General features: G+C 40.4%; 2 protein-coding genes across 6 annotated transcripts in view; both read left to right on the top strand.

Annotated features, from left to right (window-relative positions):
- The window catches only part of CACNA1S (calcium voltage-gated channel subunit alpha1 S), a 95,948-nt gene extending 41,780 nt beyond the window's left edge, over positions 1-54,168 (top strand). Inside the window, exons 19-45 of one of the 2 annotated variants that reach the window (XM_081946673.1) lie at positions 1,840-1,899; positions 3,230-3,336; positions 4,903-4,990; positions 5,479-5,586; positions 7,784-7,836; positions 9,888-10,034; positions 11,303-11,504; positions 13,861-14,019; positions 14,809-14,919; positions 15,193-15,276; positions 18,260-18,316; positions 20,800-20,850; positions 25,536-25,676; positions 25,848-25,913; positions 28,583-28,674; positions 29,614-29,773; positions 32,766-32,893; positions 34,948-35,044; positions 35,451-35,553; positions 36,433-36,534; positions 36,727-36,851; positions 38,082-38,210; positions 40,394-40,602; positions 41,630-41,697; positions 42,166-42,269; positions 43,069-43,188; positions 53,562-54,168. In XM_081946673.1, coding sequence (XP_081802799.1) covers positions 1,840-1,899; positions 3,230-3,336; positions 4,903-4,990; positions 5,479-5,586; positions 7,784-7,836; positions 9,888-10,034; positions 11,303-11,504; positions 13,861-14,019; positions 14,809-14,919; positions 15,193-15,276; positions 18,260-18,316; positions 20,800-20,850; positions 25,536-25,676; positions 25,848-25,913; positions 28,583-28,674; positions 29,614-29,773; positions 32,766-32,893; positions 34,948-35,044; positions 35,451-35,553; positions 36,433-36,534; positions 36,727-36,851; positions 38,082-38,210; positions 40,394-40,602; positions 41,630-41,697; positions 42,166-42,269; positions 43,069-43,188; positions 53,562-53,723 — 3,033 coding nt within the window. In that variant the 3' untranslated portion in view covers positions 53,724-54,168. The remainder of the gene's footprint in view (positions 1-1,839; positions 1,900-3,229; positions 3,337-4,902; positions 4,991-5,478; positions 5,587-7,783; positions 7,837-9,887; positions 10,035-11,302; positions 11,505-13,860; positions 14,020-14,808; positions 14,920-15,192; positions 15,277-18,259; positions 18,317-20,799; positions 20,851-25,535; positions 25,677-25,847; positions 25,914-28,582; positions 28,675-29,613; positions 29,774-32,765; positions 32,894-34,947; positions 35,045-35,450; positions 35,554-36,432; positions 36,535-36,726; positions 36,852-38,081; positions 38,211-40,393; positions 40,603-41,629; positions 41,698-42,165; positions 42,270-43,068; positions 43,189-53,561) is intronic. The other variant, XM_081946674.1, reaches the window with a different exon arrangement.
- Positions 54,169-66,359: 12,191 nt separating this feature from the next.
- KIF21B (kinesin family member 21B) lies at positions 66,360-140,538 on the top strand. Of its 4 annotated transcripts, none has more exons than XM_081947057.1 (35): positions 66,360-66,889; positions 92,885-93,107; positions 95,285-95,467; positions 96,441-96,590; positions 99,816-99,950; positions 100,292-100,459; positions 102,310-102,425; positions 103,710-103,905; positions 109,882-110,071; positions 111,329-111,392; positions 112,484-112,705; positions 114,336-114,420; positions 115,156-115,270; positions 116,441-116,632; positions 117,887-118,086; positions 118,543-118,650; positions 119,814-119,882; positions 120,531-120,763; positions 121,168-121,315; positions 121,442-121,636; positions 122,106-122,207; positions 122,849-123,014; positions 124,274-124,334; positions 124,622-124,679; positions 125,215-125,420; positions 126,733-126,807; positions 126,954-127,067; positions 128,298-128,336; positions 134,523-134,659; positions 135,059-135,239; positions 135,835-135,999; positions 136,548-136,665; positions 137,348-137,518; positions 137,644-137,840; positions 138,520-138,682. In XM_081947057.1, the coding sequence occupies exons 1-35, from the start codon at positions 66,846-66,848 to the stop codon at positions 138,617-138,619; spliced, it is 4,926 nt and encodes a 1,641-aa protein (XP_081803183.1). In that variant the 5' UTR covers positions 66,360-66,845; the 3' UTR covers positions 138,620-138,682. The 4 variants fall into 4 exon arrangements, with proteins under 4 accessions (XP_081803183.1, XP_081803184.1, XP_081803181.1 ...); XM_081947055.1 differs by lacking the exon at positions 138,520-138,682 and adding an exon at positions 140,180-140,538 and having other exon boundaries at positions 66,364-66,889; XM_081947058.1 differs by lacking the exon at positions 128,298-128,336.
- Positions 140,539-144,179: the final 3,641 nt, after the last annotated feature.

Below are 144,179 nucleotides of genomic sequence, written 5' to 3'. Positions count from 1 at the left end.
CTGGGTAACAAAGCAGAGCAAATTGCATATACCTTAAGGCATCCTTGGATAATATTGGAATAAGGGTGAAAATACTACTTTAACAATTGTACAGCTAAAGATATGTATGGTCTAAGGATGAGGCAAAGGCAAGAATATGGGAACATAGCACTAAAAAGTTGTACATTTATGGTGGGATTCCGTGCAAGCAGTGAATGGCACTATGTAGATTGGTAGCAATGAAAGCCACTTGTCAAAGCGAATAAGAAGGCAAAATAGATCAAAATAAGAGACAGGTTTGCATGTATGAACTGTCACTAGATATCAGTGACGTGCGGTGAGGTTTATGACTGGTGAGGCACTGACACAGTGCTGAGTTTCAAATATTTTTAGACTTGTGGACTTCAACTCCCAGAATTCCACAGCCAGGCATGTTCAGTTCCAATTTAAAGCGACAGCATTTGTTTTTCTCCTTTGCTCCTTCTTTCTTTTTCTTTTTCTTCTCCTTCCCCTCCTTCCTCCCTCTCTCCCTTCCTCCCCCTCTCTCAAACACACACACACACACACACACAAGTTGGATTGGACTATCTCTCCTACCCCTTCCCTCTCTCACTCACTCTCAAATAAACCCCCCACACACACAAAAGTTGGATTGGATATCTTTTCCAGTGGCTTGAAAGCAGCTCGTCTGCCATCCCCACCCCCCATTCCCCTGCTGCCTTTCCCAAACACCTCCACCACTGCAAATGCAGCCTGCTGTCTGGGTGGGAAATGCCTGGAACACAATAAAGCCCACCCACCACCTCCTGCTGGCAGGCTGGGGTGAGAGGAGAGGCAGAGAAGCCGGAGGGGAGCCGAGCCGAGCCTTCCAAAAGAAAGAGGCTGGGGGGAAGTGTGTGTACTACAGCATGGCTCTTTGCCTGGCTTCCTGCCTCCTCCTGTGGTCTCCTCAGTGCTTGCTTGTGCTCTCCCTCCCCAAGTGTAGTTTGATTGCAGGTGGAGCCACGTTGCCTTTTCAAACTTGTAATCAGTGAAGCTGGGCTAGATTTTTATATAGTTTTATCCAGCTGTGTGTGTGAGAGAGAGAAATGAATGGGGGCCTGGGGAGAAAGTCACTACACTTGGGGAGGGAGAGCGGAGTCATCCACGGTGAGGCAGCAACTAGCTCAGCTTTTTCCTTTTACTTTTTTTTTCATGATGAGAGTGGTGAGGCTGTGCCTCACTTGCCTCACCTGACTGCACGTCACTGCTAGATATATAGGTAATGATAGCAATTTCTGCTATCAAACATAGACACTTTTAATTCTGTGTATCATATTCTCACTAACATAAAGCATGTTTAAAATCATTTTGTTTCCAAGATAAACTGAGTTATAAAATATATGAATTATCTAATTGCTTAAAAAGAAAAAAAATTAGGGAGGTACTTAACAAACCAATAAGCACCTATCATTGCAAAAAAGAAAACAACACATGTAAAATAAAAAATATTCACCTTCATAATAAACTTTCATTTAAGATGTCTGAACATTTAAAAAAAATGTTAAGGCAGCAAAGCTTGACATGACTGATGGAAAAGTGTCCAGTAATAGTCATTATATAGTTAATATGATAGCCCTCTCTGGTCCTTGTTTCTACATTGCAGGCTTTATAGAAACTTCATCATAATTAAGCTTTGTTTTATACCTCATTCAAGATCTAACAAATTTGTTTTACGTAAGTATAAATGAGGATATTTATATCTGTTGCCAATTCATTTCACATATTTTTTCTAGAGTTTAGTGTGAGTTTTGGGAGAATTGTAACTGCATTTATTGACAAACAATAACTTTTTGTTTCTTTGTGGGGGGTCCTCTCCAGATTCTATCATATTTTGATATTGGCTTCACCTCTGTATTTACGGTGGAAATTATTCTAAAGGTGAGTTGACTTGTTCTCTTTCAAAATAATATTGGAAGGATTGGATATTTCTTGATTCCGTTTCTATGGCTGCCCATCTCAAATAAGTCCCCCTGGGCAGTGAACAGTGAACCATAATACAAACACAATACCAAAAAATAAATATCTGTAGCAGCCAAGAAAAATCATGACTGTAGATATTAATAAAAACATGTAACAGAGTCCTTAACACTCTGGGGTGAATAACCACATCTATAAGGCCTTACAAAAGACCAGTAAGGTTGAAATTGTTTCAAAGCTGGGTTGGGGTTAGCAGGTAGAGTGAACATGCCTTGGCTGAAAGAACCCAGAGCATGGCATCCTGCTGGATTGGATTGGATTGGATGGGTAGAAACAACTAGGAGAAGATAGTACCTTACATACCTTAGGTAGCCTAATCCCAAGCCATGAAGGAGTTTAAGATGACAGCCAGCACCCTGAATAGCACCCAAAAATATGTTGGAAATCAATGAAGTTCACAATGTAATGTGTTACATGTGTTGAATACCTGATACAATTTTTTTACCTATGCAACTGCATTCCCCATGAATGGAAGCTTCTGAATGTTCTTCCATGTAGAGCACATTGCAATAATTCCAATGGGAGGTCATGAACATGAATGAGTGTGAGCAGAGTCTTTTGGTCCAGGAATGTGCATAACTATCACACAATCTAAAGGTGTGCAAAGGCCGTCCTAGCCGTAGCTACCACCTGCTTTTCTAGCAGGAGCTGTCAGTCCAAAAGGACCCGATTGTGCAATGGATCCATCTGAGGAAATGCCACCCCATCTAGGACCAAATGTGGAAAACCCTTGCACCAGAACACCCAAGTATCCAAAGCCTTGCTTGGGTTGTGCATTGGGATACCCATTGTGCCCCATCCAGGCCCTTACAGCCTTCAGGCCCTGGGACAGGACATCAACAGCATCACTGATGGGATGATGACATAAAGCTGGGCATCATCAGCATGTTGATGCTACCTCACTTCAGACCATTGGAACTCCCTGCTCAGTAGCCTCATGTGGATATTAAATGGCCTCGTGTAGCTATTAAATGGAAGAGAAGACCAAGCACTGTGGCACCCCACAAATGGATGGATGGACTTTTCACTGCCATCAACACTTTGTTATTAATTACAAATACAGTTACCTTCGAGTCTTAATTACTCTCTTGAGTTTATTTCATCCCCTGATTTCTGCTTCATTTTGTGTAACAGTAGATAGTCTTCCAAAAGATCATCTTAATTTCAGATAGAAAAAAGAAACACAATGCTAGATTTATCAAAGCTAATTGAATCTTCTTGTTTCCTACAGATGACTACTTATGGTGCATTTCTTCACAAAGGATCCTTCTGTCGTAATTCTTTCAACATTCTAGATTTGCTTGTAGTTGTTGTCTCACTCATCTCCATGAGACTTGAGTAAGTGGATCATAGACAGGCAAGGCTTTCAATAGGTCACTCGGGGATTTCTTGTAGACCATGCACCATTTATAGTAATCCAATAACTCAAGAAAGTAACATGGGATTGGTTATATGAATATTTGTTTGGTTACCAGAGGGTTTGACAAGATGGTATCTTCCTGATATTTTGGAGCAACTTCTACCACTAGTGGATAGCATGGCAAATGGCAAGAGATTGTGAGAAATTTAGTCAAGCACACCTGAAGGGCACCAAGCCACTTACTGCTGCACTATAAGGATTACTTTGAATATAAGATGTAGGAATATTAAAATATATTTCTGAAAATTCAAAATGTATTTATTATTTTATGCAAACATGTTAACCACAGCTCATTAACTGAGATGTTAATGACTTGGAAACTGATGTTCTTTAATAGCAATATACACAGCCAATGTCAGTCAAAATATTGACAGTCAGAAAGTTATCTTTATCCTTAACGAAATCAAAATGAAAAGTAGGGGTATATTTAGCCCTGGCAGTTTAATCCAATTGACTGCTGGTTGTGCAAAGACTTGAAAACTTCACAGATGTACTTTTTGTCTTTTGTTTCCTGCTTACATAAATTTCCTTCGAAGGTTTCTCTTAGTTACAGTGGCTGATTGTAGTAGCTGGTGGATAGAAGAGGTATTACAGTTTGAACAATGTTTTTGGATTCTTTTGTTCCTAGAGTCGGGAATGACTAGCACATATGTGCGAGGGTAACCTTCACCTTTATCTTTAGTTAGTATAGGCTGAGACCTCTGGAGATGGCATTTGAATGTTACAGGTTATCGTTCCTATGTTGTCCCTGTCTTGCTACTTAAAGCTGATAGCTATTCTGTTTTCATCTGAAATCAGGTATAAAATTACTCTGTTGTGTAAACACAGAACAGGTGCACTCCAATCTCAAGGCTGAGAAATGAATGGCCAGAAGTTGATACAAAAGTGTGGGAGAAAAAGTATTAAGAACAACTTGGTCTCCAAATTCTACATGAGACAAATGAAGGCAAATATACGGGGTCCCAGGATAATGTTGTAGGATCCAATCTGGGTTGGTCACTGAAATCAGAAGGTCAGTCCCAGTAACCTACCCGGATTGGATCCTTCTATATGGAAATTTATTTCTGTGTTCTAAAGTAGGTAGATCTTGTGCATGTACTTCTTTCTTTTCTACAATAAAGCTACTTAATATTTGCCACATCATTCCCTGAAGGTTTTCACTATTATCTAATTCCTGAATGCAGAGCTGAGTTTTGAGGTGGGATGAGTGGGAAATGTTATGGATGTAAAGCTATGCCTGGCCTGAGGCATGTTTTTTACGGAGTTCTCCTCTGATGATTATTCACAAGGCATGCCGGGAATTAGGCAGCCACATAGAATTGTCTGACCTCTGTTCCAATTCTGGGAGTGACCAAACCCTTCCTAAAAATAACGTCAAGGTCATATCTTCCTAAGCACACAGTATCTTTGACAGCAGGACTATGAATGTAACTACAAAGGTTTCAAAAGCATGGTAAAGCATCTTCCCCATTTCCTTCAAACAGGTCCAGTACCATCTCAGTGGTGAAAATCTTGAGGGTGCTCAGAGTACTGAGACCATTGAGAGCTATTAACAGAGCAAAGGGACTGAAGGTAAACATCACCTTGACATAAACAGGAAGAAAGTGTTGTATGTCCATATTTCTAAGTCTTGAATGCCATTTATAAGCTAGTAGAATGCGTGGCATACATTTACACCAGTGGTGGGATTCAAATTTTTTTACTACTGGTTCTGTGGGTGTGGCTTGGTGGGCGTGGCATGGGAATCTCCATTCCCTCCCGATCAGTTGAGACTCGATAGGCAGAGAATAGATGGGGGCGGGGCCAGTCAGAGGTGGTATTTACCGGTTCTCGGAACTACTCATTATTTCCACTACCGGAAGTGGTCAGAACCTGCGGAATACCACCCCTGATTTACACCTTACCTAAACTGACAAACTCCAGATATCTGGAACTGTGAATATCAGATTTATAAGTCTCTTAATGGCTGCTGGGACATTGGATGATTGGACAGATAAACTAAAACAATCTCTCTCTTTTTCTCTCTCACTTCCCTCCCCCCCTTTTCCCCCTCTCTCTAGCATGTGGTCCAGTGTGTTTTTGTGGCTATTAAGACCATTGGCAACATTGTTCTTGTCACCTTCTTGCTACAGTTCATGTTTGCTTGCATTGCAGTACAGCTTTTCAAGGTGAAAGTGTTTGTAAAAAATCATTCCCATTTTGTCCTATTCCATAGGCATGTAATGCGGATTTGTTGGCAATAACTGGGTAGCTGGGTGGTTTTTTTTTGGGGGGGGGTGTTAACTTTCTTGGACATCACTGATTCAGATTGCTGACTCAATAATCCTGTTTCCCTGAGTTTATTCCACTTGTTGACCAACCAACTGGCTGACCAACTGCACTCAATGTGTAGTCCTTATTGGAACTGCATCTACATGGAGGGAGGTATGCAGTGGAGTACCCCAAGGCTCTGTTTTAGGCCCAGTACTCTTCAACATCTTCATCAATGATTTGGATGAGGGAATAAATGGAGAACTCATCAAATCTGCAGATGACTCCAAGCTGGCAGGAATAGCCAACACTCCAGAAGATAGGCTTAAGATACAGAAGGATCTTGACAAACTTGAACATTGGGCACTATCTAATAAAATGAAATTCAATGGAGAAAAGAGTAAGGTTCTACATTTAGGCAAGAAAAACAAAATGCACAGGTACAGTATAGGTGGTACCTTCCTCAATAGTAATGTGAGAGGGATCTTGGAGTCCTAGTGGACAATCATTTAAATATGAGCCAGCAGTGTGCATCAGCTGCCACGATGTAGAAAAGATGTGGAGACTCTAGAAAGAGTGCAGAGAAGAGCAACAAAGATGATTAGGGACTGGAGGCTAAAACATATGAAGAACGATTGCAGGAACTGGGTATGTCTAGTTTAATAGAAAGAAGGACTAGGGGAGACATGATAGCAGTGTTTCAATATCTCAGGGGTTGCCACAAACAAGAGGGAGTCAAACTATTCTCCAAGGCACCTGACGGTAGAACAAGAAGCAATGGGTGGAAACTAATCAAGGAGAGAAGCAACTTAGAACTGAGGAGAAATTTCCTGACAGTTAGAACAATTAATCAGTGGAACAGCTTGCCCCCAGAAGTTGTGAATGCTCCAACACTGGAAGTCTTTAAGAAGATGTTGGATAGCCATTTGTCTGAAACGGTATAGGGTTTCCTGCCTAGGCAGGGGGTTGGACTAGAAGACCTCCAAGGTCCCTTCCAACTTTGCTATTGTATTGTATTGTCTCAGTGTGATGCCTTCCAGAAGTACTGGGATTACAATTTTCCTAGCCATACTCAGCTTGGAACAGAATACGAGGGATAACTTTGATCTGAAGCATACATAACTAGACAGGACTATGCAGCTGAAGACATGAAAGAGCAGCTGATGTTTATTAATCAAATTTATACAGCTGCCCAACTCACAAAACCTGGTTCTGCGCAGTGTACGATAATAAATAACAATACATTTTTAAAAACGGGCAACTAAAAATATAAAAATCAAAATTAAAAATATATACAAATCCCAAGGAGGAAAAGAATGAATACATTCAGCCTCAATACTGGAGCTATCTGAACAGGTCTACAGTTGCTGGGACCCCCTCCCCCCCCAGACCAGACTAATGGCAAAAATAGGCCTTGAGGGACTTCTGGAACATCAAACATGGAGCTGATCTATTGCTGGTATGAAATAGAATGTTCTAGAAGGCAGGGACAATGGCAGAGATAACCTGCCACCTGGGACTCACCAAATGTAGGTCTCTGGCAGATGGTATCCATAGTATGCTCTTTCTGCTGGGCTGGACTGATATAATTGGGGAGAGGCGGTCCGTCAGATAACCTGGTCCTGTGTCATGAAGACTTTATAGGTTAAAACCAGCACCCTGAATTGGACGTGAAACAAACTGGCAGCCAATGCAGTTCAAAGAGTCAAGGTATAATATATGCTGTTCTAGGAGCATACATAACAATCCACATGCTAATAGTTAGCATGCAAATGCTAATACTTAGAGATCTACTAAAGTAATATTTAGCACATTAGGTATTCCCCCTCCCCACCACCCATCCAGTTGTAGATAAGACTGGGAGGATATTAGTCTCTTTCAATGCTATTACTATTTGGTATGGCAGCAAGGTCAAAAAAACCATAAACTCTTTTAGGAAAAAAGGAATTGTTTCCACCTTTTCTTCAAGAACAGAAAGCCATGTTTGATCCATTGGTAGTGGGAGATGCTCATTTTTAAGACAAGTCAAATCTAGTATAATCTGGGAAACACTATACCTCTATAATGTAAGACCAACACAATTAATAATTATTTTGGTTTCTGTTTTAAATATAGGGGAAGTTCTACAGCTGTACAGATTCAACTAAGATGACCGAATCAGAATGCAGGTCTGCCTCCCTTTGGTTGTGTATTATTCTTTTCTTCACTTTAGAAACATATCGATACAGCACGAGTCTTTCCTGAAGGTCAGATTCAAGGAGATTGTCAGTGCAAAGGATCTGGACCAGCCATTAAGTTGCAGCACAGAAGATTCATTCAAGTCTATACACAAGTATCTAGCCAACTAAAGTTTAACACTAAACTGGTGCCAAATAAGGGTCAACAGTATTCAGGAAGGGTTGGATTTGGGCCATTTGTGAGAACAAATGAGATTTGGGTTTTAAAGTTTGATAAACATTCCTCCTATTCCTTAAGCTCTTAGAATACATCTAAAGAGAAGCCCAATAAAAATACACAGATGGTTAGAAAAGATGATAGGGAAACATGTATTTTTTAAACCTGAACTCTTTTTATTAGGCATATTACCAGAAAAACTCGATAAGCACAGTATATATTTAATATTGCGTATCTTAACAGCAGTGAGGATTATATTCATACAATATTGGAAAAATGAAGAAACACTGTGAGACGAAGAGATAATTAGGAAGATACTAGATTGTGCAGAAATGGATAGATTTACAGTGAAAATTAAACTGGAAGAAGACAAAGAATATTGTCAAACAGGCAATTTATTTTACCAGTGGTTGGAAAAAAGGGTTGGAAAGTAAGAATGTAATCTGTATTGTTAAGCAAATTAAATATCCAGACAACACGATGTGTATTAAGCATGAACAAATCTAAACAATAGAAAATTTATAAAATTTATAAAAATATAAAAATAAAGAGCAACCCAAATTATTATTATTATATACTTTATTCATTAAACATGAAACTCAGCCAACTGAACACTCAAAATTATTATTATTATTATTATTATTATTATTATTATTATTATTATTATTATTATTATTATTATTATTATTATTATTATTATTATTATTATTATTATTATTATTATTATTATTATTATTATTATTATTATTATTATACAATTGTATCACAGCGGCCAGTTGTTTTGCCGGAATTGGCATTGATTACTAGTCGGGCCCCACCCAGGGGCCTAGGACATCGTAACGTATTTTCGTAATATACGTGCGGATCCAAGCAGTGCGGCTTTTTGCATTTGATTGATGGTGATTTTGTCAAGTTTTAACTGTTTTAAATGTAATTCCAGTGCTTTTGGAATAGCACCCAGTGTGCCGATTACCACTGGAATTACCACTGCTGGTTTGTGCCATAATCGTTGAATTTCAATTTTTAAATCCTGGTATTTCACGATTTTTTCATGTTCCTTCTCGTCGAGCCTGCTATCACCTGGTATTGTGATGTCTATGATTGTAACCTTATTTTTCTCAACCAGTGTGATGTCTGGTGTGTTATGCGCCAGTATTTTGTCCGTTTGTATACGAAAATCCCATAGGATCTTGACCATCTGATTTTCGGTTACTTTTTCAGGCTTATGTTCCCACCAGTTTGTTGTTGTTTTAATATTATAATTTTTGCACAAATTCCAGTGGATCATTTGTGCTACTGAATTGTGCCGCAATTTATAATCAGTCTGCGAGATTTTTTTACAGCAGCTGAGTATGTGGTCAATTATTATTATTGTTATTGTTGTTGTTGTTATTATACAACTAAACAAATACCATCTGAATTTTCTCTAAACTAATAACAAATATTTTCTTAATCTTTCATAATGGATGTTCAGTAGCTAGTTTTTACTGTCCAGTGCATTTGTTTTTGAAAGCTTTATTAAATTGTAGATGGCAGAAGCCATCTTCATGCTGTTTCTTGCATTGTGATATTAAAAAAATATAAAATATTAATTGAACCATGAATCAATTATCCATATGTGATCGACTGAAAGAAAAATAGTCCTTACTATATTGAAGGCCAAAAATAAGCAGCTGGTTCAACAGAATTGAAATTAAGGTTGCAATATTACACCTATGTAATTGGAAATGTATATCCCTTGAACAAAATTGCTTATAGTATTTCTAAGTAGGCATCACTTAATGATGCAGGCTGTTTGTAGCTAATATATGGATTCTCATCCCAGGGGATACTTCATTGAGTATGTTGATGCTGATCCAACACAGATTGTGGAAAATGAAAGGTTGTGGTTCCACAATGAATTCCATTTTGACAATGTCTTGTCAGCTATGATGTCTCTCTTCACTGTATCCACCTTTGAAGGATGGCCTAAGTGAGTACAGAATTCACTTTCGAGAAAGAGTGTGGATATGTGTACATATTGGGCGGAGGGAAGTGGATTTCCTAGGAATATTTAGACTAGTCATCTCCATCATGGTACTCTCAAAATATACTAGACTTCAGCTCTGTGAATTCTCAGTGCCCATGATATAGTCCCATCAGCTCTGAAAAACTAATTTAGTGGAATCCTATGGAACTCCACTGTTTCCTTTTGTCCTAGCTATTATTGTATAAGCAAAATGGCACAGAAATGGCACAGAAAGGGGAAGCTTTGGGCACTGTTGTGGTCTGCTGGCGGCCTGTGGACCTAGCAGCAGAGTAGGACAGTGAGGAGGTTGGGGAGGAACATGGACCAGTCCTGGAGCCTGGGGAAAGCTCAGACGAGGGCTCTGCATCAGAGGCAGAGAGGGTTCCAAGGCCAGCTGGTAGTTATGTGCTGCCTCCAGAGCCTCCGGAGTCTGACATCAGCAAGGCAGAAGAACAGTGGGAGCCTGTTCCCAGTGTGCGCATGCGCAGAGCTACCAGAAGGCAAGAACAATTAAGAAAATAGGGTTGTCTTGGGAGAAAGGCTTGGGGATGATTGGCCCCTCCCATAAGACATAAAAAAGGAGCTAACGGGATGTGAGCCTTTGCAGGAAGCAATTAGTTCATCTGGTCAGTTCAAGATTTGAGAAGTTCTATTTGACTCTGTGCTAAGTTTGGCCTTGCAAAACTAATTGGCAATTAGGTCTCTGGCAGCATTTCAAGGGAGATAAGGTGGGTGCGTATCAACATTCTCCTGAATGACTGTGGCAACTCGAGCAGACATCTGTTGGAATCTTCACAGACTGTTTGTGAAGCCTCGTGGGCTGTGAATGACCATAATTCACAAGCTGTATAAATAAAAGAGGGTTTTGGGACTAAGGTTGTGATTAATGCTTTCTCAGGAAGCTTGGGTCAGAACAGGCACATCACTAACTATCTTATCAGCAGTGTGTACAAATTGCTGTTTGGGGCATTTATTTAAGCATAGAAATTATATTATTTGTTATTATCATAACCAATAAAATAATTGGAATAAAGGTTGTCATATTGTGGTTTGATCATTGAAAAGTACATGCTATTTTTCTCCACAGTACTGTTTTGGAAAATTATGTATTACAGGTATACATATATTCACCATTAAATTAATTGTTTAGAAACCCATTAAGATTGAATTTTTTTTTGAAAGCTCGATTATTTATGTCGATTAATTTGAAATCTCTATCCTTTCTTTTCCAGATTATTGTATAAAGCAATTGATACACACACTGAAGACATGGGCCCTATATACAACTATCGTATGAGCATTGCTATCTTCTTCATAATCTATCTCATTCTCATTGCCTTTTTTATGATGAACATCTTTGTAGGTTTCATCATTGTAACTTTCCAGGAGCAGGGTGAAACTGAGTACAAAGACTGTGAGCTGAACAAAAACCAGGTATGGCAAGTTTATCTATTGGGCAGAACTGATGTGACAAGTCCTAGATTTTAGGTTGCGCATATCAAAGAGAGGGGCTAGAGTTGTGTGACCATCCCAAAAGTGCAAGGCTAATCCTGAGATTGAGGCAAGAAATATAAATATCCATTTCTAATCACAATAATGTTAAAATGGCAGAACATTTATCGTGACTATAATGCACAAGCCCCCTCTTTTGTATGTGTGCTGTAACATCATATACAGGTACTTAGGGGACAATGTTTGCCTTGTGGTGTCACGTGAATTTTGGACATTGCAAACTTTGAAATTACACAAAGAAAATTTCTGCTGTATTTGATGTGAATAGGAGGATTAAAGAAGGATCTGAGCACAGCAGCTCTGTGCAGTCTGTAACTTTTCTTATTCAAGCAGAAGGAAAATTTGGTTGGATATGATGAAATAAACTCTAAAATGTGTAGCCAGTTCATCTTCTTGCCCTGAATATTTGCTTTTGTTCTTCTATTAGACTACTAACTGGGCTGCATAAGATATTTTCATGGTTTCTGGTTCATTCATTTATTTATTCAGTTTACTGAACGTATGTGAAAAGAAGGCAATCCTAATTTTAAAATAACTACTGTCCACGTGAGGGCAATGCACCACATACATGTTAAGCCTGTGTATTGCTTAGTTTCCTTATTTTGTCAATGTCCTTATAATGCCAACTCTAGCTGAAACAAGTCCTAAAAATCCCCCCCCCTCTCGTACGTGTGACACATTTGAAGATGTCCATGCTCCAAAGGGGTAGGGGGAAGAAAAATACATTAATATTAATTGAATGGATATTTGTTGATTACATTAAAATAAGGCATTTCATGTATAGGTGAGGATAGAAGAGAGAATTTGTGGCTCAGGATTGAACTGTGGGTTTCTTGGGTGCTTTCTGAGCTTGTTTATTTTCTTATAGATGTTTCATTACCAAACTAGATAACATTATTAGTTCATTAGGAACTAATGTCCATGTCAGAGGAAAATATTTCACCCTGAACTAGATGAGGTCTTAGATTGCGGCTTTTCCAAACAGCATTATCTTTAAGGTGCGAAAAAAGAAATAAAATCCCGGAAAACATATTCTAATTAAAAACAAGCTTTAATACAAAAATAAGAAATAGAAAGAAATAAACAAATCTATCTAATTGTTACATTTTGGCAGAAACAGTTTGTCTACCAGCTTCCTGGCAGACGGACAAAGATCAAAAGGGAAGAGAAGTCTCTGGAATGTTTAACGAGCAGGCTCAGTACATCATTGCTGATAAGACCTTATGACCTGCGCAGTAATTCATCAGTAATTATTCAGTTCAGGCTAGCAAACAATTTAATGCAGTGACAGTCCATTTGCATACTAAACACAAGATGTTCATTCCAATGCAAGCAAATTCATACAATTGTAGAAATGCCCACACATGTTCTCTTTCCGGAAAAGAAGATGAAAAGAAGGATAAACATGGGGCATGTTGTCCATGTTTTGGAAGCTCAAGGAAGTTAGTGTGAGGGTCTCAATATGAGAGGCTACCACTGTGATGTAGTGATCAAGAACTTGCACTAGGAACAGAAAGATGCAAGTTCAAATACCCCCTCAGCCATGGAAACTCATTGGGTGACTTTGGGCTAGTCATTCTTTCTCTCAGTCCAACTCAACTCACAAGTCTGATATCATGGGGATAAAATGCAGGTAGTCCTCGACTTACAACAGTTCATTTAATGAAGTTGCAATGACACTGAAAAAAGGGACGTATGATCATTCTTCACACTTACAACCTTTGTAGTCTCTCCATAGTCATATGATCAAAATTTAGAAGATTGGTAATTGACTCATATTTATGACAGTTGCAGTGTCCCAGAGTCATGTGATCACTTTTAGGGACATTTGATGAGCAAAGTCAATGGGAAAGCCAGATTCACTTAACAACTGGGTTACTAACTTACAACTGCAGTGATTCACTTTACAGTCGAGGTAAGAAAGGTCATACATTGGGGCAAAACTCACTTAACAAATGTCTCACTTAACAACATAAATTTTGGGCTGAATTGTGGCCAGAAGTCGAGGACTACCTGTAATGCTCTTGTATAAAAGATGGGATATAACTCTTAACAAATACATATGTACACCTAGTAAATAAATAGATAAATAAATAACATTCCAACAGCTATTTGTTGGAAAGCAATCTGTTTAAGCATTGTATTTATGAAGAGAACAAGCCACAATAAAAACACTTGGCATTGCTGATCAATCTCAGAAAATTGAGGCAAATGTAGTAAGTAAATGCACCCTGTTCCTTTCTCTCCTCTTCACATCTTGCCTTGCCTCTCATTCCAGCGCCAGTGTGTCCAGTATGCCCTCAAAGCACGGCCTCTGCGATGCTACATTCCCAAGAACCCTTACCAATACCAGATCTGGTATTTGGTGACCTCCTCCTACTTTGAGTACCTCATGTTTTTCCTGATCACACTGAACACCATCTGCTTGGGCATGCAGGTATGGATGCAAAGAACCCCTCTTCAGCTGGGGAGTGGTGGTGGCAATAGCGGGAACTATGAAATTTTGGAACAAACCTGCCTGCTGAAGGAAAGCTGAAACACAGGATTCATCTACATGCCCACTCATTTTACCTTGAATATGCCTTTCTGGCCATGCTTTAAAGACATGTCCACATGATGCAACATTTATCTCATCCCAGCCAATAGCTGAGAGAACCTAACTTATTTATCTGCTTTGAAGTGATGTATTTTCCATCTTTCCTTTACATAGACCTTGTTAATTGCAAGGCACTTTAGCTGAAACTGTGGCACTGTTGATGGGGTCAAACACTGTTATTTGCCCAATGTCCTCTTGGTCACTTTCCATATTTTTTCATTCCTAATACTGCAGTCTATGAGGTTTAATTTTCCGAAGAGAAAGTCTGTGGACAAAATTTCACTGTTCGCATTTGTTAAACGTGTCCATCAAAAGCATCATTATGTATCACACATCATTATATCACACACACAAACTCTTCACCTATTTGTTGCCTTCTACAAAGTGACCAGAGCAATAGTTTTTCATTGCCATTCTGGCAATAGGAATAGCAGACAATAAATAAGATAAAGGGCAAGGAGAAGTTAGAAGGACAAGAGGAGAATCCATCTAGTACCAGTCTAACAATTTTCAGACAGAGTAAGCAAGAAAACGAAGAGAAAGCAAGCAAAATGATTCTTTAATGAAAAGCTTTATTCTTCAGAAAAGCCCATGTTTTCTAAATAGTCTGCTTTTCAACTATCTCTACAGCATTATAAGCAATCAGAGATGATGAACCAGCTCTCAGATGTCCTCAATGTGGTTTTCACCCTCCTCTTTACTGTTGAGATGATTCTTAAACTGATAGCTTTCAAGGCAAAGGTGAGTGAGAATCAATGGATCACAACTTCTATCAGAAAGCCAGCCTGACCTTGATTTGGAAAATACAGGCCATCTTCAGTGAGGATGGTCCTAAAAGACCACTTGTGCGGGCTATATATTTGTTACTTGTTTTAATAAGGTCACAAGTTTCAACAATAAGCCAAAAAGCTCAACACTGATTCTTGAACTGAAAAGCTTTCAGAAAAGGTTCCTACCTTTTCCAGCTTAATCTATTTACTGTATTTGGAGTTTACATTCTTCTTTCTTTTCCAGGGATACTTTGGGGACCCCTGGAATGTCTTTGATTTTCTCATAGTTGTCGGCAGCATCATTGATGTCATCCTGAGTCAGATTGATGTAAGTGCTATGAGGATAATTGTATTGGAAAGAAACAAGGAGTCGGAACGAAGTGTTAGACTGAAGGGAAGGGGAACAATGACTGTCACTACTAGGCAGCCACAGCTTCCCAGCTTCCCACAGATGTCATGAGTGCTGCATGTTCAAGTACAGCTTCTAAATCACAGCAATCGTCAATCATTTTCAGTTTCTTCTGGTGGGAGATAGTAATCGTTGCCATTTGCTACGTAGTTGATGGGTTGCAGATCCCTTAGTTAGAGTTTGAGTAGGTCATGTTCTGCAAACCTCAGATAACTTTCAAGAATCATCTTAAGGCAACTTGTTCTTGATTTTTTTTAACTGATCAAGGACTGATATATCATAGCCAGGGGACACCACTTCTCCTATAGCATCTGTGTGGTCTCTAAACCTTGAGCTTCAATAAATCATACATACATGGCAATTGCAATATGAAATTCCTCTTGAGATGGTTTGCCTGATGGTACTGGCAGAGAATTTCTACCCTGTGGCCATGGCAACCATATGTCATCTGCTTATTATATGTGCTTCTACTGCATCTGTCTTTATGGCAAGATATACACGCATAATTTGGGCTTTTTGCATACATGTGCATGGACGCTATGATATATACACAAGCATATTTAAAAATATTCTATAAGTGGAATTGCATATGCATTTTCCATATAAAGGAGAGAAAGTGCATAACTTTGGATGAAAAATGTCTTCATGTGCCTTTGGCTCCATTGCTATTGTTTACAGCTATGGTTAGCTATCACTTTAGAAACAAGATTAGAAGTATGAAAATCTACAATATTACTCATCAGTAGTATTTGCGTTTTATTCAGAATTACTCAAATCATTATAAACTTACACTGTAACTTGTTTTCTTTCATATACACCAGTCCCTATAAAATTTATTATATTTCTTTATAGTCCAAATTTGCATTATCACCAGTTCCAAAGTTTTATAAATCACCAACACAAAGATCAACCTGTCTTAGAATTTTTCTTCTCAAATCTAAACATGAAGATCTAAGGGAAAGATTATATACATCAAAAGTCATCACTGAAATTTTCTCTTTTTCCTCTTATCATGGGTACATTTCTTAATCTGGGGACTCCTGAGTTTTTATCTACCAAATGTACAGACTTTAACTCTTTCAATATGCTTCCACTACACATGACATGACTCATTAAAACATTTGGAAAATAGACATAGAAAGTTAACATTAAAAAAGAATCAAAATCAGTGAAATTTAGAGGGGGAATCTGGCAGTTGCCTGGTGAGTATTCTCTTGCTTTGGGAATCTGTAGTTTTTTTCACCAGGGATGGAAATTCTTCTTGTCCTTATTTCATCCTTCTTATGTTACACAGGAATACTTTTCACTGAACTGTCATGAGTTGTAAATTGTACATTGTAAAAGGACCATCGTTCTCATAAAACATCAACTTGATATACTTCCATGCTGTTTGCTTTGCATATTCTTGGTTGATAAAAAAGCAAAAATATTTTTAAAACTTCTGTTTAGCTTCCCAAAACATTGTATCTTTGGTTTTCAAACCAAATTAATATGCTTTTCTTTTATCCTTCTTCATACAGTAGTCCATTGGTCTCATTTAGTTGTATGTTGATGTTGAATACATTCTGTGTTTCATAAAATTTTTAGATCGTCTAATAGAATTCATATCTGATAGTATTATGTTCAGAAACAAATGATGAATACATTAAGGTTCATCTCTATGCACTTAGGAATCATATATTCATTGTTCAAATAATGTTTATTCCCAGTAAAAGAGAAAGAACATGTTAGAATATTGCTCCATCAAATGTGATCATATGGAGCAGGCTTAAAGCACAAATATTAGACTAATATCAGAATTTTCAGATGCTACACCAAGCATAGTTATAAACCACAGCTTAAATACTTTTCAAAATTTGGCTAAAATTTACAGGTGCCATTCAGCCAAATTAGTTTATTTATTGCAGACAAAGACAAATCTTTATACACAGAGAATCTATCTAATCAATACATTATAATCAAGGTCTATATACATTTATATTCCAAGTTTTATATCCTAGGATTTTTCCTTCCACAATTCTATGTTAATGGATCCTGGTAGTTCTGTTGGTGGTCTTGGAAGGCACCTGATCTATGGTGACATAACTTTTTTTTAGTCTGAGAACTGTAGGGGTTTGACCTTGTAAAGTGCCAGCCATATAAGGAGATGCATAATGGCTTCTAGCAGGAAGCCAGTCTGACAAGGAAATATTAAAATATATGCATGTGGATACTGATCAGTGCTGGAATGAACATACAGTCATGAAAAGAAACTTGTCATAGAGCATCTTGCTAATTTTTGTACAAAGACAGTTCTGTCCTTTTTCTATTCAATTGTTGTATTATTTTTATGGCTTAGAACTATTATTTTCAGAACTCAGTAAGAAGGGAGACATTCTGAGAATCAAATCTTTCTGAAAACCTGACCATGATAAGCCATAATAGGACAGAACATAGAGCCCAATTTCTTCTGGAAGTACCCAACACATGACTATATTTGAAATTTAATTCACTTGTGGTCTCTTGGCAGTTTGGCATAGCTAATATTGTGTCATAGACAGTTATAGGCATCTAATCTTGGAAGAAATATATCTTATATAAATATTCAAAAAAGTTGCTTGATTTATTTCTCTTAGTTTTATCCAATTATCTTAGATTTCTACATTCTGTTAAAAACATGACTAGCTTAATACACTTCATGCCATTGTTTTTTATTCATTATTGTCCAATCCTTTCCTCCTTCCTCCTTTCTACCTCTACATCTCATTGTAATTCTAATATGATTCTTTCATGATTTCTCTGTGAAATACCAGTCCACCCACCCCTTCATTTCCCATCCCTTATTCTCTCCAAATCATTGTTTCCAATTTCTCTATATATTTTTTTATACTGCACTTGGCTGACTTTGTTATTTTCTTGACAGACAATTCTTGTTTCCAGTGGTGGATTGTACTGCCTAAGCGGTGGCTGTGATGGCATTGTAAATATCAGCTGCATGACATTGTTGTGGACGCCATTTTGTTCCACATTTCCCTTTCCTCCTTTTCTAGATTATTTCTTCTTGCTGTGTGCTGCTGTGTAAAAGTGTGAGTTGCATGCAACTAATGCTCAAAGCAGGTCTGTAGGAAAACAAACTGTGATCCTTTAGAAATAATGCCGATAATGCCGATAAAAGGGAACTTGTTTGTGGAGCAGCAGTTATTGAGGAATCGTTTAAGCACATTGCGGTTTCCTTGGGTGAGGCTCTTTTTCCTAGTTTACTTTCTGTGCTGTAAGTATTTACTTATTTATTTATTTAGAAAATGTATATAGCCATCTACTTGTTCACAGCTACTCTAGGCAGCATACAAACGATGAAAACATAGTATAGAACAAAAATAAAAACAAAAAACAATATCACCATCACCCGCCCACCCTCGACCACCACCCGGGGACAATACACAGTCAAATAAGCCATTTGATGGGCTCCAACCTACTCCGGGTTCCCAAGGCCCACTAGCAAAAGTCTTCAGGAAGAGTGTCGAAATTGAGGGCAGTCTAATTTCGAAAGAGATGCTATTCCAAAGGGATATCCTACTTCTTGGTGACTGACATCTTTCCATATGAATGGATTGGTGCAATGGTGCAATCCCTTTAATTCTCTCCCTGTAAAAGGCTGTGAGAATAATCTTGAGAGACAGGAGTAAGAGCCACAGCCTAGGCAAAGGTCTGCTAAAAGAAATCTTGATTCCAAAGCAGGAATGTGGGTGGAGAAAACACCTCAGTTATTGACTCACCCTAGTTTTCCCTTGTTCTCAGCAAGGGGAGAACTGCAAAATCCGGGGACTGAGGAAAAGCTTTCAGACTTGCAAGATTCTGTCACTGTAACCTTATAATAAAGGTAGTCTTGGTATTCATGGTTTCCCGACCTGGATCACCTTGAAGGGGTGACACTCCTATGAAATATACTGAATCAAATTTATCCCTGACTACTTTTTTTTTCCAGCTTCTGTGTGGTTTCTTCAATTAAGGGTATATACCTTAAAGTTTGTTTCAGAGCAAAACAACAAAGGGATAAATCTGAGAACTGGCTGTTCATCACATCCTTCCCTGATCATAGTTTCTTCTTGTGACACTTTTGGTTTTGAATCTGATGTTCAAACTTTGGAGGATAATGCAAAAAAAAAAAAATCATTTAATAGGAAAGTCCTTTCTGGAGGCAATTTAGTCCATGGCAATGCCAGTTCAGCATTAGGCTTGGATAGCCCTTTAGAACAATAGATAATACTAGCTGCACCTACATACAGCCTGCTACATTCTTCCTATCATAATGTGACTTTGATTATCTTATTTAATCAAGCTAACATGATGACAGTCCATAATTCATTCAATCAATCCATAGGGGCTTTCCTTTTTTTTTTGTTCACTTTCCACTATTGTGCAAAAAGTGAAGGTGCAGAGGTACAGTGGTGCACGTGAAGATTATAACATGCAAAAAAACCTGGTCAGCATTGGCAGTTCTGTTGCCATGGAGCGGCGATGGTATTGCAGCCATATCCAGTGCTATCACCATCACCTATGGTCTTCGGTCCCTAGGTTACAAATAAACGAGGCACAAAAGTAATACAAATAAAAGTTCAGTGTTGATATAGAAAGAAAAGATAAATGGAAAGATAAAAAGATAAAAGATAAAAATGGAAAGAATAAGAAAATATATTTCATTATCTAGCTCATATAAACCTATTTCCTTTGGGTATGGGCTGCTACCAAAGCAATGATATTAAATAAGGTAATATATGTGCTTATTGGTCAGGATCAATGTAATTTTACTGGGGAAAAAATCCCAGTACTTAAAACTTGCTGAAATGGACATTTAAACAGAGCTGCTAAAATTCATAAAAACAGCTTCTGTATTTTTAATGTAAAAAAGGTCAGGAAAAACCCCACTTAAACTGTTATGACTTCCCCACCAAAAAGAACTTTCCAACTACTGAATTATCTCTGTATATATAGGTAGTTCAGTAGTTGTAAAGTTGTTTTTGGTAGGGAAACCATAACAGTTCAATATATGGATCCTAATGTTCCTTGGGAAAAATTATTACATTTACAACTATGTATGCACTGGTTAAGTTTATGATAGTATCAGGTTTTCCAATAATCAAATCATTTGATGTTTCCTGTCATGTGTATGTTTCCTTTCTGACAAATTGAATCTATTCCTTCTAAACTTCAATGACTTTCTTTGTTTCAGTACAAGCCAGCAGTCCATCAGTATTAATCCATGGTGGAATTGCTAGGTTTAGCACTAAATATAATAATAGTGGCATGAATCTCCATCCTGTATTCCAGCCCCCATGTGTCAGCATGAAATCAACCATCTAGTTTTATCCAGTCCCTTAGTTTAGCATGTTGTTGGTCCTGAACCTTTACCTCTACTTGTATTGCAACCATTACTGTGTTCATTACCACAAAATATATTCACAGACCAAGCCACTGGCAGTCCAAGGAGCCTACAACAATGGAGACACATCACAGGTAAATGCTGTTTTATTGGTTATTTTAAATATTTATATACTGTCCGTATGTGTCCAATGTGCTTTACAAAAATGAGATACAGATGAAGAGCAAGTAAAAGAATAATCTGGAAGAGTTAATGTGATTTTATGAAAAGCTGCATGGGGTGAATAAAAATAATGATGGAAGAATAAAATGGTGATAGCTTGGCACTGAATAGATAATAATAATAGTTTCATAATAGTATTAAATAAATTAATATATTAGAATACTGGAGCTCTGATAAGTGTCTTATATTAGAAAAGCAAACAAAGCCATTATGAAAGAATTCCAGTGATTCCTGTGTATCAAATACACATCCCATTTATCATTATTATTATTATTATTATTATTATTATTATTATTATTATTATTATTATTATTATTATTATTCATACTTATAGACCGCCCCCTCTCCCGGAGAGGACTCGGGGCGGTGTACAGTCACTAAAATACATTATAAAATACATACATAAACAATTAAATTAATACTGGTGAAGGAGGTTATGAGACTGTAATCGAATAATAAATATGATACGTTAAAAAACCTATAAAACCCTTAAAACCCAATTAAAATAATAAATCCCGGGAGATAAAACTAAGAAAGTGCCAGGCCAGCTGATCGAAATAGGTGGGTCTTTAACTTTTGCCGGAAGGAGCGGAGGTCGGTGGTAGTTCGAATGTCTGGGGGGAGGTCATTCCAGAGGGTTGGGCCCATCACAGAGAAGGATCTACTCCTAGGTGTCGCCCGCTGGCATTGCCTAGCAGACGGCACCAGGAGGAGCCCTTCCCTGTGTGAGCGGATAGGTCGCAGGGACGTGTGTGGTAGGATGCGATCCTGCAGATAACTAGGTCCTCTGCCATCATGAAACTAAGATTCAAATTGCTCTGCCTCTTGTGACATTGTGATTCAATGGTCTGGAAGCCACTTTCTTTGGACAGAAAGGATGATGTCCAACTGGCTTTTGGTACTGAAATGATCCAAGAGCTCTTAATCTGTGATCATATAAGATCCTGCTCTCATATCTTTTCTGGAAAGAGACTTTTTTTTAGTGCAGTTGTTCCAAACAAATGGTATACCATAGCTGAGACACAAAATCGTATAGGTAGAACACACACGAGTCATTCAGACTTTGACAACATTCCTTAAATGATAAATACAATAATAGGATTTCTGTAAACATTACAATGTCCCTTAGGCAAAAAATGACATTTTATATCCTTGTTGGTGGGATCTAGATTCTCTCAAGTAAAAACTTATGGGACTTAAAATACAAAAAACAGAATTACTGTCTTAGTTCTGCTTGTTGTAACTCTGAGGCTAAGGATATTTGGAGAATAGCATAAATAAGTATACATTGATAAATTAGTATATAGGAGGTATTCCTTCAGATACTTGGGTCCTATTCTATTTTGTAGTTTGTTGAATGCATGCAAAAATTGAAGCATAACAGGAATGATCAAGCTAGATGAAACAAGGTGAGATATTCTCAGTGAAAGTATCAGTAGGCAATGGATCTTTGATAGCTCCAGTGAGTCTGGTTGATTGAGGTTTTCCTATATTGAAATATATAATAAACAAATGTTGGCCCAGTCACAGTGTTTTATGCATTTTACTGAATACATACACCCAGTACATAGTGCTAAGTTATTTATTTATTTATTTATTTATTTATTTATTTATTAATCCAATTTATATGCCGCACCCTCTCCCCCAAGGGACTCGGGGCGGCGTACAATTCATTACACAACAGATAAATAACAATAACAAGGAGGAGATATAAAAGCATTGTACAATACATAATAAATAAATAATCAATTAGTTAAGAACAGCATAATGCAATTAAAAACAATTAAAATACCCAAAGTCAAACTTAATTTAAAATTTTATACAGAGGGATTAGAAAATAGCTGTAATTCAGGCCAGGCCGGCTAGTTGGAACAGGTGGGTCTTGAGTTTCGTGCGGAAGGAGCGGAGATCAGTTGCTGTCCTAATGTCAGGGGGGAGATCATTCCAGAGGGCTGGGCCCATCACAGAGAAGGCCCTACCCCTCGGCGCCGCCCTCTGGCATTGCCTGGTGGACAGCACCCGGAGAAGTCCCTCTCTGTGAGAGCGAATTGGTCGTAGGGATGTATGGGGCAGGATACGATCCCGCAAGTAGCTAGGTCCTGTGCCATGGAGCGCTTTAAAGATAGTGATCAACACCTTGAAACGCCCCCGAAAGACTACAGGGAGCCAGTGCAGCTCGCGCAGGAGAGGTATCACATGGGAGTACCTCGTACTCCCCATCACTGCCCGCGCGGCCGCGTTCTGGACCAACTGCAGTCCTCGGGTGCATTTCAAGGGAAGCCCCATGTAAAGAGCATTATAGTAATCCAGACGGGACGTCACCAGCGCATGAGTGACTGTGCGAAGGGCATCCCGGTCCAATAGGGGGCGCAATTGGCGCACCAGGCGAACCTGGTGGAACGCCCCCCTTGCCACGGCTGCCACATGGTCATCCATAGACAGCCGGGCATCTAGGAGGACGCCCAAATTGCGCGCCCGCTCCACGGGGGCCAGTTGGTCGCCCCCAATGGCCAGCGATGGAGTCAGCTGGTTGAACCGAGAGGCCGGCAGCCACAGCCACTCCGTCTTGGAGGGGTTGAGTTTAAGTCTGTTGTCTCCCATCCAGACCCGTATGGCTTCCAAACACCGGGACATCACATCAACGGCCTCGTTGGGGTTGTTCGGGGTAGAAATGTACAGCTGAGTATCGTCAGCGTACAGATGGTATCCCACCCCAAAACCACGGATGATCTCACCCAGCGGTTTCATATATGTGTTGAATAGGAGAGGCGAGAGGACCGACCCCTGCGGCACCCCACAAGTGAGTGGCCTCAGGGTCGACCGCTCTTCCCCTGCCAACACACATTGCGTCCGGTCGGAGAGGTAGGAGCAGAACCACCGTAAAACAGTGCCCCTTACTCCCAGCCCCTCCAGCTGGCGCAATAGGATACCATGGTCGATGGTATCGAAAGCCGCTGAGAGGTCTAACAGAACCAGGATAGAGGAGCAACCCCTATCCTTGGCTCTCCAGAGATCATCGACCAACGCGACCAAGGCCGTCTCCGTGCTGTGCCCGGGTCGGAAACCGGACTGGCGCAGGTCTAGATAGTCAGTTTCCTCCAGGTGGCGTGGGAACTGCGTAGCCACCACACTCTCTACAACCTTCACTAAAAAGGGAAGGTTGGAGACCGGACGATAATTAGCTAGCTCAGTTGGGTCCAGCGAAGGCTTCTTGAGTAAGGGCCTCACAACCGCCTCTTTCAAGGCGGCCGGTAGGAACCCCTCACTCAGCGAAGCGTTCACCATTCCCAAGAGCCAGCCTCGTGTGACCTCCCAGGATGCCAGTACAAGCCAGGAGGGACATGGGTCCAATAAACATGTGGTGGCTCGCAGTCGCCCACGCAACCTGTCCAAATCGTCAGAGGCAACAGAGTCAAACTCCTCCCATAATGGTCTCTCAAGACTGGCCTCGGACGTCTCCCCTGGATCACTGAGGGAGACCCATTCCCTCCAGATCTGAGCGATTTTATCCTGCAGATATTCCCCAAATTCCTCTGTAAAGGGGCTTCCCGCGGCCTCTGTGATAGAAGAGAGCGGGTCACCCGAAACAGGGCGGCAGGGCGGTTATCTGCGGATGCAATGAGAGTGGCACAATATCGACGTTTGGCCACCCTCAATGCCACAAGGCATTATAAACCTTGGTTTACAAACCACAGTGGCTGGGTTCACCCAACACACACACACACACACACACACACACACACACGCCACTGTAAATCCTTTTTTGAAGGAGGTGTCTGAATTTTTCTAGAGCCTCTAATTTAATTTTGTAGTCTTGGACTTCTGCAAGGACAGGGAGTTGGAAATTCTGCCAAAAACAAATAATCTAAAAGATGAATACACGTCTGTGTCCTTCAAAGAGTCAAAAGTCTTTTAAATGAGCTGCCCCCGGAGCTTCGCATAACCCCCGACCTCCGGTCCTTCCGGCGTGCCTAAAATTGGCTTTTTCAGCAAGCCTGCCTGGCCTGAATAGAATAAAATAAATTATTAATTATAAATTGTCAATTTTAATTTAATCCTAAATTTGATGTTAATTGTCAATTGAAGGTTATTGGATTTCCTATTTAATCTTTTTTAACTTTTGTCATATGTGTTTTTATGTTGTACGCCACCCTGAGTCCTTTGAGAGAAGGGTGGCTTATAAGTCCAATAAAACCAAACCAAACCAAACCAAACCGAAGATGAACTTACTATATTCCCATGAATTCCCCCTATGATTTTTTTTTCTTTGTTAATTCAAGGGCTGAAAGTCATTCTGCATCCTCATCTACAGCATATAAAGCTTTAAAGCAGGATTGGGAAACATTTCTTGTGCCTGGAGTCAAGATATACATAGGGCCAAAATAGGTGGTAGGTAGATCTAGAAGAGTAAAACTGAGAAAGTTAACATCTCTCCTCTCTTAGAAATATCATGTCAACCTCTTTTTTGCAATTAAACAGTAGATTGTAGTTCTCTTATTTTAGGGAACCCTAGTGAATACAAGAGAGTCCTCCAGTGAATAAAGTTTACTTCCTTCTGTCTGCTTCTTTCACTGCAAGAGATGTGTTCTTTCCACAGGTTCCTGCCATAGATCCTGATGACAGCGGTCGTATCTCCATCACTTTTTTCCGGCTTTTCAGGATCCTAAGGCTGGTAAAATTACTGAGCCGAGCAGAAGGCATTAGAAATTTACTCTGGACATTTCTCAAATCCTTCCAGGTAAGTACGTCTTACTAGATGTGCTAGCTTATATCTAAGCGAAGGAAGAATCCTGAAAAATGGGAATGGGCTGGGTGAAGTGGAAATATATATAGCACTTCAATACCTTCCAACCCATAGCTCATCTGCAGTTGTGGATGACCTTCAGATTCTTCTCTACTTTATCCCCAGGCACTACCTCATGTGGCCTTGCTGATCGTAATGTTGTTCTTCATCTATGCTGTGATTGGGATGCAGGTAAGCAATGCAAGAAAATGCTTGCATTAACTCATTGGACAATCCCTCCCTAAATCCCAGTTATAAATCATCTAAATCAGGGTGTCAAACTCATGTCATCATGTCGGCTTCACGTGACGTATTGGAACTCCCCCCCACCTTTGGTAAACCAGTCGTGGGTGTGTCCAGCACGTGACGCATCTGGCCCACAGGCCAGGAGTTTGACCACCCTGATCTAAATGGAAAGGGACATACCTTAATGTAATTATCTTACTTGAATGCCTTTCTTACTCTCAAACTCTATTCCCCCAAATACATAAGTTGAAAAGTATTGTGAAGACTGCATGTCATTCCTGCCCAAACATCCAACTTCTTCATCTTCAGCAATGAAGCCCCCCTACTGATTCCTTGATCGCCTCTTTCATCATGTGACTTTTGATAGTCCTTCACTTATAACCATTTGTTTAATGGCAGTTAGAAGTTACAACGGTGCTGGGAAAAAATGACTTACAACCAGTCACTGTGCTTATGACCATCATAGCATCCGCATGGTCACAGAATCAAAATTTACCGTCTTCCCAGGGAGCTTCCAATAAGCAAATGAATGGAGGAAGCTGGAATTGTTTTATTTTATTTATTTATTTTATTTCTATTTAATGATCACATAATTTAATGATTGAGGTGATTAATGTGGGCCATGGCAATAAAAGGTCATATAATTGGGCATGACTCAATTAATAGTTGCATCACTTAGCACTAGTGAGGTTACTATCGCTCAGGATATTCTTCAATAGGATTTGTTATAGCCCAGCAGGATCCGTTTGAGCTGCTGATGGACTCAGATAGCGAGGGATCATTTCAGTCAGCCCTGGATGATGTGGAAGACCCTGTGCAGGTTGCAGATTCAGAGCAGGGACCAGAGGGACTGGTTGGCCACCAGGAGGCACCTGAGGAATGGAGCAGTGGGGAGGATCAAAGGCAATCAGTCCCTGAGGCTAGAGTAAGAAGGGCTGAGAAACAAAAGCAGCAGCTTCGTAGGCAGGCTCACAGATGATAATTAGCACACGTGGTTTTAGATTGGCCCCTCCCAAGAGAGTTTATAGGTGAGGTGTTGGGAGGGGACATTTTCAGGAAACAACCATTCGAAATTAGCAGTGAAGAAAGTCGATGTCTTAGAGCCGTGTTTGAATATCTGGTTTGTTTTGTTGTATTTTGAATTATCTGGGCCTTTGGCCAAAAGGTTTGTTATCTTGCAATTAAACAGTGGCAAACAGCCAAGCCTGTGTTTTGGCTTGTTCACAGGCATGGAGAGGGGGGTCAGAACAGGACTTAGGATATTTTCAAATGGGGACTCCTAGCATAATACTTGGGTATTTATTTCTGTCCTTCCAATCCCCCCCCCCCCCCAATGGTATTGTGGTGAAAGTAAAAAGGTAAAAGAAACAGAACAATATAGGAGAGTTACAAAGGGAAGAGAATCCCTTTGTTTCAGAAAATGTGAGAAGGTAATTATATGATAGAAACATCTTCTGGAAGCACTTGCTGTTTCTTACTATCGCTCAGGATATTCTTCAATAGGATTTGTTATAGCCCAGCAGGATCCGTTTGAGCTGCTGATGGACTCAGATAGCGAGGGATCATTTCAGTCAGCCCTGGATGATGTGGAAGACCCTGTGCAGGTTGCAGATTCAGAGCAGGGACCAGAGGGACTGGTTGGCCACCAGGAGGCACCTGAGGCATGGAGCAGTGGGGAGGATCAAAGGCAATCAGTCCCTGAGGCTAGAGTAAGAAGGGCTGAGAAACAAAAGCAGCAGCTTCGTAGGCAGGCTCACAGATGATAATTAGCACACGTGGTTTTAGATTGGCCCCTCCCAAGAGAGTTTATAGGTGAGGTGTTGGGAGGGGACATTTTCAGGAAACAACCATTCGAAATTAGCAGTGAAGAAAGTCGATGTCTTAGAGCCGTGTTTGAATATCTGGTTTGTTTTGTTGTATTTTGAATTATCTGGGCCTTTGGCCAAAAGGTTTGTTATCTTGCAATTAAACAGTGGCAAACAGCCAAGCCTGTGTTTTGGCTTGTTCACAGGCATGGAGAGGGGGGTCAGAACAGGACTTAGGATATTTTCAAATGGGGACTCCTAGCATAATACTTGGGTATTTATTTCTGTCCTTCCAATCCCCCCCCCCCAATGGTATTGTGGTGAAAGTAAAAAGGTAAAAGAAACAGAACAATATAGGAGAGTTACAAAGGGAAGAGAATCCCTTTGTTTCAGAAAATGTGAGAAGGTAATTATATGATAGAAACATCTTCTGGAAGCACTTGCTGTTTCTTAATGGAGGATTGCAAACAACAAATTTACTTCCCTGGAAAAATTCAAAGAAAAGGGATACTTCTAGGCATGGCTTTTACCATAAAAGGAACCTCTCAAGAGGCACATGTGTTATTATATTCTACCTACAGCACTCCCTTGTTTTTACTGCTTTTGCTTTCTCTTTTCCCCTTACTACAAAAAGTATTGTTCAAGTTGGAAAAGGTGGACCAGGTGTTTAAGTCAGGAAGATGGCAAAAGAAGCTCACCATCTAAATTAAATAGCTTAAGTAGAATCCAGTATGAGCAAAGCAAGAAGGAATGGTTACAAGCTTCAAGGTTTTGCAGATAAGCCTCTGACAACAGCATGTTCATTTATAGATGTTTGGGAAAATTGCACTGGTAGATGGATCTCAAATAAACCGGAACAACCACTTTCAGACTTTTCCACAAGCAGTGTTGATGCTATTCAGGTCTGTATTATTTAAGCTTATTTGGTTTATAACTGGGGGCCCACATTATCTTGCATAGCCTTTCCTCCCTTCTTATTGGTGGCATCTCCTCTCTTGACAGAAGATCCTTTCAGATCCAAAAAATACACATATCATCTTCAAAAACATAGTCCTGTGTACATTTTCTCTAGCTATCAAGGTTGATGTTGAAGTTAGCACAAACGTGTGGTTTAAATATGATGTTTGAATAAAACAATTCCTGCTTAAGGGATTAATTTTCAACAGTACTATTTCCTACACTTTTCAATGCCACTAACCCAGATAAATGAACACTTTGGTTTCCCAGTGTTCTGTGATAGTGAACCTGCCAATTGGTGGGGAAAAAATAATGTGATGATTTAAACAACAACTCTTCCCAATATATTGGGAGGAATGGGCAGTAAACTCAACAGTGGTTAAAGCAGGAAGCTAGAACCAGGAGACTGGGAGTACTAGTTCTGCCTTAGGTTTGAAAGGCAGCTGTGTGACTTTGTGCCAATCACTATCTCTTAGCCCAACTCCACAGAGTTGTGATTGTGGAGAAAATAGAAGGAGGAAGGCATATTGTACTTTGAGTTATCTATAAAAGTAATAAAGGAAGGAGATAGACAGATGTAGATATAGGTATAGGTATAGATAGATGGTAGATACAATTATCCCAAATATCTTGAGTTATTATTTTTTCAATTTCTTCTAAAACATTTGACCAATGAATAAGTAAATGAGAACTGCTATTGGAAAGGGTAGTATGTATGAATGTGATTATTATTCCTGCAGCTCAATCTAGAAAATATTCTGATTGATACTACCAGTATGTACTTTTTAAAAATGTTAATGACATCTATGAATTATTTTTATAATCCTTCTGGATTAGGTTCAGGTATTATATTTTGCCTTGCCTTAATTTCCCTTTTTCTCTAGGTGTGCCACAGGTGAGGCCTGGCAGGAGATCATGTTAGGTGCCAGCTATGGCAAGTTATGTGACCCTGAGTCTGATTATGCTCGTGGAGAAGAATACACCTGTGGCTCAGGCTTTGCTTATTTCTACTTTGTAAGCTTTTACATGCTGTGTGCATTCCTGGTATGTTTTTTTTCCTTCCTTCTTTCTCATATCAGGCTCTTATATTGTGTGCATCCAACATATATTTGCAATATATAAATAAATGGGATGTCATCAGAACAGGAACTAAATGTAACAGGTGGAGTTCGTTCAGTTATTGAGTTATTCACAATTGAGGAAGAAAAATATTTGGGCATGCAAAAAAGGTTGAAAGGAAGACAGTGCATCTATAATCTTTATAATAATATGGTACAGAAAGATTAATAATTTAAGTGTGATATGCAATGAAATGGTACAGCATTTAATGCCCCTGATCAATCCAACCAATGTTCAGTTCCATAGTCATCCCATTCTCCCTTTTGCTCTCCAGGTTTCCATGCCACATCCTCTCCCAAACAGACATTCCACACCCTCTTGTTCCTGAGCATTCTCATTCTTAATGAGCTGCTTAGGTTTGTTGTTTCTTTTTCTACAGTTTTCCCACGACTATTGCAAAGCTCAGGGTTTCTTCCAGAACACAAACACCTCCCTTTAACCATGTTAGTTGCTTAGCCACCAGAACTTAATTCCTAAGTTCACATTCAGTGTATAGGTTTCTACCCCCTTCCCTGCGCCATGATGCATTTGAGGAGATCAGGCTGACTAGATTCCAGTGCATTGGGACTAATGAGATTTGAACTGGAGACCTTTTGGCCTACAATTCACATTTCTGGGGCTTACACTGTAACATGTTGATGAAATATACATTAGGGTCCTCTGTGCTCTCTGAACTTTCTTGCTTTCTTGTAGACGTTTCATTATCCAAACTAGATAACATCATCAGTGCTGGGTGCAGTTTGTTTTTTCTTTTCCCAGCATGTCCATGGGAAGTTTTCTAGACTAGCACCGACCTGTTAGCTAGTTTGGGTAATGAAAAGACAGCAAGAAAACAAGCAAGTTCAGAGAGCACCAAGGACCCCTCGTGTCAATCCTGAGCTACAAATATTCTCCTTTATTAGAAATGTACATTACTTTAACTTCAAGGGTCTTTTTGTGTCTGTCATGTGGGGGTAGGTGAATTGGCTACACCAGGGGTGTCCAAACTTGGGAACTTTAAGACTTGTGGACTTCAACTCCCAGAATTCTGAGTTGAAGAATTCTGGGAGTTGAAATCCACAAGTCTTAAAGTTCCCAAGTTTGGACACCCCTGGGCTGCACCTTCCAATGCCAGAATGCAGCGATTGTAAGGTTTGTGCCAAATCAAGCATTAAACCAAGACCAGAAACCGACTATGTGGCACTTCCCCCTCCCCCCCCTGAACAGGGGAAGTTTTATGGAAGTTATGTATGTGATATAGGCATTGTTCATCATTTCAGGACAGATATTTTTTTTCTTTGTTTCATTCTCTTTCAACATCTGCAAAAACTATTTGACCAGAGGTAGAATAATATATTTGTAGATCATGGCAGCTATTACTACCATAGTGCCTTTCTCAACTATTTCTGAGACATGAAAAACAGGCTATTTCCCCCCCCAGACTACCCCAGCCACTGCACATAGCTCATTTTATTAAAAATGATGGCAGGCTGTTAAGATGCTTCCATAAATTAATGTTAGGAACTGCTGACCACCTGTCTCTAGAGCTCTTCATGGTCCATGATCCTCAACCTCACTGAAATGTAAACTTGACTAAACTGACCATGGAACCAAGGAATATTAGGTCACAAATATCAAGATTAATTGACTTCCTTTGGTTGTGAAGGACAATTGGAGGCCAACTCCGGAGTAAAAAAAGGAGGGAAGTTTACTTGCCTTCATTCCTTGTATAAAGCTTGAGACTAGCAAAGTCTTGCTTCTGTCTATTTTATTAGTTCAAATAATCTTCACAATAGCAATAGCAGTTAGACTTATATACCGCTTCACAGTGCTTTACAGTCCTCTCTAAGCGGTTTACAGAGTCAGCATATTGCCCCCAGTAATCTGGATCTTCATTTTACTGACCTCAGAAGGATGGAAGGCTGAGTCAACCTTGAGTCCGTCAGGATCAAACTCCAGGCAGTGAGCAGAGTTAGCCTGCAGTACTGCATTCTAACCACTGTGCCACCACGATTCTTAATGTTGCCCCCATATCGGATTTCACATTTGTTTGAATTTTGTCAAATGTCCAGACAGATAATTCCTGAAGCAATATTATACTGCAATAAAAGGGCACTTTTGAATATTCCTTTTCTTCCTCCATTTAAATGGTACTTTTTCAGAACTTTCCCTCATACCAAAGTACATTGTTATGGCTTGGTGCAGTATGTGAATCTATCAAAGATGTCATGATAGTATCCTCTCCTGTGGTATATTATGAGTGCATCTGAGCTGGTGGTACATGTTTCACTTTTAGAAAAGGCCAAGTGGATGATGCCAAGGGGATGAAGTGATGCAGTTTGGTCTGTTGATTCTGGTTGGGGGCAATGGGGGCAGCACTTCCCTGATACTATACATTTGTGGTTTAGAAAGATGCTTTTCTCCTTTTGCAACAATTAGAGGAAAGCTACTATTAGAAAGAGAAAGAAACTCACAATCTATGTTCTTAAAGCTCATTTCAACTGATAAATCCAACAACAGGATGCACGTCTGTCTTGGGAAAAGTGGGCTTTTAAAATTCTGTCTTGGTGTGACTTACATTCTTTGATAGAGTAATTAGAGGCATTTAAGAAATGAAAAGTTGAGAATTGTTGTATTAAATTTTGATTTGTGTTCATAAGAACACCCTTTTATAATGATCTTTTTTTTGCTTATGTCCTAATTACTACCTTAGTTGGTGTCTATCTTGTGAAACCATCCACATACATGAAAGCTAGAATTTATGGAAACATTGTTTTATTGCCTGAGAAAATCAGCCAGTTAATGTAGTTTTTATAGCACAGTCAAGAGTTTAATGCTATGAATCCCTCTGATGCCAAAGAAAATCTCTGGATGGTGCTTAGGCTCCATTGTCTCCTGTCATCTTTCACCTAAAATGTGCCAATTCATTTCTCCTTAGATTATCAATCTCTTTGTTGCTGTCATCATGGATAATTTTGACTACCTCACACGGGATTGGTCCATCTTAGGTCCCCATCACCTAGATGAATTCAAAAAAATCTGGGCAGAATATGATCCTGAAGCCACGTGAGAAACTCTCTATTGGTAGATTGCCGTGAATAGCGCCACTGAAAATTATAAAGCAAGCTCAGTGATTTGGGTTTTTAAAAAATGTTCTCTAAAACGAGCATGTTCACTTAAGCATCTACAAAATGAGAAAGGTGATACTTTTGCTTTGCTTTCAGTCTATATTTCAACCTAAATGAAGAACATTAATCACTAATCCCTTTCTTAAAATACATGTTCATTTGTTTGCCAGTGTGTTTATAACAGGAATATTAGAGGGAGATAATAAAATATGGTAACATAATCTAATTATGATGTAGCCTTATTCTCTAATATAGATATTAGTGGGCTAAATTTCCTATTTTTGTTTTGAGCATTGTCTGAAGCCTATATCTCTAAAGCAGGGGTGTCAAACTCATGGCCCCCGGACCGGATCCTTCATGTGCTGGCCATCCCCCCCCCCCCAGTTTAGCAAAGGGGGGAAAAGTCACGATACGAGTTGCGAGTTTGACACCCATGCTCTAAAGTTTCCTGTTAAATCGTGGAGTCCTTGGGGCTCTCTGAGCTTGGTTGTTCAGTTGCAGACATTTTAGTACCCAGCTAGGTAACATCAGCAGTGCTAGTGAGTGTGGGGTTTGATTCCTGTTTATTTACAGCAGGTTGCCTTGCCACTGATGTAGGCTTTTCTTCTTGATTGTTTCTTGATTAGGTTATTGTTTTCTGCTTGATTGTTTCTCTGCAGTTAATCCCTGCTTCTCTGGATATAGGCTGCCAGGAAGAATGTGCTCTGGCCTTTTTGTTTCTTTCTTGATGTTTTTAATAAAAAAAAGCTTAGAGCACACTAAGGATTCCACAGTTCAATCATGAGCTACATATATTCTCTTCTGTTGGTTTCCTGTTAAAAATGAATGGAGCATCCATTTGTCTACCAACAACTTTGCTAATCAATGTTTTAAAGATATTGAACAATAAATTTAAAATGACTAGCTGTTCTGGAGACAGAGAAAGTCCTGATTATTACTTTGCTGCATTAGATGTAAAAATGGATTTTCCAAGAATACGTATCATCAAGGACCATTCATGGAATTATAGGTGTTCAATATCCTTTGATAAATAATTTTTCTTAAGAGTTATCTTTCACAAGTTATATTTTATATCACCAAAAAAGCATGTGTTTATCATACGGCAACATGCTTAAAGTGCTGAAAAAGATTTTACTGCTTGAGGTACACAAGAGATTGTCCTCCCCCAAATCTGTATCTTAAATAGGTTAACTATTTCAATATGAGATAGTGTCTTCTATACTATCTAAGACAACAAGCTAGTGTAAATGCCTGACTGTATAAATCTGTCCATTTTAAGGGAGCAAACAAGAGGCTGTAACTACTACTCACGCCCAACATTCATGCCTTAATGGGATTGTCTGACTTTTCCTTATGTTAGGCAGCCTTGCAAGGAAACTGGGTTTAGTCAAAGTTAAGATTTCAGACTCCTAATATTTCCTAATATTTGCTAAATGTTAAAGCATACTTTATTATGCTAAAGTATGCCTTGTTTAGCCATGATTTACTGATCAAATCACTATTAGCTTGATTTGTACCATATGCAAGCCATAAACTCCGGTCTGCAAACTGTAACAACTGGGTCTGCATCAAATGCTGATCCAAACAAACCATGTTATGGCTTTGTGGGTTGTTTGAAGCAAATAATGACCTTTCCCAATCTGCTTATATTGTTTTATTTGCATATGGCAATCAGATTTGTAAAGAATGTCAATCTACAAGGCTTGAAAGGAATTGAGAGATTCCTGGAGTTTGTATAGCTAATTTCCCAGTTTTGATTTGCTCCACAGGGAAAATTACCAGCTTCTTCCAGGAATGCTTTATGACACGTGCTGCAAGTCATGGACTATGCTAGCTATCAAACACATAAAATCAAAATGTGTGCTGATTCACTTTGATTAAAAAAAATGCCAAAGGGACATTAAATTGTGGCCTCTGCCTTCTGAATTAGGGATCAAAGTTCTATTTTTGCATCAGATGTATAAAATACAACTATGTTTGGTTTTGCCTCAGGGGCCGAATTAAGCATCTAGATGTGGTAACTCTATTGAGACGAATCCAGCCCCCCCTGGGATTTGGGAAATTTTGTCCGCACCGTGTGGCTTGCAAGGTAATTGGCTAACAGACAATGTTTTATTATAGATGCTATGTAGACCCCATTTCATTTCTCTTCTGTTACCCCAAATGGCACTGTAGTCCCCATAGGAAAGACTGGTGCTCCATCCTGTTTCTTATTGTCCAATAAGTAATGAATATTAAAATGAATATGAGCTCCAGCACCAGTCCCAAAGCTTGGAAGACAGAAGCTTTGGTCCTGATGACTGACCCAGATTATTAAAATTTTGTTTGTATATGTAAAAGCTGCAATCACATATCATACAAAACTAGAGGTTTTTTTAAACCATGGTTTGTTGAGTGAATTAAAAATATGTCAGATTGTGAAATAATACTACAGTATGTGTAAATCCAACCATAATGTTTTGTCTTTCTGGCATATATTTGTGTGTGTTTTGCAGCGGCTAGTGGGCATGAATATGCCGCTGAACAGTGATGGCACAGTTACTTTCAATGCCACACTCTTTGCTCTGGTGAGAACTGCTCTCAAGATCAAGACAGAAGGTAAGAGTGGAGCCTGCCAATGTTATGTCATGAATAATTTCACTGCATTTTCTCGTTATTATTTCATGAATGGAAAAGAACATTAATCACCTTATATACCAATAGAAAAATAGATGACACTAAAATCCATTACTGCACAATTACATAAGGCCAACAGTAGATGCTATAAATCAATAATAATTAATACCTTTCTAGTGCATTTAATCACAAGACCACAATTGCAATAAATTACAATAAGTAGTTTCAGTAGGGATGTGTGCCAACACACGGCTGCTAGAGCTCTAGGGCTATAAAGAGCCTGAGTTTTCAAAAAACAAACATTAGCAAGTTCATCCATGACTAGGATTATAGAAGATTTGAACCACCTTAATATTTAAGTTGATGTTTAGTTGCAGCCTTATTTAAGTCAAATAAGGCACCCGTTGCCATTGAAAGGCGTCTAAATTTAAATAAATGAAGAAATTTGATATAAAATGCTAAATCATGAACCACATGCCAGTGGCAGAGGAGATATAGGGGCACTTTGTTTCCAATGCTTCCAAGGTTTGGATATTCATTATTGGTAAACAAAACCAGAGTTAGCCATGATAAAGGACTTTGAGACTTTATCTGCATTTTGAGTCATGTAATTCTGTATGAAAGAGGACTTTTGGAGCGTTTCTAGCACATATACAGAACTTTTTGTTCAAGGTTTTTCAAGCTCTATTTATCATAGTGTAGGGTCTCCTGCTTGGGCGTGGGATTGGACTAGCTGATTTACAAGTCCCTTCCAACTCTGTTATTCTGTTATTCTGATTTGATTTAGTTAAGCTACAGTTGAACTCTGAATATTAAGTTATGTACTGGTATAAATCATTTTGTATGATGGGTGCTTTGTAGGCAACTTTGAGAAAGCCAATGAAGAACTGAGGATGATTATTAAAAAAATCTGGAAGAGAACCAGCATGAAGCTTTTAGATCAAGTCATTCCACCAATTGGAGGTGAGTCCTCAGACTATCAAAAGACTTTTGATCTTCATTTACATTTCTAGTGCTTGTGAAGAAGCTTTTGACTGATCTACTTATAAATTCTCATAAAATTTCATGTTTAGAAAGTAGCTTGGTACATGAATTAATATGTACTGTGCATCTCTTGCATAATTACAATGCCTAAATTTGTATATATTCTTCTAGATGATGAAGTTACTGTGGGAAAGTTTTATGCCACTTTCCTCATCCAGGAGCACTTCAGAAAATTTATTAAGCACCAGGAAGAATATTATGGATATCGACCTAAGAAAAATGCTGTTGAAATCCAGGTAAATGGGAAACTGATTTGAGAAATACTGCATATTTTCACAACTTCTTAAGAAGCAGAAATATTTCAACCTACAGTGGAGTGAGGGCCAGTGAAAATTTCTCTGTTCTGGCACTGGGCTTAAATTTGTATCCTAGGATATGTGCATGAATTATGTGCATTCTTAGCATATATGTTTTGAGGATCTTTTAAGAGCTACTGTATGTATTAATATCTTTGAGAAATGTATTATGATTTCTTATCAAACAATCTATCTTATTTCCTCTAACTGCTTATAATCAAGTCTTTCTTCAACACTATAGGTTTGCTCTGGTCTGAAATTGACCCTCCTTTATGCAACATGTACTATACAGTATATGTGAGTCTATACAAACCTGAGCAAAGTGTTACATATCATAATATTCTTCATTCCCTATCCACGTGGAGAAGGAATAAGCTATAAAACAATTTCACTTTATTCCAAAGTTTTGATTTATGGTTTTATATATATATAGCCAATCTGTCTTTAAAGAAGTTCTAGAATTTGTGTTTGGCATGCTTAGCAATTGATTTAGAGCAGTATTAAGCAATCTAGAAGCTCAGATATCTACTCATATTATCCCTTAACTGATATAAATAATGCAATGGGACTGTGTAGAGCTATTGGGAATCCAGAAAACCAGGGGGAAAAAACAGACAGCAGCAAAAAAATAGTATTTCAAACTGATCATGCTACATTGTAAAGAGCCTTAAAAACAATAATCAACACAACTGGGTTTAGAGCCACGAGCTGGTGTTATTCTGCAGTTGTGTGATTGTCCTGTGAGAAGTTGAATTACTGCTTTCTAACCCAATTGCTTTCTAACTTGTTGAGTCATGCTCAGAACCAGCAACAACACATTAGTTGCAGTAGTGTATTAACCATTAAGCAGACTAAGCCCATGCTTAGGGCACCAGGCCCAAGGGGGCACCACAAAGCTGAGAAAGAAAAAAAAACCCAATGAAGATTTGTACAGTATGTACAAAGGAGGGAGGCACCAAGATTTGTCAGTGCTTAGGGCACCAGTGAGCCTTAATCTGCCACTGACTGATTGCATTATATTTGTCCAACTGAGAGGGGATCAGGAGAATAAGGTTGGGAGGAGAAAGTTAATAATTCTTGGAGGATATATAGTATCTGCTCCATCCCTTTCCCATTTTGGTATGAATGGGCCCTTCCAATGCTAAAGGATTCCACCTCACTTCTCATAAGGCTGGCTTAAGGACCATTGAAGAGGAAGCTGCTCCTGAGATCAAAAGAGCAATCTCTGGGGATCTGACTGCAGAGGAGGAACTTGAAAGAGCCATGGTAGAGGCAGCGATGGAGGAAGGCATCTACAGGGTGAGTATAAGTACAGAAGGGATTACGTGTATGGCAGATTTAAGAACAGATCTATTCTTTAATTAAAGAGGTCTCTTCTATCTACAAATTGCAGCAAACTGTATTTTTGCTGCTGTGACCTTTGCTTTCTTACAGATCATTCCCTCTTTCACTTTTGTCTTCATCCCCACATTAAAATAATTCATTGTCCAGAACATATACAGTTTCCTTGGTTATAAGCATCGGAATTATAAAGGACAGAAGGGCCTTTGCTCTATTTCTAAACTAGCTGATAACCTGGGGTTGTCCGGGTATTTATTTATAGGGCGAAAATGTCCGGACCAAACGCAATTTCTAATGTAGGATTTTCCCCCTTACCAGAGGGAGCCCCCTTGTGGAGTACCGTTAAGCTGTTACCATGGCAACTCCACTGTGCTGTACAGTAGAAGCCATTTTACGGCAGTATAGTGGAAGCCATTTTAAGGCGCAACAGGCTATATCTTAACAGAACACACACCCTGAGGGGTGCTAGGGGTGTCTTACCCACCACAATATTTGTTTCCAGAGAGTAAGTCATCTGTGTACCCAGTTTAGTGTACACACACACCAGTGGTGGGTTTCAAAAATTTTTTAGAACCTCTTCTGTAGGTGTGGCCTGCTTTGTGGGAGTGGCTTGCCGGCTATGTGACTGGGTGGGAGTGGCTTGCCAGCCATGTGACTGGGTGGGCAAGGCCAACTTGTAAAATGTAGTGAAACTCACTTAACAATGCTCTTGCTTAGGAACCAAAATGTTGGCTCAGAAACTCTGGCATTTGAAGCACGCAAGTCTTAAAGCTGTCAAGTTACAAGACCCTTGCACCCCTAACCCTTTAGAAAAAAAACCCTAGGGGTGTTCAAATGTGACAGCTTTAAGACTTGTGGACGTCAACTCCCAGAATTCCTCCTCTCGCTCTTCATCTTGATGATGGGTGGATGGGCGGGAGGAGGGAGCTGGAACCAATTCTAAATGGCACTGTGGATTTGTGGAACCTCTTCTACAGAAGAGGTTAGAACTGGCAGGAACCCACCCCCGACACACACACACACACACACACACACACACACTTCATTCTGAAGAATAGAGAAGAGAGGGCTTCATGCTGTAAATCCTTCTGAGGTAAATGAATATCTTTTTACAAAATGATCAGATGCATGCATACTTATCAGTACACAACAGAGGTTTAGTAAACTTACCTAACCTGAACACCTCTTATGTATGGATGCATACATGCACATCCTTCTTTGAAGTTAATAGAAAAAAAGCACATTTTTTTCTGCATCAACTTCATTTTTGGCTACACTAAAATATGATTAAGAAAGAAAATCCTGACATAAATTTAAATCAGTATTAAATATTAATATTAATATACCATGGAACTTGTTTTTTGTTGACCCCAACATCAGATGCATACAATGTGATAGGAAAAAAATTATACACAATTTGTGAATCTCAACGAATTTTGTATTATGCTAAAAAAAATTCCAAATAGCATATTTAAAGGTGACCATAAGTCTTCAAAAGTTCAGCAAGATGGAAGGTGCACCTGGAATCACTTGGCTTTATTCTACAATTTTGCTCAAAATTGTTCTCTGTTGCTACTCACAAAAATTATTCACCACAAATAATAATTTGAAATTGATAAATTGAACTTTCAAGCAGTGAAATGGTATGAAGGAATGCACACACACACACACACACACACACACACGCACATACACACACAGAGAGAGACGTATATATATTCTGGTCTTGTTGTATTCGGGTTTTTTCCCGTGTAAGATTGAGATTGTTTTGGCAAAGTTTTGGTGAGGTCTCACTCGCCATCCTCAGCCTGAGACTTGGCTGAAACGTTGCCAAGACAATCTCAATCTTACACGGGAAAAGACCCAAATGCAACAAGACCAGCATACCTACACCCGTGAAAATCTACGGGAAAAAAATTATATATATACACACACACACACACATACATACATACATACATACATACACACGTAAATATTAAACACCTTTAATATAACATGTAGCTTGAGCCTTAGCTTACTAGAAGTGTAACTTCTTGAGCTTCTTCAGTTTCAGCTTCTTCAGTTCTCTGCTGCTGAAACACAAAATGACTTTAGGAAAAACAAGGTGACTATCTTCTCCCTTTCTCCCTTAAATTCAGAGAACAGGGGGCTTGTTTGGCCATGTTGAGAACTTCATCGAGCCCAGCAGCCCCCTTCCACCACACATGGCAAGCCAAAGACCTCTGCAGTTCACCGAGATGGGTAGTGAAGAATTAGATTCCCCAGTATTCATTGAGGACTTTCCACCTGCAAAAGGCACCAATGTGAACAACAGCAACAGTAATGCTAACAACAATGCAACAATACGGTAAGAACTAAAGTTGGGATAAAAAATGGTAACAGTATTTAGGATCAGGAGCCAAAATTGGATAGTAATGCTCATTTCAGAATAACACTCTGGTATAAATAATTAGGTCGGACCCGGAATGTTTTAAAGGTGTCCTTTTCCAAGCCATACAGGATGAAACAGAACAACAGCCTAACACATTGTGTAAAAGAAAAATAATGTTTTATGAAAAGGATTCTACATTTACTACAAAAGATATAAATCAGGTTGCCTTAACCAATATTTCCAGGAATCATTTCCAGACATTATAGGTCAATTAGCCTAATGCTCTCTCTGTCTGTCTTTGGAGTCTGTATATGTTTCATTAGCTGGTTACAAAGACTAAAGTTCTTCACCAAAGATTTATGGCCAAACTCAATTAGGGCAGTTCCTATTAGGGACTAGTAATTAATTAAAGAACACAAAGTAGGAAAAATAATTCTGGGAACAAAAGGATATAAACAGTGGAACAGAAGGATCTCTTCTGACACTATTGCTTCATTTATTTTTTGAAATTGGGATTAGCAATGAAGTGGTCAAAATTACTGATGATTTTAAATTGTTATTATATTATTAAAGCCAAAAGAAACAACAAAAGCATTCCAAAAATATTTTTTCAGACTGTGGAAATTATTGTAGAATTATAACAACTATTTTAGTTCAGTATACATAGATGTAAACTGATGTCATATGATTGTGCAGTTCTTACCATGGTTTCACCTGAATTCAACCATTCATAGTCAGTCTCTGGTAATCAGATTTTAAAGCACCATCATATTTTGTAAACTGGTAAATCACAAAAGGGCAACTTTGCATCAATTATCACAGATATACAAGAAAACAAATGATAAAATGGAAACGACCATCAGTATCTGATCAGGGTCCCAGAAGAGTTTTCCAGTATGCCAGGATAGTTTGTTACATTTCACTTAAAGCATTATCAAATGATCACTAATTAGTTGACTTGGATAGCGTACTAGGATTTAATCATCAGTGTTTTGTTTCACAGGATGACATATGAGAATGAATTGAATGACCAGAAGATGTTACCACCATCTCCTCATTCATCTCACCTCAGTGAGTTCTGCCAACCCTCCTTCTGTGTGATACACTCTTTCTTGTCCAAATGATGAAAGACTGCCCAAACCAGGAGATTTCTACTATAGGATTAGTCTCAATTCTCTTGTCTTTGTGGCTGGGAGATAATTGTTGCTCTAACAAAATGATCTGCATAATGCATATATTTACATACCCTGTTTCCCTGAAAATAAGACCTCCCCGGATAATAAACCCAACCAGGCTTTTCAGCACATGCACTAAAATAAGCCCTCCCCCCAAAATAAGCCCTCCCCCAAAATATTGCAACACAGCAGCAGCCATGAGGTGACCACGCTCGCCGCCTCCTATACCTCAAAAATAATATTTCTAGTATTTCTAGAACAAGAGTTATTAGCCTAATAAAAACATTATGACATTTACTTGTAATTCAGCTATGTATCCCTACTATCATTACATATTTTTTGTTTGTTTTCCACTTTCCCCCAGTCAAACAATGTTCTATTCAAAATGAAAAGCAGCAAGACAAAAGGAGCAAATTATCAGCAAACAATGTCAGGTGCTCTTCAGAGCGACAATTTTCTACTCAACAGGTAAATGTAAACTCAGATTGTTTATAAGTTTTTTCACACTTGATTAACTTATCCACATTTGACTAGAAAAGAGACTTTCAATTCTATCAGCAATGACCATAATGGATATGTGAGTAGTTACTTTGCTAGAATATTTTTACTTTGCTCAAGTGTAGCTTTTTCACAATTAGGAGAAAGTAATAGAATTTATATAGTATTGTATTACCCACCATTACTTTCTCTATAATGAAGGTTCTATAAAGCTGCTTTTAGCAAAGTGTTCCTTATAATACCTGTTAAAGATTACTATTTGCAGTTTTAGTCCACTTTATTGCTTACTATTAAGTGAAGAGTAAAATAATATTACCACTTAAACAGGCATTCCGAATTGCCCATAATTTTCAGTTTTTCATCTGACTTAGAGACATGTTCTTCCTGAGTAGCAAAAAAGCAATGTTTCACCATATAAAAATGAAACTATGAAAGATAATGGAAGAAAATATTGGAGGAGTAACTAAAAATAAGAATTTAGACTCTTATAACAAGATATTTTTCTATTGCATTGAACAGGTTGCAGTAAAAGAAGCATAAGCTCAGAGCATTTATGTATATATCTGGGAAGTATAAACAAAGTATTTTTTCCATATATATTTTCCATATATTGTTTATAACCCAGCAACTTGAACCACAATGCCACATTTAAAGGGTTGGGGGAAATAGTTACACCTTGCATTTTTCGGGGGTTTTCTTAAACTATGGCAGTGAAGTCAAAGGATTTCCATGCAGATAGTTTTAATTGTTTAATCTACAATTTCTCAAGAACATTGTCACTCAAGATGCAGATCATGGTGAAGTTTTATCATCTACAAGCAACAGTGAAGAAAGCACTTCAAGGAACCCAGAAGCCCCAACCCCAGCCACTCTTCAATTCCTTCAAGAGGTACATAAGTGTGCAAATAGTTGGGGTCTGTATAAGATCAAGGATATACAGTGAATAGGAATATAATGATTGGCTTCATGCATTACACTAAGCCATACTTTGCTCATCTGTTGCTTATTAAATAAACCATAACTAGTTAAGTTCACCCAGATTTTAAACCCTGACAAACTGCAATGCCTGACTCTGAATAACAGACTGAGATATAAACTATTGTGTATGAATCACAGTAGCGGGATCTACTTTAGAAATGACAAATGAGGATTGGCTTAAAATGTCAATAATTAAAATGTCAATAATTTTGAAGCAGCTCTACCTTGATTAATTTTTTTTTAAGTAGCTACTGGTATGTTATGCCATATAAAACCTCAAATACATGTTATTCAAGAGCAGACAGAGTTGGATTAAAAAGCCCCAACCTCATGCTTATATTCAGAGGTATTGAGGAGGGAAATTGCATAGGATTTATTAAATAATCTGCTAAAATTATGGAATTTTAATATGCAACAGTTCCTTCATTAAGCATAAATTGTTGGCAGGGGAAGCTGGTGTTGTTGTTTTTTTCTTTTTCCAAGATCATAACTTGAGAGAACATAACTTGAGAGACAGAGAGATTCTTCCCCATTTGCTTCACCACTCTTTAGACCAATATTTCTCAATTTGCATGGACTTCAACTCCCATAATTCCCCAGGCATTGCACACATCTTAAAGTTGCTGAGGTTGAGAAACACTAGTCTAGACAAAGACTTATGAGCAGGCATGAACAGGCATGTCAGTATCAAAGTGAACATATTCCAATTGGGTTTTTTTATGACTCTTATACTAAACTGTAGGATTGTGAGGTTTTCAGAGCTGGTTTGGATTGGAATCTGTGTTTGAGAATGTGAGCGTGAATACAGCACTTCTCTAGAATTCATTAAAAGCATGACGTTTCCCCAGATTGTGTGGCTACTTTAAGAGAAACTCTGCTGCACCTATGTGATGTGGTGCTGCAGCAGTGGTGAAATACTTTTTTTTTATTACTGGTTCTGTGGGTCTGGCTTGGTGGGCATGGTGTGGCTTCGTGGGTGTGGCTTGGTGGGCATGGCAGGGAAGGATACTGCAAAATCTCCATTCCCACCCCACTCTGGGGCCAGCCAGAAGTGGCATTTGCCAGTTCTCCGAACTACTCAAAATTTCCGCTACCGGTTCTCCAGAACCTGTCAGAACCTGCTGGATCTCACCCCTGTGCTGCAATCATGTATTCTGAACCACACGTCTTGAACTGAATCTGAAATATTGCACAGCCTCCTTAATAGGTATTATAGGAATCACCTGGAGGACACCAGATCAACCTAGCTAAGATATTGATTGAAAATTCCTGGAAGCTTTCCAAATACCTAAGGAAACTCTATGTTTTATGAATTCGGTTTCCCTTCCAAAGGCTGACTAAAAGTCAAGATTGGACTCCACTATGAATCCCAGGGAACCACCCGGAAACTATCCTTAAAGGATAAGATTCCTGATATATTTTAGTAAATGACACCTGTGTTTTATTTTGAACTGAAACTGACTCTTTCTGACTTAGTGCTGCTGAAATCTTTAAGAAATGAACAGAACCAGGTTGGGAGTTGATCTATCCTTCTGCCTGGCCTGCGGAGTGGTCTTATCCATATAATGTCTGCTAGGGTCTATGCTGCCTTAGTTATAAATCTCATGAGTACTGTGGTGGCATTTAATTGATTTCTGAAATATATGACAAAAAAATCTTCTTTTATGGAATGGAAGTATAGATGCCTCAGATTGTTAAAAAAGGCTGGATTTTGAAATATTTCTGTCTCATAAAGGCTTTTCTGTTTTTAAAATTGATATAACAGGACAGTTGCAGTTCTGCCATTGCTCTTATTTTTTTTTTCTAATCCATAAACAAAAGAGAATTCTTCCTGATCACAGGAGAACATTCAGGCTTCCATGGTTATTGTGAAGTACTACTGGGGGAGGTGGGATTCTGGGAGTTGAAGGGGCATGCTGCCTGGGGAATTTGGGGGAGGGGTTGAAGTCCACACATTTTTAAGTTGCCAGGTTTGAAAAACACTGGTTTAATGTACAAATTGCCCTTTTTGTAAGCCAACATTGGTTGTCTCTTTTTCTTTCACTTCCCAAACACTCAATTTTGCTAGTAAAGAAATGTAAATTGGATTTACACATAATATTAATACATAATAGTAAGCTTTTGGGGGAGGGGGCTTAACATGTATTAACACAGGCATTGTAGTGAACTCAAGAAATCAAATTAAAATCAGTCTGATACATTTGCTATACAACATGATATGCAGTAACAGAGGAATAAGAAATATTATTTGGTTGTAGATAAATAATATGTATATAATTAAATACAATGTTATCATATGAGGATGCTTGCAGGAAGATTTTTTTCTTTTTTATTAAGTATAAATATTAAATAAGAAACCATATTGGAAAAATGGAGAGGGAACTGGAAAATACACCCAAGGAGAATAATTAACTGAAGCTCTAATGAGAGAGTTAAACATTTGGGGTGCTTGGAGGCGGGGCTGAAGTCGCGACGGCACGACGTGTGATCTCAATGCTCTGAGATCGCAGTCGACACTTTTGCCACTGGGGGCGGGGGTCCAAACAAATCTAAACTGTCCCAAAGAGACAGTGAACAGGAAGAATACATCTTGCTGATCTCGGGGATATTGCAAAATCCCCGAAAGAAGCAAGAGAAATTTCTTCAAGCCGGTGACAAAAAATCTAGCCAAGGCTGATGAAGTCAGGGCGGCCCCAAAATGGAAGGAATGGAAAGTGAAAGTGTTTCCAGCTGGTGATGAATCTTTATTGTTCTAAAAAAGAGACTGCCTATAAAAACTTAAAAATTGATTTAAATTGAAGAATAGAAGAATCAAGCGGCGAAATTAAACCTGTAACGGTTCTGGACAGTGGTTATCCCATTTCTTTATATGCTATCTTCATGGATGGAATCTTTACAAGCTTTTTAAAATGGACGGATCAAGTCTTCTTTTTCTACTTTTTTTTTCTCTGTGACTCTCTGTGATTTATAGACTAAAGCTTTCCTCTTTCATCGCTGTGAGTATGTTTTTTAAATTCATTTAAAGACTGGACCTCTTTTTCTAATTTGAAATACAAAATAGATATAAAAAAAGAAATATTTTAAAAGCGCTATGTGCTGGGAGGTTTTGTTGATTGGAGCTTTGTGTATTCAAGGGGAACGTTTCCCTTTCTTCATGGTTTGTTTTGACGGCTCGTTACAGAGCGATAGGGGTAAGCCAAATATCGCTTTGAAGCATGTTTTCAACCAGAGAAGAGGGGAAAAAACGGCTTTTGTGAATCCATGTTTTAACTTTAAAAAATCTTCCAAGTGAGAGCACTTTTGTTTAAGATGGCAGAATGTCAAGAAAATATAGAGATTGTTAAGATACTAGAGTTAATATGAATTATACTTGATGACGGTAGAAGAGATGCCCAAAAACCTTTTGTAACTAACTGATACACTTTCTACGGTATATAAAGAAGATTTTTATGTTTGTTTTGAAAATTAAAAATAAATAAAAAGTTTTTCAAAAAAACATTTGGGGTGCTTAATGATATATAACTATGTAAAATTAGTATTAGTTAAGTGGGAAACTTGAATCCGGCTCACACTTTGTCCAAAAAATATGCTTTTGGGGTGGGTGGGGGTGTCAAACAATGGAATTTTGAAATACGTATACCATTAAAAAGAGGATATATGTAAAATTATAAATATGAAAGATGTTTATTGGAATGTAATTTATCAATACCAGCAAATATTAAATGAAGTGTGCTCAGATGTTGGAATACACCATGTAAATTAATTGGAGAGAGTGGAAAGGAAAGGTAGAGGCAAGGAGGAAAAGAGGAGACAGGAGAGAGGGAAATAGAAGGGAGAAGAGAAGTAGGAGAGAAAGAAGAAGTGGCGAGAGGAGGAGAAAGGAAAGGGAAGTAGAGAAGAGAGGGATGGCAGAGGGAAGAAAGAAAGTAGGGAGGAGGAGAGAGGGAGAGGAGATAGGGTACAATATGGTGTATTGAAAACAGAAGAGCTAATGATAGCTGTTCTGGGTCGAGGGAATGATATAATAAAGGACAATACAAAATAATTTCTGTTCAGATGTAATGGTATACTTGTGGTTATATGCATGAAATTAAAATAAAATAAAAAACTTTTTCAAGAAATCAAATTAAAAGACTAATATTACAGTATTAATAACATACAGTATCAACCTTGTCAACTCTGACTTCCTCTCTCCGCTATATATACAAAACGGACAGTGATTAATTGTATATGTATTTATATGTTAGGTTGTAAATATATTCATATGTATGTATATAGGATATCCATATGTGCAGGGCCGGATTTTCCTATAGGCTAACTAGGCTTCAGCCTAGGGCCTCAAGATCAAGAGGGGCCTTTTATTTTTATTTATTATCCTTGCCACATTTTTTATAAAGGTTAGTACCAATTACAACATGTTTCATTTAATATATTGATATATATCACAGTAATGATGTATTTTATTATCTCTCATGTAATTTACAAACTTAAAAATGGGAGGTGAAAGGGCCCCATAAGTGGAATAGCGTAGGGCCTCTTTTCATCTAAATCCGGCCCTGCATATGTGTGCTATGTATGTGTACACTTTTGAGAGTAGGCAACAGAATTTCATTTTTAATATGTGCCAGAGTGCCCAGAGAAAAAAAATGACAATAAAGGTTATCTTATTTTATTGTAAGCCAGGCACTAGTAAATGCTGTAGTTGCCAATCCCTGCTTGGGCGAAGATTTGATTTGTAGATAGTCCTCATTTAACAACCACTTTTTCAGTGATGGTTACATCATGTTGCAACTTACAACAGCGTTGAATGTATTTACAACCATTCTTTGTAATTGTAGCTGTCATAGTATCCCTGCAGTCATGATCGTGATTCAGACTCTTGTTAATTGGCTTGCAATTTTGACAGCCACAGCTTTCCAGTCAAGTGATGGTCACTTGACTGGATCTTGGCGATCTTCAGGGCTAGCTTCAAAAAAGCAAAATCAATGGGCAGGAAGTCATGATCGGGCCTAATGATTGCATGGGATTCGCTTAACAATGGCAACCAGAACTGCCGCCACCACTGTTGTAAGTAGGCATGTTGTTAGATATTAGCATATATCGCAGCAGGTCTCTTCTCTGGTCCGCTGCTATGGCGGGAAACAGGTATCGTTCTGATTGGTCGAGAGGCGTACCCGATCCCTATAAAAGGGGAAACCTCCGGCCACAGAACAAGCTGGATCACTACTACTACTAATAAAGAGCTGTTAAGTCACTACGTGTCCGGAGTCTGTTCTCTCGTTGCCCGAATCTAACATTTGGCGACGAAGGTGGGATCGAGAGACAGATAGGACGAAGAGAGCTACCTCAGAATCTCAGGATTCGATCCAGCCCAGGAATTCGGCAGAAATTCCGGCAGCCATCTCAGGACACCGCAGCGCGGCAAATTCAAACGAAGAGAAGATGGCGATGCACACTCCACCTGCTCCATTCGACCCAACGAACGACGAATGGGAGGCTTTCATGATTCGCTTCGAGTGTTTCCTCGAAGCGAACGAATACACGGGGATAACCGATGCCCGAAAGAAAAACATCTTCCTCGGCTACTGTGGGCGAGAAGTTTTCAACACGGCCAGAGACCTCACCGCGCCTACTCCGATACAAGCGGTATCATGGACGGCGTTGCAACAGACTCTACAAACTCATTACGCGCCAAAACCTTCCCGCCACGTTTGTTGCCAAGGATTCAACACGAGGAACCAGAAGGCGGGAGAATCTATCAACCAATATGTTGCAGCCCTACGTAAAGCAGCCACACATTGTGGATTCAGGGACCTGGACGAGCAAATCCTGGATCGACTCATATGCGGGTTGAGAGACATTTCCCTACAGAAACGGTTGTTGGCCAAACCCAACGTAAGCCTGCAGATTGCACTTGATGAGGCAAGAGCTTCAGAATCAGCGGAGAGATCATCGGAAACCATGCAACGCGGGTTCAACACAAGCCAGCCAGCACCAAGACACACCAGAGTCCACTACGAGGACACAATTCCAGACTTCGAGGATCCCGAGTTCGAGGAAAGTCACCTGATGCGAAGCAGTCACATGAGGCCTGGGGGGAGATCCGGATTCCGTTTGCCACCCTGCGCAAGCTGCGGAGGAAACCACCCCCGGTCTACCTGTCGGTTCAGGAACGTTGTTTGTTCGCACTGCAACAAACTTGGGCACATCGCACGAGTGTGCCGGAGCGAAGTCCCTGCCTCCTCACGGCAGCCTCCAATGTACGGCCAACAGAAGCCCAACCCAGGGGCTTGGCGAGAGCAAAAAGGGCGCCCAGAGAGAAATCCACAAGTGTTTACCCAGAGAGACAATCCCCAAAGAGCTGGAAGGGCGTATTCCCAGAGAGATTACACACAAAGAGCTGAAAGAGCGTTCTACCAAGACGCTCAACGAGAGTATTGTCAGGATACCGATGCTGAGATAGAGTTGACCCAGAGAGAGGAATTGCGAACCTACCTCACCACAATAAGTCAGGTCCGCACCAAGCGGCCTAAAAAGCTGAAAGTCACAGTCCTCTTGGAGGGCTCTCCTTGCGAGCTGGAAGTTGACACAGGATCGTCCCTGACGATCATTTCATGGGCCTCCATAAAAAAGGCTATCCCTAGCCTCAAAAAGAGCCAACTACGTGCACCAGACATCCTGCTACGAGACTACCAGGGGAACCAAGTCCCCATCGCGGGCCAAGGCACATTCCAAATCCGTTTCAAGGACATCGTAGCCCAGCTGCCCGTGACCATCGACAGCGCGCCGTTACAGAACCTTCTAGGTCCAGATTGGTTCGAAGCCTTGGGGCTAAAAGTCACCGGGATCAACGCCGTGGAGAACAGCAGCGCTGAACAGATTTTTAAGGAGTTCGAGGATGTGTTCAGCCCCGGTCTTGATAAGTATGTGGGTAAACCAATCTCATTCAACTTAGACCCCAAAGTGGCGCCAATCCGACTTAAACCAAGACGAGTGCCTTTTGCACTCCGCCCAAAAATAGATAAGGAGATAGATAAGTTAGTAGAGCAAGGAATCCTTGAGCCGGTGGATCACGCGCGCTGGGAAACTCCCATCGTGACCCCCGTCAAACCAGACGGGTCAGTCCGCATCTGCGCAGACTATAAATGCACAATTAATGTCGCGCTACAACAAAGCGCATATCCTGTGCCAGTAGTACAACACTTATTGCATTCCTTGGGGCCAGGAAAAATATTTGCTAAATTAGACATGGCACAAGCTTATCAGCAGCTGCCCGTGGATAGCGCCACAGCGGAGGCCCAAACTATAGTGACGCATAGGGGAGCATTCAAATGCAACCGGCTACAATTCGGTGTGAGTATTGCTCCAGGTCTGTTCCAGAGCGTCATGGAACGGCTTTTGCAAGGGATACCGGGAGTCGTCCCCTATTTCGACGACATCTTGGTGTCCGCTGCAAACGAGGAGCAACTAATGAAAAGAGTCAGAACTGTTTTGGCCAGAATCAGAGAAAAGGGCCTCCGCCTCAAAAAGGAGAAATGCCAAATTAACGTGCCTAGCGTAGAATTCCTGGGTTATAGAATCGATGGTCAGGGAATACACCCCACTTCAAAGAAAATTAGGGCGATCCAGGACGCCCCCACACCACGAAATCAGACCGAGTTGCAGGCCTTCCTCGGACTACTTAACTTCTACAGCGTTTTTCTGAGACAGAAGGCGACCGTTGCTGAGCCATTACATCGACTACTCCAGAGGAACACAACATGGAGATGGGGACGATCCGAAGCAGCAGCTTTTGCTGCAGTAAAGCGCCTGCTCACCACTGACTCGCTGCTAGTACAATACAGCCAGACGCTACCGCTGGTATTGACCTGCGACGCATCCCCATTTGGAGTCGGCGCAGTCCTTAGCCACAGGATGCCAAACGGGATCGAAGCACCCATTGCCTTCTACTCCAGGACGCTTTCATCGGCCGAGAGGAACTACAGCCAGATGGACAGGGAAGCGTTAGCTGCTGTAGCTGGAGTAAAACGTTTCCACGAATACCTCTACGGCCGCGATTTTGAACTGATTACAGATCACAAACCGCTGTTGGGACTTTTGGCGGGAAACCGCCCCACACCAGTCTCCCTTTCTCCACGCATGACCAGGTGGACTGTTTTCCTGGCCGCGTATTCATACAAGCTAATTTATCAACCGGGCTCCACTCTAGGACACGCAGACGCACTCAGCCGTTGCCCACTTCCGGATCTCTTGCCAGACCCCACTCCCGAGGTACCGGTGTTGTTAATTGACTGTTTGGACTCAGGACCGGTTTCTTCCTGCGACGTTGCCAGATTCTCTGCTAGGGACAACATAATAAAGCAAGTTCAAACCTGGGTTTGGAGGGGATGGCCGAAGGGAAACGTGGGCCCGGAATTCAAGTTATTTTGGGGGAAATGGGATGAGCTTTCAGTGTTACAAGGTTGTTTATTGTGGGGGGATCGAGTTGTTATTCCGTATGCGTTACGTAGAAATGTATTAGAGGCGTTACATGTGGGGCATCCGGGGATCGTTAGAATGAAGGCATTAGCAAGAAGTTACGTTTGGTGGCCCAACATGGACAAAGAAATAGAGGAATGGGTGGCCACTTGCGATCCATGCCAGGAATCGAGACCAGCACCCCCGGAAGCGCCCGCCACAGAATGGGAGAAGCCTAAAGCACCCTGGTCGCGAATACACATCGATTTCGCAGGGCCAGTCCAAGGTCAGACTTTCCTTATAGTTGTGGATGCATACTCCAAATGGCTAGAAGTAGTCCTAATGACTTCAACCACGGCAGAGGCAGTCATTAAGGTTCTACGGCGACTTTTCGCCACTCATGGCCTGCCCGACCTCCTGGTCTCCGATAATGGGCCCCAGTCCACGGCCATGCAATTTGAAATGTACTTAGCAGGTCAGGGAATTCGGCACGCCCTCGTCGCGCCATTCCATCCGGCATCAAACGGACAGGCGGAGAGAATGGTGCGATTTGCAAAAGAGGCCCTCGCTAGGATGGGTCCAGGTGATTGGCAAACACGCAATGACCATTACCTCCTAATTCAACATATTACCCCCAGCGCAACGATGGGTAGGAGCCCCGCTGAACTACTAATGGGCCGCCGTCTACGGTCTCACCTGGACCGTCTTCACCCAAATTACTCTGCCACAGCGCCCCCAGACTCTACAAGCAAAATTCGGAGTTTTAGCATAGGGGATTCAGTATACGCCCACAACTATGCAGGGGGAACATTGTGGATACCGGCAAGGGTCATTGGCATCACGGGGCCACGATCGTATCTGCTAGAGCTTGAAGATGGACGGAATTGGAAAAGGCACATCGATCAACTACGCGGTCGCCTGGCACACTCAGATCTGCGGGCTGACGACGAAAACTATCTGCCTGCACAAAGTCAGCCGCTCGAGAGCCCCATCACAGAGAACCACGACACCAACGAGCCCAGGGTAGAACAAGAGGCCGAAAGAGAACCCGAACAACGCCAAAGCAACGAAAGTCTGCAGACCCCTGAGCATGAAGCAGAAAAAGCAACCAATCCTGAACCCACTCCAGATCAACCAGAACTGCGACGTTCCACCCGTGTAAGGCAAACACCCACGTATCTTAAGGACTATGTAACTAACCGGAATGCGCCGTCTAAGAGGGGAGGGGTATTAGATATTAGCATATATCGCAGCAGGTCTCCTCTCTGGTCCGCCGCTACGGCGGGAAACAGGTATCGTTCTGATTGGTCGAGAGGCGTACCCGATCCCTATAAAAGGGGAAACCTCCGGCCACAGAACAAGCTGGATCACTACTACTACTAATAAAGAGCTGTTAAGTCACTACGTGTCCGGAGTCTGTTCTCTCGTTGCCCGAATCTAACACATGTCATGTGATATGCTTTACAACTGCACTGCTTAGCAACTAAGTTACTGATCCTAATTGTTTTTGTTAATCGAGAACTACCTTCAGATGATCTCAGACACCTTCCAGCAGTAGGATACTTTGAAATACCTGAGAAGATAGAAGCCATTCTCATTCATGAGCCATGGTGGCAGTGGTTAGAGTGCAGTAGTGCGGGCTACTTCAGCTGCCTGCCGGCTGCCTGCAATTTGGCAATTCAGATCTCACCAGGCTCAAGATTGACTCAGCCTTCCATCCTTCTGACTTGGGTAAAATGAGGACCCATATTTTTGGGGGCCATATGCTGACTCTGATTTTATTTTATTTTGCCCAAACACTAATCCTTTTCCCTCTCTTCAATGCAGGCACTGGCCTCTGAGGGACTTTGTTTCCTAGCTAAAGATGAGTCTTTTCTGAAGCTGACAAGAAATGAAATGGTTGCAGCCTTCCAAGCAGAACTGACAGATGTGGAAGACACAGCTGCCATGCTGTTGGAGAGACGGAAAAGCTCAGCTTCATCTCTATAAAGGGCCACATGGCCTTTCCACTCGTTTTTTTTTTGCCAGTATTGCTCTATAGTGGTAGCCACTTTTGTTGTTTTTGGGTAGTTACCAGGAAAGCGCTACACAATCTGCTCATGGTGGCCTGATTGATTTCCAGCCTGATAGGCAAGCAGAAAAGATGGCAGGTGGAAAAGGGAGAGGTTTTTGGGGCTGCCTTAGGAGAGATTTTAAGAATGGATTCCTAGAGAGATTTGCACAGGTGAAAAGAGAATCTCTTGCTCGTCCATGTCTCATAACATCTATATTTAGCCTGAAATTTAGATGGATTATTACATACTTCCAAATTATTGTAACATTTCTTCCCTTTGGCAAGTATTCTGAAAAATGCCTTTACATTATATTGGAGAATCTGGAGAAAAAGCAAAAATGATTAAAAACTAACACTTTTAATAAACAGAAAATCCCCAAATGGTTTTTTTTATACATTTGAATTTTCATTGATATATTTTAAACTTCAAAAGATTTGAATGCAGTTTAAATGGTTGTTACAAACAGTGAAATTGAGATACTGATAAGCTTGCTTGGGTTGTTGTTTTTTTTAGAAAAATGGTGTATATAGACATTCATTCATACAATCCAATATAGAGAAGAAGAATTTTACTGCTTATTTATATTAAATCTCCAAGCTGTTATAAAGCCATTAACAAAATATACTGTATTTTCCCCAGTACAAGGTACTTCAATTTTAAAGCATGTGTCTCAACATTTAAATTACTCTTTATACATTTTACATTATGTATGAAATGGCTATGAAAGACTATATTTTTTTCTCATCGGTTAGCCCCTCTGCTATAAAAGCAGCCAAAAATAGCTAAATCCCTTTACAAGACAGCCGAAGCTATTGCTTAGCTGTAGCTTTCTGTCCAGTGCACCGGCCACATCATCTTCACCTCCTTTATATATTAAGAATCAGGGATGGGTTCCTGCCAGTTCTAACCTCTTCTATAGAAGAGGTTCCACAAATCTACAGTGCCGTTTAGAACCGGTTCCAGCTCCCTGCCCCTGCCCATCCGCACCACGTTTGCCCGCCCGCCACTCACTGATTGGCTGGCTCACCAATCACCCTGCCCGCCTCTAAGAGTCCTATCTAAACCTTAAAGTCTTAAAGCTGTCAAGTTTGAACATCCCTGGAGTTTTTTTTTAAAGGGTTAGGGGTGCAAGGGTCTTGTAACTTGACAGCTTTAAGACTTGCGTGCTTCAAATGCCAGAGTTTTTGAGCCAACATTTTGGTTGCTAAGCAAGAGAGTTGTTAAGTGAGTTTCACCACATTTTACAAGTTGGCCACGCCCACCCAGTCACATGATTGCCAAGCCACTCCCACTCAGTCACATGGCTGGCAAGCCACTCCCACAAAGCAGGCTACACCTACAGAAGATGTTCTAAAAGTTTAGTTAGTTTAGTTTATTTAATTTATAGACCGCCCCCTCTCCCCGTAGGGACTCGGGGCAGTGTACAGACCATTCGTAATCAAAACAATAAAATGACATAAGACATAAGACATGCAACATAAACAACTCACACACACGGTCTGTTATAAAATCCCAAAACCAATTAAATATTAAGAACAATTTTAAAACCCATTAAAACCCCAATATAAAATTTAAAAAGCCATCCAGGAAGGTTTGAATAGATGTTAAATGCAGTTACGATTATGGTTGTAATTAAGCCAGACCTGCTACTCGAAACAGGTGGGTCTTGAGTTTCTTGCGGAAGGAGCGGAGATCAGAGGTGGTTCTAATATCGGGAGGGAGGTCGTTCCAGAGGGTTGGGCCCATCGCAGAGAAGGCCCTACTCCTAGGCACCGCCCGCCTGCACTGTTTAGCGGATGGTACCCGGAGGAGGCCCTCTCTGTGAGAGCGGATTGGTCGCAGGGATGTATGGGGTAGAATGCGATCCCGCAAATAACTAGGTCCCGAGCCATGGAGCGCTTTGAAGATGACAATCAACACCTTGAAACGCACCCGAAATGCCACAGGTAGCCAGTGCAGCTCGCGCAGGAGAGGTGTTACATGGGAGTACTTAGTACTCCCCATATTAACCCGTGCGGCTGCATTCTGGACCAGCTGGAGCCTTCGGGTGCATCTCAAGGGGAGCCCCATGTAGAGAGCGTTACAGTAATCAAGGCGAGAAGTCACTAGGGCATGAGTGACTGTGCAAAGGGCGTCCCGCTCCAGTAAGGGACGCAATTGGCGCATCAGGCGAACCTGATGGAACGCCCCCCTAGCCACGGCCGTCACATGATCATCTAGCGACAGCTGGGAATCTAGGAGGACGCCCAAATTGCGTACCCTATCCACCGGGGGCAGTTGTACCCCCCCAATGGCCAGAGATGGAACACATTGGCTAAAGCGGGGCGCCGGTAGCCACAGCCACTCCGTCTTGGAAGGGTTGAGTCTGAGTCTGTTGTCGCCCATCCAGACCCGCACGGCTTCCAGACACCGGGACATCACCTCAACGGCTTCGTTGGGGTGGTTCGGGGTAGAAATGTATAACTGAGTGTCATCTGCATACAGATGGCACTCAACCCCGAATCCTCGAATGATCTCACCCAGCGGTTTCATGTATGTGTTGAACAGGAGAGGGGAGAGGACCGACCCCTGTGGCACTCCACACGTGAGCGGCCTCAGGGTCGATCTCTGCTCTCCCGCCAACACACATTGCGTCCGACCGGAGAGGAAGGAGGAGAACCACCGCAAAACGGTGCCCCTCACCCCCATCCCCTCCAGCCGACGCAACAGGATACCATGGTCGATGGTATCGAAAGCCGCTGAGAGGTCTAACAGGACTAAGATGGAGGAACAACCCCCATCTTTCGCCCTCCAGAGATCATCCACCAACGCGACCAAAGCCGTCTCTGTGCTGTGGCCCGGCCGGAAACCGGACTGGCGCGGATCTAGATAAGTAATTTCCTCCAGGTGTCGAGGGAACTGCTGCGCCACCACACTCTCAACAACCTTCGCTAAAAAGGGAAGGTTGGAGACAGGACGATAATTGGCTAACTCAACTGGGTCTAGGGAAGGCCTCTTAAGTAGGGGCCTCACCACCGCCTCCTTCAAGGAGGCTGGCAGGAACCCCTCCTCCAGCGAGGCGTTCACCAGACCCAGGAGCCAGTCACGTGTAACCTCCCAGGTTGCCAGTACAAGCCAGGAGGGACACGGGTCCAATAAACATGTGGTGGCCCGCAGTCGCCCGCGTAGCCTGTCCATATCCTCGGCGGCAACAGAGTCAAACTCCTCCCAGATAGGTACCTCAAGACTCGCCTCCGGTGTCTCCTCACGATCACTGAAGGGGACCCATTCGCTCCGGAACTGAGCGATTTTGTCCTGCAGATATTCCCCAAATTCCTCTGCCCTCCCCTGTAAAGGGGCTTCCCGTGACCTCTGTGATAGGAGGGAGCGGGTCACCCGAAACAGGGTGGCAGGGCGGTTTTCTGCAGACGCAATAAGGGTGGCATAATATCGACGTTTAGCCACCCTTAGTGCCACAAGGTAGGTCCGTAAATGGGCTCTTACCTGTGTTCGGTCAGATTCGGCCCGAGAGGATCTCCATCTGCTCTCTAGGCGTCTCTTGTGGCGCTTCATCACCCTCAGCTCCTCGGAAAACCAAGGGGCCAGGGTGGTTTGCTGCCACCGGAGAGGCCGCAAGGGCGCTACCCGGTCCAAGGCCCCGGCCGCCGCACTGTTCCATGCAGCCGCCAGGTCCTCCATCCGGGAGCGGGTCAGGGCAACAGGAGGTGGCCCAAGCTCCGTCTGGAACCTGTCTGGTTCCATCAGTCGCCTGGGGCGGAACCATCTAAGATCCTCTGGTTCCGCCTCCCCGCGATGGGGGGTGGCGTCAGGGAAGTCCAGCCGGAGAAGCGAGTGATCTGACCATGACAGGGGAGTGATCACCTGATCCCCTATTCCCAGATCGCTCTTCCATCGACCAGAGATAAAAACAAGGTCCAGCATGTGTCCTCCTTCGTGTGTGGGGCCCTGAATTATTTGGGTCAGGTCCAAGGCTGTCATGGAAGCCATGAACTCCTGAGCGACCTCGGATGATTCACCCGTCGATGGCAAGTTGAAGTCCCCCATGACTAATAGTCTAGGGGTCTCAACTGCCACCTCCGCAATCACCTCGAGGAGCTCAGGCAGGGCCGCTGAAGCATAGCGAGGAGCCAAGTATGCAATCAGCAGGCCCAACTGACTCCCTGGGCCCCATCTCACACCTAGAGTCTCACATCCGGATATCTGAGGTACGATGAATTCTCTCGGTGTCAAGGCTTCCCATATAATGACCGCTACCCCACCACCCCTACCCCAGGCACGAGGCTGATGGAATACACGGTATCCTGGTGGGCACATTTCCACGAGGGGCACACCCCCCTCGTGGCCCAACCAGGTTTCCGTGATCCCTGCAAGGTCCGGCTCCCCCTCAGAAACCAGATCATGGATGAGGGGGGCCTTATTAACAACGGACCTTGCGTTACATAACATCAGTCTCATGCCACGGCTCTGTAAACCCTGACCACCTAGGATGCGGGGGTTGGTACAAACGACCGGGCGTAACCAACGCCCCCGGTCTCCCAACCGACTGCAGGATCTTCTTCTGTCCTCGCATCTACCCCTTCCTGCGACCGTTGGAATATAGGAACCCTCTAAAGGAACGTTATACTGACTCCCCTCCCCCGCTCCGCTCCCTTCCTCCTCAGCCCCACCTGTTCGTCTGGCTCTACTCCTATTCCTGGTCTGGCTAGACCCACCCCCCACCCTGGATCCCATTAAAACATTTAAAAAACATTTACACAAAAACCCCCGGAGCCTCCTCTTCTTCCACCTCTCTGGATTAATACATCCGTCATCAAGGTGGGCCCTTGAAAGGGCAGAGGGCCATATTTGCGAGAGGGGGGACTCCCGCAATAAAATCAGGTCTACCATAGAGTAAAAATAAACCATGGTTCAGCAGGGCCTCAGATCGAATTGAGGGTGCTACAGATATTAAAATTACTTTACAAAGATGTTAAAATAAGTGCTGCATACAGCACTGAGTCCAGGAGGAAAGGGAAATGCAGAGGGATATAGGGAGCCAGGGCCTGGATACTGATGGTAAAAGGCCATAAGTCCTAGGTGGGGATTATGGGTGTAGCAGACCAGTCCATCAGTCTGTAGCTGGTCTATAGATGGTCACAGGATGGTCAAAAGATGGTCAAAGGATGGGTGGGCAGTAGAAAAACAGTAGGGAGACGATACAAGCAGATGGTCGATAGATGGTAAATAGATGGTAAACCAGGGATAGTAACAGGGCTAATAGGCAATGATGAAAATAAGGTAAAGGCTGCTACCATCGCTCCTCCCCTCTCCTTCGCTCCAGCAGCAGCCGTTGCCTCTCCCTGTATGTCCCACTATGTCCAACACCACAAAAAGCCGAGTCGCGCTGCTCCAGCCCCAGGGCCATTTCACCAACCTCCAGTCCAACCTCAGGCCTCCAGGGCTCCCAGCGCCCGGCTCCACGGCCTCTCCTGGCCCAACCAGCATTGAAAATGGCTTGCATCGCTCCTGCTACGCCCAGCCGCTCCGCACGTTCAAACGCACACCACACGCCACACATACGCCAGCCGCTTTCGTCCCGGCTTTGCCCCGCCGTCCCGCGCCGCCCGCGCCGCCCCACGCCATCCATGCCCGGCATCACTACAGTGGAGGCGGAGGCTGAGGCGACGGAGACAACCGTAGCAGCGGCCGGCGCTGGCTCTCTTTCCTGCTCACCGGCTCTCACCCTCGCATTTTCGGCTGGATTTTCAGTCGCCAGGCCACCCTGGGGACCCGTTGGGGTCGTAATGGAAAGCCAGGGTGGCCCTCTCCTGGACCCAGTCCTTCCAGCTGATGCAGGGGACCCAGTAGCACCCCTATTCACGCAGGCAAGCCCCGCACGCCTGCGGAGCTCAAGTGTAAGCCGCCATAGCTCCGGAAGCTCCTCCTCCTCCTATTCTCTATTCTCCAAGGCACCTGAAAAATGAAACCCACCAATTAAGAATCCAATCCCTGCAGCCAGCTTCTTCCAGAACAGGTTTCCTCTCAAGGTTAATAGATATTCAAATGAGAAATTATGCATCCCAGGAGAGGTATTGAATCAACAGAGCCTAGCTGCTCTCTGGGTTTTTATTTGTTAACTCGTAAAAGGAGACTGGATAAAGGGATGCTTATGAAAAAGGGGGTTGGGATTGTTAAAACAAATCCTTTTCTCTCTGGAGGCCAAACTCTGATTACAGTCTGCTTGAGCTACTGGAAACCCCGGAGCAATAAGCAACCATCTCTCCAGCTGTCCAAGGAATCATTTCCATGTCAAAGCATTTAATTATAAATTAGAGTTACAAAGGGAGGAACTTGGCTAGAGGGTACCTCAGTAGCAGGAATTGCTTTGCTGTTTTATTGCCATGGGGCAGTTTCTAAAATGCATGCAGAGGCCTCACTTCTGGGCTTGTACCATTATAGCCCTTTGTCTTATTGTAGCTCTGTTCTTCTTTTATATACCGTCATTGTTTTTCACCAAGCAAAAGGCTAAAGAAGAACACAGGAATAATTTAAGAATAAATAATGTAAAGAAGACCAAATATTTATTTAAGTCCATTTATATGGTGGCCCAGCTCATTCTCAGGGACTCCAGGCACTTTACAAATAATTGCAGGACTTGCTCATAAGTCTGCTTGTTTTCAGGCAAGTGTATTTCTTACTTTTTCTAATAGCAGTTTCAAGGTTTTTTTTAAAAAGGCTCATTATGGACCGGGGTCAGATGGGGATAAGCAAGAAGGCCTGAAAATACATTTTAAAAATGCTCATCACCATATTCAGTGTTACCCATCTGATTTATGCCACTTTTTATTTGTCAGTAAAGAATTAAATTTAATCCATGACAATATCTGGGTTAACATACTAGCAGAACTAAGTATTCATCAAGACAGATGGGAAAGGTTACTTCAGTCTGCTAGGGAGGCTAGGTTCTGTTTCTTAGCACAGATGTTCTATGTTGGGGTAAATTACAAATATGCAAATGACATGGTTTATGGATTTCTGTCAGTCATGGCATCAATACATTATCATGCCATTTGCATTATGGTATCATAATGCAAATTGTATGTTGAGTTCATCATGGCTTGTTACAGCTCAACCCTGGGCTACAAATATTCTCTTATATCAATTGTGAATTAACAGTGATACTAATAGGTTTCTATGACTTAAGTACAATATGCAAACATTCATATTTTTTTGTTTCTAAAGGAAGTGGTCTTTGGTGAGGCTCAACCCAAATTGCTCTGTATCATCATGACTCCTCCTATTGGATACATTTCTAAATTTTCTTCGGTCTGACTTTTGATTTTCCACAGTACTATATAAAGTAAAAACGATGGTTGTATAACCACTTCATTCCATGGAAAGTAATATTCTTTTATGACAAATCACTCAAAACCCGACTGTGACTGCGGGGCCATTACAATTAGCACACTCCTGCTTTAGGAGTTTTTCTGTATGGTTTTCTTTCAAATGCTCCTGTTCCATTATAGGATCCCCTGAAATCTATTGATGCCTTGGTCACTGGTTGTACAATTGTGGATGCATAAAGAAAAACACTTAGACAATCAATACAATACAGAGGTGGATGTGCATGTCAGAGTAAGAATCAATTTCTCAACTCTAATTTCTACAAGAAGCTTTTAATAATTACTATCAAATAAAGAGCTATGTCTTTTGAGTTGAGAGAAAGATTGGAAATGGATTCCTTTGTAAATTCACTGAATAAACTATCAGTCACACTCTTATGTCAAGGTAAATGACAATGAAATTTCCACGTATGACTTCTTAAAATAATTCTCTCTCCCGAGGCTGCTAGGCATTTTCCTTTGAGATGATTCTTATGGACAGCAACTTAGATAAGCAGGTTTTTGATATATTTGAACAGACACATCATTGTAACACACTGGAAGACAAATCAATGTGTAGTTGACTTAGAAGAGTCTTTCCAAGTCTGGTGTCCTGAAGATATGCCCAGCCTGAGTTGGAAATTCATGATGTTGTAATCCCAATATCAATCTGTAGCCATAGCTAGATTTGACTTACTTTAAGATTAAGTCTAGCGTGTTTTCAGACCCCAGAACAGGAGTTTTCCTTTTGCTTTCATATATACAACTGACCAATCACTTCTCATCCAGCTTTGCTTTTATTTCTCACAAGCCCTCAGCATGATGTGCGTACATGAGCTGTAGACATAAAAGCTGCAAGGCAAGATTCAGTCTTTATCCCCAATTACTATATGCCCCCCCTTTTTTAAAAAGGAAGTGCCAGATGGCTATCACAAAGACAATTCAGATACCAGTCAAAATGGGGAATAAACAGAAACAATAGCTAATCATTAATTGCTATGTCATGTGATGTGCCTTGGATAATTTACCCTTGATTAATGTTGATTGTTTAGCCATTTAGTTGCTTCCAATTTTTTTAATGACACAATAGAGAACACTTCAGCGGGATTAATATCAAGCCACGCTTTATATTGTAATTAATATCTTTATTGAGAAGCTGACATGCTGACATGCAATTAATAATCTCAGGTGTGTCTGTAAAGATTCTCAGTCCTCCAAGTCATGGTTATCCCAAAAGTGCTTTTTCAAGAGGCAACTGGACTTTCTGGTTTTATTTTGAAGATATTTTGCTTTGCATCCAAGAAGTTTCTTCAACTGAAAAAGCTTCTTGGATGAGAAGCGAAACATCTTGGAAGAAAAACAAAGTCCAGTTGCCTCTTGAAAAAGCACCTTTGGGATAATCTCAGGTGTGTGAGCATGAAAGAGACGCCCAGTAAGCATGAATTGGCACCTTTTTAAGCTTCCTATGTGCAATTATTAAACTGAGTTTTCATATTTAATATGTTGCTTGAATTTCAGTTAGCCTCTGTTTTGGGTCTTTTTAACTAAAGGTTAGACTATTGGTTTACTATGGCAGCACTTTTGAGTGCCAACAACATGTTAAGCCTGAACTCTCATTCAAAAAATTGTCTCATGAGGACAACTTTGGATTATTTGTATGAACTCACTGAGGTTTCTTGCTGTGTATTTAATATGAACACAACAAAAAAGAAAGTGTCCTATTGCTCCATAATGGTAAGTAATTCTGCATTCAAAACTAGCATCTTCAAAAAGAACCAACCAATTGGCTTGTATCAATCTATGCCAAAAATATACACCTACCAAGCTGCACAGATTTTACTATCTGTGCTTGACAGTACACTGGCAAACCCATTGTATAAGTATAGTCTTATACTAATAAAATGTTTCTGAAGAATCTTATAATTCATTGAACCAAATATGACGGGCAGTTATTGGCAATTAATTTGAATATGAACATTTTCTTTTTCTGCATGATCTCCCTCTATTAAATTGAACACTGGTCCTAGAAGATAACATAAGTAATTTGCAGCACTACAAACTACATACAAGATTTTTAAAATGTAAGGAAAAATGCATTTGCATAATGATCAGCATAAAATCCATAAGCAAAAGATCCAGTAATGATGTTACAGTCCATGTCGTTCACTAATAACAGTGAACAGTACCTGTGCGTGTGTGTGTGTGTTTAATGCCTTTGAGTCAGTGTTGATTCCTGGCATTTGCCTGGTAGGTCCCTTCAGTTTTCTTGGAAAGATTTTGGAAATAAATTTGCCATTCCCTTCTTTCTAGAACAGAGAGTGAGTGAGTTGCCCAAGGTCACCCAATTGGTTTTATGCCTAAGGCAGAACTAGAACTCACAGTCTCCCAGTTTCTAAACTGATACCTTAATCACTACCTCAAATTGGCTATCTAACAGCCCATTACAAATGTTATTATTTTGCATAAAATTCACCCTCACCCTAAACACACTGATTACATATTAAACCAAGTATAGGCAAGATCATTAACTCAAATAAATTCCTAGAAAAATGTTTGACAGAAGGATAGACTTAGTTGGTGATACCAGGAGTATATGTAGGGTGTGGTCAAGAAAAGTCAAGATGGAAGCTACAATGAAATGATTAAAGCTCTGCCAAATTCTATGTGCCTCCCTTAAAAAATGAGCTGAGCTCTTTACTTATTTTTCATCATGCTTTGCAGACATCCATGGACGTATCAGAAAATGCCCAAGGACAGTGGTCTGGTTGATTTTTTTTCTATTGAGTTTACTATTAAATAGGAGGAGCAAGGTTTGATATGTTAATATAAAAAAGATTTACTGGTAAGTATTTGTAGAAAACAAATGTAATTCACTGATTAAGCTGTTGCTTAGAGAAACACAACCAGATTTGTTTTAATTCAATCAATACAGCTACTTAGAACAACTTATTTATAGCATCTTCTAAAATAGAAATCCATCATCCAGTCTTTAACATTTAATCACACCCTTTTTTTCCCCATACCCTTTCTCCCCCCATAATGAATTGAAGGAGATAAATGGTATGTAGACTTTGGCACAGTTGCCAAAACTTAAGCTGGAAAACATAAATGTATTTCTGACGGAACTGGGATGAGGCAGCCTAAGTTGGTCCCTCTTATTTCCATAATTTAACACTCTGTTCACCTCCCTGCTATTGCGATGTGTGCCTCTTTTATTACAATAATGCTGAACTCAGGGAGCGCTATTCCAAATCCATTTCTGTCTAGGGACCCTGTTCACCCAGCATCCCGAATCATAAACTGAGCAACACAAACTTGAACCTTGTACAATTAGTTTATGGTTATGTGAACCCAGAGAAGTTGGTTAACTGCATTAAGCGAATGCTTATATACAGTCCGCTCTCTGTGGAAATGAGGATTGTCTTCTTTCGCTTTACTTAATTCAGTATACTTATCACAGCTATCTGTGAAAAGAATGCTCCTTTCCCAGAAAAGACTGCTAAAATCATGGCTATGACTGGACAAAGTTCACACCACATGCTAAGCCACATGTGAGTGAGACTTTTGTGAAAACTCAGCTATTGAGGTATGTAAACTGCATTTTATTTTATGATAAGGTGTTTGCTGAGGCCTGCACTTACATTTTATGAGAAAGTAAAGGTCACAGTGAGTAAGGTGATGTGAAAACTGGGTAGGATGTGAAAGTGAAAGAATCTTGCAATGTTTTTTTTTTACTTACACATTGAGTGACTACACTATAAAGGGTTGGGTTTACACAACACCTTGTCATATTGTGGTTTTCTTTATGACGACCTTGTATGTTGTATAAATGCAGCCAGGTATAGCTTATTTAATGATTAGAAACAAAATGAAGTTTAACACGTATACTAAGAATACTCCAGCAGAACCATATCAATTTTATGGCTCAGTGTGTTGTGTGAACCAGGTGTTTGTTTTTTAAAGATATTTTTTGGTTTCCAAAACTAGGCTGCAAAAATCCTTAGAATGGCAACAAAGAATGCTAACTCTTTGCTGCCATCTAATGTTCACTTAGATTTCTGCAATCCATTTATGAAATAGGACACAGGACCTAAAATTATTTGTTTCCTGTTTCAAAATGGCAGGGAACACTGTCAATGATTTTATATAACTGAAGCTACAGGAAGATGTTAGCATTTTAAGATGCCCTCTCCAAGTTTATGACTTAGAATGTTATTTCCACTGATATCTACAAAGAAAAACACACAAGGCAAAGCTTCCTGATTACAAGACCTGAATAATAGCTGACTGATGTACACATGCAGGTTGCAGTGTCTCATATTTGGAGGTTTTTGTTGTGAGTGTCTGAACATCCTCACCTCACTAACTTTTTTGCACATTACAAAGGGTTGAACTAGACCAGCATTTTCCAATTGAACAACTTTGAGAAGCAATTCTAAGTTCCCAGAACTCTTCGTAGTGGCCATGCTGGCTGGAGAATTCTGGGAATTGAAGTCCACAAGTCTTAAGAGTTGCCAAGTTTGGGGACCCCTGACCTAGGAGAATCTCAATCTTCAACTAATGGAGGCTAACATAGGCCACAACTTGGTTTTCAGCTGTAAGCAAGGAGGAACTGTAGCAACAGAATCTATACATCCATGCATATGCGTGATATTGACTATAATTACACAATAGAGTTTACTGATACAGCCATATTTTAGCCTAATGTGTTGCACAAACCCTAATCTCCACAACATTAGATGAAAATTCCCACCAAAGGCAAACTGATGCGTGCTATAGTCACACAATGCACCAAACCCAGTTAGCCAACTCAGCCTAAGATGAGAAACCCGGCTTCTGCAATGTATGGCGTCATTCAAATACAGAACTATGGGTTAACGGAGTAACCCTTGGTTCAGCTACTACCACAACCACAAAAGCCCATCTTCCATCTCTGTGAAAAACGCTACATGCTCACGGGCGATCTCTGTGGCAATTTCGTTTGCAAGCTCTTTACTCTCTTCCGGGAATATATATATTTTCCTCTTTTCTAGAGCTGCCCGTCTAGAAGGAACGGAAGCGACCCACGAGATCGTGCAATATATCGTGTATATATGCCAAGCCTCTGGACCTACAACTTCTGAAGCCCGCCCAACCGCGAGACCCTTTCCCTCTTTCCCTCGTGCCGCCCCGCACGCTGCCCACCGCCCCAACTCGCCTCAAGTCCCTCCCCCACCTTTTGAGTTGACGGAGGGGTGGGGGTGGGCGTGACCGCCTCCGCGTCCTGCCGCCCCTCCCTCCGCCTCCCTCCTCTTCTCTCCCCCCACTTTCCCCAAGCCTCTCCGCCCGCTCGACTTCTGGCTCGGTCGGTCGCCGCTAATTTCCCCTCCGCAGTGCCGCTGCTGCTATTGCTGCTGCTGCCACCGCCGCGGCGGGCGGGATGGGAAGCGGGGACGTTGCCTAAGCTTTCTCCCGCTCGGGGCTGCCTTCTCTTTCTCTCCTGGAGGGGACGAGCGTCCGCGCTACCGCCGAGAGGAGCTCAGCAGCATGCCCTCCTCCTGCGACTCCAGCAGCCTCCGCGCTTCCTGCTCCTAGCCGAGTCGCAACCTCGCCTCGGCCCCGGCCCCACCGAGCTCCATGGTGGTTGAGGGGCAGCGCTCTCCTGCGGTGCGGGGCGACGGTGGCGAGGGAGGGAAGAGAAGAAAAAGAAGAAGGGAATGGCCGCCCAGGGTGACAGCTGCAGCGTCAAGGTGGCCGTGAGGTGAGATGGGGACAGGAGGGGTTTTTCAGTGGGTAACTTTCCATTGCAGGTGAATGGAAAGAACGAACAAAAGGAGTCCACCTCCAGCTGCTGCTGCTGCTGCTTGCCCTCCCCGTTCCAAGCCGGCCCGTTCTTTGCAAACCGGGTCTTCTCCTCTTCCCCCCCATTGGCAAAGATGCGCGGCTCTTGCAGGGCGACTTGTGCGTTTCGCTGGGGTGGAGGGCGGGGAAGAGAGCAGGCTGCCTCGCTGCGCTTGGAGCTGCGGACTCGGGGTTTTGCTGGCCGTCAGGAGGAGTGTGGCACGGCCCCTGATGGAGAAAGAGGGGCTCGCGCTCCCCCTCCACTGGCTTAGGGGGAGGCTGAGCCCTGTCGCTGCCAAGGCGGAGAAGTTGCCTCGCGTTCCCTTTATCTCTGCGTGTCTAACGTACGCCGGTGGGCATTGTGGCTCTTTGTTAGAGCTGCAGAGAGGGTGACCCAGAGCGAAACTCCCCTGTCCAATTGCTGGACCTGTCTGGGTGCTGAGGCGGCTAATAATCTCATGCACACAAAAATGCTGGTAACTAGGCATATCCATCTCTTTGGCCCTCTGCTTCTTCCCTACTCGACAGAAGCAGATTTTGTGCTGTTTCGGTTAAGTGGGTACAAAGAGTGGGGTTTTAGTATTTCTTTAGTATTCTTTTGGAAGAATAGCAGAATCTCTCTCTCTCTCTCCCTCTCTCCCTCCCCCCTCCCTCTCCCCACATCAGACAGCAGCTAAGGCAAGAGAAACAAGGAAATCCTGTATTTCACATTTGCTCTGTTTTTCTGCCTTTCCTTTCTGTCATGTGTGTGACTGTTCATTCCGTTTTTCTTCATTATTATTGTTTCTGATGAGGCCCTTGCTGTCAGATTTCCATGTGGGCCAACAGTTGATTCCTTTCCCTTGTTAGCTTCTGTTTCCTTTGGCTGGCAATTAATTTTTCCTATGTCAGTTTTTGTGCTTTCATCCATCATATGTGGTGACTGATAGCTCCTCCATTAGGGTGGGGTTGGGGGCCTATCTGGTTATGCAGTGCCCTGGATAAATAGCATCAGCAATGGTCGTTTCATGTTCATCCCTCTTTCCCTTTCCCTTGCCTAATTTTGCAACTCCCTGCATTTTGTTTGTGCAGGTAAAGTCAGCACAAGTGCTTTTTCTCTCTTCACCTGAAGCCTGGCATTTTTTTTCCCAGTTGCAGGGAAAGGGTGGTGGTAATGCAGAGGCATATTTCCCATGGTGCTTTCCTTTTTGTGTTACTCTTAGCCACGGAGGATACAATCTCCTTTGTGTGTTCATGAGCTTTGATTTAAAACAATCAGGAAACTGCATCTAATATAATTTCTATTTGATTTGAATAAGGAGCAATGCTTTATGAAGAGAAGAGAGAGTCTGTTTCTGAGGCAGTGTTTTGAAATGATGTTGTGGTCTGCCATTCTGTGGGGTGAACTGGTAATTTGCTGAGTTGGTGGAGATGGGTTTGGAAAGGGGCTTCGTCCAAAAAAATACTAGACTTAGCAGACATATTAGGGTTGCCATTTTGGCAACAGTTTGTTCCTCTGCTGAAAAGGAAGCACACTTTGTACAAAATGCCCAGTTCACAGGAGGCTAGCACTACAGATACTCTTCACTAGGTGGTGTATATCTTCTGTCTGTTAGTGTTTTGTACCTGAAGTGCTGGATCAATCTTTTTTTTTTAACCTGGAAATGTAAAAATGTATTCTTTGCTACTGTGACTATTCTATTGCCACAGAAGGTTTTTAAATATTCAAAAGCCAACACCATTTGTTTTTTAGTGGTCCATGCTTCCCATCAAGCCAGCTTATTCTAAACAAGCTCTTCTAGAAATGTTGGACTGTACCAAAATTCCTAGCTGGCATTATCCTTAGCAAGAACATATTACTTGTTCTGGTTGGGGATTATTAAAATTATCAGAAATTGGGGCCAAAAATTCTGGAAGATGCTCAGTTGGAAAGGCATTCTAAAGGGCAATCTAGGTTTGAGTGTTGTGAAAACAAGTACTTGCCCCACCTAACTTTCCTTTCTAATGTATCTTTAATTTATATGCTGGCTCAAAAATCAGAAATAAAAAGCTGAGACAAAGGCAGAAGGAAAGAACTGTTGTTCATAAAACAATCCCCTTCCTTCCAAATGTATGTTCAGTAGGAGATTCTGTGCCAGAGATCGTCTTCAGTAGAAACTAATCTGTTGAAAACTACACAAAAAGCGAGATTACAGCATTGCAACTGCAAACAGTCGCTAAATGAGGTAGTCGCTAAATGAAGACTACCTATAAAGGAAATATAACAAAGTTGAGCAGGGCCAGCCAGGAGTGGGATTTGGGGGTTCTCCAAACTGCACAGAATCTTAGCTAGAGATTCTCCCGAACCCCAGCAGCCCATCCCTAGAACTAGTCTTCCATTAGCATGAAGTTCTGCAATGTGGGAGCAGTCACCAATAAAACTCTCTTGTCTATTCCTATCAGATAGGCCATTGGCACTAGTGGGTTTAAAGGCGGTACCTAGAGGTAGGCTCATAAGAGAGATAATGGTCTTTTAAACAGGAGAACCAACTACTTGGGACAGAGCATGTGGGCTGTGTACAGTCCTGCTCTCTCAGAAAAACTCATTGTTGCCCAGTAATCCCCTGTCCTTTTGCTGCCAAATTTTGTAGATGTAAAATTCCTTGTAACGTTTAATTGTGTATTTGGGAGGGCATTTATTTTTTCAATGACCATTGTTGCTGTTATTATTATTAATTTGGCCTTCCTTATTTGGAGTGTGGCTCATGGCATACCACTCAAAGTCAAGCATGATCTTCAGTTTGAAAAAGATCAAATTTCTTTTCAGCTTAATGGGCAAACAAATGGAAACATCTTATGGAACTTGGTTTTTATTATGATAACAGCAGAAAAGACATCCATCAAATACCTCTGATGGAAGAATGGATGATGGAGTGGGTGGAATTGGCAGAGCTGGTGAAATTGATAGCCTTGAAGAAGAAAAAAAGACTGGCAAATTTTGTTTTTACTTGGAAATCATTATTTGAGTTTTTTGCAAGAAAATGAAAGAAATGAAAAGCTGATTTTGGGATTTGATGAATAGCATTGTATGAGATTATCAAAATAATGTAGACAGATATTAATTTGGAATAGGAGTTTGTTGTTTTCTTATATCTTTATCTATACCAATGAAACTTAGAAGTCATTCTTTTTCTATTTTCTTTTGTTTTTTCCTTTTGTTTTTTCTGTTTACTGTTATTCCTTTTTCCTTTTCCAATGTTCTGTTTATCTTTTAATTTTGTATCTTTTTTTTGAAATTGGGAAGGGATCACCTGACCAAGATAGGTTTAAATGATAGTTGGAATATACTAATAATTAGTAATAATATGCACAGTACTAATATACAGTGAAAGCAGCCTCTCTCTAACTAGTCATAATAATAATTTGGTTCTGCCATTCTGGACCAGGTAAAGTTTCTGAACACACAGAGTTTGTTACAGGAAAACTCAAGAGAAAATTAAAGCATGTGCATAGCTAGAGCAAATAAGCAAACAATGTGTGCTTTTGCAAATGACATTTCTTTTCCTAAGATATTCAGGATTTTATTATTGTCTTTGAAATATCCAGGTTTATACATTTATGGTTCAAAAGGAAATTTAAAACATTTACTTAATGTATTTTTCCAGTCAGTTAGTATGGACTGTTAGTAGTTCTACACTTCAGGGATGCTATGTGGTGTAGAGTTTTTCTTTCAGTTTTAGAAATGCAGCCAGTTATGCAGACCTATGCCAGCTATCCTTATTTGCATAATATAGACAGATTTTCATTGTAGTCTATAATGTTGCACAGGGGGAAGCAACAGGAAAAAAGGAGTCAGAGGACATATGTGTGTTATTTCAGCTGCAGTTCCTTTAAACTTTCTTACTGCAGGACATGAGGGTATGTGGGTGGTGGAAATGTCAAAAACTTAACTGAAGTGTTTTGAATGCTGCAGTCATCATATAATTAAGAGGGGGAACTGAGGTGATGGGGGGAAGACCAATCAAATGGAAGTGTATGAGCAAACTATTGGGGCCTTCAGCAATAAGCAGGAAATGAGGGGAAGAGTGAACTATCTTTGCCTGATACCTCCCCCCACCCTGCTGCTGCTTGTGCAATTCTTCTGCTATAAGCACATCTTTTGTCAGAGTGGTGTACGTCCCCTCTACGTTGACTGAATCCAAGAGGGCTATTTTTTTCCTTTTGCAGTGTTAGCAATATTAGAACCTGAAATGAGTGGCAGAGAGTAATGGGAAGGGGTTGGTTTTAAGAGCAATTTAAGACTATAATGCAAACTTGCATCCTGCCAAAATAATGTCAAAAGCAAACCACTGCTACTTTCTTCTCTCCCTCTCTTCCCTCCATTGGAGCTGATCATTGGAATTGGCCATATTCTTCTAACAGTGCACTTAGAGGAGTAGATTTCTATAAGTACAAATTATCAATAGGAACGGACATCAGAAATCCTTCATGCGCTGAATCAGTGTTTCTTAATTTTAACAACCTGAAGATATGTAGACTTCCAGAATTCCTCAGTCAGCATGGACTTCATCTTCAATAGAATTCTGGGAGTGGAAGTCTACACATCTGAAAGTTGAGAAGGTTGAAAAACACTGCTCTGAATTCATCCTTTTAGTTATAGTTAAAATGTGAAAGGAAGAATGGCTTCATAGTTTGAAATTTTGCAATTTGGCCTCTGTTTCAGATGATACTTTGAGTTTTCAGGGATGTCTTGGGTACTTCCTATACTAGACAAGGTAAAACATCCAAAGTGTTTTGGAATTTCTTTTGCTAAGGGCACAACTAAAGCATTTCAACTGTTCTTCACTGCAAGCACCCTTTCCCCCCCTGCTCTTTTCTGTGTGGGTAAAACAAATTAAAGAATTCACTGCCATAGCATCTGTTCCTTTCCCTTTCAGTCTGGACTGATACATATGGAAATATATGGTATACTAGTTAAGAATGAAGGTATGAGGCATACAGACTCAAGATACACATGGAATCCATTGGTTAACTCTGGTATTTCTCAGCAATCACTCCTATATAGAGTTCAGGATTGAGAAAACTGGTATATATCTTGAGCTAAGCCATGGTTTATTAAACCATAGCTTCCTGGGTTCATAGCACATTCTAAGCCATCAACCATGATTGATCTCGATAATTGGATTTGCAGTACTGGATCATAACCAACAGCCACATGTTAGTTTGATGGATAGGTAATCCCAATCGCTTTGGAAAATATATTTAAAAACCAGAATTAGCTTTTAAGGCACCTATATGGACATTGCACACATTGGCATGAAAATATATGTTATAATTCTGAGATATATTACAAAAATGCTTAATCATCTGAACAGTGTTCAAAATGCAAAATGCCAGTGATAAGCAGGTGATATAGTAAAACCAGAAAAAAAACATGATTATTCTGCCTTTGATGATCAACACTATTAGGCAAAGGAAATAAGATTATTCTGGTAGAAGCCTGTATAATATACATCCTCCAACTCCACACATCAATTCATTCATGTTTTGTGACATGTCACATGACTGAAACATATAATTTCTTGTAGCTTGAATTTGAAAAGAGATGAAGTCATTGTGGGGCTCACTTTATTCTGTTCTGATTCTATCCTACCTTGTATGGTGGTTATCTCTCTATATATAATCATTTTTGTCCTGTGAAACCTTCCTAAATTGGATGCTTTCCAGGGCGGCAAGGAATTGGTTTAACTTACTTATAAGATACTGTTTAGGGAGGGTTGTTTTACTACTACTGTTTGGCAAGTATGCTGAATATTTAACATCTATTTTAAACTTCATGGAATGTAAAACATTGCTTTATTATATCAATGTAAATAAAGATAAATCCCAGTTCCTAAAATAGCACAACTTGTCACTTTGAATAATGCAACAAAATCCATATGGGATGCTAATTGCTAAGATATCTAGAATTGTTTCCAGTATGTTATCCCACACGTTTATGCCACAGAATTGGATGAGTGCTGCTGTTGATGTCGGTTTTATCATTGGGCATCATGGATTTTGTATGCATTCTGTTGTAGTTGCTTTAATCCTGGTACCCTGTTTGTGAGATAGGCAGCTTTATTACTGTGGTCATAAGTTGAGTCATCATAGTCATTAAGGAACTCACACATTTGTTAAGTGAACTCAGCTTCCTCAATGGCTGTTTTTGCCAGAAACTGGCAAAAAATGTCACAAATTGCAATTACATGACCAAAGCACAGCTCTGTAACCATTTGTAAATCTGAGTAGGTGTGCCAAGTGCCTGAATTGCCATCATGTGACCACTGGGGTTAGTATGACAATTTGTGATAGACACAAGTGCAAATTTAAGTCCTAAATAACTTTTGGAGGCCGACGTAATTTCAAACTGATCAAAAGTTGAGGACTGCTTATACTGAAAGAGGTAAGATGTAACTGTTGATACAGAGGAATCTGTGTTGGTGCTTTTTCTTCTGGACAATCAAGATACACCAGGAGGCAGGAGATTGTTAATGATGTTTGCACCTTTTCTGACAACTGCTTCTCCATAGAGGCCTGCTTACACTTATAAAACCATTACGCTAACAAGCTGCATTTAGGATCCCAATTGTTATGCAGAGCAGATGCTCCAATTTTTTTTATAGTTGCATAATTTGGTCAACCGAAGCAGGCTTTTCTCACATTCTGTTAGAAAGTAGTAAAATACCAATTTGCTGCTATCAATTATGAAGATTATGTCTCTGCGTTATTTGCTATAGTATGCCACTTCCTTTCTAAAAGATAATTGCTACTTGTAGTTTCCTTTTATAAGTATTTTTTAACAGAACACAAGTTGATCTGAAGAACAATGTGTGATTATTTTTTTTGCTTAAAAATGAACCTGTTCAAAATGATTAGAGACTTTTCCCCCACTAGTGAAATAGTTACACACACAGACACACACATATACATACACACAGAGACCAATCCTTGAAATGACCTAATTGGCACAAAATATTAGCTGTCATTTTCCCAACTGTTTCCCATCCTGTTTCCACTGCACCTTTACTGTCTCTCTGCTGAAAGGTGTGGTCCTGATTAGTGACTGCCACTCATAATCTGCAGCGATTTTATCTATGGCATTTGACCTGTCATTAGCGAAGGTGAGGGAGAAAATCATACATTGATTTATAATTTCAATTTTTAAGTCTGCCCACTTACAAATGACTCTTGACCAGCTGGGTTAATAAAAAGCAATACAATCTGTCAAAAGAGAGTAATAGAAAAGGCCAGAGGAAAGAGGGTCATGACCATTAAACAAACTGGATAATCTCAGTGGTGGGTTCACACACATCCTGGCCCTGTGCCTTTGAAAAAGATTAGGTCTGAGGTTTGTCAAGGACGGTGGGGTCTGACTGTATGGATCAAAGGGCAGATCCAAGCTTTGGGGAATCCACCAAGAAGAGTGATTGAAACTGACAACTATGGAACAAGTACTTTAAAAAAAGGCAATTTCTGGAGGAAAATATGAGGTTGCTGCATCTTAAATGAAAGAGGCTTTTCAGCATACTGTTAGAAGGAAATGTGGCAAATGCTGCTTCATCTTCCCCAGATAAAATGGGGAAGCTCAGCGATCATCTACCTTATTGAAAGCTGGGGAAGAAATTGGTGTCAAAAGCAGGAGGGGGAAAGTGACAAGTGTGAAGGGGACAAACTCAAGAAACAAAGTGCAAATGGAGGGAGCAAATGCTGCAGAGAAATGGCTATGGAGGCCTTGGCTAGTAAGAGAAGAGGGTGAGACTGCACCTCCCAAAGTCTGAAATTCTGCTTCAGAATCCCACAATGTCTCCAACAGAATGGATGATGAAATGTAACAGCTTTTCAGCCTTGGAAGCTACTGTTGGATGGTACTGAAATAAAGGGGTGGCGGAGGAAATATTAGTTTAACCGGTAGCAGAAATTTTGAGTAGTTCGGAGAACCAGTAGCGGAAATGTTGAGTAGTTTGGAGAACCGGCAAATGCCACCTCTGGCTGGCCCCAGAGTGAGGTAGGAATGAAGATTTTGCAGTATCCTTCTCCTGCCATGCCCACCAAGCCACACTATGCCCACCAAGCCACGCCCAGAGAAAGGTAATAAAAAAAATTGAATTTCACCACTGGGTTGTTTAGCTCATGAGCTTGGAATGAGATGATGTAAAATCATCAATATAGGAACAAAAGTAGGATTTAGTGCTCTTAAGTGCAGAGAGGGATGAAAGAAAAGGTCAACTCTGAATCCCATGATGATAGCAATCTGAAGGAAGGGATCTTTTGCTTCTTCATATTGGATGGGCAGAAACAATTGGAGAAGATTGTCCTATGCCAGGAAGGGTTTAAAATATGACAATGAGCAGCATGAATTATACCAAGAAGCCAATATAGGGATTTTAGTTTAAGAGTCTTATGTGAACCTAGCCACTACAATTTATAAACTGTAGAGCTATAATAGCTTACTTATGAGCCTTGCTTAACACAATCCTGGCTTAGTGCTAATCGATATAAATAAAATCATATGAAGTGGCCATGAGATACAGTCAGTAGGAAAATTCACTGTGATAATTCTCAATACATTTCTTTGCTGCTATTTTCGGATTGAAAGGAGGGCCACAAATTCACAATAAAACTTAAGTAAATAAAAGCTACATTAAATCTTTGGATTATCCTCAACTACTTATATTTGTTTGCAAGGTTGCCAGCATTAGATATATAAAGGATGCTGTCTATCTGTATTGCATATACCATATTTTTCGGAGTATAAGACGCACCTTTTTTCCTCTAAAAAGAGGCTGAAAATCTGGGTGTGTCTTATACACCATTTTTTGCCTCCTGAAGCCCTGCCCTTCACCAAAATGGCCGTGCATAGCCTTATGGAGGCTTTCAGAGAGCTAGGGGCTGGGGAGGGCAGAAATGAGGGAAAAAATGCCCGTTTTTGCCCCCCCCCCAGCCCATAGCAGCACTCTATAAGCCCCCATAAGGCTATGCATGCAATTTTATTTGACAAAAAAGGCCCATTTTCACAAAAAACGGGCCATTTTTTGCTCATTGGGGGGGGCTCCCTAGGAGCACTCTGCATGCCCCCCCCCCCAAGGCTATTCCTGCCTTTTTTAAAAAATGGGCCCGTTTTTGCGAGGTTTGTAGAGTGCAAAAACTTGTTTTTCCCCTTCGGAAAGCTGTTTAGTTAGAGTGGTTGATGAGAATTCATTGATCAAGTGCTGTCCCAGCAGAAACAAAGTTTTAGGTGCTGCAGATTGTCAGCTATTTCCTTCTCCAGTATATGGATAAATACACCTGGAAACATCTACCTACCTACCTACTCACTCTCTCTCTCTCTCCCTACCTACCTACTGTATTTCTCTCTCCCCCCCTCTATCTACCTATATACCTACCTACCTACTCTCTCTCTCTCCCTATCTACTGTATTTCTCTTTCTCTCTATTTTTCTCTCTCTATCCCTCTACCTACCTATCTACACACTCTCTCTACCTACCTACCTACTGTATTTCGGTCTCTCTCTCTCTCTCTCTCTCTCTCTCTCTCTCTCTCTCTCTCTCTCTCTCTCTCTCTCTCTCTCTCTCCCTCCCTCCCTCCCTCCCTCCCTTTATCTACCTACCTATCTAACTACTCTCTCTCTCTCTCCTTACCTACCTATTGTATTTGTCTCTCTTTCTCTCCCTCTCTATCCCTCTATCTACCTACCTACTTTTTTTAAAAAAATTGCCTCTTCAAAACCTGGGTACGTCTTATACTCCGGTGCGTCTTATATTCCAAAAAATACGGCAGTTTTAAATTAAGTATGCCTGTCTAGCATTAAGTTGATTCAGTCTCATTTTCAAGATGGGAATAATGTCTAAGGGCAAAAATTACTGCGGATGTCAAATACCTTTGTGGGTTTTGTTTTCCTATGCTGTAATCTAGTAGACTTTGCCTCAGGGGTGGGTTCCTGCCAGTTCTAACCTCTTCTATAGAAGAGGTTCCACAAATCTACAGTGCTGTTTAGAACCGGTTCCAGCTCCCTCCCCCCCGCCCATCCGCACGTCATCAAGATGAAGAGCGAGAGAAGGAATTCTGGGAGTTAAAGCTGTCACGTTTGAACACCCCTGGGGTTTTTTTTTCTAAAGGGTTAGGGGTGCAAGGGTCTTGTAACTTGACAGCTTTAAGACTTGCACACTTCAATGCCAGAGTTCCTGAGCCAACATGACTGGAGGAGGAATTCTGGGAGTTGAGGTCCACAAGTCTTAAAGCTGTCAAGTTTGAACATCCTTGGGGTTTTTTTTCTAAAGGATTAGGGATGCAAGGGTTTTGTAACGTGACAGCTTTGAGACTTGCATGCTTCAAATGCCAGAGTTTCTGAGCCAACATTTTGGTTGCTAAGCAAGAGCGTTGTTAAGTGAGTTTCACCACATTTTACAAGTTGGCCATGCCTACCCAGTCACATGGCTGCCAAGCCACTCCCACCCAGTCACATGGCCGGCAAGCCACTCACACAAAGCAGGCCAGACCTACAGAAGATGTTTAAAAAATTTGAAACCCACCACTGCTTTTCCTCCTTTAGTACAGAAATTATTCACATTCTCTTTTACATGCTTTATGTATGTTATAAGTGTTTCTAATATCTTGGACTAAAATATTCCAGTTCAGTTACCCTTAATGGGCAGGGGCACCTGATGAAAACTTGCAATACTAATAAATTTGGCCCCTTAGCATTTGCAAATCAAAGAGTGATTCCAGAATTGTTCTCCAATGACAGTACTATATAGAACAATGTTTTGCATTTACATAAACATAGACCTGCATGAATCTAATTTAGAATTGTCTGCCTGAAGATTTTTTTTATTAAATGTGAGACTTTATATCAGATTGCAAAAAAGGTATGTACTGAAGACTTCAAAAAACGTCTTTCACTGAGCATTTCCTGTAATATCTGAGAGTTCTCAGTGCTGAGAAGAATTAGGAAATGGAGCTTGTGAAAGGGGGGGGGAGGAAGTACATTTCAAGTTTATTTAAACTCTTGCAGCCTTTAGATATCAGCCACTTTAAAAATATTCTTGTTGAAACATGCCATATCCTTGATCTCCCCAAGAGATAGGTTAGATCTTCTGCTTACAGTAATCAGCTATTTTTTATTAAAATCAGCAGCCTATGTCCATTTTAAAGGAAGAATGAACAGAAAAAATGGGCAAATATTTTGTACTCAAGCTTCTTAAAGCAAAAAATAGCTGCGGTAGTAGAGAATGATTGGCCTTAGATGCTAACTAACCAACTGTAACTTCTTGATTAGATACCAACTGAATCTTTGTAAAAAAATAAAAGCTTATTTAAGACCGCTCCCTTTTGTATACTGGCATGATTGACTGATACCATCTGAGTAACAGAAAAGTTGCAGGACATTGGCAGATCTATTTAGAAAAAGAAGGGGAGCTTAAATGTTGATTTCTAAGTAGGAATTCCATCAACTTATAAATCACTTTTCACAAATGTAATAATGGTAGGGGCTGTTATTGTTTAATGCACTGGGTTGTTTCTGGTAAGAAAATTAAAAGCTGAGTCTGAAGCAGGAAATGCTTAACATGTTCTGCAGATACAGTTAAAATAATTCCATGGGAATGAAAACACCCCAGGATGAAAATTGAAGTCTCTTAGCACAAAGATAAAACTAGGACTGAGACATGGGAATCAAAATGTGGAGACTTCATAGCTCAGTTCCCAATTATTCACCAAGAAACTAGCAGATATGGAATCAGCAGCAAATTTCAGGACTGACATGAATGAATGAGCTAAAATAAATATAAGCTGAGCTTAATGCAGGTTGAACACAGCATAGTTTTTAATTTTAAAAAAGTATTTGCAATTGTGGCTATTCAAAAAGTGGCCCAAGGAGATCATTAGAGAGTGTAGAACTCCCCAGTTGAACCACTATCCATATTCAAATGGATAACCCTAAAACTCATTATCTTATTAAGAATCCACTTGTTTGTAAATGAATTGGGATGTTAAAGAATTTCATTTGCCCTGCATATTAAACTGACCTGATCTAATTTTCATTTCTTGGAATCTAACACAAATCAAAACATCTTTTGTACATATTTTAAATTGTTTATTTAACTACTTAGGAATTCTGTTCTACGTGCTGAGAGTAAGAAGTTTCTTTAAGCCAGATTTTGAGAGAAAATACATAAGTTCTACCATTCTTGTACATTAGCTACTCTTAATGGCACTAGGGCTTTAAAAAGCATGGAGATATTTTGTTTATTTTTAAATGCATTTGTTTTGGCTATCAAATATCTCATTTATTCAATTGTGTTACTTTGCTTGGGCATTTGTTTCACTGTTTTGCCAACTGCAGCTCTCTGTTAAAGACTGCCACTTTCTAAGTCCTAAGTGCCATAGAGGTTGCCTCAGTTTTAGAATCTTTTGGTATAACAGTGGCGGCTCTCCATTATGATTACTACTACTTTGTTGTGAAAACTGAAGTTTCCCCTTGACAGAGTGCCATAAAATATATAATTTGAGCTATCCTGGGGAAAGAAAATGATAGATACTCTTAAAGAAAGCTAAAACCAGAAGTGAATACTAAGAAGAGCAATAAAAATGTACCCCTTCATTTAAGAACAAATTGAAGCAGGCACTGATTTTTAATTTATTTTTAAATCTGCTGCTTTTGCTTTTATATTTTGTTTTTAATTTTGTGACTTATCTAGAAAACCTTATTTGACAAAAATATAGAGGTTTATATTAATTAAAAGAAATTAACTAAATCAAATGAATGCTCCTGGTTATAATGCCTTGGTAAGACCACATTTGGAATATTACATCTAGTTTTGGTCGCCACGATATACAAAAGATATTGAGAGTCTAAAAAGAGTGCAGAGAAGAGCAACAAAGATGATTAGGAGGCTGGAGGCTAAAAATATGAAGAACGGTTGCAGGAATTGGGTATGTCTAGTTTAATGAAAAGAAGAACTGATGTGATAGTAGCATATCAGTATTTAAGAGGCTGCCATAAAGAAGAGGGGATCAACCTATTCTCCAAAGCACCTGAGCCTGACAGTAGGACAAGAAGCAATGGATGGTAACTAATCAAGGAGAGAACCAACCTAGAACTAAGGATACATTTCCTGACACTTCGAACTATTAATCAGTGGAATGACTTGCCTCCAAAGGTTGTGGGTACTCCAACACTGGAGATTTTCAAATAAGAGATTGGACAACCGTTTGTCTGAAATAGTGTAAGGCCGCGATGGCGAACCTTTTTTGGCTCATGTGTCATAAGGGGGGGGAGCACAGGGGGTTGTGTGCAGGCATGCCGCACCCATAATGCAATGCGTGACCCTCCCAGTGTGCATGCACGCATGAGAGGTGCTCCACCCATTTTTTGCATGCTTTTTTCACACTTCCCAGGCTCCAGAGGCTTTATAAGAGTCTGGGGAGGGCGAAAAAAGCCTCCCCTGCCCCCCCCCCAGAGGCCTTCCGGAGGCTTCAGGGACCTTAAGGAGGCTTCCCTGAAGCCTCCAAAGGGCAAAAAACGACCCTACGAGCAAACCGGAAGTCCGTTCCCAAACTTCTGGTTCTCCCATAGGGCTGGTTTTTTGCACTTCAGAAAGCTCCTGAAGCCTCCAGAGGGCCTCCGAGGGGGCAGGGGAGACTCTTTTCACCCTCCCTATACTCCTATAAAGCCTGAGGAGACCGAAAAATGCCTTTAAAAAAGGCTGAACTTAGATGGCCAGCGCGTGCATGCGCGCTGCCCAATTGACAGGGCAATGTCTCACGTGCCCTGACAAATGGCTCCGCATGCCATCTGTGGCACGCGTGCCATAGGTTCACCATCCCGAGTATAGGGTCTCTTATTTGATCAGGGGGTTGGACTAGAAGACCTCCAAGGTCCCTTCCAACTCCCTTATTCTATGCTGTATGTTGATTCACTTTTTCATTCTTTCCTACTACTGCTTTACTATTCTATTCTAATCAACCACAATTGGGATGGAATTTTGCTTACTAATCATTATATTTATTAAGTAAGCCTTATTTTATGATTTTTTCCCCACAGTTGTTAAACAAATCACAGTGGTCATTAAGCAAATCCATGGTTGTTAAGGAAATCTGGCTTCCTGGGAAAGTTGCAAATGGTGATCACATGACCCAGGACACTGCAACTGTTGTAAAATACATGTTGGTTGCCAAGTGCCTGAGTTTTGATCATATGATTGTGAGGACATTGCAACTGTTCTAATTCTGAGAACTGATCATGTCTACTTTTTCAGCATCAATGTACTTCAGATGGTTGTTAAACGAATAGTCATAAATTGAGGACTACTTGTTATTTCTCTTTCTGAAATAAGATTTTTGGTTTCATTTTTAACGTGATTGAAACAAGCATATTTCTCTGCTAACAATTCGTCTTTGTGTACAGCTGATGTTCGATTGGCTAGAATGGATAAATTGAAATTCCATGACCTCTTCTTCTTTCCTTTCTAGCATCTGGACTCTGCTATCTATAATGTGTTTAAACTCATCTTTCCCCTTACTCTCAAATTGGGTAACTTTCTTCCTCTATGACAGGGGTGTCCAAACTTGGAAACTTTAAGACTTGTGGACTTCAATTCCCAGAATTCTGGGAGCTGAAGTCCACAAGTCTTAAAGTTCCCAAGTTTGGACACCCCTGCTCTATGAAGTAGCTGTCAAGCCTCCAAGGATCGACAGTAGCGTTAACATGCAAATATTACAGTCCTCAAGTAATTCAAGTATTGCTACTTCACCTAATCACTACTTTTATCTCTGTTAGTTGCATTACATACAAAAATTCTGGCAAACTTGCGGCATCAATGGTTATACCTTTGCAAAGGTTGCTTGGCATGGCAAGGGTAGAAGGCATACAGTAGAAAAAGGAATCCAATTGTGGAGTCTGCATCTCGACATTTCTCTTAACTTGTTAGATATTGAAAGAGTTACTGAAAATCTCTGTTTAAGATAAACGTGTTAGCCTCATCCATTGTATTACTAGTAAACAGTGATGCAGTTTGATTATTGTAGACTTTGGATAAATACAGGTGTTTTATTGAAAGAAGGCTCTTATGATGCCAACATAAATTACAGATAGATATAGATGTATAAAATATAATTAATTAGTCCTATTGGGCACAAGAGATTCTCCAGCTCATTCTGTTTCGTGGGGGGGATTTCTGCCTGAACATCTGCACAGGTTCCAGAAATGTATGCACTGTTACTTGTTTTAATCAATAGTGTTGACAAGTATCACATTCAGAAAGCATAAACTGATTTCCAGGGAACTTTGCAAATGAGTCTGTCAGCATCTTTTCTAGGAAGAAATCCAGGGCAGCAGAGCAGGGCAGGGTTAAAGACTGTAATAACAGAAGGATAGTGAGTCATGTTTTTGAAGAACATTAGCTGCAATAGTTTGTTATGAAGTCATTCCCTGCAATGAGTATGAGACAGTTCTGCTTTTATTTGTGCTATCTCTTGCCTATGGGCTCCAAACATGTGAGACAAATAATAGGCGTGAACCAATGACATTCTTAAATTCTGGTTTCTGGCTTATTTTTCCTGCAGAGTAGAAATGTTTTAGATATATTTTTCTGCAGAGCACTGATTCAAGTAGATGCAACAACCACAACACCTTATCCACATTGTTTCTAATATCAAGCTATTCACACCCTATCTGTCTGTCTGTCTGTCCGTCCACCCACCCACCGATCTATCTATCTATTTATCTATCTATCTATCTATCTATCCATCCATCCATCCATCCATCCATCCATCCATCCATCTATCTATCTATCTATCTATCATCATATTTTAATGTTTCTATTCACTTAAGAATGAGAGTATTACAGTGTCCAATACAGTACCTATATATGTATTTTGGGGTAACGTGCAAGAGTTAAGGATAAGGGTAATTGGTCATCTAAGTTTGTAACCTTATAATTGTAATTATATAATAAGATTAGTTTGTCTAAAAATGTCATTGGCATGAATCTTCAATATTTTACTTACATTAATTATGAAGATACTTTAATTTAGCTATAGCAGCCAAGAGAGTTCATCTAATGATATACTGAAGCAGGAAGAGAGTATTACATAATGTATTAAGGATTATTGACATATCAAAATGCATACGGATAAGATTTTTTTAAAGTATCTTTTCTTTTGATCTATAGAAAAGAAAAGCACTCTTCGGGTTTTTACAGAGCAAACAAATGTAACTGTTTATTGCCTAGCTCTCTCTGCAAAGTTGATCTGATTGTTGGGCTCTGAGGGAATATCCTATACCATCTCCTGTCAAAATATTCTGGAATATTACATGACATGGAGGGTAGGGTTGTGATGTTGCATGCTAAAGAGGAGCTTACATGCAATTCTAACCCAGATTCAGTCATCTGGGAGTCTTGAACATGGCAACAGGGCTGTGAAGGCAGGATAATTTATGTTGTTATTAAACAGCTTGCATTTAAATATTACTTAAATATTTTAAAAAACCTAGGGTAAAGGTTTTTATCAGGCTTGTTTCAATCCTCCAAATGTATTATGAATAATGGAAGCCTGAAGTAAGGCTGGTATAAGTTATTTGTTGTCTGCATTGGAGCAAAAGGTGCCTCCCACCTCCAAGTAAATATGTATGATACTTCTGAGTATGAATTAGCTCTTCATAAAAGAACATTTTACATTGAGAACAGTAGATAGAGAAATATAATCCACAATGTACTGTCCCATACTGCCTGTTTACATAGTATAGCTCCTGAAGTGTCAATAATGTGGATGTCCCAGGACACAAAGAATTAGAGCCAGAAATAAACATATAAGATATAATAGGGCTTTTGGGTTTATATGCTCTTTCTGGTACTCCTCTTAGGGTATTTAGGGCATATACAGTACACTACATACACTTTAGGGAAGAAGAAATAGTATACCTTGGTTATATACATCTTGAGAGGCTATGTCTCTCGACTTGCATAATGATACAATTAGTCTCTGGAATGATTACTCTTCGCTTTTGTGGTGGATGACCCTGTCCTATGAAAGAAAAAGTTCTATTAATTTTAGAAGATCATGGTGAACTCTTGTTTACCTTAAGATGAATGCACATTTGGTGTGAAAACAATAGGAATATACTTGTTCCTGACATTTGCAGATATGTTTCTGTAGTTGTGCCACATGTATAGATAAAAACAATTATCATACATATTCAGATATCTTAATACAAAGCAGAAGATTAAAATAAATTTTCTTAACATAATTTAACAAGCCTTAAGTCAGATTAGTAAAGACTGAGAGGAAAAGAAAGAAGCTACATCTTTCTGTTTTCCAATGCAGATTATGCTGGTATTCTTATGTATCCAGTCAGTTTTTGGGAAGATAATAGATTTTCTCATGATAAATGGGGCCCTAAAGCCTTATCATATGTTGCTTGTCTAATCTATATTTCATGGTAATAGTCCCTTGATCATGGACTTAAATAGTTTCTTCCTCCGTATCTGTATATGTTGAAATATGTTGGAGCACTTGTTTAAAGAAATTGGCTGGTTCCCAAGGTGAATTGCTGATTCTCTCATAAAGTGTAGAGAAAGTTCTCCTCTACAATCCAATCCAGGCAAGAGTTTGGAAATAGCCACTGATTTAGATCTTAATAGCTGAGGAGACTAACTTGGAGAATTTGCAATAATTAGCCTTGCTAAAGAAATTAAGCCTTTCAATTCTTTCCTTCTCCTGGTATTTAGAATTTAGTACTGATAAGGGAGAATAAGATAAATTTGGACACACATGTCCTCCATGCAAAACTTTTCATCTAGGCTGGTTCAATCATGGTTAAAATACCTTGGGCAATATCTACCTGTGTTTTCCCAAAAACAAGACAGGGTCTTATTTTCTTTTGACCCCTGAAATAAGTGCTTGGCCTTATTTTCGGGGAGGTCTTATTATTTTTGGGGTGCAGGAGGCAGTGAGCGTGGCCACCTCATGGCTGCTACTGTGTTGCAATATTTTCAGGGAGGGCTTATTTTTGGGGAAAGGCTTATTTTCGGGGAAGGGCTTATTTTAGCGCGTGCGCTCCAAAGCCCAATTGGGCTTATTCTCTGGGGAGGTCTTATTTTCAGGGAAACAGATTATATACAGTATGCACCTGAGACTTTAGAAACTGAATGAACTAACTCAGATTATCCTTTATCTCGGGGAAGGGAAAATCGTTTTTTTTTTAAAATTAGAACTACTAAGTCCATCTGGTGAAAAAAATATTCTCTCAGTTCAATAATTTGGAATCAAAATGTATTTGACGGTTATTCAGCTCTGGTACACGTAGTCCTTGACCTACAATAGTTCATTTAGTGATCGCTCAAAGTTACCATGACATTGAAAAAAGTGACATGATCATTTTTCACACTTACAACATTTGTGGCATCCCCATGATCATGTGATCAAAATTCAGATGTTTGGCAACTGGTTCATACTTATGACTGTTGCTGTGTCCCAAGGTCATATGATCACATTTTGTAACCTTTTGACAAGCAAAATTAATGGGGAATCCAGATTCACTTAACAACCATGTTACTAGCTTATCAACTGCAGTTATTCACTTAAGAACTAGGGAAAGAAAGGTCATAAAGTGGGGCAAAACTCACTTTACAAATGTCTCATTAAATGAGAACAGAAATGTTGGGCTCAATTGTGGTTGTAAATCAAGGACCACCTGCATTTGAATCTTTTAGATTATTGAAAGCTTTCTTGATTTTAGTAGTATATGTTGAAATAGTCAGAAGAGCCATTTAACAACTGGAAGCAAGTCATCATTACCAATTTATTGCAAATCTAGATTTATTTTTGCCCACCATTGTCCTTGTTCACCTTACATTTAATCTGAACTCTCCATGTAAAATCTGAAACCAAGATAATATCATGGAATAGCTTTTTTTCTTCAGGGAAATGTTCTCATCATCCATTGCAAAATAAAATTGAACATAGAGAGTTAGTACTCTCTGGATTTGAAAGGAACTGTGCTGCCATCAGAATTTGAAATAATGCCTGAAGCATGATGTTCATGTGATTTTTGAACATGACAGATGCAGTTGATAAAAGAGAGAGCTCTGGCGTACTATAGAAAGCTTTTAGTAAACTGTTAATATCTAAAGCTCTTGTCCTGAATGATAGCTTCATCTTTTGCAACCTATGTTAATTAAAAACATTATACTAATGCAAATTAGGATCCAATATTTAGTCTGTTTTAGCTGATGGAAATACTCTGAACATTAAGTGAGAAAATTTGGTACTATAGCAGTTGATAGACGTCAGTTGTCTTTTGTTTGACTTTCAAAAACATTCCCTCCAATAAATTAACCTCCTCCTTTCCACTTACCAAATGGTAAGACAACAGCAATAGGTGAAGAGGATTTTATGCATATATCTTACTCTTCCAGTATGGTGATTTTAGGGCCCTCTTTAGCCAGTTGGTTTAAATGGGTTCAGATTTATATTAGAAATGTCACTCACTGTTGCAACCTGTCATATTGTGTATTGCCAGCTGTTTGTTCATGTCATGGCTTGATTTTGCATGAGTGAGTAATTCCGTTTGGTGGAAGAACGAGATTGTGTCCTTAGACACACTGATGTCGGGTAACACAGGGCTCCACCTTCTCCCTTTTACTCTTTAATAGTTACCTAAAACCACTGGGAGAAGTCGTCTGTGAGCACAGAGAGAACTATCATTGGTATACTTATGATGCTTAGTTGTTTATCTGCATCTTGGACAAATTAAGAGACACAGTCAAAGTTCTATCTTAGTGTCATAAAATTATTAACATGAAAGTTCTGCTTTACTGTCTTGAGGGGTGTTGGGATCTGGCTGGGGAGAAACAGGCTTAATGCATGGTTCTTGATCAAAAAGCATTTTGACTATAGAGAGGTCCATCATTTACTATCAATGTGGTTATGCTCCTCATAGAGGGCAGAATCACAGCTGAGGGTTTCTCTGGAGCCATGGATCCTTCTGAAAAAGCAAGTGGAAGCCATGGCCAGAACACATTTTGTAGAGTTCTGCTTATGTGCCAGTTGCAGCTTTTTCTGAACTCGGAGGTATAGTGGCAGCCACTCATGACTTTGGTTATCCCTTGTCTAGATTGTAATTGAAGTTACACCAGACTACTGTACTCATGTCAAACCATTTCTGCAGAAGTTGCATTGGCTGGTGATATGCCTGGTACAATCCAAAGTGCTGATTTCCTTCTATTGAAACATACATGTTTGGGACCTGATTATGTTTGAGATTGTTCCATGTGGAATCTAACATTTGGCAAAAGCTATAGAATGTGAATGAAAGGGAACTCAGGAGCTAGCCTTCTGTTTTACAGCGCCAGTCCCCCTGAATTTTCATACTTTTGGAGACAAGGATAACTCTATCTCTTTTGGGAGATGATTAAGAGATGGCTGTTCCATAGGGCATTTGAGGATGGATCAGGTGTATGAATTTGGCTGTTTCTGATTTGATTAAAAAGGCTCCTCCAAGTGGAAATAACAAGATGCTTTGTTATTATTTCCTGATTTTGAGTGTGTTTTTAAATTTAATTATTGGAAGTAGAAATTGATAGCTAAGAATTTTGGGACTAAGGTGATGTAAAACTGAGGTGGTAAAGAAACACATAAAGCAATTAAAGTAAGATGGAAAAATAGAGAGAGAAGATTTTAAAATCTATTTTGATTTGCAAACAGTATTGTCTGCCATTGAAAAGTACTGTATATCTTGCAGTGAGAGAAAAAGGGAAGCACAGGGACTCTCAAGCTACGTCCCGTAGTTTTATGCTTTGTTTATCTTGTATGGTCTTAGCAAAAATACCACAAGGTTCAAATCCTCTCATTTACTCATTTTTTTCCACATCAAACATGGATTAATACAGACCATATGGGGGCAGCACTACTGTTCTTCCTGAAAATATCGTATTCTCTAGCTGCATGGCAAGCATTTGCCGATGGAACATGTCAGGCTCAGGCTTTTTTCCAATTATTTGGGTTTATTTAAGCTTGTGCTAGTCATTGACTGACTGGAGTTTATCATAATATGCATGTAGCTGATTAGTTTTCTTTCTCTTGGTTGTATGACCGCACTCAAGTAAAAGTCTTAAGTCTTTTGAATATTGGGATTCAGTGGCAGAATAAAACAGGAACAGTACAAGTCATGCATTGGCCTTTTTGTCTCCATCCTGCCTATCTGTCTATCCTGACCAAAGTGAGGGGACCTTACAATCAGATTGGCAAGGGAAGGGAAGCAATTAAGCCTTTGAAAAAGAAAGTAACGCTCTTAAGAAAAACCCTTCAACCTTTTCTTTTGGACTGCTTTTGTTTCTGGTTGAGATTTGTTAGGCATGATACTATTCTAGTTCTTCGTGAGAAAGCTTTTAATTTAGTTTCTATTTATTCAGGAATAATCTTAGAATGCATCCTCCTTTTGCAAGCAAATGTAGAGCAAAGACTAGGTTGACTGGAAAATCCTAGGATGAAATCCCTTCTGTGGGGATCTTCCTGAATGAGAAACTCTACTGGGGGTGAGAAAAGAGAAAGCTCCTTTTTGGCCTCTGGTCTAAAGCTTTCCCTTTAAGACCAGAGGCCATTTGTGCCTTGGATGCCAGCCCAGTTGGTTCCCCTTTCTATAAATGTTGGCTTTTGCTGATAGAGCTGAACAGCCAGGCCATTGTATATGTCAAGACCACTGGAGAAAATGCCTGAGTGGTGTTTTATATAGTGTTGTCAGTGTGCTCTCTTTTAGGATTGCATTCTTCCCCCCTTGTCCTCCTCCTCCTTGCAGAGACTTGGTTGTCATGGGAACTCCTGCTCTTCCATCCTGTTGGCACAGAATGGAGAAGCCTCCCCATTTTTCAATAGTGTCCTGCCCATTTTTTGTGAGCTGAATGGCACATTTGCAATAATTGCAGATCGTATAATAGTTAAAATAAAATATCCCTATTATTGAGATAAAATAGGACTTGGAACTAACTCAAAGAGAAGGAGGAATAATGTATGTTGACCACATGGGGTGAATAGGCCATACAGAACCTTACTAGATTTGTTTTCCTGCTAGATACTGATCTACTGAGAAAAAAAATATAGCAAAATATATACTCATCCAGGCTAACTGCAATTTTAACTAAAAGAGGAGCATTTTACAGAAGTTATAAAATAAATGGTTTTACCTGCGCTATTGTTTCCACCTTCTCTGATCCACCAGGACAACTACTCCACTTTAACAATATGGACTCTGAAAGTATCTCCCTCACAAAAAGGAAGAGAAATGAGCATTGCGTTGAGTATAAATCCTGCTCTGGCTTGGGACTATTAAGTGACATGGAGAATTGAGAAGGCAATAGCTTTTTTCCAGTTTGATGGAGTAGCAATTAGAGGGCCCCTTGCTACATTATTTTTGTCTTATTGTCTTAGCCTTGTAGTGCCCATGGTACAGTAGTTATGAATTTAGGAGCAAACCCAAGCATATGATATTTTCCCTGCTTATTTAATTGCCTATTAGAATTCTGAAGAGCTTTTGCAAACAGGATGCCAAACTCACCGAAACTAGGGTTTGGTTTTTTTTGCAGGGGATATTTTTTAATACTCCAAATGCTGCATATACGTACGTTATCACATTTGCTCTTACTGTACCACAAGGGTGTCCAAACTTGGGAACTTTAAGACTTGTGGACTTCAACTCCCAGAATTCCCTAGCCAGCATGGCTGGCTGGGGAATTCTGGGAGTTGAAGTCCACAAGTCTTAAAGTTCCCAAGTTTGGACACCCCTGCTGTACCATTTCCAGGTGCAAAACAAGTCTAAAGTATCAACTTGGTTGCTTTAGTTCTGTATGAGCCTGATTTTGAAAAGAACAAATAAATAAATACAGACAAGTAACATCTAATTGCAGAAAGATGCCATGCTTTTGTCACAGGTGCTTACTGTAAAGACAGACTGTGTTGGTCAAAAAAACAAAATCTAATTTTGCCCACTAAGTCACTAAAGTTTTTCGTCCATTGGTAAAATTATAAAAATTATAAAGAAAGAAAATGCAAATCTAAATAGAGGAAATGAATAGATAACATCAGGAGCTTTAAGCAGTAATACATTTCTTGGAGATTAGGCAGTGAAAAAATAAAAAGCAACAGACTGCAAGGACTCATTGTTATTTTAAGTCAACTATATAGATAACTTTTGTATAATTTCTGGCCTGTTCTTGTGTACCTCTGAATCTCAATATGAGGGTTGAAATCTACGGTAGAAGCTCATCTGAGTTTCAAATGCTTTGAAACTCATAGAAACCTGAGAGAGTTCTATCGTGCGGACAGTTCTGACTGCCCCTAGCAGGGGTGGGCTGCTGGGGGTTCAAGCAGAGGTGGGTTCCTAACGGTTCGACTGGTAGCGGCTTTCCGGCTGGAACCGGTAGCAACCCAGGCCTGCCACGTCCCCAAACCAGTTCCCCGGTATCTTCTTCGATCGCCGGCCTCTTCTCCTACTGCCTGTATGTTTCTGTGCATGCACAGAACAATTTCCAGTAAACTGTGCATGTGCAGCAATGTGTGGCGGACGCACAAGTGAAGTGAATAGCGCACATGCAAAAATTTTACACGTGCACAAAACGCCCTTTCTCAGCGAACCAGTAGGAAACAGGTTAGGAACCCACCACTGGTTCGCAGGCTAAGATTCTATGCAGTTTGGAGAACCCCCAAATCCTACTCCTGGCTGGCTCTGCCCATCCCTCCCCTCCCAGGAGTCTCTATGTGGCCCATTTTGGATACAGGTAAGTGCAGGGTGTGTACAGAGGCTCAGGGAGGGCAAAAAATGGGCCTACAGTGTCTATTCAATATACAGAAGTTCGGGAAAGCCAGAAGTGGGCCCGTTTCTAGCCTCAAGAGCCTGGGGAGGCCGTTTTTGCCCTCCCATAGGCTCAAGAAAAGCCTTCGGTGCCCAGGGAGGGCAAAACTCCCCCCCCCCCCCATGGTGCAAGAGACCGACTAGGCCAGTGGTGGGCAACCTTTTTTTTCAACTGAGCCAAATCTCGCCAAAACCACGATTGAAATTTATTTTGAGAGCCACATTTTTAAAACCGAAAATACATAGGATGGTACACTGTTTTTAGTTTCAATAAACTCTGGCATTTGAAGCACACAAGTCTTAAAGCTGTCAAGTTACAAGATCCTTGCATCCCTAACCCTTTAGGAAAAAAACCCAAAGGGGTCTTCAAACCTGACAGCTTTAAGACTTGTGGACTTCAACTCCCAGAATTCCTCCTCCAGTCATGTTGGTTCAGGAACTCTGGCATTGAAGCATGCAAGTCTTAAAGCTGTCAAGTTGCAAGACCCTTGCACCCCTAACCCTTTAGAAAAAAAAACCCAGGGTCTTCAAACCTGACAGCTTGAAGACTTGTGGACTTCAACTCCCAGAATTCTGAGAATTTAAGTCCACCAGTCTTAAAAGAGCCAACTTTGCAGACCTCTGTGTTAGCCCAAAGCCTGGCGCTAGGCGGGCCTTGCTCCCCCATTGGTGAAGCCCCAAGAAGCGAGGAGGGAGAAAAAGAAACGGAGGCTAAGGAGCTTCCCTCCCGCCCCCTCCCAGCAAAAATCTAACCGGGGAGCCGGGCGGGCAGTAGCAAATTAGCCGATCACGCCGCGTGGGCAGTAGCAAATTAACCGATCACGCGGCGTGATCGGCTAATTTGCTACTGCCCGCCCGGCTCCCCGGTTAGATTTTTGCTGGGAGGGGGCGGGAGGGAAGCTCCTTAGCCTCCATTTCTTTTTCTGCCTCCTCGCTTCTCGTCCCCGCCCGACTTCAGGATCCTCCCTAATCATTGTGGGTCGAAAAGAAAAAAGGGAAAGGGGCGCTTGTTTTGAAGTGCCTGAGAGGAGGGAGGGGAGAGGGCGCCCGGCACACAGAAGAGCCACATTAAAGTGTGTAAAGAGCTGCATGTGGCTCGCGAGCCGCGGCTTGCCGACCACTGGACTAGGCCATGCCCACCATGTCCACACCCAGCCAGAAACCAGGCAGAGAACCCCTTGCTAAAAATTTTGAAGCCCACTCCTAGGATGGCATGTGTTGTGTAACATAGTTGTTATGTGAGCTGCACTAGTTGTTGGTTTGCTTCCAGATCTAATTCAAGGTATTGATTATCACTTTAAAGCCCTTCGTGGCATGGGGACAGGTTTTATGGGGAATTATATCACCACAATGGGATTGGCCTACTCCATTTGATCCAACAGAAGGAGCTATGGACCATGTAGGTCAAGGAGTTTTGCCTAGTGGGGTTTAGAAGGCCTTTTTCTGCTGAGGGGAGGTTTGCTCCCACCTGCATGGATATCAAAATGTTAGTTATAGATTCTCTGGTATATCATTTACATTATCTGCATAGTTTCACTAATGGGTGATTTGTCATATTTGCACCTTTCTCTTTTTTTCCTCAAGGCATCTTGATGCAGAAATAGCTTATTCTGCTTTTTCTCACCCCAGTTAACTGCAATGACACATTGCTTACTGGGTACAACTTAATAATAGAAAGACAAAAATCCTTGTGTATTTCTAGACATTTCTATTAACAGTACCTCTTCCCACCCCATACCTGTCTGATTATATTTAATCTGTAACTTATAGGTAAATCTACATACTTCCAGTCTATGGAATCTAATGCTACCATGCATCTATAAGTACTTGTATCACTTGCAGTGATATTGGTTTTATTTTTTTCCAATTTCATGATTCTATTATCCACAGTTAATATGAGAGCTCTTATATTTATTTAAACATACAGATTTGCAACTTCATGAAGATTTCTGTGGTTGTACTGTGTGTGCCCTAGAAAAGCTGTCTGATGTATAATCACTTCATATTCTCTAGTACTTAACTCTTATAATTCCTTAAAAGATATGCTCATACACACACACTTTTTTTTTGCAGGATTCGTCCTCAGATGCCAAAGGAAAAGATTGAAGGATGCCACATCTGCACATCAGTGACACCTGGGGAACCCCAAGTACTCCTGGGAAAGGACAAAGCATTTACCTATGACTTTGTCTTTGACCTGGACACTTGGCAGGAGCAGATCTATACAACTTGCGTAAGCAAGCTGATTGAGGGCTGCTTTGAAGGCTACAATGCAACTGTGTTGGCATATGGCCAGGTGTGTGCCTTTTTTATTCTCCTTACAGTTGCGGTTATGAGCTTATCTGAATGGGATTGGCATGGTTAGAAGGACCATGTTTCCTGCTTAACGTAGAGTACTATATTTTATGAGAAACCATTCTCTGTTTGAGGGCTTGTCCAGTTAAGTTAAGCTTAAAGATAATAAAACCCATCAGAAAAGAGCACGGCAACCCCTTAAACGTTAAACTTTTCCACTAGAGCTGGGGTGGTAAACTGGATTTCATTGAGGGACGCATCAGGGTTGTGTTTGACCTCGGGGGGGTGGGGTGTGTGTGTGTGTGTGGCCAGCTTGACATCACTCATGTCAGGGGTGCCTGTGGTGGCTTTAGAGCTCTGCCAGAGAAAACGGGCTTCTGAGCTCTGTTTTCGTCTGAGACGGCCTCCTGCAACCATCTGCCATTGAAAACGGAGCTTGGGAGGACCCATGTGCAGCCCTCCCTAGCTGTTTTCTGTGGCAGAGGCACCACGAGCCAGTCCTTCGCTGTTTCCAGAGTGGCCCCACAGGCCAGATCTAAACACCCTGCCGGCCAGATCCAGCCCCAGGCCTTGAGCTTGACACCCCTGCACTAGAGGGAGAGGTACTTACTTTTATTTGAAATTTAGTATTTAATTATATGTGTCCCTCTCTCTTTGCGTGTAACAAAATATGCACTTTTTATACAACGTGGGACCTTTTGTTTTCCTGTTTAGCCTTTCTACTAGGGGAAGATGTATAAGGGGTAACAATAACTCTTACTTAAGTATGAAGTGGCTTGCCACAAATAAAATAAGCAGGGAGTGAGATCGTTTATTTTGTATTGACAGCTTTAAGAAATGAAAATTTTAAAGATCATTAAAGCTATCCATGGATTGGTATAAATTTTGGAACTAAATATTTCTGAACCAATGCAGAAATCCTTCATTTCAGTGATGAAAATTGGGCTTTGGAATTAGGGAAAAGATACAGAGTAAATAACAGAGTGGAAAGCAAATGTATATTTCCATAAGCAAAACTTACAAAAATCATGCCGCAGTGGACTAGCAGAGTGAGGAACAATCAAATTTCACAGTACAAACAGACTTAAGGATGAGATGTTTAGCTGTGTATCTAAAAGATATCTTCAGATATATATCCAGTCCTCAAGCCAATAAAAAAATACGATTTTTGATCAAAAGAGTGTTTTGATAGCATCATCCATCTGTTAATATACAGTTAGTATGCAGACATACATTGATGTTCATCAAAACGACATCATAGTGTATCCAAATCTTTCTGGATATATCATAACATTTGCTTAGCTCATCTTTTTTATGACTAGTATGAAGCATACATTTGGGATTATCATTCTGTTTTTTTATCTATTTGTATTCTTTTTTCATTTCTCATTGTTTCTAATACTAATTTCATATCCTGTTGTGGATATTCTATTGGCTGAGTCTTGTTTTTAATCATATTTTTTTCCAAGGGACTTGTCCTTCTTTAGGACCAATGCTTCAGTTTTCGTAGAACCTTATAAGCCAGGGGTGTCCAAACTTGGGAACTTTAAGACTTGTGGACTTCAACTCCCAGAATTCCCCAGCCAGCATGGGAGTTGAAGTCCACAAGTCTTAAAGTTCCCAAGTTTGGACACCCCTGTTATAAGCCAAATGAGGCTGAGTACAGTAATAACGTCTAAAAGCAACCTAATGAGCATATGAGGGTTTGAAATTAGTTTTCTCACATTTCACGCCATGACTTCACACTGGTTCTCACTAGCCCTTGGGAAAGGATGGGAGACAATTTGAAATGAATCAATTAGGTGCCATAATAATACATGGTAAATTAATGTTGATAAAAATGGCAGCAGTTGACAAGCTTGCAAATTAGCTTGTGACGTTAAATGGCTTTTCATTTTAGAAATTCATATTTCCCTTCTCTCCAGGGCAATGTTATGTTTTTATGTTACACAAGAGATGCAGTATGATGTGGACTTACTTTAGCTAATGAAAAAACTATGACAAATATGCAAAAGGATGTGGCATGAACTGGAGTTTAAAAAAATAAGGCAAAGAGTAAATTTGATAGTGATATTCTGTGTTTGCTTGAATGACCAACAGAACAGACCAAGGGTGCATGCTTTCTTACCTATTTTGCCCTGAGACAGTTCCATGAAATACTTCTTCTACAATCTTTAGACAGGTGCAGGCAAGACTTATACCATGGGTACTGGTTTTGACATGAACACTTCTGAAGAGGAGCAGGGCATAATTACACGAGCCATTGCCCATCTCTTTAACGGCATACAAGCACATAAGCAGGCTGCACAAGACCAAGGGGTCCCCATCCCAGAGTTCAAAGTCAGTGCACAGTTTTTGGAGGTAAGTATATTAGTGTTGAAGAGAGTGAGTCTTGAAATAAGAATGTTTAGAAACTCACTGATAAGGCAACTGAGACTGGTAGGTGGAGTGGAATTTCTCTATTTCGGTGTTTGAAGATAAATAGTGAACAGTGATATTATTTCAGTTCAGATACAAGTTAAACTATTGGGTATTCCTGTGTAGTCTCAACAGGTGGCAGCTTTTAACTAATCGGCCTAATCAAATATTAACATGGTTGATATGTTGCTGCATGCAAGACTGAGAAGTTAAAAAGAAATCCCACAGTAAACTATTTCTGTATTGTTGCCAATAAAACTTTATGGTGTTCAGAAAGCCACCCGAACACAATCTTGACTTGAAGGAGGCCTCATCTTTATCATTCTTATAGAGAAAGAGAGTATACAATAAATAACCTGTGAACAGAAGAGAAATTCTTAACAACAATTATAAGAAAAATACAACCAACTCTTCCCATAGCCCTCCAGTCTCATTACTGTTGAAACTCTGTTGAGATCTGAGGATCTGCCACACAAATAAATTGTATTATTTACTTTCCTACTTCTGGCTGCTGCAAATATAATTTGTCTCAGTGTTCAGATTTTGGTTAGGCTTTTAGGGGAAGGGTGTATTTCATTTAGTGCTCTACCTCTCCATATTTTTACTTCTATAACTTCTCCTTTAGGTTTACCCCAATAATGAAATTGTCTTCTTATAAAGAGCGCCAAGTCTTAAAACCAAAGGAGATAAATAATTTCACCCTATCTGTAATAATTACAGACTTTTAAACTTGCTAATTGTTTTATAGGCTTTTTGATACTGTAGTCAGCATCACTTTCTACCAAAATAAAACACTTAAGCTTTGATCTTCAAACATTTGTGTATGTAAAAGTTACCCACTTTGGTTTGTTGTGGAGCAGTTTAAAAAGCAAAACAGTAGTTCACTAGTAATTTGTTTTTCTGTGTCATTGTTCAGCTATACAATGAGGAGATCCTGGATCTATTTGATAGCACAAGAGACCCTGAGAATCGCCACCGAAAATCAAATATCAAAATCCATGAAGATGCCAGTGGTAGTATCTATACCTCAGGTGTTACATCACGTCTCATTAGCTCGCAGGATGAGGTAAGTGATTTAATTTTTTTGCATGAAAACTCTTTCTCTTATGTTTCATCTTACTGAACCTAGAGTAGTTATCAGTTTGTGATTCCATGTTCACAGACACAGTGGTGGGATTCAATTTTTTTTACTACTGGTTCTGTGGGTGTGGTTTGGTGGGTGTGGCTTGGTGGGCGTGGCAGGAGAAGGATATTGTAAAATCTCTATTCCCTCCCCACTCGGGAAGGTTACTGCAAAATCTTCATTTCCTCCCGATCAGCTGGGACTCAGGAGGCAGAGAATAGTTGAGAGCAGGGCCAGTCAGAGGTGGTATTTACCAGTTCTCCGAACTACTCAAAATTTCTGGTACTGTTCTCCAGAACTGGTCACAACCTGCTGAATACCACCTCTGATACATTCTCTTTACTTTATCTAGCAGATAAAATAAATAAAAGTGAACTCGAGTAAAGTTGGACAGATGGATAGTTTTTTGAACAACAGTACTGTATGGAAATGATTTGCCATTAACATTCTTCCCATACGTTTTTCAACTTTCCCATCTAGCCTACAATCCTGGCATTGTCTAGTAGTTTCTCATCCAACCAATCAACAAGCTTTTCTTCTAAATCAGAGAAGGTGTTATTATTTACTCAGTTTCACCTATAAAATATATCTAAAGACAGATAGCAAATTCCACTTTCCTACCTTTACAACAAAATGGTTAGATGATGAAAACTAAGCTTTAATTGAACTGCAGTAACTGATTTTGTGTATGTGTAGGATTTTGAGATCAGAATTCCTCAACTGTGTTTCAGACTTTAGCTTGGTTGCATTCTGAGATCACTAGAGTTGTTAACATTCCAGCATGCTATCCAGATTCTAATTGCCATTCATTATTTGGATGGTGTTCACAACTGAAACCATTTTTTCAACTATGAAAAATTTCTTTTCACTTTGCTTCTCATAATGTGAAACCTCATCATCACATTTCCAGTTTTACTTTTTGCAGCTCAAATTGTTAGTCTTATTATGTTCTAACAAGTACAATCTAGCTGATACGGTTTATGTTTTGATTGCTTGGAAATATTTCTTAGTTTTAACACATAACAAGCATTGGAAGCTACAATAGAGACTGAAGAGGGTGGGATTGGAAAGAGTCTGCTTACACTTTGTCCTTTTGATTATTCCCCATATGTAGTTAAATGATAGAGGCTCCATAAATCTTTCCTCTTACAGACAGAGCAGCAGCTGGGAAATTGTTTTATTTTTATTCATTACTTTAACATACATTCCTATCCTGGGAATTTATGTGTAGAATGATCTATATGTTTTTGTGGTAAATATAAAACAAACAAAGAATTGGCTTCTCAATATTAAGACAAAAATCTACACCATTATTCAAAGCCTCTTAAGAACTCACAAAATGCTTATTAAGCATAAAATGAATCAAATAATGCCAAATATTATTTCCAAAGCCAAAACCATATTAACAAAGCCAAATTCCTATTCTTGAGTGTTGTTCTTTAAAAAAAAACACTGAACAACTGCCATGCTCAACTGTACCTTTGCCAACCTGATGCACTATTGCTTTATTGGATTTCCGTTCCCTCGTTGCCTGGAGAAATTCAACATACCTGCAAAACATCAGGATGAGAAAAACTGGCATTGAATTTATACACACAGATCCTTCCTTTAATTCAAATAATGATCGTTCACCCAGTGTGGGATCTTTTTCAGCATACTGAATTGCAAGGAGTGTTGGATTTGTTTTAGATCCTTGCATGGCATTTCCTAATGTTTTCAATCAAAAAAAAATATCATTATTTAATCATTGGAAATTTAAAAAATCATATTTAATATTGAATAATAGACAGCAGCAATTTTAAAGCAGCTCAATTATATGCATAAATATATATGCTTTGAATCTCTTTTTTCAACTATCCACTGTCAAGGGATTAACAATTTAAAATGTGCTTTTACCAAGGTGATATAAATATGCTTCTGCTCTGTGCTAAAATTTTAAATTTAGCTATTACCATTCAATTAACATTTAATAATTTCACACAATGAAAAATTAATTTATTCAGCTATAATCCTAATATTTTAAATTTCTAGGTACAATTTTCTTAAATTGAAATTAATCAAAAAAATAAATGTATATTGTCAGAATATTTGGATCTTTGTTTCATTAGAAATAAAAAGAAATTGAATGGTCACTTACCATTTTCATTTGTTTGTTAAATTATTTCAGAAGTGTAATGCAATTAGTCTTCTGCAAAAAGTGGAGAAATATAGAAAGAATCTGAAAATCTCTAACATTATTCCAGGCTCTTCAACATTGTACAGTAGTTTGGTTTTTTTTTTTCATTTGCTGAGTTCTTAATCTTAGGGCTTCTAAGTACGAAGAAAGATGCCTCCCATTGAGAGAAACTCTTTTTTTTCTTCATCCTTGTCCCACATTTGAATACCCCTCCTCTGAATATATCAGGCTTCATTGTATAGTTTATTATTATTTATAATTCAGATCTATGTCTTAAGAATTTTAATTAAATAAGACTAATTTTATATAATAAGATTTGGAATTAACACATTTGTTTACTATATATTTATTAACAATAATTTGTCCTAATTTTAAATTGTATCACACTATTCCACTCATTTCAATATTTAAAAGAGAAATAAGCATTTGAAATATGTGCATAAATCATGCAAGTCCTCTTGCCAAGATTATGTACTAACAGAAGAAGACAACTTCTTCAAGCTATCTTTCAGGTCAAATATCTTCATTAACCTTGTTTCACCAGATTTATATTGCTACGTTATTGTGCTGAAATAAATAATCCAGCCATTTAGGAAATTAACAAACACATTTTCCTGTGACAAATGCATAACCCTTCTATTCAGAAGGAAGTGCCACTTAAATTGTTTGGATTGGGGAAATGCTTTTGGGGTAAGAAACAGCAAGAGGGGGAAAGGATTAAACACTTTCTTCTTAACCACTCTTCACTTGGAAACCCGTTTTATCTTAGAAAAAGATTTATTTGCATGTAGCATCTAGTTCGGCTTGGATTATTACTGTCTTGCGGCGTGTCAGGAAAGATTTTTGCCATGTTTAATAAGATAAGCGTAGCAACTTATTGAAGCAAGATGGAGTAGTACTTTTCCTTTACGTGTATGTGTGTGTGGTGTGTCTGTGTGAGAGAGGGGTTGGCTTGCACCTGATCTGAAAGTATATCCTTTCTCTCACTACAGCTGATCCAGTGCCTGAAACAGGGAGCTCTCTCCCGAACCACAGCCAGCACCCAGATGAATGTCCAAAGTTCCCGCTCCCACGCTATCTTTACAATCTACCTTTGCCAGATGCGTGTCTGCTCTCCTGTACAATTGGTAAGGCCATAAGGAGGGGAAGCAGACATCAGAATGGAACATGTCTCTTGCTCCTCTGCTATCAAATGGAAAAGGTGGAATTTTTGGTGGCAGAGATGTAGTGTAGGAATTAGAGACACAACAAGAACTTTGAGTGGATGTAGAGAATGAGAACTTGGGAGCTTGAATCAGTCTCATTATCTCAGAAGAGGAAGCCTGGCTTCTCGTGCCAGCAGCAAGTTAATTTTGTGGGTGTATTTTTAGTTTTGTGACAATTATAACCATAGTTGATATTTTACATTGGTTCAGGTACTAGCAAATTATACCATGTAACCTAATGCTGGGACTTGTTCTTACTACAGGTGAATGGAGATACAAATAGTCTCCTGGATGGATCTCAGCCTACCAGTGAATATGAGACCCGAACAGCCAAATTCCACTTTGTTGATCTGGCTGGCTCAGAGAGGTTGAAACGAACTGGGGCCACAGGCGAGAGAGCTAAAGAAGGCATCTCTATCAATTGTGGTTTGGTATGGTGGATTGCTTTTAAGACTGAATATGGTATTTTTGGTAGTAGTTTAATCGTGTTTTAAGTACATAGTTTTTATTTTATTATTTTCTGTTGGTGAATCTCTGTTGGTGAATTGTGCCTTGAGCATTTTTGCTTGGATAGAATGGTGGGGTATAAACAATAAACGGGTGGTGAGGAAGATTAAGATTAAGGCCCCTTGATATTCAGTCCAGCATCTTGTGATTCAGGGAACTCTCTTGCACAGCCACAAGCTTCACTCCACTGACTCTCACAGTCATTTTGAAAAGAGCCCTCTTTGCAGTCATTTCAGAACATAAAGAAATGCTCAGAAATGCTCACTAGTGCTCTATCCAGTGGGCGAAAAATTAGCGCAAACATGTTCAGCCAGCACCCTGCCCCTCAGTCTTGCTTCATTTCAAAAACAACCAGGAAGGAGGACAAAAAGCAAACTGGCCCATTTTCTTAATCCCTGAAATACTGAGGAATCATTTTGAGTTATTGGCTATATGGTAGGAAGAGTCAAGGAGCTGGGAGTAGGATGAGGTTGCCCTCTCCTAATCTCTGAAGTCTATAAGGTAAACGTAAAGGTTCCCCTCAGACATATGTGCTAGTCATTCCCGACTCTAGGGGGCGGTGCTCATCTCTATTTCAAAGCCGAAGAATCAGCACTGTCTAAAGATATCTCTGTGGTCATGTGGCCGGAACACTTGTTACCTTCCCACTATTTTTCTACTTGCATTTTTGCATGCTTTCGAACTGCTAGGTTGGAAGAACCTGGGACAAGTAACGGGCGCTTACTCCGTTATGTGGAGCATGATTGTGCAGGCATTGAAACTATTCAAGAGTGGTTTAAAGTTTTCATATGGAAGTGCCCTCAATAGTTTAAGGTCTCCACAAAAATGAGTTTGGACATATTGATTAAGAATTGAGCTGTTGATGGCATGCAGGTTTCATAAAAGGGGATTGCCTATGAAATGTATTATGTATTGCTTCTGGAGGGCAGAGTTCCATTTACTGGAGTAGCTGCAAAAGAGTAATTTGGTCTTTACAAAAATATGAAAGTTTGACTTAATTTATGTTATCAATTAGTAACTTTGACATTTAGTTAAAGGGATGCACCATGGATTTCTTTTTCAAGTCAAATCCTAACACAGCTGCAGGGTACATTTGAAAATATAAAATATGAATGTGACATTGACTATTTGAAACATGCATCATATAATACACTTGTTGCAAACATTTTCTAGTGTATATATAGCACCAAGCAGTATTATCTGACCATGATCGTTTCAGACCTTGTAAGTTAGGTGTTATCTTGCAAAACAGCGAAAAAATTAAATAACAAAAGGGAAATGGCTCATAAAAGATCGAAGTAGTAATGCTCAGTATCCACCTGGAGGTAAAAAAAAATTCATGAAGAAGAAAACTGGAAGTCCACTGAAAGTCATATATAAAACATAAATATTTGGCCAATATGTATTTTTACCAAATACATTTTCCCCATTATTGTGAGGGTTAGGAATTTTTAATAAGAATATCTTGGAACTGATGTGTGTTTCATAAATAAAAAGGCAGCTTTATGTAGTTCAATGAAGGTGGTTTCCTAGTTTAGCTTATTCCTGTAATGGAAAAATTATGTCATTTTATCAGTCTGATCTTCCTTTAAGCAAGGAGAAGCCACTTCCCAGCCAATGTGTGTTATAATCTAATAAGCAGGGAATGGAAGGAGGAAAATAGTCTGGAGCTCTGATGGTTATCTGAGAAGAATTTATGGAGTAACAGTTCCAAAATAAAGTCAATAGGGAAAAGAAGACAATTTAATTACTGACTGTTCTATTTCTCTGACAGCTAGCATTAGGAAACGTCATCAGTGCCCTTGGGGATCAGAGCAAGAAAGCATTGCACGTGCCCTACCGAGATTCAAAGTTGACCCGGCTTCTCCAGGATTCACTTGGTGGAAATAGGTAAATGGAAGCAAACATTAATAGAGCTCCTTATGCCCGACTGGAAGTCCATATAAGCACTGGTATGGGGTTGCTGCCATTGAGCATTTCAGATAAAATGACTGCTCATGTATGGCCAGAGATGGGCTTAATCAGAAGTCAGGACAAAGCCACCAGAGGTGTTTGAAAGAATGATTTTTTAAACACATTACTAGCTTACCGTTCAAAGCTAATATGGCACTGAAAAAACCTGACAAGACAGTTTTCATACTTATGACCATTGCAGCCTCCCCATGGTCTAGTAACCAAAATTCAGATGTTTGGTAACTGATTCATATTTATGGCAGCTGTGGTTTCCTGGGGTCATGTGATCACCTTCTAACAAGCAAAGTCAATGGGGAAGGCAGATTCACTTAACAACCATATTACTAAGTTAACAACTGCAGTGATTCACTTAACAACTGTGGCAAGAAATGCCATAAAATAGGGCAAAACTCACTTAACAACGGTCTCACTTAGCCACAGAAATTTTGAGCTTAATTGTGGTCGTAAGTCAAAGACTACCTGTGCACTTTGGATCTGAAATCCCCTGCTTCCTATTCATTTTGAGCAGATAGTTTAATAATTCACTGATACTCTCGAAGAACTAAGTTCTAAGTTGCTTCTCTCCTTGATTAGTTTCCACCCATTGCTTCTTGTTCTACCCTCAGGTGCCTTGGGAAAAAAAAGAGGGAGTCAAATTATTTTCCAAGGCACCTGAGGGTAGAACAAGAAGCAATGGGTAGAAACTAATCAAAGAGAGAAGCAACTTAGAACTGAAGAGAAACTTCCTGACAGTTAGAACAATTAATCATTGGAACAAATTGCCTCCAGAAGTTGTGAATGCCCCAATACTGGAAGTCTTTAAGAAGATGTTGGATAGCCATTTGTCTGAAACGGTATAGGGTTTCCTGCCTAGGCAGGGGGTTGGACTAGAAGACCTCCAAGGTCCCTTCCAACTCTGCTATTGTATTGTATTGTATTGTAACTGTGTTTTTCAGAATTATGAGTGGGGTCCTTATGTCATCCTATTTACATAGTTTGGAGCACATGCTTGTTGAACTGCATTCCCAGATAAATCAAATCAAACCTTTATTGTAAATACACAACATGCGTACAGTGAAATTGAATAAGACTTCCAAATAAACATATTTGAAAGAAGTCAATATTAAAAATGCCTTGACAAACTGCTTTGTTATTCCTCTTTGAGCACAGCTGACACTACAGTGAAGTTTTTTTGAGTCCATCTGTTCTCCTCTTTTATAGCCAAACTGTGATGATTGCCTGTGTGAGTCCTTCAGATCGGGATTTTATGGAGACCCTGAATACCCTTAAATATGCCAATCGTGCTCGCAACATCAAGAACAAAGTGGTGGTGAATCAGGACAAGACCAGCCAGCAGATCAGTGCCCTGAGAGCTGAAATTGCTCGTCTCCAGATGGAACTTATGGAATATAAGGCAGTAAGTAGAAGCCATGGGCAACTGCTTGTTACTGGGAAATCAAATACAGACTTCTAGCATTAGAAATATCTCTAGTGATTTCAATATGTTTTTGAGTCTTCGATGTTTTATATAATCCTACTTAAATATTTCTTTAATAAAACCCAAACCAATTTTTATGAGCTCTGTCTCACTCTTTTTCTATCATCTTCTTTTCTGCAATGGAATCAGAGGTGGGTTCTTACTTATTTGGTCCAGTTCGGTAGTAACTCCGGCGACACGTGACCGTACCGGTTCTATCCTCGGCAGCGCCATCTTGATTTTCTGTTCTGCACGCGCAGAAAAATCGTAATTGATAAAATGTAATGTTTATTCCTTTTTTAATGTTGTGCGCATGCACAGACTGTTTTAAGTGTAAATATGCATACGCACAGAGCATTTACAAATTTTTTCGGGCGCTGAACCGGTAGTAATGGCGGCTGGAACCCACCCCTGAATGGAATCATTATATGTGAACAGTCAGAAGCGTTTCTGACGTTCTCTCTTCAAAATGGATATAATGATGAGCTATAATGCAATTAGTGAACCCAGAAAATAGGAGTTGACTTAATTTTTCTGCCCCCCCCCTTTTTTTAAAGAGATCCTAGGGTGAAATATTGGCATTTGTGAGGAGTGAAACTACATGTGGAGTACATTTCTCTCTTGGTGTAAATAGATAAGTCAAGGACATGGTTCATGGAGGAAGATAATGTTTGGAGTTCGGGATTAGAATATCCCTTTGGCAATAAGAGTATTTATTTATTTATTTTATTATTAGCGTTTATATACCGCCCCCTCTCCCGAGAGGGACTCGGGGCGGTGTACAGTTCGTATCAAAATACAACAGATTAAAACAATGTAATAACTACATAAATACATGTATGAGAGGAGGATAAAATATGCCAAACTGTACAGCTAAATAAATAAATCGATACAAAAGTTTAAAACCCCAATGTCTTATCAAGTTAAATTTAAAACACTATCCCTCTAAAAACCAGTAAGAATGTGTATGCCAGGAGGTAGACATTATAAATTATGCCAGACCAGCCAGTCGGAACAGGTGTGTCTTCAGTTTCTGTCGGAAGGGGCGGAGATCAGTAGTGGTTCTAATGTCGGGGGGGAGGTCATTCCAGAGGGTTGGGCCCATCACAGAGAAGGCCCTACTCCTCGGTGTCGCCCGTTGGCATTGCCTCGTGGACGGCACCAGGAGAAGGCCCTCCCTGTGAGAGCGAATTGGCCGCAGGGATGTATGTGGGAGGATGCGATCCCGCAGGTAACTAGGCCCTATGCCATGGAGCGCTTTAAAGATGGTGATCAGAACCTTGAAACGCACCCGAAAGACCACAGGCAGCCAGTGCAGCTCGCGCAGGAGAGGTGTTACGTGGGAGTACCTAGTACTCCCCCTGACTACCCGCGCGGCTGCGTTCTGGACTAGCTGCAGTCTTCGGGCGCGTCCCAAGGGAAGCCCCATGTAGAGAGCGTTACAGTAGTCCAGGCGAGACGTCACCAGTGCATGAGTGACTGTGCGTAGGGCACCACGGTCCAGAAGGGGGTGCAATTGGCGCACCAGGCGAACCTGGTGGAACGCCCCCCTTGCCACGGCTGCCACATGATCATCCATTGACAGCCGGGCATCTAGGAGGACGCCCAAATTGCGCGCCCGTTCCACAGGGGGCAATTGTTCGCCCCCTATGGCCAGTGATGGAATCAGCTGGCTGAACCGAGGTGCCGGTAGCCACAGCCACTCAGTCTTGGAGGGGTTGAGTTTGAGTCTGTTGTCCCCCATCCAGACCCCGACGGCTTCCAAACACCGGGACATCACTTTGACAGCCTCGTTGGGGTGGCTTGGGGTTGAGATGTACAACTGAGTATCATCAGCGTACAGATGGTACTCAACCCCAAAGCCACGGATGATCTCACCCAGCGGCTTCACATATGCGTTGAACAAAAGGGGCGAGAGGACCGACCCCTGTGGCACCCCACAAGAGAGTGGCCTCGGGGTCGACCTCTGCCCCCCAGTCAACACATATTGCATCCGGCCGGAGAGGTAGGAGCCGAACCACCGTAAAACGGTGCCTCCGACTCCCATCCCCTCCAGCCGGCGCAATAGGATACCATGGTCGATGGTATCAAAAGCCGCTGAGAGGTCTATTAGGACCAGGATAGAGGAGCAACCTCTATCTCTGGCCCTCCAGAGATCATCCACCAACGCGACCAAGGCTGTCTCGGTGCTGTGCCCGGGTCGGAAGCCGGACTGGCGTGGGTCTAGATATACGGATTCATCGAGGCGACGTGGAAATTGCTGCGCCACCACATTCTCAACAACCTTCGCTAAAAAGGGGAGGTTGGAGACTGGACGGTAATTAGCTAGCTCCGTTGGGTCAAGTGAAGGCCTCTTGAGCAGGGGCCTCACCACCGCCTCTTTCAAGGCAGTCAGTAAGGAACCCTCGCTCAATGAGGCATTCACCAGGCCCAGAAGCCAGCCTCGCATCACCTCCCAGGATGCCAGTACCAACCAGGAGGGGCACGGGTCCATTGAACATGTGGTGGGTCACAGCCGTCCACGCAACCCGTCTAAATCCTCGGGGGCAACAGAGTCAAACTCCTCCCAGAGTGGACTCACAAGACTCACTGATGGCGGCTCGTCTGGTCCACTGGGGGGGGCCCATCCACTCCGGATCTGAGCGACTTTGTCCTGCAGATATTCCCCAAACTCCTCTGCTCTTCCCTGCAAGGGTGCCTCCCGCGTCTCCTGCGACAGGAGAGAGCGAGTCACCCTAAACAGGGCGGCAGGGCGGTTATCCGCAGACGCAATGAGAGCGGCACAATGTCTACGTTTAGCCGTTCTCAATGCCACAAGGTAGGTCCATAAATAGGCTCTTACCTGTGTTCGGTCAGATTCGGAGCGTGAGGACCTCCACCTGCTCTCTAGACGTCTCCTATGGCGCTTCATCACCCTAAGCTCCTCGGTGTACCAGGGAGCCCGGGTGGGTCGCTGCCGTAGGAGAGGTCGCAGAGGCGCAACCCGGTCCAAGGCCGTCGCCCTATTCCAGGCGTCGACTAGGTCCTCCGACCGAGCGCGGGTCAGGGCTACAGGTAAAGGCCCAAGCTCCGTCTGGAACCTATCCGGTTCCATCAAGTGCTTGGGGCGGTACCAGCTTGAACAAACTGGCTCCGCCTCCTCGCGGTGGAGGGTAGCGCCAGGGAAGTCCAGCCGGAGACATGAGTGATCTGACCATGACAGGGGCGTAATCTCTAAATCCCCTATTCCCAGATCACTCGTCCACTGCTCAGATACAAAGACAAGGTCCAGTGTGTGGCCGCCTTCGTGTGTGGGGCCCTGAATTAGTTGGGTCAGGCCCATGGCTGTCATGGAAGCCATGAACTCCCGAGCCACCTCGGACGTTGCTCCCGTCGACGGCAGGTTGAAATCCCCCATAACCAAAAGTTTGGGTATCTCAACCGCCGTCTCCGAGACCAGCTCGAGGAGCTCGGGCAGGGCCGCTGACGTATAGCGAGGAGCCAAGTATACAATCAGCAGACCCCACTGCCTCCCTGGGCCCCATTTCATACCCAGCGACTCACACCCGGGTATCTGAGGAACAGTGAACTCCCTCAGCTCTAGACAATCCCGTATAACTACCGCCACCCCACCACCCTTACCCAGGGCCCGAGGCTGATGGAATGCACGGAAACCCGGTGGGCACATTTCCACGAGGGGTAGAGCTGAAAGTACATTCCAAATTTTCTCAGCTGCTAAACAATCTCTCCCCTCTCTCCAAATACTTTCATCAAATTGTGAATATTTCTCTGAATATGTGAACATTCAGAAGTGTACTAATTTATTTCCCCAAACTCACTGATTGTGTTTGCACATAATACTTAAGTAAGATTGTTTTAACCATGTTGATCAAGTCTTTTTTCCCAATGAATCATTGCTAAATCCAAACCAGATTGTATTATGCCATTGTGTTATTTGTGAACTAGGTCACTGAATATCCTGCGTTCCCAGTGAATTTTTAACTGTAACAATGAAGGAATTGTATCAGCTCTGCTCTGCCATGTAACTAAGAAGTGGGTTTTATGAAGTGTCAGAGGAGAGCTGCTTTGATTGAGGTTCAAATAATAAAGCACCCTTTTGATGTATCTCCAAGAAGTGAAATGAAGCTCCACTTGTAGCCTCTGCACATTATTGCTAAGTTGTATCATCTTGGCTACTTCGCTGGCCTTTAAATCTTTTCTGCACGCTTGCATGCACCAAAGCAGAACAGGCCAAAGCTGCTGAGTGGAGGTTTAACTAACTTTTTCACATCAAGATAACACTTCAAAGCAAAAATGTTTTTGAGCTGAGGCAGCTTCACGTGTCTGTTCTTCTTATGGCAATTTGCCAGATCTAGCTATTTAGAATGACAGTACAGGCAGTCCTCTACTTATGACCACAACTGATCCCAAAATTCCTCTTGCTAAGTGAGACATTTGTTAAGTGAGTTTTGCCCCATTTTACAACATTTCTTACCACAGTTATTAAATGAATCACAGCTGTTGTTAAATTACTAACACAGTTGTGTGAATCTGGCTTCTCCATTGTGTTTACTTGTTGCAAAAGGCAATCACATGGGATACTGCAGCCATCATAAACATGTGTCAGTTGCCAAATCTCCAAATTTTGATCACAAGACTCTAGGGATATTGCAATGGTTGTAAGTTTCAAAAATCCTTTTTTCAGTACCATTGTAACTTTGAATGGTCACTAAATGTATTGTTGTAATTTGAGGACTACCTATAAAAGCAAATTTATTCTGAGTTTCAGTCTACAGTTCTCCTCTTTTTAACTTCTGGCACCCACTTATGATGCTTATATGCAGATTTATTTCTTTATGTTGTAGTTTGTTTAAATGTTATCCCGTATCATGACTATAACCTCCTGTGCAGACTTCATAATCAAAAACTAAAAACACAAACCGAAAAAAATATCTTGTCTACCTCTTCTATCGCTTGTTCAAAGGGATATATATATATATATATATATATATATATATATATATATATATATATATATATATATATATATATATATATATATATATATATATATATATATATATATATATATATTTTTTTTTTCGTAGATTTTCACGGGTGTAGGTATGCTGGTTTTGTTGTATTCGGGTCTTTTCCCGTGTAAGGTTGAGATTGTCTTTGCAACGTTTCGGCAGGATCACACGTGATCCTGCCGAAACGTTGCAAAGACAATCTCAACCTTACACGGGAAAAGACCCGAATACAACAAAACCAGCATATATATATATATATATATATATATATATATATATATATATATATATATATATATATATATATATATATATATATATATATATATATATATATATATATATATATATATATATATATATATATATATATATATATGAAAGGCACCCTACTTCAATATATATGAAAATAAATACCTCAGTACCAGAATAGGATATGGTTTTGCTCTAGAACAGGGGTGTCCAACTTGATTTCATTGAGGGCCATATCAGGGTTGTGTTTGACCTTGGGTGAGTAGGGGTGTGTGGCCAGGATGGTTTGGCCAGCTTGATGTTACTCGTGTTGGGGGCACCTGTGGTGGCCAAAGCGCTCTGCCAGAGAAAATGAGCTCCTGAATTCCGTTTTTGGCTGAACAACCTCCTGCAACCCTCTGCCAGCAAAAACAGAGCTTGGGAGGACCCATGTCTCCTGAAGCTGTTTTCTCTGGCAGAGGCACTGCGGACTAGTCTTTTGCTGTTTCCAGGGTGGCCCCATAGGCCAGATCTAAGCACCCCGTGGGCCAGATCCATCCCCCGGGCCTTGAGTTTGACACCCCTGCTATATAACTTCTGCTTTCACAGAATACCCAACTGACAGTTTTTTGTTAATTTCAACCTTCCCCACCGTTTTCTCCCCACCTCAAAGGGTAAGCGTGTTATTGGAGAAGATGGCTCTGAAGGCTACAGTGACCTGTACCAGGAGAACGCCATGTTGCAGAAGGAGAATGCCACTTTACGTATGCGGGTGAAAGCCATGCAGGAGGCCATTGATGCAATCAACATCCGTGTCACCCATTTGATGAGCCAGGAAGCCAACCTGATTCTTGCCAAGGCAGGTGAGACTGTGAGAGCCAGCTCAAAGCCCAGCATAGAGGGAACTCTGTAGACTTCTTCAGTAACAGTGGAATCTTTGGATTTACAGAGTTCCTTCACTAAGGAGAAGATTACATGTGACATTGTGTATATATGGAGACAAATATGGTTAATCTGGGTACTTTGCTTTTGGAGTAGCAGCTACTTCAGAAACATTTATTCATTCAGTTTATAGAGCTGCATACACAACCTGAAACTCAGGGCAGAGTACACAAGGAAGAACAACAAGTAACAGTCATAAAAGAATAAAATATAATAAAACATGCTAGAGGCAGCTCAGACAAAATAAACAATAAAAAAGACTCATGAAATCTCCTCCTCCTCCTCCATCATCTGGGTATTTAGAGTTAGAAGGAAGACTGATAGCTCAAAGAGGCAAGAACAATGCATAGAGTTACTTCTGAATAGTTCCTTTTCTTGGTGTTGCCTACAATAGAGGTAGCTGGTCTGACAAAGAGATCCCCTTCTTTCTTTTTCTTTGCCTCTGCCAAATGCTGTTACTGCAAAACAAAAACTAACAAATACTGTGGAACATATTTGTTAGGCAGAGAATCTGCCAAATTTTATCTAAAAAAACCTGATGTAAATACCATATTCTTCAGAGTATAAGATGCACTGGAGTATAAGACTCACCAAGATTTTGAAGAGGCAAATTTTTTAAAAAAGTTTTTGCACTCTGCAGACCTCCCCAAAACAACCCGTTTTTCATGGAAACGGGCCCAGGGGTTTTTTGACAAAAAAGGGCATGAATAGCCTTTAGGAGGTTTATAGAGTGCTCCGTGGGGGTGGGGCAAAAACGAGCAAAAACGGCCTGTTTGTCGCTCATTTCTGCCCTCCCCAGCACCCAGGAGCACTCTGAAAGCCTCCTAAAGGCTATGCACAGCCATTTTGGTGAAGGATGCGGGGTTTCGGGAGGCAAAATATGCTGTATTCAGTGTATAAGATGCACCCAGATTTTCACCCTCTTTTTTGAGGAAAAAGGGTGTGTCTTATACTCTGAAAAATATGGTAGTTTTCCTTCATATTAAAATAAGTTAACTAAATGACTATTGTTATATATCCTTTGGTTTTAGGATTGTTGCCTATAGCATTCCTAGTAATCAAGATTTCTAGGGATATTTTTACCTAGCGGTTTCTTTTAATCTAATTGCTTCAGTTTTAAAAGCTGTTTTTGTTATTGTAGTTGATGTTTTGTTTCTTATATGTACTTTTTTTTCCAGGTGATGGTAATGAGGCTATTGGTACTCTGATCCAGAACTACATCAGGGAAATTGAAGATCTCAGGTAAATAGAAACTTTTTTTTAATTTATGTTCAGGTTTTTTGGGGGTGAGGGGATGGGGAGCTAAAAGCCATATTCAGATTTGGGAGAGGAAAAGTTCTGGCGTAGAAGAAGCATTAAAGCACATAGAAATTTGTAATTTCTCAGATAGTACAGAGAGTATAAATTAAAGTGTCTAATAATTTCTTCACACTACACAAAAACTGACTTACTTTAGTTTTACATTTGTACTGGTGGTACCCAAAATGGTACCAGTACAAAAGAGCAGCAGTCTGCACATGCCTAAAAGATGCAGCAAGCACAGCCGGTCAAAATGCAATAACATACAATTGGAACAGCCATAATTTCATAAACTCCCAATAACCAGATTTCAGTGTCATCCAGGCAGGCAAGAAAGGCAGAACTGCTGCATTTATATAGAAAGACATGGATGGAGAAAAACAATACAAAATAAATGTTTAACATTGACAGTTCCTATAAATATACATGTGGCACAAAGGCACAATTGCCCATTTTTAAACTGATGGATAAGTTTAAATCTTCCTTATTTGTAGAACTCCAAAAGTTTAAGTTTTCGGGTGCCTGAGGTTATGTTGTAGGACATCTTGAAACTTGTATTTACACTTAAAAATATTGTATAAGGGAAAAAAAAGAATTATGTCTAACTTTCATGCTACATTTTGATCATTGCTGAATTCTTAGGAAAGATAATTCTTTGGTATTTGAATCAGTCCTTGATGCCATATGCAACGCAGCCTGTTTTCTATCATCTTGAGAATCTGAATAGGATGAACTTTTAAAATTTGCTTCATCCTTTTATTTTTTTATTTTTGAGTTTTCTTCTCTATAAATGGGTTGGGGGAGGGCATATTTTGGAACATATTTTGCTTATTGATTCCTGTTCTTGTAATATAGTAATCTTTTGAACTTAGAATATCGGGAAATTATGTCATTAAAATAAGGTATTAATTGTGTTGTGTCATGCTTTTTGGCCAAATAAATTTTCCCTACCAGAGAACTTCAAAGAAGTTTTTATCTAATGAGGTGGATGATGTGGTTTTGTTTGTGTGTGTCTATGTGTGTCTCCTTTCTAGGACAAAACTCTTAGAGAGTGAAGCTATGAATGAATCACTACGCCGCAATCTGAACCGGGTTTCAACCAGGATGCCCTATACCCTGGGCTTATCACCAGCGATTGGATTGGGAGATTCACGTTCCCCTGCCACCTCGGTGGAAGCTGAAGCCACTGACGTTCTACAGTGGGCCAAGCAAGATGTTGAGAGGCTGAAGAAGGAGACAAAACAACGAAGAAAAAGGTAAAGCACATTTCCCAGTTCATTAAGTGGCAGCGATTGGAATTCGACTCTTTATAACAATGCTTAGGGATGGCTCATCCCCTCTCTCTCTCTGTCTTTCCTACTCTGTACCCATTCTTGTGTCTTATACAATGAGATGGATGATGTGGTTGGGTTCCGGATCCCGTTGCAACCGGTACGGCTGCAACTGGGCCCGGCGTCCTCCACATGAATGCTGACAGCACGCACACAGTGGCATGCAGCGCGCACATGCATCCTACCCTCCAGCAACACCTCTGCGAGCCTCCCTAATGCTCCAGGTGCTCGGCGGAGCGGCGCTCAGGCGCTGTACGCGCCGTGCGCATGCGTGGAAGCACCAAAGAGTTTAAAGACAGGTAAGGGCTCTCCGAAGCACCGTACCAGAACAGTACCCGGTGCTCTGGGCAGGCACTGGTACGCCCGTACCGGGGCGTACCACCTGCAACTCACCCCTGGTGTCTTAGCAACCATTATTGAAGACTGCAGCTACCCAGAGTCACCTATGTGTGAGTTGGGTGGCTATATACATTTATTAAACAAATGAATGCAATCAGAGGTATGAGTGTGATGTGTAGTGGTTAAAGGGACTGGGATAGAGTCTGTGAGCTATAATTCCTCCTTGGGCATGACTAAATAGGATAACTTTAGATCTGTCACTCTTAACCCCTAGAAATAAGACAACAGCAAACTACTTCAGAAAACGTTGCCAAGAAAGCTTTGTGGATTTATCCAGGCAATTGGCAGAAGTTAAAACTAACTTGGGCATAGACATACAGACACACAAATCAGTGATGCAGCCAAAAAAAATTGCTGGGCATCCCTCCTTTGGGACTTATTTCAATTAGAGTGATAAGATGTAGGGCTAGGGTGACTGGCGGGATTTCTTATTCTGGCTCCTGAATTGTGTATGTATAAGGGTTTGAGTTATCTATCATTTGTTCCTCCTTAGTATAAGAAACCAGTGATTTGGGGGGGGGGGGAATCAAACAGACTTTTAATACCACATTTTTTCTGTTTCTTGGATCCCTAGAGTAGCAATTTAAATGCTAATTTATTAAATAGATTTGAATCTCTAATTAAAACATTATAGATTGTGTTTCAGCTGGCTGAAGAATTTTTACTAAAGTTCCGTGTGTTCTGCAGCAAGAAATAAACACCACTGTGCCCTTTGGCATCACTCCTGTGTAATTACGCATACATTGTACTCCTACTGATATTTATAAATTAGGTTACCTTATAAATTAGGTATTGTGTATCTTGTTATTCTGCTTGTCCCTATGCTCACTCTTGGGATGAGCGTCTGCTGTTATTGCTAGACAGGTATACATAATGTAAAGATAGTAAGTACGGATGGCTCTGTCTTGCTGAGGGCTTGTGAAGATATTGTCAAGTAAAGGGACTTGGCCCAGATCTAGAGAAAGATTAATATTTAGACTGGCTGTCCTGTTGGTGTTTTTCATTATTGATATAAACGAAAGCAATGTTCTTTGGATAGTAATGATATCAACTCTGATAGTGGATCTTCTGCCTTTTAGGCTGAAGTCTTAGCATAAAAGAAATGGCCTAAAAACAAAACAAACGTTTTGACATAAAATTCGCTTTTCTTTGATAGCCCAGAGAAAGAAGGGTTTAAAAAGCGGTTGAGGTTGCAGCAGGGAAACGAGGCAGACGAGAATGATGAGAATGAGGCAGAAGAGGTAAGAGGCTTTCCTTCTCGTTTGTGCGTAACTTCCGTGGTCTTTTACTCACTCATCCACAGGGCTTCATTTACTGCAGAAGCTAGATACAGAGGATAAGAGCACTTTCCCAAGAACAGAGTGCAAGTTCAGGTTGGACTAAAAGGTTCAGGTTATGTGCACACACACACAATTTTGGTACACCTTTACAAAAAGGTTTGCCTTCACTGGCCTAGATCTATTCTAAACTGTATAGGTTTTAAACATAACATCCACCACTTTGTATTTTGTCCAGAAATGAATTGGCAGCCAATGTAGTGCTTTGGACGCCAAGCTTTCTCAATACTCATTCTGATTGAATTTTCTACCCCTCCATAGTTTGGCTTCTTAATGTTTGCTGATCTTTTCAGTGGAAAAATATGGTTAAAATTAAGCGGTGTGATTGAGGTGTGATTTCTAGAAGATAACATCTGACAGCCTCTGGATATATGGCATTTTAATGTTAACGATTCTAAACCTTGTCTATATGTTGAAATCTCAGCACATCTCAGCACATTTAAGACTCTTAAACATTGCAAAAATCATCATGCCAAATTACCACCAAAATCAGTTCCCATTGGAGTAAAATGAGCAAACAGAATTTGACAACTGTACATCAAGTCCAAATAAAATTGGGAGGGGTTAATATTGGGATATCTTCTAAGGAGTAGTATTGCAACTCGTTTATTTTTTGTCATGGTTTTCCTCCTATTTAAGGAGGAAAGGGATGAAAGTGGCTGTGAGGAAGAAGGTGGCCAGGATGAAGAAGATGAAGAAGATTCAGGGAGTGAAGAAAGTCTGGTGGATTCTGAATCAGATGTCGAAGAAAAGGGTAAATATCATGCAGTAAATGCTGAAAGATTTCATAGAGTGTAATGCAGTGGTGGGTTGCAGGCGGTACGCCCCAGTACTGGCATACCGGAGCCTGTCCAGAGCCCTGGGTACCGTTCTGGTACGTTGCTCCGGAGGGCCCGCCCACCCGTGCTCCTTACCTGTCTTTAAAGTATTTGGCGCTTCCACACACGCCGCATATAGCGCCTGCGCTCCGCTGAGCAGCTGGAGCGTCGCGGAGGCGTCACTAGATAGTAAGATCCATGCGTGCGCTGCATGCATCTATGTGGACACCGCCGGACCCGTTCCAACCGTACCGGTTGGAACCGGATCCAGAACCCACCACTGGTGTAATGCCATCACTGTAATGATTAAAATATGAGAACCATCATATCAGAACAGATTAAAAATTCAATTTCGTCCAGCAATTGTTTCCACATTGGCCTATCACTGGGCCAATGAAAATCGCAGAAGCAAAATGCTTTTACTTCTATAGCAAAATAATTTTCCCATTCATATTTGTCAACAACAAATAAATAAATGTTTCCTGGTTTCAGGTGAATGCATAGCAGCATACTAATTTCAGGTGCATATGAGTCTTTTATTAGGATTGATCAGTGCATAGGCCATATGCTGTCATTTTAAGTATTGTTTATTGTGCTTCCCAATAACTTTGGGAATGCATTATATAACCTTGGACATGTTAGTAGGATGATGGAAGCTGTTATCTAAGACATTGGGTGGAAAGGGTCATGTTCAGTTTAATAAGAGCCTTATGCATTCCTGTCTTAAAAGAAAGCTGTAATGAATTGAGTTGTCACCATCTACAAAATATAGCACAACTCTTGGTTTTTGAAGGCAGCATAAGGCAAAAGCCAATTCCTTGGATGGCACTCCATTTTTCTGAAAAGAGTCACTTTTGAGAGTGTGGCATAATTTAAATAAATAAATGGGCAGCCCCATATGATTGAATTTTTTTTTTTAAGTCATGAAAATTTCTCCAAGCAAAACAGATTCAAAATACCAGCAATTTTACTAAAGACTAAATACAATTGATTGACTGATTGATTGTTAGACAGGCAGATTCATATAAGAAGATGGCATGGGGTGCAAGATCATGGCAGGTTGTATGGTAATATTTATTTCTATCCTTTTTTCCCCAATTATTTAGCAGCAAATTTCCAAGCTGATCTTGCTGACCTGACCTGTGAGATTGAGATCAAACAGAAATTAATTGATGAACTGGAGAACAGCCAACGGCGCCTACAAACCTTGAAGCACCAATATGAGGAAAAGTTGATTTTGCTGCAGAACAAGATCCGTGACACTCAGCTGGAAAGAGACAGGGTGCTGCAGAATCTCAGTAAGGGCTTACTGGTTGGGAAAACGGGATTTTTACAGATTGATCAGAGAGTTTGCTTGCGTTGTTCTGGTATTGAAAGGCTTTTTATGTGTAATGCACAGTCAAAGCTATGGTTTGAATGCACAAGAACTATCTGAATCTCAAACCTGAGTTAGTAAGTAAATCTTCGATTAGATTTACACTTTATGTCAAACCATGAGTTGTTTTAATTGCAGTGGTGTGGTCTGTCCATAATCTTAGCTCTGTAAATTGTTACTGAGAAATCACAATAACTAGGTATGCATAACATACTAATTCATAATTTGCAATGTGTGACTCAAAGCTTACTCTCAAAATTGTCAAATGTTGTGTAGTCAGAAAGATCAGTTTAGGTTGTATACGTGTATCAATCCTGTTTCCTTCAAAATATATGCTTTTTGTTTCCTATATGTTATTAGCCCCTAATGATTGAAAACTAGGGTGGCTCAGTGGCTAAGACGCTGAGCTTGTTGCTCAGAAAGTTTGGCCGTTCGGCAGTTCGAATCCCAAGGGCTGCGTAACCGAGTAACAGTAACAAGTAACTTGTTAACATCCTGTTAACAGCATTCTGTGCACCTTCAGCGTTTAGTCATGCTGGCCACATGACCACGGAGATGTCTTCGGACAGCACTGGCGCTTCGGCTTTGAAACAGAGATGAGCACTGCCCCCTACAGTTGGGAATGACTAGCACATATGTGCAAGGGGAACCTTTACCTTTTAATGATTGAAAACTGATCAGAAAAAAGTTTTATACAGTATTATAACAACTGCATTACTATACATTCCCAAGAATGTGCCATTTCAAAATATGATGAAGGTTGCATGATTGAATGCTTTCTCCAAGGAAGGCTTGGGAGACGACCTTGTATTAGCATGATAATTACTGCTATAGTGATTTGGGAGAAAAAGTCAGTCATGAAGTTCTCAAGTTGCTCTCTGAATAGTTATGTTCCTGGGAAGGTTTGTATTCTTCTTGAACTGTGATTCTGATTCCTATGATTTGGGGAGAATATAGGATTTAATTTAGTTATGTAGTTATATATTTTTGTTATGTACGTGTCAGAAATATAATGTTTTTAGGTCTCCAAATATGGTTGCCATAGGTTAGGTCTGTTTGAAAAATATCCCTTGGTTTGTCTTAACATTATTGCCTTATAAGAAACTGCTCCAAACACAGTGCCTTAATAGAGATTTATATGAAATTGTTTTGCTTTGCTTTGTTTTCCTCTTCTCAGGTAGCATGGAATGTTATACAGAAGAGAAGGCTAACAAAATTAAAGCAGATTATGAGAAACGCTTAAGGGAGATGAATCGTGACCTGCAGAAGTTGCAGGCTGCCCAGAAGGAGCACGCTCGCCTTCTCAAGAACCAGTCGCGATATGAGCGAGAGCTGAAGAAGCTGCAGGCAGAAGTAGCAGAGATGAAGAAAGCAAAGGTAATTCAGTTGTGCCTTTTTGTGTGTGACAGAGAGTCTATCTGTGTGTTTTCCTCGTGAGTGTACTGGACATAGGCCAGAGTCAAAGAGTGTAAGGATGAACATTTGTTGAACAATAAAAATGACAAAAAAGGTCTCTCTCTGTCTCTTCCACCACCACCCCATGCTTTTATAGAGAGAATCTTGTACCATTTTTATTTTCTGAAAGGCTCAGTGAGGTTCAATCAGGCCAAAAGTTAGTAACTTGTTATCCGATGTGTGTTTATCTTGCGATTCCAGCAGAAATTTGAATTTGGGTCATCTCTATACAAAAAACCACACACCTCCCCTGACAGTATCTTGGCCCTATATCAATACCAGTTCAAACTATTTGTACTCTCTGGTTAGTTAAATTTGCTGTTTTGGTAAAACTCTCTTCTTCATTATCAGTACTATTGAGTTACCTGTTACTTACAGGTAGCATTGATGAAACAAATGCGTGAAGAGCAACAAAGACGGAGAATGGTGGAGACCAAGAGGAACCGGGAGATTGCCCAATTGAAAAAAGAGCAACGTAGGCAAGAGGTGAACAAGAATTCTCCCCCCACCCCACCCCCCAATTCTTCAACGTTTCCAGCTTTGAGTCCTTTGGCAACTTTGATTATGCTACATCGATGTGGATATTGGAGATATAGCCAGAGGATCCATAAGTATAGAGGCTTATGTAAAATTAACATAGTGCTCCTCCTCCTCCTTTATACATTCCATAAGTGGTTTACGTTGTGTGCATACATAAAGCTGTGTTTTCACAATATCTATATCAGTAAATTATTCCACAGAAATACATCTCTACTCTATATGTAGTTATTCAGGAAAAGGGACAGTGTAGAAGATGAAGCCTAAACAAATTGTGGTTATATTTTAACTTTATTGTTATATTTTAACTTTATGAAATACATAATTTTATATTAGAATATATCACAATTAACAATAGAAAGATGAGGTGTAAACTTGAAAAATATACAATATTATGAACATTGGTTTAACATCTAATATGGAATTTATCGAATGAGGATCCTCAACTTTTTATTTTGATACTCTCTGCTGAAGGAACTGATATAATCCACAATGTAACATTTTAAGCAAGTTTAAATATTTTAACCACTTTTAAAAATGAACAAGAAAGAATAGAAAGCAATTCCAAATACTCCATAAAAAAAGCCATACTGCCTTGGATAGCTTTCCCCTCTCCAGATGGTCCTCCATAGAACAGCTGAATAAGAGCAGGGAGTTAAACTTCAGGGATTTATTTATTTATTTATTTTGGAGCTGGGGTTTCAATTAGAGGAACTCCTGACAGCCTTAGGAAATAATTGCTAGAAGAACTGATATTCCCAACAGTGCTACAAGAATAACATTAGATCCTAAGGAAAAAATGCAATGAAAGTCTGAAACCAGTGTTTTCCCATCTTATATAATAATCCACAGTTTCTGCAGGATGTATACACATTTTATCTGTTAACTCTTGATCAATAATCATATTGTTACTTTCGATCCATAAATCCCATTGGACTACAACAGGAAGCATTTGGACAATCCCTGGCAAACTGGCATACAGTATATATTAAGCCTCAAGATATTATTAAGAGCTTTATCAGAGCAGTCAGTGGAGCATCCTAAGGAAAGTTTATTTCCTGGATGCTCCATTGAGGGATGTTGTCAATATTTTTTTCCCATTGTTCCTACAGTATCAGATCCGAACTCTGGAATCTCAGAAGCGACAGCAGGAGATCGTCTTGCGCAGGAAAACCCAAGAGGTGAGGTGCAGGCTTAGGGCGTACAAGGATAGCAAGTGATAAGTCTCTGCTTTTTTTTTTTTTAAAAAGTATTTGCCAGCCTACAACTTTGGAAATGTCTCCTTGTACTCGGATGATATGTGTGGGTTTCTTGAGTGTGGTTTGTTGGATCTATCACACATAGCCATTGAAACAGAAATCTCAGGTAATGAACCAAGAAAAATGTCTTGTGCTTATGAATCACGGGAACTCTGCATAGAGTGGGTGTGGGAAACCCCAAATGTATCTTTTGAGCATGTAAACGTGTTTAACAGAATTATAATTTTTGTTTATCCAGACAAATCTGTAATTTCTTTCCAGGAGACTGAGCACATCACTTGATTAGTGACATTGCTAAATTTGGTCTTGGCTTAGATCATTTGAGCTTGATTATAGATAATGTCGGGCATTTTGCATCATTTTGCCCTGTATCTCAAAAATCTTGTTACTTGACAGAAATTTTTCCCCTCAAATTTAGCTGCCTTTGTCCTGAGCCATTTGCCCTTCCAGTTTGGGGCTGTTATTGGAGATATCTGGGATCACTTTTGATTCTTCTCCTGAAACTGATGCCTGAACCTATTTTCATATTTCTATTTGTCAGGACTCTTTTTTCTCCTTCTGGATTTCCAGGTCTCTGCTTTGCGTCGTCTAGCCAAACCTATGACTGATAGGGTTGCTGGGAGGATTAACCAGAAACAAGCCATGGGAGAGCCCAGTGCTGAAGTCTCCACCAGCACTACCAGCTCCTTAGAGTCAGAATCTGGTTCTCGTTCTGTCTCTAGCATTGTACGCCAGTGGAATAGAAAAACCAATGCTTTGCTGGGAGATTCTCCTTCCTCTTCAAACGGAACTCGGACAATCAGGTAAGATACCATGTTAACTCTATAGGGACCACCTTTGGTGGGAAGGTAACAGCGTTCGGTGCACCTTCGGCATTTAGTCATGCTGGTCACATGACCACGGAGACTCCTTCGGACAGCAATGGCTCTTTGGCTTTGAAACAGAGATGAGCACCGCCCCCTAGAGTCAGGAATGACTAGCACTTAGGTGCGAGGGAAACCTTTACCTTATCTGTGAACATATTGATACTTTTTAAGCCCAATCTTGCCTCCTGGAGCTTTGGGTTTTCCTCACAGCTTCCTTCTTGGTAGCATTCAGAATGGTTTCCCACCCTCTGCTTCAGAACTACTTGGAGTAGCAGGGACGAGAGTTTAGCATAATGGTAGGATTGTGCTGTTCATCTCTTGCTTGTGATCTCCCTCTGTAGGAAAAGATTCCCAAAGAAAGGTGCAAATCAGACTTTTAGTAAGGCAGCCCGCCTGAAGTGGCAGTCACTGGAACGCCGTGTCTTTGATATTGTCATGCAAAGAATGACTGTCATCAATCTGGAATCAGATATGGAGCGTCTTATCAAGGTGACAAGGATGGATGGCTCATAAGGGTGGATGTCTTCATTGGGATAGAAGGCAAGGCTTGGGGGCAGAGTTTGTTGCAGGTAAATAGCCTAGCAGAACGATTCAATTCTTTCTTCTTGCTTTCAGAAACGTGAGGAGTTGTCACTGATGCAGGAAGGGCTACTAGGAAAGAGGGGGAAACTACAGGCTGAGAACCCAGAAGAACAGAAGGGATTGCAGGAATTGAATGAGGAGATTGAAGTGTTGGCTGCCAATCTTGACTACATAAATGACAGTATTTCTGACTGCCAGGCCACCATTATGCAGATTGAAGAGACCAAGGTGTGTCCCATTTACATCTGTGGCAAGGGATTTGAGAGGGGGGATTCCATAATTTATGTATGAGCCAGAGATTAATTGAGGCTGATAGCTGGACTCCTTGCTCTTAAGAACAGCAGAGACTAAGGGATTATTCTGTTTCACAATCCTTATAAGATCCCTGAGAGAATTTGAAATTTTTTCTCTTTTTTCAGTGTGGAATTACATTTTATCAGTCTGGTAATTTGTTATTTACATTAAGGCATTAGTTCTCTAGAATAATTCTCCTGTAGAAAAAACAGGGAGAAGGTTCTAGTAATCCCCAGTGGGTTCACTTGTTGAATGAATAATTGAAATTGGCTACTCATGCACTATTTATACTCTATTGAGAGGATATCAAGTCTAGTAAAACCAATATTTGGACAGGGAAATAATGTTCTACCCCCAGACTTTCTCATTCTATTTCTTCTCCCTATGGGTCTCTTCTTACTAGGAAGAATTGGATTCTACAGATACCTCTGTGGTGATCAGCTCCTGCTCTTTGGCTGAAGCACGACTTTTACTGGACAATTTTCTCAAAGCATCCATAGACAAGGTAAGTCAAGGCTAAGAATTCCTGCTAGCGATTGATAGGTATAGCTAATCCAGTAGCAAATGTAACTGGTTACAATATTAGTCTGATCTATCCATGGAACTCTTGGAAAAATATATTTCAAAGTATTAAAAATCTTACTCCATTCTAAAAGCATTTCTCTTTTAGAATGGAGTAAGATTTTTAATATTTTGTAATATATTTGCAGTGAAACTCTTTTTAATCCTTGTGGTTTATTCAAACACTTCACTAAGAAGTAGAATAAAGCTTAAAGCTCTGACTGAATATTATGATTACAGATTTCTGGTTGTGTCTCAGTAGGGGTAGTATTCACTTACCTTCCCTGTGAGCACGCATAGATACCTCCAGGCTTGCGCACAGCCTTCCGTGCATGCGCTTTTCGTGGGGAAAAAATGGCCTAAATGAGATGCCGTAGAGCCAGAACGGGTGGGCGAGGCCACCTGCGATTTCCGCTACCTGTTCAAGCGAACTGGTCCAAACCGGTAGAATACTACCTATGCTCAGTACCCATTGCAAGACACAGAATCCCATTGCAGAAATAATAATATAGCCTTATTTATGGATGAGAATAGAGCTTATGGAGATATCAAGTTCTTACTTAATTTTCCGATCTCTGAAAATAGAGCCTGCAGGTAGCCCAGAAGGAAGCTCAGATCCGCTTACTGGAAGGACGTCTGAGACAAACAGATGTGACTGGCTCCTCTCAGAACCATCATATTCTGGATGCCCTACGAGAAAAAGCAGAATCCCACCCCGAATTACAGGCACTCATTCACAATGTGCAGCAAGGTCTGTTTTCTTATTCACCTATCTGCAGTGCTCTTCTATAGCAACATCTCATATAATTTTTTTTTGCTGTGTAACAAGATTTGAGGACAATCAGGGGAACCTTTAAGATATAAGGACAAAGAAATAACCATTTTGAAACAGATACCAAAAAGAATAAGAGATATGAGGAAGAAGTAGTTCTTTCCAACTAAAAAATTGTATGAAAAAAATATCTGGTTCAGATGGGTTGTTCCAGAAGGCTTGCTGATTTTCTGGAAGGGTGGTAGAGTGAGAATTAATACAGTGGTGGAGGCAGAAGCCTTCATGGAAAAACACAAGAACCTTCTAGACGAAACAAGAGACAGTGCACAAGATATGAAGGGTGGAGGAGCCATGGCTCAGCCAACAGACAGGGGAGAGGAGGCAGCAATGAGACTCAGGTCACAGAAATGAATTAAAAGTATATTGCAATTGTTAATATAATGAAATGGTTAGAAGTGATACAAAGTATGATTGAAGATGTTAAAGAATTTGAAGTAAACTTAAACTGCTAATATGTATGTAATAATGATGTTTTGATATATATCAAATAAGAGAGAGATGTAAGATCCCGGGGAAGCACCACCTTCCGTATGATGTAGCTGTCAAAATTTTTCTCCACACTTATGTACCCTTTTCTCCAAAATACTTGTAAAAACTAATAAAACTTAAAAAAAAAAGATTTGAGGACAATCACTACATAACAAAGACTTCAAATAGCCAGGCTTGCTATGTGATGAGTACAACCATGAACTGACCATTTAAACTTACCTCTGAATTAGTCAGTTCACGTGGCAAGGCTCTTTTTAAGTTGAAAGTGTGTTTGTTCTGAGTTCATTCTTGTGGTCCTTCTGCTTCTGTAAATTGGAGATTAGTCTTCTTTTGCCAAGTTGCCCTCTTTAAAAAATTAAGAATAACCTTCTCGTGTCCTTTGGATATACTCTAGAGCAGGAGCAACCAACCTTTGGGGACTCAGCGGTCACTAAATGCATAATTTTAAATCCCGCAGACCACTAATATGATTTTTTTAAAAAAAAGATAAATAGTATTTACTACAATATAAAAAATGCAAATAATGTTTCTGTGGACCACCAAAATTTTCTCGCAGACCACCAGTGGTCCACGGACCCACCCGTTGGTGCTCTAGAGACATTTTCCTAGATAAGCTTCTGATACAGAAGCAGTGCTGATGTCTGTGTGCTGACGAATCTGATCCCAATGTTGGTTTCTTTTCTGCATAGAAAATGGCTATGCCAGCACTGATGAGGAAGTCTCAGAATTCAGTTTGGCTTCAGAGGGAAGGTGAGTATCCTCAGAGAAAGCGAGAGGCGTGTGTGTGTGTGTGTGTGTAAAAATGGGAGAAATGGAAATTATTTTTGTTGACCAGCTCCCAGTCATCAAGAAATCCCTATGCTCTTATTTTTTTATACCAAAAAAAATGCAATTCAGCATGGAGTGCTTGTGTCAGGAATAACTCAGAGTCTGAGCATCGCACTTAGAGGAATCTCTTCGGGGTTGGTCTCACTTGGATTCTCTATAGGTGCCTATAAAAATTGCATGTACCAAAAATCTCCTTCTGTGTCGTGCAGCTTTTCCCAGTCTTTCTTCATGAAAGGTTCTGCGAGCCAGGATGACTTCAAATGCAGGGTAAGTTGAAAGCTGCACTTGGGCAGTGTGGCCATAGGTGTTTTGTGTCTTTGTAAACATCTGACTGCTCCTCAGTTAAGCAGTGAGAATAATTTGCGTGAAGTATTAAAAGTTAACATCCAAGGCCTAATAGCAAGGTGTATTTTAAATTAGAAATTGGTTGCTAAGCATATTGTTAATTTATGTTTAGTTGATGGACTTTTTGCGTTTTGAAAATTTACTGTTTTTTAATTGTGAACCACTCAGAGTCATTAAACTGGGATGGCAATTAGTACTAAATATTCCTCCTTATCTATCTGTATGTCCCTTTCCTTTATTGTCTTTAAACCAACATTTCTTCAGTGACTTAATGACTCTTGAGACTTATTGCATCCTAAAATTTAGGATGATCACAATGGATATCTCTTGCCTGAATTCAAATCTAAATCATGTGCTACACCTTACCAACCAATAAGGATAGTTAAATTCAGCCAGGGAATAATGCCTGAGTAGCTGATTAATGCTCTGACTTGATTCCTTTGGGACTTTGTTTTAGGGAGAGCCTAAACTGTCTGCTCAGATGAAAGCTGTATCTGCAGAGTGCCTAGGGCCCACATTGGACATCTCCACTAAGAACATCACCAAGTCATTAGCGTCTCTCATGGAAATCAAAGAGGACAGTGTTGGATTCTCTATCCATGATCCTTATTATAAGGAGAAAGTCTCCCGCACCATCAGCCTGCCTATCCGAGGGAGCACATTGTAAGTCCTGGTTATAGCAATAGTGATAGCACTTAGACTTATATACTGTTTCACAGTGCTTTACAGCCCTCTCTAAGTGGTTTACAGAGCCATCATATTAACTGCAACAATCTGGGTCCTCATTTTACCAACCTCAGAACGATGGAAGGCTGAGTTAACCTTGAGTTGGGCAGAATCGAACTCCTGGTAGTGGAATGCCAGAGCCTGCAATACTGCATTCTGACCACTGCACCACCACGGCTCTTATAGAGGCAATGTTATAGAGACAATTACCTTTGAGTAAGTTCTCTTGCATGTTGAGAAGTGGAGATGCTATTGGCTTGAAAATTGGGAGCCCAGTACTTCAGCATTATTTTGTGTAAACCAATATATGATTCATCCTTTTAGCAACCCAAAATTTTGTTTTCTTGATGGTAGTAGTTAATGAGCCAGAGAAATAAACCAGGCAAGGAAAAAACATGATCTGTGTATTAAATTCAGGCAGAATCAACCTTTTATTGACTGCAAACTTTACAGAAATTTTAACTATAAACATAGAAGTCTTCAATTCATTAGATTCCATCATTTTTACAAAATCATCTCAAAACTCTTTTCATAATCCTCAATCAGCTAGCAGCTTCACCTGATAGTGGTTCAAAATACAGAGTCCCCTAATGAGAAAGTAGGAGCTTTGCTTTTGTTTTGATAACAAAAAGGTGCTTCAGAGAGCATCTCACAATCCCTACCTGCAAGTCTTCAAAGCAGCCACAGTTTTCCTTTCAAGCAGCAGTCACAGGATGTTGGGAAAACTGCTTTTAAAAGAGTTGCAGACAGATTGTTTGTTCATGTCCATGTGCTCTGAAACTGCATTTTAGAGTGAAAACTGAAGCATTGTGCAATCTGAGCAGGAACCGTTTCCTGCAGGATGTGGCTGCTGAACATTTAGAAAACTTAGTTTATACAAATGACGTAACCTATATTAGTCTCCATCGGTTATGAATTGGCAAGGATAAGTATAGGTACTAAAATAAATATAAATGTTTCTGCACATAGGAGGGATCTTGCAAACATGGAAGGTACTGGAAACTGAATTAATATTCCCAGTCTATTTCAGTTCCTTGACATTTGTTTTTGCAGTGTTTTAAGAGATCATATACTCCCATGTGCTCCTTCATCAAAATCTTTGCATCTGCAAGAAGATTATGTACATCCTATCTATCTCCTTGACACTAGGAATGTTTTGAAGCAAATGATTCCCCAGGCATTTAGCACTTCATTCATTCCAATAAGAGAATTTTTCAAATAATATCTTCTGCCGTTTTTTCCTCTCTAGCCCTCGACAGTCCCGCGTCACAGACACTTCACCCCTTACAAGGAGGAAGTCGTATGACAGGGGCCAGTCTATCAGGTAAGTGCATAAGATATCTTTTATTTTCCTTGTCGTCCAGTTGACTTGCTTGGTGGAACAGGATCTGAGAGTGGTGAGAGATGATTTGCAAGGAGCAAACCAGCCTCCAATCAGAGTAAATCATCGCATCTTTCTTTCTTGCCTAGAAATCCAGATGTTGGATTCACTCCTCCCTCATCCCCTCCCAGCAGACCACGCAATGACCGCAATGTCTTCTCTCGGCTCACTAGCAACCAGAGCCAGGGCTCTGCATTAGACAAGTAAGATTAACTATGAGATTTGGAGGAAGTTCATTTCCCAAGGATAAAGAGAAGAATTTATGGTTATAGCTGCTGGCTCTAAAAAAAAAATGTTTCTCCTAATTTTCCATTTTACCCAATACTGAAAACATTTAGGTTTTTTTTGGTTTTGAGTTCTTTTAGTTGGGGTTGGTTTTTTGGGGGGGGGGAACCTGGAGGTGTGTCATCCCATTTGCACTGGAGTTAGCTCTCTGCTTCAGCAATCAGGACATTTAGCAGCAACCAGACAAGATTTCCCTGGAACTTCCCCAAATATGTAAGAAACCTAAATAACAGTTATACCATTTCCCCATCCAGGACCAGCATCTAATTTTATACATTCCATAATGTCTCCATTGCTAAATGATTGCTGCCTCTCTTCAGTGTATTTAGATGGTTGCTAGGAAGCATGAAATCTCTTTCCAATCGTGTCTGCAGCCTCCCACAACTAGGTGTCTCGTTTTCAAAACTCTGCACATGAATGTTGAGAGGATGCAAGAGTATTTTTTTCAAGATAGGCTTGAGTTGCCAGCATCTCCAAATAGCTGTTAATTTGCTCCATTAATAGGACAAGAGTTGCATATGCTTTCGGCTTTCCAAATACCAGCCTGTGTACTCTTGAGATCAGGATATGAGAGAGGGGAATTGTAGCATCAAAAAACTGATGATGTTCCATTAGTGCTTTAAGCTAATTTGTCCAGTATAGATCACCTTCAGCTAAGTGGCTATTGAAGTTTCAAAGAAAAATAAAAGCAGTACAAAAAACATAACTTGACAGCCATTTGTAGAGGAATTTGACACCGCAGTGATCACATCCTCATGAGGAAGTATCATGGAAGTCACAATAGACTTTGCTCAGAGGTTACCCACCAACCTTGGTAGATTGCATTGTATGCTTGGTGTCTTTCTCCACACATATGTGCAATAATTAACATCATTGGAGTTTTCATTTCCTTTTTCCTAAAGCAAGCTTCAAGACTTTGTGTATAATACCAAGGGTTTAGTGAGTGGGAACATACCTATTCAAATTGCAGGTGGTTTCTGCTCGCGCTCCTTCTGCTCCTGAGCCCTCTCTGTCTGCAGCCTGCTATCTTTTTGACCTGCCCTGCTAGCTTGGATGCAATAACAAACTTCCCCCTTCTGACTTTATGCTGCTGCTTTTCTTTCTCCTGGTTTTAATCACCCATAATCCTGCTAATTTTCTATCCCTAGGTCTGATGACAGTGATTCCTCTATCTCGGAGGTGTTGAGGTATAAAACTTACTGTTTATTATATAATTCCCGTGGCCTCGTTCTACCTTTCCCATTCTATTTTCTCCTCCTGCATTTAAAATCTGCATGTCACCTGAGACCCTGATGTAGTATTTCTTGCCTTCCTCCCTTTCTATTTTCTGAGTGCTAAATATACCTCCAGCTGACTAAAGAATGTTTCAGGCCCATTTCCTGTGACTTGGAATACGCAGGTAGTCCTTGACTTACGACCACAATTGATCTCAAAATTTATGTTGCTAAGTGAGACTTTGTTAAGTGAATGTTGCCCCATTTTACGACCTTTCTTGCCACAGTTGTTAAGTGAATCACTGCAGGTGTTCAGTTAGCAACACGGTTGTTAAATGAATCTGGCTTCCCAATTGACGTCGCTTATCAGACAGTTGCAAAAAAGTGTTTATGGGATCCTGGGATATTGCAACCATCATAAATATGAGTCGGTTGCCAAATTTCTAAATTTTTATTTTTTTATTTTTTATTTATTTATTTCTTGGATTTCTAGACCGCCCCCTCTCCCAAAAAGGGACTCGGGGCGGTGTACAGTCAATGCAGATAAAAATACAATCATAAAATAATTAAATACATTTGGATGGAGGAGATAGGCTGTACAAGAAATAAATATATTCTAAAACCCTAAAAACATCCCCAATTAAAAACCCAAACCCAATTAAAATAAATCCCCGGGAGGTAAAACTAAGAAAGTGCCAGGCCAGCTGATTGAAAGGATCGTAGGTCCATCAAGAAGCTGCCACGAACATCTGTGTGAAAAACAATCATAAGTTACTTTTTTCAGTGTTGTTGTAACTTCATCACTAAATGAACAGTTGTAAGTCGAGGACTACCTGAAACATGATTTCTTTCAAATTGTCCTCCTTACATGTATTGAAAATCAACAGCCAGAAGTGGGTTAAATTTCCATCCTGTCGGGAAGTTCTAGTTAAACCACCAGCACTTGTCTGAAGCTTTCAGTCTTTTTTGCCCCAAAAGCTTTTTTGTTCTGCTGAGTTGACAGACTCTCCCTCTATTGTTGAATCAGCTGACAATATCAATATAAAAGTTGCCCTCTCCCTTGTTGATCCTTATCCAACCTCCGCTTGTTTCTGCTCTGCAGAACAGAAGTCACCAAGCTTCCCTCCAAAACAATGGGTAACAAACTCCATAGCAGTTTGGGTAAAAGACTGGAAGTTTCAAATATCCTTTCTAAGAATACATTTTCTGGCCTTTTCTCCTGCACTTAGTTTAACTGCTTAGTAACTATTGCTGCTTCCACCTACTTCCACAAGATACTTCATGTTATAGTTGTGGGCGAATAGAAGAGATAGAGGCAGATCTTTGACGTCAAACTCTTTATTGTAATAAGCAATAACCAGCAAGTGTCTGTTTGACAGCTTGCCCTTTTATAGGGAGCTGTCAAACGGTTTAGCCAATCACAGTACAGTATTTTTCCCGCCTTGGTGGCGGACCTGAATGAAGCCTTCATCTTTGCCTTCGCTCCATCATTTGGATGTGCAACACTTCATTTGGAATCCTCTCATAAACTTAACATTTACTACCTTCATGGCATGTTGGGGGGGTGGGGGATGAAAAGATTTCTATAGTAAAGCCTCCAGGTCCTGTAAGCGTAGAGGTTTCTGCTGTTCCAGTTCCCTTTTGGAAGAGAAACAATTTTAAAAGAGAGAAAATGTAAAAATCACTTGTCAACTTTAAATATTAAAGTGTAAACATTGCATGTTATAGGAGACAGATTATGCAGCTGCCCAAATTTACAATATACGGCAGCTGACAAACTAGTTAAATGGAAAAATCCAAAAGACCACTAGATGGCAGTGGTCTGCTACAAATGGTGCGATCTCTTTTATAAAATGGGAGACTGCAATTTAATAATACAGATTAGCGTAAATTTCTAAAGAAATGTAAGTATCTTTTAACTTAATCTGAATTATGCATGAACAATTGGATCCAATTCCTTATATCTGTTTAGAAAAGTGAAATATTTCTAACTATACCATTTTTCCTATTCCTATATGGAATAGTTGTCCATGTAAGCAAGTGATTCTTCTTCTCCTTTACTTGGAAATTTCTTTTTGCTAAAAATTCCACTTTTATCAAACAAATTGAGAAGAACAATGATTTCTTCTTTTCTCCATGCAGCTTCTGGCCCTGTCTTCCCCCAAGTTCTACCCCTAACTTTTTAAAAAGAACAAAGCTTTTTCCTACCCAGGAGATTATGGTTGAGTCTTTTTTCTCTGCCCATGTGATACATGCCTTCCTATTCACCAAAGACATCTCTCTTCCTTCAAACTGTTGATTGAAACCTAGAGGGTGGTTTCTAGCCTGCACAATCACTAAAAATATCACATTTAGTACACTTTAGCCCCATGCACAATCTCCTTGTCTTAGCATGAAGATGCCCTATAGTACTAACAATTTGCAGAGGACCTGACCTTATACCAGCTTGAGTACCTTATTGTCATCCCTTATTTGAGGCATTCTGAAGACAGCTTTAGGTCCCCTGTTCTCAAAATGGCTTTTCCCCTTTTGTCCAGCTCTAAGCCTTCCATCTGGATGATCTATGGAGGATGAGTGACCATTGGCGTCAGCAATCTGCTTGGCTCCAACTTTTCCTGCAGATCTGCTGTGGGTGTCTCCTCTTCTGTCAGTACTTGAGCTCTGCATCTCTACAACAATTGGGGGGGGGGGGGGCTTACTGGAATTTGTTTGCTTCTGTGGCCTTTTTTAAAAAAAAACAATTTTTATTTGTTTTTAAACAAGGACAAACAAACATAAAAATAAAAATAAAAATAAACCATCTTCCATTACAAATTGTAGAAAGTGTGTCAGTTGGTTACTGTATTTCCATGCATCTCTTCCATAGTCACCACCTGCTTTTCATATCAAATCACGTATTTTAAATTCACCTATATTCATGTATATCACAATTATTATATCTCAACCTTAATTTGACTATAATTGTTTTTACGTCCTTTTATGTATAATATTCAAAATCTAGAATAGGATTATATAACATTCCATTAAATCATCCTAAAATCATCCAATCACAATACATCTTTAAAACATATTCTAGCTAAAGCTTTTAAACCTCCTCTCATATTCTCCATGTGTTGTTTATATAAAATTTCATATTATCAAACTAATATATATTTATAGTTATCATTATTGATCATTATTTAACTATAGCTATTGTCACTTCATTTTATACATATTACTAGTAAACTAAATTTAACTTAGTTTTTATTATACATTTTCATTGCATCATCCTATATCTTTCCAGTAATAGTACAGTCTTATATCTCTTGCCATTTGTAGCATTAATGTTCTAGTTACTTTCTTAATAAATCTTGTATAAACTTCTCTTCGCAACATGTTGTTCCTTTTGTATCTCATAAAAGCTTGAAACCCAACATCTGTTCTTTCCATCAGCTTATCTTTGGTTATCGCTAGTGCTTCTGTCAAGATTTCTCTCCTTATCTCCATCAATTTTTCTCTTTTCTTCTTCTGTGCTTTAAAGTCTGGGGTAGAGTTCCAATCCATCTATCTCCCCTTTCCATATTCCGCTCTTGCCATTACCAACCACACTCACTTTGTTGTCAATATCCACAGTTTTCTTATCTCTTTGCTCATTTTTTCCTTCCATCTTTTGAACTCTGTCCTCCACTTTCTTCATTTGGTAAACATCCTCAGTTTCTCCATCCGATTTTTCTTTTTTGTATTCCATATTCTCCAAACTCTTTTCAATTCTCTCTGTCACAACTAATAGATTTTGAATTTCAACGATAATCATTTGCAATGTTACAGATTCTTTTTCCTGCTGGGCCATTCTTTCAGTTTTGCAGATACTGCCACTATAGGATTCAAGGCTATTTTAATAAACTTCAAACAGGTTCATTTATTTATCTTTCAAGTCAAAATTTTGTCTTCTCTCCAATAGCTAGTGATAGAACTTCCAAAAGGCACCTGTATAAACAACTTGTGCACTTCCTACTATCACTGTCAGTAAGCAAGCTGAAAGAACCTTGAATCTCAAGTGATCAAACAGAAAGAAGAAAAAACAATGTATCCAGCCTCCAGCCTCTAAGTGGCAGTGTAACTGCTCTTCCTCCTGTTGTTACAACCCTCTTTATAATCCTTATTATGTTCTTTATATTCCAAGTTTAAGAAAGAAAAAAACCCTTAAATGGAGATCCAAAACAATCCAATCAATCCAATCAAGCATTATAAAAAAGGAGAATTTTAATCCATAGGTATAAGCAAAAGTGAAAAAAGAAGAAGAAAAAAATAATCCATTCAGTTTAAAAAATAGGGAGCCCCTGCAAAAGTTCCATCCGTGGAAAAAAAAAAGAAATTAGAAACTGGATAATGCACTAAGTTCAATGCAGATCAATCTTGCCACCTACAGTCTTTTGTCTTCAATCTTAATTTAAATTTTTTTCTTCGGTAGTCTCTTCCTCTAATAATAAAATTTCCTCACCAATTTGACACACTTTCTCTTTCTGCTTTCTTCCCGTTCCGGAGCTGTCCCAACTTCAGCAGCTTCATTAGCTGCATTTCTGTCGCCGGAAAAAAAGGCTATTCCTGGATCTTTCAGGGACTTTGCGGTGTCCCTGAGATCAGCAGGAGCTGCCCTTCTCAATCACCGTCTCTGCGGGACGGTTTAGGTCCGAATGGACCGTCTAGTGGCAGGAATTCAACTGCGATCTCGGAACACCAATATCGTACGTCATGCAGTCACGATGTCAGCTCTCTGTGACCATTTTTTTAGGTCAACTTAAGGGGCATGGAGCCTTAAAACTGTCTAGCTCATCATTGGCTTAACACAGATAATTGAAATTGTAATGGAAAGGACAACTCAAGTATTTCTGCAGCCAGTGGGCATCCTGGTTTCTCCTTTCTTTTTCTCACATAATTTAATTTTCCCACATGAAAAAATTGATTCTCAAACTCCAGCTCTGTAACATTTACCCAGTAAATGTCTATGGAGATTCTCAGTCATCCAAGTCATGGTTGTCCCTAAGGTGCTTTTTCAAGAGGCAACTGGGCTTTCTGAGCTTTTTGGATGAGAAGCGAAACGTCTTCAAAGAAAAACCAGAAAGTCCAGTTGCCACTTGGAAAAAGCACCTTTGGGATTTACCCAGTAACTGTGTCTCAGTCTGTGCTACTCATAATTACCCCTAGGTGTCAGCCAAAAGACATAGCACTCTCTTTTTTTTCTGCCAGCAGTCAGTTGATGGTTTTAAGGAATTTAAACAAGAAAATTCAGTCAGTTGAATGGAAGAAAAAAGAAAGAAGAATTGCAGTGAATTGAATAAAAGCATTTACATGCCAATTGGAAGCATTTTTCACACGATGGATGGTGTTGAGTGGGTTTAGAATTTCAGTGAATAAGGACACCAGTGTGTGTGTGTGTGTGTGTTTGTGTGTGTGTTTGTGTGTGTGTGTGTGTGTGTGTGAGAGAGAGAGAGAGAGAGAGAGAGAGAGAGAGAAAAGCACACAAAACATTAGGTCAGTGGTTCTCAACCTGTGGGTCGGCACCCCTTTGGGGGGTCGAACGACCCTTTCACAGGGGTCACCTAAGACCATTGGAAAACACATATTTTCAAAAAAATATGGAAAACATCAAATAATTTTATGGTTGGGGGTCAACACAACATGAGGAACTGTATTAAAGGGTCACGGCATTAAGAAGGAATAAGTGGTATGAATGGTTGGATAATAAGAAAAACAATTAAGCCGAAAACAATATACATAAATAAACATAGAACTGTATATAAAAATAGGTAAATATGTTAAATATCATAAAAATGTATAGATAAGATGACATAAGGATTGTAATATATGGTAAAGAGAGGAAAACATACACAGATACGACAATGTAACATTGTACAAACTGTTGATATAAAGATTGTAATATGTGATAAAAAGACAAAAACAATAAAAAATTATTACGGGGAAAAAAAAGAAGGTTGAGACCCACTGCATTAGGTGAAAAACATTAAAATATAATGCTTGTTTTTATTTGTAACTGAGAGTATATTTTCTATGAGTTCCTATTCCCATTCCCTTTCTAGGGACTCCAGAAAAATCCATTTTTCCCCCTACTTAGACAAGGTTCTTGCACTCTTTTAACTGTTTTGTTTTCTCTCATGCAAGGGGGATCATTAACCCTGTGGGAGGTTGCAGGAGTGCTCGGACAGCACCACTACAATGCATTTCTGTGGCTGAAGGACACACCAAGCCAGTATTGTGCTTAGATGCTACTGATGAATTGTTATTTTCTGGATCCAAAGGTACGTGTGTCTGGTTTTGATGACCTAGATGCTGGAAGGATGAAAATGCTACCCACATGTTCTAAAGGGAGTTGTATTTGAATGGATTCTTTGTGGGAACCATATGTCTATTATGAAAGCTATCGATTCATATCATAATCCACCTTTTTTGAGGAAACATTTTCAGAGTCACCTATCCTCCTAAAAATAAGTGGGTGGCAATCTGCAACTCACTTCTATTAAGACAGTTTCAGAATCCAGGTTAAGAAGAACATGTCTCTCCTGCACCAATCAGTTGTGATGGTTTCCATGTTTTTGTGCACACCTCGAAATATCTTATAGTTTACTAGAGACTAGTGGTTTCTTTTCTCAACAGAGAGGAAAAAGCCATTCTGATTCAGCTTTCTTTCCTTTCTAAAGATCGGAGCTGCAAAATGTGGAACTTAGTGACAGGACAAGAAATTGCATCTTTGAAAGGGCATCCAAATAACGTCGTCTCCATAAAATACTGCAGTGACTCTGGCCTGGTATTCACAGTCTCTACCTCTTACATCAAAATATGGGATATCCGTGATTCTGCAAAATGCATCCGTACTCTCACGTAAGTAATCACCGCATTGCATGCTTTACAGTCATCTTTCCCAAGATCCCTTATGCCTTTAGGATGTAGTAGCAATACAAATTCCAGGTTTCCCAGCTAGAATATCCCATGAATGCGCTGAATGAATATTGTGGAAGCTGGAGTCTAACAAACCAAGTGGATAAACCATCTGGCTAACATCATATGAAATTTGGCTTTCTTAAGCCAGCTAAGAAAGGAAGAGTTAATCTTATCTTGTATAAACCCATTGTTGGCTCTGATAACATGGATTAATTAATTAATCCTTACTGCAGAGGAAGATACCAGAAAAAAAAGAAATTTTAAGCTATGAGTTACTTTTTTGGTTTTGCACCAGAGAATTACAGTATAACTGCAGTTAGCTATAATTGTAAGATTGAGTAAGGTTTGTGAGTAAGACAAATAAGATTGAGAAATAATCTATTCTAGTTGTGTGAGTTTGCAATATATAAATCAATGGGAATTCTGTTCTATAGTCTCTTGTAAGGGCAAACCTCTGCTGTTTCCTCATTGAACATTCATACTTTTGTCAAATATATTTTATGATTCAGACCCTCCCTCTCTCTCTGTCCACTAGCTCCTCAGGCCAGGTGATCACTGGAGATGCCTGTGCTGGGGCCACTACCCGGACTATCACCAGCGTGCAAGGCGAACACCAGATCAATCAGATTGCACTTAATCCCACAGGCACCATGCTTTATGCAGCCACTGGCAATTTTGTCCGCATTTGGGAGTTGAACAGGTCAGAAAAAAAACAGAAATCATTTATTTAACCTGTGTCCTGTAGTGCATTGGACTATTATTGCTTGCTTCCCAGAGTTGTGGGTTCTCCATCACTGGAGGTTTTCAAAAATAGACTGGACAACCATTTGACTAGGAAGGTATAATGCTCCTGCCTTGAACAGGGGGAGGGACTAGAAGATCTCCAAGGTCCCTTCCAGTCCTGTAATTTTATGATTTTTCTATGCATATCATCCCCAATTAATGGGGACAGTGAGAGATGTAATGTGGGATAATACGAGAGACCTACAAATTGTACAGCACAATAAGCAATCAGCAAGTCCTGGGGCTAACCACCTTATACAAGTGGTTACAAATGCCCAGAAGAGACTGACAAAAAGTTGTTGAAGTATATTGTCAATCCTTTATGTTTCAGAGAATGTGCATCCTGGAGTTGCCAGTATAGGGAAGGGGCAAAAGAATACTTTTCCTCAGATAAAATCTGCCTACAATGTTTTGATCACTGTTGTAGTGTTTGGCTATTTATTGGCTTATTTATATGTTGTATAGGTTTCAGCCTATTGGAAAGCTGACGGGTCACATTGGCCCTGTGATGTGTCTCACAGTGAATAGGACTGCAAGTAATCATGACTTAGTAGTCACAGGATCTAAGGATCACTACATTAAGGTATTATTTAAATTTTGTTGAATGTATTATTAACATATTCAGGAACATTCTATATTATTGACAGTCTGGTTCCTCTCCTTTCAAATCCCTTTTCTTGTCTGTCTGTTTGCCTGCCTGCCCTTGTGTGTGTGTGTGTGTGTGTGCGCGCGCGCACGCGCGTGCGCACGTGTGCCTATTTATCAATCAATCAATCATCTAGAAGAGAAGAGAATTTCTGATGGAGGAGAAAGATGAGGCTGTTCACATTCAGGCAAATAGACATGAAAAATTACTAAAGAGCAGATAAAATCATTCCATTAAGCTCTACTTGGTCTCACGGTTAGCATTTGATTGCAACTTGGCTTTATATAAATTCTGGGAAAGGAATTAATTGAAAATTGAAATAGGAGCTATCCAACAACTGTGATTATAACAATTAGTTCTACTGAATATCTGCATTTAGTTTCCCACTACATTTCTTACAAAAGATCCAAACTAAGCCCATACCAGCTAACTCATATCTCCAGTTCCAAAATTATTGCATATAATCTTCTTGTTTAAAAAATAATATTGGGAAAGGGAGATGGTCCTCTTTCTCTATCACTGTTCCTTCAACATACTGAGCCCAAGGCTTAAAACACCTTGAACTTGAACAGTGGCTCTTGATTAGCTACTCTTTTTCCTAAGAAGTTCTATTTTGCAGATGTTTGAGATTGCTGAAGGTATCGGTGGGAACATTGGACCTTCCCACAACTTTGAGCCTCCACATTATGATGGGATTGAGTGCCTAGCTATTCAGGGAGACATACTCTTCAGTGGTTCCCGTGACAATGGGATCAAGAAATGGGACCTGGAACAACAAGAACTCATCCAGGTATCAAAACACTAAACTATGAATGATTGGAGAATAAAAGAGGAAATTCAGATAATTTCCTTCCTTTAATTAGCTATTATGACAAGACTTGGGCCCTTTCTGATTTACTATATTCCTGCTTCCAGCAAATCCCTGCACATAAAGATTGGGTTTGTGCTTTGGCCTTTGTGCCGAGCCGGCCCATGCTGCTGAGTGCCTGCCGTGGAGGGACAGTGAAGGTCTGGAATGTTGACAACTTCACACCTGTTGGGGACATCAAGGGACATGATAGTCCTATCAATGCCATCTGCACAAATTCAAAGCACATTTTCACAGCTTCCAGGTGAGTGTCTAAGTAGAGACTTATTCTATCCAGGGAAGGGTTCCAAAAGATTTTGCCGCCTTGATCCCATGATGTATAATTGACCTGTTCTAGATAATATTGCTTCATTAGAGCCCAAAGTAGAAGGAGGGAGCCAAAGGAGCCATGGGTGAGGGAGTGCCACTTTCCATAGTGTTACAGCCATTGACTGTTCATCTTTAAACCAAAGAAGAATTTTTGTGAGAATTGTTTTTTTTTATAGCTGCTTCGTATAATGCCATTATGAGTGAATAGCCACTTCAATGATCCCAAAAAGAAATCCTGAAAGAATTTAGTGTTGCTATCTGAATATCTTACTGAATCAGTCAATGCATACTTGATTAAGGCAGAGTTAAATGGGTTTTTTTCTATATATTCAGAAACCAGGAGGATAGCAGTGGGGATCCTTGGTAACCTGCCATTATAAGACATTATTCTGGCAAAGCTGGGGTTGGAAAACAAGCAAGCGCTCAATGCTTGCCAGAAGTGCCTCTCCCTGGTGGGGGGGGGGGGGGGGGACTAAGAATACATCATTCACTTTCTTCCCTAAGGCAATCTCTGATCTCCACTTTTCGGACCATGTTTCTTTTTTTCTTTTTCTGTTTTCCTTTTTCTCCTCTTCTTCTCCTTCTCTTTCTGTTTCTCTTTCTCTGTGCCACAGTGACTGTCGGGTAAAGTTATGGAATTACGTGCCTGGGCTCACCCCCTGCCTTCCACGACGCGTCCTTGCCATCAAGGGCCGTGCCACCAGTCTGCCTTGATCTTCCTCCTCCTTCTCTACTCTCCTGCTTACTTTTTCTTGCTGTGTTCTCCCTCCCTGCCTCTCTTTGTCTTCCCTGTCCCTCTCTCTGGGAGCTGATTTCAGCTGCTTCTTGACGGTATGCAATGCTTACTTGCTTTTCTTTCCTTTGAAGGGACAGTAAGCGAAGGTGTCTTCTAAGAGAGAATTCACTCCCTATTTTACCTTCTAAATGGGCATCCTAAATGCACCTTCTATTCTTCCCTAATTCTGCCAATTTGGTTCCACTGTCAAGTGGCCTGTGCTTTATTTGGAAACCTGTGATACTGAAATAGGTTTAAATTTGTTCCTAGTAAAATCAGTTCAGGATCAGTGTGTGTTGAGGGTCCATTGGGTTCCAGTAAGGTACTTCCAATTCACTGCCTGGTTTTTGTCTTATGAGAACCAGTCAGTGTGATATAGTGATGAAAAATGATGGAATACAGATGAGGAGATTCTCTGCCCGGTTTCTGGGTGGGTGTGGCCATGATGGGCATGGCCTAGTTGGCCGCCTACACTATGGCAGTTGGGAAATGGCCTCCCCAGGCTCCGGAGGCCCTCTGGAGGACGGAAACAGGCCCGATTCTGTCCTTCCCGAACTTCCTGTAGGCCCGTTTTTCGCCCTCCCCAAGCCTCCACACGCACCTCAACTTACTTGCATCCAAAATAAGCCGCGTGGGACTCCTGGGCGGGGCCAGCCAGGAGTGGGATTTGGGGGTTCTCCAAACTGTGCAATCTTAGCTAGAGGTTCTCCTGAATCGCTTCAAACCCCCAGCAGCCCACCCGATTCAAACCATCCTCAGCTTTGTAAGCTCCCTGAGTGACTTTGGGTCACTCTCTCTCTCTCTCAGCCCAACCTGTTGCTGAGGGGATAAAATGAATGGAAAGCCATCAGTAAGCTATCTGGATTTACTGGAGGAAATATGGAATAGAAATCTAGTAAAAAAATAAAGATTTCTGGCCCCCACCCCTCCACATGTATCAGAATAGAATAATGGATTCATAGTAGTTTCTAGGCCTTTGGGTGTCACAAGAGCATGAAAGATGGGAGAGACCTAAAACCTCTCTCTAGGCAGATTAAAATAAGAATATCCAAACTAATGTAAAATGTATTTTAGTGAACCTGCTTTATAAAACTATGCTTGTTAGTCACTTTCATGTTGAAGGAAAAGCAGTTATATCAGAGCAAGGTTAAATTACCTCCAGATCTGCCAAGTCTCATTTATTCCCTGTTGCAATTTGCAATAAAATGGCCTCTTCAGGGAGAAATAGAAAGTATTGTGGATAAGCAGAATGATGGCTTATATCAGGAAAGCACCAAAGGGCTCAGATCAAGGAACCCTGTAGTTCTTTTCCTTGAAAATGAAAATGCTCTGGTATCCCATTTTAAAGTATACCATTTTAAAGTATATTTAATGTAATAGGTAATTTGGCTTTTAGTTTTTTTTTTCCTGTTTCTCACTTCCTGTAATGCTTTCAAATGTACAAGCTTGGCTTTTTACAGATCTTCCTCACATTCTTATCCTTTTACCTTTATTCCCAGTGACTGCACAGTGAAGCTCTGGAGTGCGAGGAAGCTACTGAACAGCACAACCTAGAAGTTGAGAAAAAGCAGCTATGAATTTAAGAAGACTAAGATGGAGCTTGGCTAGGAAATTGCATTTAATCTCTCACACCCAGGGCTTCAGGATGAGAGGGGTGCCTGGTTTTCTGACAAGTACAAGGGTTGGAGAGGGCAAAGGAAGTCTCCTTTTCCGTTTACATGTTCAAGTCTCTTTCCTTGTCAGATGTCTATGGTGGCAGCCATGGTAAAATAGAGCCAAAAAAGAAGACAAAATTTGGTGCTGAGGTTCTTTCAGTCAGACTCCATCTGATAAGTTTACAAAATAGGATGTTTTGGGGGGGAAAGGAGTCAAAATATTTTATAAATCAAAATTAGATTTTTCATCCTTGTATAATTAAACAAGGTTTTCCAGTAGTTTCCAGTTCTCCAGGAGCTGCCCATATCCTGCTTATGCCTATAAGACATTACAGTGAAAATAATTAGAGAGAAAATCAAGTGTTGCCAGTCCCTTCCTGGATAGTTGATTGTTATGTCTTAGGGGATATTCCTTGTTCCAATTGGTCTTTCAAGAGGATTTATGAAGTACTGACTTTTATTTCTTACTTTTATCTGTGAATTGCTAATTGTTTTCTTTTTGAAAGGGGGAAGGATTGGAGGAGAATGCAAGAAAATGAGCCACTTTAATCTGAGCACATAATGTAGTGTTTCTCAGTGGTTACTATAGATTCAGAATTTCATTTGCCAAATACTCTTGAGGTTGATTTTCCCAAATTCCTGGAATGACAGTATTAAAAGAAAAAAGACAACGAACAATTGTATTATACAGAGCGATATATTTAGTAACTGATTTGATGAACTTTGATAACTTCAGAAGAGTTGTTTTTCCCCGAATACCAGTTACAAAGCTGGGTGGTTTTTTTCTAAATGTTAGATAAGCAACAAGAAAGGGAGACCTAAACTGATTAAATACATTTAGGATTCTCCTTCATGCCATCATTTGGCAATTCCGGCAAAGACGTAGCCTGTGCATGCCATTTTCTCTTCCCATTCTCAAATTATTACATTTCGGTAACAAAATGGCAGCGACTGCAGAAGTCAACTGTCCCCTATCACAGGAAAAAGGACATTTTTCCTTCTCCTTTGTCTGGGAATAGAAAAAATGTGGAACCTTCCCTTCCAGCTTTCAAACAGGGTAAGGAAGATTTGAAATGCTAAGCACAAGGGTGTTGCAATGCATTCCTGTATTACTGGGGAGATAAGGAGCCTGCCCCTCTCAATCTCACCCCCAGCATCTTTTTGTTGTTGTTTACATCTTTTTCAAACATTCACATTTCCATGTTACAATATGGAGCAAATGGATAAAAGTTGATGCTCTGTGTTTAGAAACTTGAATTTTTCACAGGATATTGTTCACTGCACTTGATTTTTAACAGCAAACATTGGCTTAAGCCCTTGAAGTTCCATCACTGCGTCGGAGAAGCTTTCATCTGCGTGCAATGTAGCAGGGCTGTCCAAGCCTCTCTGAAGGATTGATCAAGTGCTCTTCACATTGCTATAGGGTTCATCCTTAAACGTTTAACTTGCGTTGTACTGTTCCATCAGAGGACCAAGGATTTAAACTGATCGCTCAGCAGCAGACTTGGGAAAGCCATTCGCCAGTAGGGAAATATGGACTAGCAGATTAAAGCAATTTGCTTTCTGAATGCTTTGGACCATTCTATAGCTCTGTGTTTAGTTTGTAGGAGTCTTTGCTCTACTGCCCTGGATTAGGTTGGAATTCTGTCCATTCATTTGGGTTACGAAAATCCCTTTCTCTACACTTAAGCTGCTGATTCTTCCATCCAAGTGGAAAGTTGTATTGTAATTCTAAATAGGTGTTCAAATCATTCTGTGTTTTGTCTTGTGCAATTGGGGACGAAGGGGGGGCGGGCAGCAGAGAGAGGTGTGTGACTGCAATTTTAAGAGGGTGAGAGCTTGTTTTGAGTTTACCTACCTCATGGTCCAAGGTGTTTTCTCATTTTTTTTCCTTTTTTTTGTTAATAGAACTTGAATGGATCTGGGAAATGCACAGTTTCACTGGTTCCAATTTCTAAGCTCAACGGAAAGTATGATGAAAGGAAGCTGCCCTCTGTATAATCTCAGAGGGAGCGTTTACATATTAAGGCTGCACTGTGTTTACTGCACCTTGGTGTCTTTTGCAGTCTTATCTTAACTCAGCACTCTAAATGGAGTGGAGGAGGTGGGTCATACGATTCCAAGATTGGAAGAGGAGAATCTTCCACAAAATCAGCACAATCTTTATTTCTGCACATGGAACCCAAATTGGTTTTTTGTTTTGTTTTATTTTGCTATTCACTGAAGTTTGTGATCCCCTTTGAATGTTTTTGCCTGCAGAAATCTTTGAATAGATTGTGAATTAGCTCACCAGTCTCCATGGATTTATATTACTTGTTTAGAACAAAGAATATGAAGCATACAAAAGATAATATTCAGTATTTGTGTAAATCTACCAGCCAGGAGATACTTTTTATAGGTTAAATAAAGGATTTCGTGATTTGTGGTCCTCCAGAAGTTGTACTTCAGCTTCCATCTTTCCTCACATCTGGCCAGCTCAGATTGAAGGAAAGCTAGTGGAAGCCACACATTCTTTCTTAAATTATGGGTCATGTTTGTCATAGAGTTCTGGGTGACTCTTGCTTTCTTGTCCTTTGGCACCAGGTTATTCTCCATTTTTTGGGAGGGGAGGGTAAACCTTGTCTCTTTTAATACTTCTGATCCCATGGATGTAGTAGGAGGGGAATTGAGCTGATTTCTTGGGTTTAGTAAGTATAATTTACCCTATTGTTGATTGTACTTGAAGCACATAATTGAGAGGATACAAAATAAGCAACAATGGACATTTCATCTCTCTCATAATTTTCAAGCACTGAACAACAGGTTACCGTAATAAGACTAATGAGACTAATAATGCTTTTGCATCTCTGCAAGGATGTTTTAGAACATGTTATCATGCTGTCCCTAAGGCTAAATTCTCAGTTTAAGAAGCCTACTTGATTGTGTACTAAAGTACACCAGCCACCTCAATCCCGGGTTGGGACGATAGTTTTAGTTGCAGTCCCAGCATTACCTGGATGTGACCAGGTTGAAATTTTGTTTCAAACAGGTGCCTTTCCTTATTCAGAAAGGTCGGAGGTTTTTACCCGTAGAAAACACTGGTGCTTGTCTGAGGCTTCTGTGAGGGCTGTGTCATCTGGCAAAATGGTATTAAGTGTGAATGTGTGTGCGTGCGCGTGTGCATGTAAGGATACAATGTATGTAATATTTTATACCTCTGTGTAAATAATGTAAGTTATTTAAAGTTTCTGATGTACATGGTTTTCCAATGAATGTTTTTGTTCTTCCTGGTAATAAATTTATTCAACTGAAATCCCAAGTCTGTTTTTTACATTAAAAGTCTAATGCAAAGCCTTTTTAAAAAAATTAAATCAGAAGCTTGCGGGTTTGAGAAACTGGATCCCTAAGCTATTACAGAACAAATGCAAGGATTAAAAATAGCTAAGAACTTGGTAATAGCCCTTAGCTGACATGGAGAACTTCAGTCTCACAGGCCTAATCTGATGAAGTATAGTCCTCCAGTATTCCTTACCATTCTTTGCCCGGGAGGTTTTCTGCATAGGGAATGGCTTTGAAGGGAGAGAAATTAACTTTAAAAAGACATGTCTCTTTCCCAAACTCTTTTATCACCTTATAACCGTGATAGTGAACCTATGGCACATGTGCCAGAAGTGGCATGTAGAGCCCTCTGTGGGCGTCACCAGCTCTTCTGGTTTCCAATGCATACATGCGGGCGGGCCAGCTGATCTTCTCAGGCACCGGATCGCCAGAAAACCGCCTTAAAAAGGCCTCAAAAGCAGCCAAAAAATAGGCTGTTTGGGGGCCTTTTCTGGGCTGTTTTCCAGCCATTTTTAAGCCAAAAACA

The sequence above is a fragment of the Natrix helvetica genome, assembly GCF_964273705.1.
Source record: "Natrix helvetica genome assembly, chromosome: 3".
Classification (NCBI taxonomy): domain Eukaryota; kingdom Metazoa; phylum Chordata; class Lepidosauria; order Squamata; family Natricidae; genus Natrix; species Natrix helvetica.
The sequence above is the reverse complement of the archived record's forward strand: the minus strand, read 5'-3'. Positions and strand labels throughout refer to the sequence as shown.

Coding starts and splice junctions, on each gene's coding strand:
- KIF21B (XM_081947057.1), top strand. CDS start 66,846: ATGGCCGCCCAGGGTGACAGCTGCAGCGTCAAGGTGGCCGTGAG. Junction 114,421..115,155: donor ATGAGAATGAGGCAGAAGAG/GTAAGAGGCTTT, acceptor CTCCTATTTAAG/GAGGAAAGGGATGAAAGTGG. Junction 136,000..136,547: donor CGCATTTGGGAGTTGAACAG/GTCAGAAAAAAA, acceptor TATGTTGTATAG/GTTTCAGCCTATTGGAAAGC.